Source organism: Glycine soja, chromosome 15, assembly GCF_004193775.1.
Source record: "Glycine soja cultivar W05 chromosome 15, ASM419377v2, whole genome shotgun sequence".
Classification (NCBI taxonomy): domain Eukaryota; kingdom Viridiplantae; phylum Streptophyta; class Magnoliopsida; order Fabales; family Fabaceae; genus Glycine; species Glycine soja.
Genome location: NC_041016.1, coordinates 10,420,230 through 10,531,004, shown reverse-complemented (window position 1 = coordinate 10,531,004; position 110,775 = coordinate 10,420,230). Strand labels below are relative to the sequence as shown.

The following is a 110,775-nucleotide window of genomic DNA, read 5'->3' as shown; positions in this document are numbered from 1 at the left end:
TTTTTTCATTTTTTACCCCATTTTGGGGTGTTAAGTTTTTATGAGCAAAAAAAAATTAGGGGTTTACCCGCCAAAAAGAGACAGGGAATCTCAATCTTCCCACTACTTTCCTAGTGGACGTCAAAAGATTTTATGAAATAGAGTTTAAGATTGTTGGGTTGGAAGGCGTGTCAACAACACAGTGCCATGTAGGAGTGAGTGGTGGCCCACCACTGCCCCTTTGACTAGGGTTTCTTTGTTTGGATCAGTGTTTCCAAGGCTATTCAATTGAGACAGAGAGTCACAAGAGGTGAAGTTGGTGAGAGAATAATGAATATATATGTTAAGGGAATGGGGCCATGGACCAGGGAGCCCTATGCCAATAATATGGCCCATCACCCACGACAGCATAGACAAAATTGGTTCCCACAGAAAAGCACCTTCCACTTTTCACTCATTTTGTGTGGGATTTTTAGATTATATGTTTCTTAAATGATATAAATAATTGTTTATAAAATAATATATTTCTTGCATCTGTTTTAGTTTTTGTTTCTTAAGTATGATTGACTTTTAAGTAATTTTTTAACGGTTTTGTTTTTTTAATTTATTAACACAATGTTTAAATCACCTTGTCAAATAAATGCTCCTGAAAATCAGGATATACAAGGAACACATCTACTCAATAAATTTCACAATTTTGAATAAGTACTTCATAACACAAAGTTGAAACATGACTATAAATTAATACATGAAATTTAGAAACCAAATTTGACAAGTAAAGAAAACAAATTAAAAGCCAAATTTTCCAAGTATTAAAAAACCCAAAACACAACAAATAGCAAATGGCCAAAGGTGTGCGCAACAATGCCAAGGACAAGGGAGAGCAAAGAAAAATAAAAATGAGTTACAATGTCGAATTCAACGAGAATAAAGGAAAAGAATGCTTACGATGTCAACGAGAATAAGTCATCGACGAGACAACAACGATGACAAGCCCATGATAGTAAGAGGCAAATGCATGAGTATGGTTTAATTAGGAGAAAGATTAGGTTTTCACTATATGACTGAAGAAATAAAACTTGTATAAATGTTGCGGTTTAGTTTGATTTTGGAGATACAAATTGCAAATCCAACCGATTGGTTTAATGCAAATTGATGAATTTCTAAAATAGTTTATCTATTTTTATCAATATTAGTTAATAATTTTACAATCAAACGGTCAATTATGGAATAAATTACTCAACCACTAATCTACAAACCCTTAAATATAATGCAAAAATGTAATTTAGTTGGAGAGAAACAAGGAAAACACAAATCCATACAGTACGGCAAAAGATTATTTTACATCTTCATGTCTGACATCATTTCCTTCCATTTTCATTTTCCCCCTTCTTCCCTTAATCCTTGTAACTATTCATAATTTTCTTTTTTTTCCCATGCTTTCACCGAAAATTGAAGACTATACGCACACGCATAATAGTAGCATATGCACATAGCATGATTCAAGGGGCAATATCTATGCCCCATATCATTGGACATTTAGAATGTCGGTGGGAATATTGAACTTTATTTTTTTTGGTGAAGATATTGAACTTCATTTTGTGCCCCTTAAATGTCAATAAATATTTTTTCACTTATTACTCCCATAAAAAAATACTATTCATTTATTTCACTCAAGTACGTTTTTTCAGGGACTGCCTTCAAATCTCAGTGGTATAGTATTCACTATTTTGCCATTGGACGAGGCAACAGCCACAAATCAATGTTGCACTAATTTAAGGCCTTTTTAGTACAGCAATTATTATACTACTTCAAGCACTAAACTACTTTTTTAGAACATTGTCTCTTTTGAGAACAATGGCAAAAGAGACAAGTTTTATTTTAATTTTAATTTAAAAATTTTCAAACAAAAATTATACATGTGACCATCTTTATTCACATACAAGAGAAATAGATGTATTCTTTCCTCCAAGAGTCGAAGGGAGTGTTTGGTAGAAATAATAAATGGAGACAAAATGGGGAGGAGGAAGAGGAAATAAAGGAGAGATGGAAAATAGAGTATTTGATAGAATAAAATAGAGAGAAAGATAAATTACAAGTTATGAGTTCCATACCTTTTATTTTTGTACTAAACTTGGTGAAATTGAAAAGTGACAATGTATAGCCAACATTTGTGGCGTGTTTTGCTCTGTCAATTAGAAATGTGTATATATATATAAATATATAAAGAAATGACTAAATATAGTACATTTATAGGTGGTTTTAAGTATTTTTCTACTATTTAAAACAAACTGAAATATACTCTACGAAAAAAAAAATCTTTTTTATTCTTTTTTTTTATATTTCTTTCAAATCAAATACCTCTAAAAGTTATCATTTCTTCTTACTTATCTCCATCTATCCTTATTATTATCCACTTTATTTTTTTCCTCCAACCAAATTGATCATAAGTTCAATGTATTTGAATTATTATAAATTTTTTTATATATGTATCGATTCTTAGTATAAAATAATAGACCATAAATTAAATAAGTGAAAATAAGTATAATGGGCTACAGCTTGATTTATATCAAGTCAGCTAGCATGATTAAATTGTTTAATAAATTAGGTAAAACATTTTTAAAAAATTAAAGTTAGTAAAAGTTCAGATTTTAAACTCTTTTTATAGGTTTAATCGGATAACTTGTTAAAATATATAATATTGTTTTTGTTAAGCGTATTTTTAAATTTATTTAAAAACTTAAACCCTTTCACATATATAAACTTGAAATTTATTTAATACACAAATTGACCAATTCAAAGATCTTAGGACTTAGATATCCAAAGTCAAGTAAAAAAAATATTAAAAAGATTTGACAAAGTCTAAAATAAAATGAATAAACTAAATTTAAAAGTTTATATTAAAAAAAAAAATAAGTCAAACTCATTTTAGTGGACACCTGACTTTTTTTTGACTCCTGATAAATTAGGTTTGACGTGGGTTGCATCATCTACCGACTTTCCACTTTCGCTGATTGTAATCAGTTGGTGGTGGTGGAAGAATTTCTCATGATACTATATACTACTTTTTTTCATATCTTTTCATGTTTAAAGTACACATAGATTAAAATTAGAAAAAATATTTAATCGAACTAAAAATATTGTAATTGGACTAAAATATTTTTGTTTAATACATTAATTTTTTATACTTACACTATTAATAGTAAATATTAAATAAGTGTATATTTGGAGAAAAAAATGGACTTTGAAAGTCTAAAACATCAATTATTTTTTTTAAAAAAAAGCTAAAACATCCAAATATGTGAAAAGGAGATAGTAAGGATCTTCTTATGATAGATATAAATTTGTGAGAGCATCACACTACACTAATACTTGCAATGCTTCAAAACAAGTATCGTTCTAACATATGTTAGATACATAAAAAAACTAATAAATAAATAAAAGAAACTAATAGTTTTAGAAAACTAACCTGACATTAACATTATATTAACAAAATTAAGGTAATACTTAGAAATACTAGTGAGAAAAAATAATTAATATTATATTAAAAATTAAATCTCACACTTATTTTAAGACAATGTTTTTCTTAAACATGACGATTATTTTTTAAGTTAGCATAAAGTACAATTTTATATTAAATGCAGGAGGACACCAAATGTGATTAACATACAAACTTTCAGTATGTATGATTTGACTGCAATGAGCCAATGATAGAGGTTCGGAGCTTCTAAACACAACATTTACGATTTTATTTACGTCGGGCACATTAAATTCGGGTCATTATAACATCTGGAAAAGAAAGCATAGTTATTGAGAAGGATAGACATTTAACTTTTTAAATCCATTTATTTATTATTATAAAAAAAAGTTTTGAATGAAATGAATTTGTTGCACCCATTACAATTACATTAGGAGAAAATCATTTAAAAATATTAAAAATGCAAAGTGGTGAATTTGTTGATGAACAGATCAATTTGTTTTGACTCAGCGACGAATCAGTGATTCGTTCTTCTCCCGCCCTCCCCCCGAACTTCTCTTACTACTAAGTAGGAGTTTATAACTTTTGATTGCTTGCAATATGCACTTTGAAGGGGGAAGGTAAGGGTGCGCAAAAATTGGTTTTGAAAAGAAAAAAAAACAAGCTGAATTGGTTCAAAATTGGTTTAAACGACTCAATTTTTAAATCAAAATTGATAATCGATTTTAAGACCAGTTTGGATCAAATTAGTTTTAAGAAACTGATTTAAAATCAAACTGATTTTAAAAAGTGATTAAGAGACCGAAGTGATTTCAAATCATTTTAAAATTAATTTTAAGAATCGAATCAGTTTTAAATTAATTTTCAAATTGTTTTTTCTTTAAAAAAACTATTGCAATTTAGAAAAAAAAAATGGTTATTATGTGAACTTAACTTGTTTTAAAACTAGTTCGATTCGAAAGGAATTTATTTAAAAAATTATTTCAATTTTATTTAAGCAAATCAGTTCAATTCAAAAATCAGTTCAATTTGATCTAGTTTGGAAACGATTTAATGAAAACCATTTTAAATGCACACTCCTAGGGTTGGGTTGTGGTCAGCTTTGTTGGTGTGAATTTCTTTTTATAATAGTCATGAGAAATTGGACATTAACTGATTAAGAGTGTATTTGGATAAAACTAGATAAACAAATGCTTAAGAATTTAATGTTTATGCACTCATTGACTATATAAAACAATTTTGCATTGTCATCTAATCACAATTCACTATTCAAATTACTTTAAAATAATTAATTTTGAAAACTAACAAACTTATCATACATGATACATTATGATTGAATGACTATATAAAACATATGGTTAATTAAACAGGTAGTTGATATTTATAATTACATTGAATCACCTAAAAATCACATTAGTTTGTATTTCAATATAATTTTACATGATTCAAGGTGAACCAAATGCACGGTTCTTTCTTTACCAGAAAAAACTAAACTTTACAACAACAACAACAAAAAAATCACACAGTTCTTTACATTGAATGTGTTCCAAAGAAGCGAAGGCTACGATGCGTAACTTAGACTCATTATGTCCCCGTGTAAAAAAAAAAAGTATCCATTAGATATATATGGATTTTAATCAATGGTTAATATAAGTATGGACTATAGTGGAACTTCTCCCTCTACATTAGATAAAATTAAAAAAATACATTATTTTTTCCTTCTCGCCAAAACTTCTCTCTTCAGAGTCTCCAATCACCCGTCCCTCATTGAGACCATCCCATTATCACCACCACAAAACCCTCTGTTATAGCCTGAAGGATCGTCGTCGCCATCACTCAAGAGGAAACACTCATTCTCGATATCAAAATTGGACCTTATGCATCAGATTTGTTTTCAGATCTAATAGTGGTTCTTGTTGTTCTCAATCTCATATTTGATTATTTCTCTCTTCCTTTCAATCTCAGATCTAGTTATTTCTCTCAAATGCACATTTCTTAGTAACTACAAAACACAACCTTAGATTTGAAAAAAAAAAAAAAAAAACAACTGAATCGTTACTTCAACATTTGCACATTCGTGAAGGATTTCATCATCGTCGCACTCAAATCACAATACTTGAAGCACAAAGAGTACGCATCACCAACCTCAGATCTGATACAAAAATAAGAAACTCAAATCTGAAATGCAACCTCGACAACTAGCGTGTTCGTAGAGGGTTTTTCGTCGTCAAGCTTAAAGACGCAAAGGGAACCGTGACAGTGAACTACTATGCCTGAGAGAACGACAGGTTGAAAACTCCGAGGTCGAAAACATCGCAAAAAAAAAGGGAAAGAATAATAGTTTTAATTTGATCAGGTGTGTGGCCTCCCACGGTAGTCCTCAATTTTGTTTTTTGTTTCAGACCGTTGGGTCACGCACCCTAGACCTCGTCTCCAAAGAAATGAAATTCGGCCATTCACTTGTAAGTAGTAGCTGCAAAATTCCCAGTCCATCAAATTTACGTGAATGCACCCATCTATTATTAAATTAATTGACCCGGCATAAAAAAGCCTCAACTCATCAACACTCATTCAAAACCGCTATAAGATGTAGCATAGCATAGATAAATCATAAAAATAGCTGAGAGGTCAAAATCCACTAGAGATATTAAGCCTAAATAAGTAAATAATATTGAAAATGGTCCCAAAATTACATTTTCAAACTTCTACAAATTGTGCAACATGGTAGGCGCCTATAATAAGACACAAACCCCATGCAAAACCAGCTCTGCTATTTGAGATGAATCTCTGGTTTTACTTCTTGCCCCCACCAGAAACGTTGAACTTAAAGAATATAATGTCTCCATCTTGGACCACATATGTTTTCCCTTCCTGTTTATACTTTCCAGCAGCCTAAAAGACAACACATTAAAAAAACAAAAGTAAACTAAGTGGTCAGGTCCTTAAAAAGAAGGCAGTAATATACACATATAATAAAGAGTGCGGTTCAAAAAAAAAAAAAAACATATAATAAAGAGTGCAATGGGGGATGCTAGATCTTTGGAAGCACATGGTAGCACAGTACACATAAACGAAAAGGTTTGATATGCTGAAAGCAACCAATGCACATGTATGGCATTTAAACCTCAATTCAGTGCATTAAGCATCAGAAAGCCAACAATTAAAAGAATGAGCACATATAGTCAAACCTTAATCCCAAAATACGACTTCTATGGACTCTTCTGTAAAAGATCCTAATTAAACAGCTGTATCAATTTAAGTTCCGCTACATTAAATACTTGCCTCCCTCAAAAAAGGAACCAACTACCAATATAATAACATAAAAGCAAGTGCTAAACAAGTTTAAACATACAAATAAAATCTTCTAGCAAAGTGAGCCTAGATCTAGATACAGAAAACAGAGATTGAGCATATTTCCTCAATCTCAATATTTTAGCCAAATTAACCTAAGGTATTAGACCTGAATTTCTATCTCGACTTACCCAGGTGAGTGAGGATCTTTCCTCACTTTTCCAGCAAATTCTAGAAAAATATGGGCTATTTTTCTCCGTTTTATCACCCAGTTATCAATCTGATGCTGGTCACTGTGACAACATTTTAGGAAGCAACAGCAATACGTTGCATCAAAAGAATAAATTCATACCTTCACAGCTGACTCACTACCAAGTTCCTTTAGATCCTCAAACTTCATCACCTGAAACAACATTCCGAAGCAGTCGCCCAGATCAGTTGTTGCAAGATTGAACATATTTGTTAATATAGAAGTCATTGAAACAGAAAAAATATCTATAGCAAAATGAAAAAAAATTAAACGGATCAATTATGATAATTAAACTATATAACCAGTGAAGAGAACAAAACACTTTCTCAAGAAGAATGGTTATGCCAAATAAAATAGGTCATGAAAATAGTGGCAAGCCATTTTAATCATTGATACAAACTGTTCAATTTGCAATTTCAAATAAGAGAATTATGTGGTACCTCTTCCTAATTCGAAAATTAAAACCTGATCAATGAATTTGTAACAAATCTCAATGCATAATCAAACTGTGAACAGTGTAGGTTGTACCATAGACCCAATTTCAAATAGCATGGTTTAATTTGATTCTTACCCTTTAGTAAATTCATAGGGTTAATTAGCTTCTTGATGTGAATTATGGAGAAGATATCTTATGCTAAGCTTGGTGTGAAGGAATGGAATGCTGTTTTGTATTCAATCTTGGAATCCAAGGATTCCTATGTTTATTATAAAAAATGAAGGTCATTCCTAATCTCATCCACAAATTCGAGGAATGCTATTGCTCAAAAAAAGAAGATTGGGATTCCATATTTTTTAGCCATACAATTTCATTTTTGTGCATGCTTTCTAATATATCATTAAGTAATTCATAAAACAACTCAAGTTACTTTATAATTTATAATTTATAAAATATAAAATACACGATACAAATGGAAAAGTTTTTATGGGTTTATGGGGGTGTCATTTTGTCTTTTAGATACTTGACCTTGGAGTTTTCACCATAGTATAATTTTCATTTCAGATCTATTAGTTTCATATTTTTAGGTAGTTTTTTATGCTAACATTTATCTGAATGTTGTATCAATATCACAAAGCATACGGCCATAATTAAAACATAGTAATTATAAGAAAATCATTAAGAGAAAAAAGTAATATCAAGATTTATTTTATTAAGTCGCTTAAAATTTCATCTTAAATTAACCTTTTAAAAACTTAGATGTTAGTATTATATAACAAAAAATATATATGAAAAAAAGTTATGGTATTTTACTTCTATTGTAACAAACAATGAAATAGGAAAAGGATTCTTATTCCTATTTACTAATAATTTATTCAATGCAATTGCTCTCTTTGCATCAGAAGCAGCATTAAGTGGTTACCAATAAGCCAAAGGAAACATGGTTGCATCAATTTGAGTTACTCCAGAATGTGTCATGCAGAAAATGGGCTGGGCAAACCTAGCTAAGGTCTTGCCCAAATCAAAAATGGAAAATTAAATTTCTTCAGACATGCAAAATTGTTCAGATTTGGTATTCTTTTAATCATTTTTTTCTTAAAAGGGCAACATTCTAAGACTCCATAGTCATATTGGGCGATGCAATTGAGTCTTTACAAATAACCTGATTGCATAATCAAAAGTTATAGAATTATAATGTTAAACCAATAATTGCAGTCATATATAGGACGAAGAATATGGAAGATCAAAATCAAGAAATGTCCAAATTCATGAACTCACCTCAGCACAAATAAATCCTCTTTCAAAATCAGTATGGATAGCCCCTGCAGCTTGAGGAGCCTTTGTTTGGCGTCTAATTTGCCAACACTTAACCTAAGAACACCCAAAAGAATTATTTAATCAATGAAAGGCAACAAATGTCATGAAGTTAGACATGGAGAAAGTATAGAAAAAATTGTTAAAGTGAATTATTGTAAACATTGCAATTGTAGTTATCATACACACAAAAGAAAAAGCATTTCAGACACAATGGAACTGTGGAATGGCAGAGTAACAACTGTTCTACATATTAGTTACTTTCTCAGTGCAAAATCACTACTTGACAATCAATGAAATTATCTATGGATGTCAGTCTCCTTCATGTGCATAATAAAGGCCAAGTAATTTTATGCATTCACCAAATAAAGAAGTGATAAATGCACATTGGGAGAAAATGAAAAGACTCAATTATAGTAATTTTATATTTTTATCATTTATCATAACAAAACTAATTAATTATAGTTGTAAATTTTATCTCCAATTCCAATAATAAATTCTTTTTGCATGATAAAATTTGTATGAAAAATATTACAATAATGTGTCTAAAAGATGCACTTGAGTATCACACACTGATTAAGAAGATTTATACTTGAGCACAATCTTAACAGTCAACAGCAAAGAAACTAAAAGAAATATAGTTTGGTGAGGATGTTGTACAAATATCAGAGCAAATTTATAAAAATTAAGACAACTTTTATCAGCAAGAAAGTAGGTATGCAGATACATTACCTCATCAGGTCCTGCTGTGAAAAAGTAAATGAGATTAATAGCTGAAAATCCAGTCTTTATTATTTTGGTAAGAGCACTGTTGAAAAGAAGAATGTAACAATGTTAGTAGCATGTACAATACAAAATATAATTATATATCTACTCTTCAATGTTAATGAGTATTCAATTAAAAATTTTAGTGAAAAGGGATAAAAGTACTAGCAAATAGCAAAGCAATCAGGATAAGCTCTTGATGTAGTTATATAGTGATCAAAAAGGTATGTCTGTTCAAATTGTTTAAATAAGGTCATTGCTGATTCTCAGAACACTTCAAAAGGATAGATACATGGTGTACATGCACAGAAGTTCATTTGTGAGAGGAATTCAATTTTTAAGAGGTTTTATATTTTAAAATACTATAACATCAAATGACTTGTTTGGATATCAATTCCATAGAATTTTTAATATGATGGGGATTTTATAGGGGATTTTTTCCTAGTAAAATGAAGGGATTTCAAATAACACCTAAAATGAAAATTTATTCTTTCCCGGCCTCACTGAACTCTTTTAACCCCTGAAGCCTTGGTGCACACACCCCCCCCCCCCCCCCCCGCTCTCTTTTTCTCTCTCCCACTCCTTATCTCTCTCTTCCTTACCTGTTTCTCTCCCATTCCCTCTTTCTCTCTCTTTTCCACCCCACTAGGTGATAGACTCGTGCCCTGGATCAGCTATTTGATTACTATGGGACTGAGATAGAAACTAACTGGAATTAAGGGTAGTAGCTCATTTTCTAACATGATAATACTCAAAAGTCAATAAAGTTGCAAAACTCCAAGAAAGCACATGCACACAGTCATACCAACAGCTTTTTATTTTATAAAATGAATAATATTTTTTATAGCAGAAAGAGGACAGAAAAGTACAAATAAGAAATTCTCCCAAAAAAAGGAGTAAAGAAATAAAGTATATAGCAAAGTTTTGCATTCAAATCTCTCAACAAATATTATTTGAGAGAAGAAAGAAATGCAACAAGAGGGAATCATGATAAAGATAATGAAAGAAACATTAAGCAGTGTCTTTTACTTTGTCTCTTGCAAGTTGCGACCATAACCCCCTCTCCCTTCATGAATCTTGGTACTCCATCAATTAACAGCCCAAAAGCCAGATTTAAAAAAATTAATAATAATGAGCCCCCACAGAATTTCCGAAATCAAATAACTTGGCAAATATGAGAACAGCAAAGAGGTTATTAATAGAACCTTGAACAGTTATTCTTAAATTAATAATTTTACCATGTTTTTAGCCTATTTATTGCATCATAATCCAGATGACATCTTCCATGAATTTTTTTAATAGTAAAGTCCAATGGTAAATTTAATGCTTTGATTAGAGGGTTTTGCACGGAAAAGAGTTCAAAGTGATTACTTTGAGTAGAAAATAAGGATTTAAGGGTTTTGGGTAGAGAAGAACTGGCAAAAAGACTTGATTATAGCAATTAAAAGAATTGAGTGATTAAATTTGTGGAAAAAGATATCAGGGGATCAAAATCACACATTAGCCATAGCAAAGACACAAAAGAGTTCCTAATTTTGCAATCAAACATTTAACAGCAGTACAACAAATACTTTAAACGGACCTTTGAGTTTTGTTCTCCTCACAATACTTAGCCGCTTCATCTGGTGGCATATCTGCAAGATTCCTTTCCAAGGCACAGCTGAAAGGAATAATAGTCTCACCCCCGTGCTCCTGGACCCTGAAGAACACAGGTGTCCAATGATAATTATTTTATTTTTTTCACATTACGAAACACCAAGCATTGACAGAATAATAAGGAAAAACAAAAAATAAGGCACAATAAGAAAATAAATTAGAAGTAAACACTATTACATAATAAGGAAAAACAAAATGTGCCAAATTAGTTAAGATTTTCTTCTACAAGTGGAGGAGTTACACTGCTTTCACGGAAAAGCAGTATGAAATTAGTATTCAAATTCAAACAGAAACAATACTATAACCTGCAATCTGCAATATCATTTCAATTTAACAACTACATGAATTGAAATCCATTGTCATGCAGCCAGTTGTGTGGCTGAAGGAACGGAGGTGTTCCCTGCTAGGCTGTTACAGTATTCTGATGGATAAACTCTCAATCCATAACCTAATAGTGGGGATCCCTACTTTAGAGCATGTGGGATCAACTCAAATCCTAAAAATTCTAGCTCAGCAGTAAGATCAATTTGTCAGCACAAGCTGCCGATCCACCAGTCATATGATGTGACTTCTACAGTCTACTTTCCCAATGAGACAGACTTGTACGGCAGCATCCAATACCTGTCTTCTTTGATGCCACAGAATCATATTTACAGTATTTTAAAAAAATTAAATGTTTTTGCTATTAATTTGCAAACTTTCATTTTTCTTTTCCAAAAATTGTCGTTTATAGAAAACATTATAATAGTTAAAACTTGAAAACTGATAATTTTACAAAAGTATATGTAAATTCTTTAAAGTTTTGTTGATAGTGTTAGATTTAGCATATGTAAAATATGTAAAATGCAAGTCAGCTATCTTTATAAATTATAATTGATTAGCTGCAATTTTTAGGATGTAATTAAATCAATTAAACCAGTAATTACTCTTTTTTATTTACTGCAAACACACTACAAATAACAGAGCTGATGTGTGTAGAAGAGCAAATAGTTCAGTACAATCTTTCTACTTATAATAAAAAGTTTAGACATATAATTTTAAAATAAATTACAAAGGTGCACTTGAGATGCACCACCTGTATTGTAACTATAAGAAGATGCCTTCATTAGTTTGAAGTTGCACTCTTGCACTGTGCTCTTGTTACCTAGGGTATTGCTGGTATTAGTCAAAACCAGGAATGGAATGTTAGCAATGAAAATTGGCATATCCTATGTGCATCAAGCCATTATCGTAGACCAAACATAGAAACATTCTTCCATCCCATCATTTATACCTTGCCAAGAACACAACGCAATTTTAGGAAGATCTTTGAAAGGGCATCTAAGTTAAGTAGCACAAAATTCAGTAGAAAGGCCACTGAAAGTGCACACTTGTTGAATACTTTGCACATAAATATGTAGAATACTTTGCAGTTTAAACCCAATTTTGGCATCCTTCATACTCGTACAGAGGTAGTCATGGAGAGAGACAAGGTCTAAATGATTCACGAAAGAAAAAAAATATTTAAATAATAATAAATAAAAAAACAAACATAAATACATACCATGCATGAATTTTGGGCAGAAACTTGTTTTTTTTTCTTTGGTAATCTTTTTCGGTCATATTAACCTGTGAATGAAATTTAGGTATCAGAGGTAGAAATTTTATATAAATAGATCTGAAGTACATGACACTATAGAACAATATGGACTATGGCTATGATGTAACTCCTCAGTGACTAGGGAAATACTTTAAGAAAGCACCAACATAGAAATGTTATAGTTATGACACAACAGACATGGTGATAAGGCAACTTACAAAATTTTTGGAATAGAACATGCCCAGGAAAACAAAATTAAATAATAAAAATTATTTGGACATGCAAACATGTCTGCGTGCAAGCATGAGTGCAAGGAAGTCTTCACAAGAAAAAGGTATGTGTGAATTTTGAATGACAGGTTCATAACCCACAGTGTGGGAGAAGGGAAAGAATTATTACATGAGATATACTGAACCAGATTACATGATTTGCCAACTTGTGGCTGCAAATGCCTTTGGATATAAAATAATCAACACTTACGATTTGGATTGGTGGAAGAGGATAACATATTTATGAGATGAAACTGGAATTTTGTTTCATTCCATCATAACATATCGAAACAATGGAATTGAGGTTTTATTACATTATGTTCCATTCCACTTCATTCCATTTTAATCCATTACACTTCTGTCCCATTTCTTTTCATCAACCCAAACATAGACTAAATTCAAGGAAATAATCATTTTTTTCAAAAGCTCTTCAAGGAAGTTGACAAAAATAAACAATTATTTCTTCAAAATAAGTTCAACCAATCACACATTTATAAACATAATTTGGAGTAAATCACAACAAGCAACCACATAATCAATCTTCTATCCAAGCCATCTGGTCATAGTTTGTTGAGCCATATTCAAACAGTGTCAAATTGTATTCGAACATGAAAAAAAAATGGAGACATCTCTGAACATATATCTAGACATATCCCAAAGTTATTGAGCACTAGAAAGCATTTTTTATTCCCAGAAATAATTTGTAATAAAATACAGTATCAAAAGACATACATTACAGCTTATCTCCCCATAAGATATACAGATAATCTACTAACTCAATGTTTTCTTGATTAAATACTTTTCATTTGTCATATAACACATGCACATATACAATGATAGTTTCATAAACTAGGTTGCTGGATGTACGTAAAGAAAAACAAGGCAAAGTAGAGAAAGGAAGCCAAGGTTAATAACAAAATATCAGCATCATCTACTTAGTATCATTCTTCCATTTGCATGCTCACTAATATGAACCTCAAAACCATAATAAGAACTGAAAAAACATTACTAGCGAAATTAACAAAAGATGAGGTATTTTTATCTGAAAAAGTATCCAACAGGCATTGCTAAGTGCTAACTGGTACATAATAAACAATAAGGACTTTTGCACTCCAAAGTCAAACAAATTTTCTACTCGGGGGAGAGAACATTACCAAGTATACAACAGGCTTGGCAGTTAGCAACTGAAAGGAATTCAAAATCTCAATATCAGCAGCCTTCCAATCCCCTAGACGTATATCTTTTCCTTCCTCAAGCAATGCCTTCACCTGAAGACATGCATAATTTTCATATATGAGAAGAGGAAAAATGTGACGGTGACAATTAAGTGATGACATAAATATTACGTGATTCTACATGTAAGGAAATTGTGCCAATTTATTTTGGCAAATACAGCTGGTTGCAGGTACGGAGCAAAATGCAAAATATATAAAATATACAAAACAAAAGATGGCCATTTCATCAATGTGGGGAAAAATGAATCATATAATGCTCAAAAGATAAAGTCAGACCCTTTGACAACATTCGAGCTCGATTTTTAGCTGCTTGTCATTGCTCCTCTTCATGCTTTTCTCAATATCTTCTATCTTTCTTTCCATGAATTCAATATCCTGGAATGATTTGCAAAGGGAGGAAGGCTTAGAAGTTATGTTACAGGATACAAACAGATCTATCAAAAAAGGTATAAACTTTATATTTACATAAAAGAATAAATTCATCAAGATGAAAAGAAGAAATTACAACAAAATGGAGGATGAGAGATCTCCTTAATGCTAAAAAAAAGGTCAAACAAAGAAGAAAACTGATACAATGGAGCAAAGCTACCCAATTGCTCCATATACCTGTTAGGAACCCCAGCCTCCCCCCCCCCCCCCCTTTAAAAGAGCACATGCTTTGCAAATTATCAATAAAAATCATGTTTCATCAAGCAAAAGTAAAAACAATTGTTGGTTCAAAAGCTACTTTTTTATGACAAATAAAGTTGCTAATTATGCATACCTTCAGCCGCAATTCTTCAGTAATGACCTCTAAATCCCTGACTGGATCAACAGTATCATCAACATGAATAATGTCCGGATCCTCAAATGCACCTAACAAGCAGCAAGGCTCTAGGTTAATAACTCCCAAATTGACATCACAATGTCATAAACTCAAAATACAGCACTAACAAAAGAAGTGAGCAAAGAAGATTAGGCATCAGCTTACGTAGAACATGGAAAATGCCATCCACAGCACGGATGTGAGATAAAAAACTATTCCCCAATCCTTGCCCCTGATGAGCACCTCGGACCAATCCAGCTATGTCATGGATTTCTAAGAAAGCCGAGACCTGGATTACAACTTCAATAAACACGTCACGACACAGGAAAGAAAGACCGATCCATCAAATAACAAACAACTAACAGAATGTCAGGTGCAACAAATAGAATTAAAAGCAGGGTACAGCTTGAGTGTAAGCTAACTAACAGATTAACAAAAGTGAACTTCAACTAACAAGGCCACCACAGATTCACTAATAACAAAAGTGAACTTCCATTACATACCTCACTTTTTGGCTTGAATAATTGGCAAAGCCACTCAAACCGTTCATCGGGTACATTGACCCGCGCCTCATTAGGCTCAATGGTGCAAAAGGGGAAGTTCTCAGCAGGTATTGCCAACTTGGTGAGAGTATTAAAGAGAGTAGATTTTCCAACATTTGGCAAGCCAACCTGAACAAGGGAGGAACAACTAACTAACATGAAAAACTAAAGATTTCAATTCACTAACTCAATCAAGCATTTAAAAACAAAGAGACAGCATCTAAATGGTTATAGTTCAGTTCCAATGCATAGCAACTATTGTCTGAAACTATCATATAAAAATCAGCAAGTTGGAAACAAAATCAATCAAGCATGAACATGAAGCCGAAAGAGGGAGGACCCATTTTTGTAATTGCAAAAGGGTAGGTGAGGATAGTGTCAAAATCGAAAATTTGTGGATTTGGAGAGAGAATAAGAATCATACAATGCCAATTTTGAGGTGAGAAGAGAATCGACCGAGGATGGGTCGCTCAGCTGGAGCTTCCTTGGATTTGGCAGATTTGGGAGGCATTTTTTGCGGCGAAGGGTTTCGGTTCCGATGAAGTACGAGAGAGAGGAGGGTCTTAGAATCTCAAATTCGTGACTTGTAGGGTTTTGTATGAAGGGAAAGCCAAACAAGATGCTCACCGTATTTTTTATTTATTTTTTTATGTTTGTTCAGACTTTTCCTTTTTCTTTTACGATTAAATTACTGACCATTACTTCAGTGGAGAAGTATTTCAAATGGTCTAATTTGGACGATAATTCTGAACCGTTAGATTAATTTCGGACCATAACTCTGAACCGTTAGATTAATTTCATTCCATAGGTCATACTTACATATTTTGCGCCAGATTATCGCTCCCACAAATTTCTCTCCCTAGCAACTATTGCTGCCAACCACCATAGGTCACCAAATCTTTAACCTGATTCTCCCTCCCTCTCTCTCTACCACTTTCGGCAGCCTCATCACCATCCACCATTAGCATTCCATTTGTTTCTCCGGCAGATTCGGACCTTGAAATCGGAGATCTGCGAGCGCCGCAACAAGTAAGAAACATGAGGAAGCCTTCTTCAAGATCGTTCTTGTACACAGGTCTTGGCACGGTTCATGGCGAGGAGGTCGATGAGGCTTTAGAGCATATTTGCGGAATTGGAGATGGGAGATCGGAGCGAAGCCACAACCGAAACATCAGAGTCGCGATGGGGAGTCACCATGTTGTGCCAAGACGGCGGCGAAGTCACCAAGCTGGAGTTAAGAACGGCAAAAACGCGAGATCGGAGTTGGGAAGGGGGGAGGAATGGTGGTGGCGGCGTTGGTTCTTAGGTTTGGGGATTTCTTCTATTTTCACTCTGATGTTGTGGGAATGTCTGAAACGGCGTCGTCGGAAATTGCCTCCTGCGGCGATGAACGGTTGTTGGGATCGGGGAGAAATAATCAGGTGTGTTAGATATATTGTATAAACTAATGAGATAGATTAATTTATTGGCTAAAATTTACTTGATAGGCGGTTCATCTTAGCCTTGGCCTTAAATTACTTTGGTTTTGAAATATTTCCAAATTTTGAGGTACGTCTCTCTTTTTTTTTTTACAAGATGTATGTCTCTGATTAAAAAAATAATTAATAATAATCGGGTATTCGATATATAATTTTTTAATGGGTCTTTAAGATTTTTAAAATTGTCATATATTGTCATCTTTTGAATCAACAAATCGTTTATCTGAGCTAGGAGTCTAAGTGGTTTGGTTTGGAGTGAGTTTTATTTATTTATTTAATTTAATTTAATTTAATTTAATTGGATTGGATTAGATTTAGTTTATTTTTTTTATTTAATTAATCTAATTTAACTAAATTCAATTAGTTGGATTGGATTGGATAGAGAGGTGATTATCGGACTATTGAAAAAGTCACATTTTTAAGTTTTTGGAAAAAAATTTAAAAAAATCTCAAACTTAAAAATAATAAAGATATTATTTTTAAGAGAATGATAGTAAGAACATTTTAAAAATCAATATTCATATAATATTGTACTATTCACATAATAAACAATAAATAAATAAATCATAAATATATATATATATATATATATAATTAATTCATAAAACAATGTTATTATTTTAAAATAAACAGAAAAAAATAAAGTCAATTAAATCAGATTCGCTTATAACCCTAAGTGGCATTAAGCTCTACCTCTTAAATAAGCTCTCATAGATGAAAAAAAATCATTATTGTCTCCTAAGGTTTCAAGTTGCTGCAAATACAAACTAATTTCATGATCTATTCTTTTAGTATAAAAATATAATTAATAAAATTAGATTTACAGAATAAAAAATTATCAAATAATTTGAGAATCAATAGACGAATATAATTTTTTTTTTAATTTTTTTTATCTATAGGAAATTGTAGATAAGTATCAAAATTTTATAACAACTCTCACATTCTCTTCAACTAGTTAGTATAAGCTAACATCACCAAAAATCATGTTTTAACTCTCAGTGGTTTAGCACTTTAATTTTTGAATATTATTAACGTACAATTTTTAGGTTAAATTATTATTTTAGTTCTCTCATTTATTTTAATGTTCAATTAGATCAATTATTAAGTGGTTCAATTAGATCCTCTAATTATTTAAAATGATTTAATTAAATTTTTTTATCAATTAAATATATAATTCAGATTGAACGGTTAATATTATTGAATTGAACCACTTAATAATTAGAGAATTAGACAATAATCTAACCCAGTTTTTAAGCTTGACATGTGGATGGCCTATGGGAGAGTAGAATGATACTTCTCAGAAAAGATCCTTGTTCATACGAGTTTCCCTTCAAGATGGTGCAATCTTATCAGGAGATGTGCTTCAACAATCTCGTTCTCAATTTTAATTAATGGTAGAGAATTTTGTCCAAAGTACAGTCCATTCCCACATATGTCATGAGTTGCTGTCTGGTTTGACTGGTGTTTACAGCTTGGAGATTTGGAATTTCTGTGAATTTTTGTGTCTGATGATGTACGACCCTTGAGCCTTTCTTCTTCTTAAATAATACATCACATCTACTTTTTTAAAAAAAAAACAGATCATTAACTTTAAAAACATGCTCTTCTTGAAATATTTCGATTTCCCTAACCTTGCAGTTCTTCAATGAATGACTCCATGCTCGTCGAAATATTTCAAAAAACTAACACGATGTAACAAACAATGACTCTTGCTTGAGAACAATCAGGCCAAGGTCTCCTAAAGTGCAACATTGATTTTCAAGGAGTAAAATTGTTTTTTGAGTTCAACTTTGCATTAGAGATGATGTTCAAGGAAATATTGTCAAAGCCAAATCAGTTTGTGCAGCTAGAATTCCAGAACCAAGGGAAGTAGAAAACTTGGGGTCTTATGTTTCTCTCAAAGTCAGGGACCCATTTGCAACCTTAGGCACAACTTGGGTCCACCACTAACTATGTCGAATATCCTCCCAGGAGAACTTTGTTTATCTATAATCATCTTATTTAATTTAAACATGATTGACTCCAATAAAAAATATTTATGGTCTAATTAAAAACTTAATTTTTTCATTGAAATTTTATTTTTAATAACAGATACACATCAAAAATATTAAAATTATAATTTAATTTAAATTCATTAACAATGTAAAAAATATATTGTCATTTAATTAGAAATTATTATATTATTATAAATTGGTTGACTTTTTTTAACACATATCTTCAAAGTCATATATAGCTTGACTTCTAATTTATTAATTAATAAAAATATGCAAAGAGGCTATTTCCGGATTCGAATCCATGACCAACAAGTCACCAAGGCACAACTTTACCGCTGCATCAGGGCTCGCCCTCTAATTTATTAATTAATAGTATAAAAATTATTGTCCATTGTCTCTTTTTTTTTTCTTTCTAAAGAGAGGCCAAGGCCCAACAACAAAAACAAACTAACCTCAACTATAGAAGAGAATTTGTTGTTCTCAAACCCAATTTTTTAAATTTCACCCCCAACCTTTAAAAAATTACCTTTAACAAAAATAAGTTTTCTTTATGCATCTTGACAAGATATTATTGAGATACACAACCTAATTCTATTTGAACTATACATCTAAAGCAAATCTGTTGAGATACAAAACCGAAACATATTTGAATAGCGTATCATGTCATATCTTCTATGGACCCAAAGTAAAATTACATTTTTTTGTGTATATCAAGAAATATATATTGTGGAGATACACAACAGAGGAAACTTAATAAACGTAAATCTGATAAGAATATTTTTGTCTGTATTTTTTTTTGTAAAAAATGGGTGTAAAGTTAACAAAAATAATAACGAGAACAAAAAAGCCCTTTTAATAAGGAATGTCAGCCCAATAGCATCCTTGAATAGAAGGTGAGTAGATAAGAAAATAAAATTAATACATAACCAATCAACATTACTTGTTTATTGGAAAAAAATTCTCCATTCCAATTATAAACAATCAATATATCTAAACTCTAGAATATAAATTTGAATAGTTACGCGCATATTATCTGATTATGTATCTTATCCATCCGTATATATGAAACCGATATTATATGAAATTATCAAGAAATTGTGATAATTCTTCTTATTTTATAATTTTTCTATTTAATATTAAATAGAGAAACTGCAAGATAAGAAAAAGCACACATATTATGTGTTCTTCCAAACAAATATAACTGCAAAAAAGATAGACAAATCTATAGCTAAAGTTTAATCAATGCATGTTTAAAAAATACAAAAGTCTTATTACACATTACACATTCTAATTCTAATTGTATTCTCCAAAAAATAATTAATTTTTTCTTTTTATAATCCTGAATTCATTTTTACTAGTATCCAATTGAATTGGAATATGGAATGAGTGACTCTCCTGAGAAATTTGGAGAATTTGCAATTCAAAGTTGTTCTTATAAATATCATTAACAAGTCACGACACTGTTTAATTTTAAATTATTATTTATTCCTTCGTTGTACAGTAATATTTTATTTTTAATATAGTGAGATATTTATTTTATCAAATTTTATGTAAAATATTTCATATATATATATATATATATATATATGCAATGCTTAATTTTAATATACACCAAGGTGCTACATTATTTACTTTTATTAAATATATACCTCAATATTTTATTAATAAAATCATTGCCTTCTGTTATAAAACATACACTCTTGTATTCATTTTTCATGCAGTAAAAAAAGTATTCATTTTTTATCAAACATCCTTGTATAAGTTTTGAAGTAAAATAACAAAATAAAACTATTCACATATAATCATAAGGGGGTTGATTACGAATTAACAATCAACATAAACCAAATTTTCTTCCCTTTCAATTTGCATAAAAAAATGGATTACAATGTTTATTTTTGCTGATCTTTATTATACAAATTGACTAATAGTGTAAGCAATTTAAAATTGGATATACAATATGATTTTTTTAAGCAGGATATACAATGTGATTAACTAAATACATGAATCTCAAAAAATATCTACAGGCAATAATCACATATATACACGTTTTAATGAAATATACAAATATTAAATGGTATTAAATGAAATAAATTAAATCATACAAATAAGCCATCAACATTAACTAAATGAGGAAATAAGCAAACTAGTATATAAGCAAATTTAAATTTACATTAATTAAATTTAAACACATCAATTTTAAAAAAACGAGGTGCTCCATTTTCATGATTGATTGACTCACAATTTATTAAATTTCATTCATTGTGTCATTTTCTTTTTTTTCGTCATCATTATTTGCAGGTAGTGTAAATGTTATTTAAAAGGATTCCAAAATGACATGTAACACCCATTCACTTATTCCAAAATTGTCATCAAACGTGCATCATTTCTTCGTTTGGTTTTATCTCATGTTGAAGAATACATTCGCTCTAAAATTAGTCCTCATGGATAACGTGTGTATTTTAAACTTGGTTTTATTTTAATTTTATCCCACGTTTTATAGCCAAATATTAGTCAGAAGTTTTTCGGTTATTTAGGGAGATAAAATTGATGCTACAATTCTCAAGCAATTTATTTATATCAATTCACAGTTAAAAGATAATCTTAAAAGAGCTCATCAATAAATCATAAATTTATATATAAAAATTAATAATAATTCAATATTCTTAAATAGAATAAAAAAATAAATTTATACATATATTTTGTACTAGATTGTTATGGTTAATCATAAAATTAGAAAAATATGATTATTTTTTAAAGAAAAATATATATAATATAAATTATTTACATAAATAACATATTTTAATTACATTAATATTATATATATATATATATATATATATATATATATATATATATATATATATATGGGACAACTAATTATCCTCCTCATTTATGAATACTTTTAAGAATAATCATTGGATTGAGATCTGTTTTATTATCTTTGGAAGAGATTACCGTACAACAACACATGCATATAAATTAAATTTTAATATGAAACTATTGTTGTGAAACAACCTAAAGCAATTGTACCACAAAACATAATTTAAGTCTACCCATACTGATGTGTTCTTTGATAATTTTGATTGCAATTACTTTGTTGCTTAGTATTTTTTTATCAAATATGGTTATATCCTTGAGGAATTAAAATAAGTTTATTTAAAATCAAATAAAAGAAATAAATTTTAATTTAGGTTAAATTTTTTATACTAAGTTCTCGGTACTTATTTTTGAAATAAAAAAATTCAAATAAAAATCATTTTACGTCAAACACAATTTTAACTAAAATCAATTTTACAAAATAAAGATTACCTAAAAATTAAGTTGGCAAACTTAAACCTAAAATGCCATCTAATTGTAATGCATTGAATGAAACTTTTTCCATAGTGACATGTTTATATGTTTTAAGGTATTTTTAATTTTCCAAATATACCCTGAATGTCCGACAACCTCTTAGACCAACGGATCTAACTCAATTTGTTGAATAAAATGTTATTCTTCTAACATTTTTTAAAATAAAAAATATATTCTTAATAGAAATTATTTTACAATAGAAAACAAAATCATATGGAATTATGTATAAAAAACAATCAATTAAATTGTAATTTTGTTCTTCCGATTTCTAAATCAAAATATTTAATTTTCCCATTGACATGAAACTTATGTGGAAGTAATTAAATAAAATAAAAAATAAAAACTCACAATTATTCATTTAAAGACAAAATAATAAACCACTAACATACATGTTTTATTTAATTAATTATAAAAACATTATTTTACATGTATTATTATTTAAGAGTTATTATTTTTTTTTTGAATTATAAAATTTTCTAAACTAAAATAAAATGTTTAATGTTTAATATTTAATTTTACATGTATTTATTTTTCTTATAAGATTTTATTTTAATATAAATTAATAAATGATTATATATAAAAAATTGTTCTTATTTAATTATAATTTTATAAAAAAAATTACATAAACTAATATACAGATTATTTAAAAAATTACTTTATGTAACTATTAAAACTGGGTAAATTTAAAATAATATTTAAATAATTTTAAAAAATAAAATATTATTAATTTTTATAATTAAAATAAAAATATATATTATTTATATATAAAATAAAATTTACATAATTTTTCTAAATTATATGAAATAATTTATATAAATAACTTACATATTAATTTTTGTAATTTTCTTTATTTATATAATTGGTATTAACAAACTTATTTACTAAATAATTTTTTATAGTTAAAACGAAAATATTAACAGGTAAGTTTCCTAAAAAATTAAGTATTAAAATTTTATTGATTTATATAAATAGAATAAAAATAACTTACATATTAAAATAAATTTGCATGTGTTGGGTTAATGATAGCGCCAAATCATATTCATTTGGTTAATAAAATTTAAAAAATTTATTGATCCTAAGAACTTTACATTCATAATAGACATATAACATATAAAAATTATCGTGCGTCAAATAACATTAAAACTATTGGTTTCTGAAAATGAAATATCTAGTGTGTTTTTTTCTCGTTGAACTAATTGGATTGTTGTGAGCTGAATGAGTAGTAGGACACTCCTTAGAAGATGGATTTGCTATCAAAAACTCATTAGTTTACCCCATCAATTTGAATAATCAATCTCAATTTAAAAGGAAGAATCGATTAGACAATTCTATGCATAGAACCAAAAAAATGCTTAGCCAATTCTATGTATAGAACCAAAAAATTCTTTCTTTTTCCAACTTCTCAATCTTCCCATTGGTTTTTGTATAATTTTCATAAAATTAATGCAATTATATTGATTCATATAATTAGAGTTAAAATAATATATATATTAAAATCAATTTACAAAATAATTTATGTAAATAATTTATGTACTAATTTATGAAATTTAATTATAAATTGGTAAAATAAATATAAAAATATGTAAACTATTGAAAATAAAAATACATAAAATGATATAAAATAAAATTAAAAAGATTTGTATATTAAATATTTTTTAATTTATAATTTTTTATAATTAAAAAAAAGTAATAACTCTTAACTAATGATACATACAAAATAATATTTATAAAATCAACTAAATAAAATAAGTGTGTTAGAAGTTTATTATCTTATCTGTAAATAGATGGTCATGGGTTCAACTTCTATCAAAATCTTTTTTATTTTTACTTTATTTAACTCCTTGTCACATAAGTACCACATGAGCATCAATATATCACATCAAAGTCAATATTTGACTTTGGATGATCAACTAATAGTCAATTGACATAAAGACCAAAATTACTTGTTCTAAAAAATAAGGAGACTAAATATCTTGATTTAAAAATAAAGAAACCAAAATAACATATTTAAAATTATAGGAGTATCAGTTTTCAAGCCAAAACAATCATATGCAATTGTTTAATTTGAGCACTTAGTATAAATTTTGTCCCTTTGAAAGAGTGCACTAAACTAATGCAGACAACAAAATTCGAATGCTGATTTCAAAGACAAATTGAAATACAAAATTTAATGGCAGCATTGACCAGTGATAACATTCTAACTAGCTTTCAAGAAGCAAGATCCAGGAATACAATTTTTAATTGCATACTCAATACAAAACCAGAGCATATCACAAATTTTGGTACCAGTTTTAGACAAAGTGTTGATAATAAGTTATTAATAACTTGCCTATTGCACTACCATGTATTAGCTTGAAAAATAGTAACAATAAACTTGAAGTTGGATTCAATAAAACAAATAGAAAGAATATGTAAAGCATATATGAGCTATAAGGGTCATTGATTTATAGTTCTTCAATCAATGGTGTGTCTGACTAGCATTCAGAAATCACTGAACTCAAATTGCAGCATTCTTCAATCGGATTCAGCTGTGTTTTTGTGATCAAAACCAACTTCTCCATCTTGATTTGAAGGCTCATGGACCATTTCTAGTCCTCCATCTTTTGGACATCTCAAAGCATTACTACTAGAGAAGGAAGTTTCTGTGGTGTCCATGTTGAGCCAAGCTTCATGCAGTTGCAAGACATACTCCAAGTGCCACAACACCTCTCCCATGGTGGGGCGGCTCTTTCCATCGTCAGCAAGACATTTTTCTGCGATCTCTCCATACTTAGCCAATGATTCCGGACAATAGTTTCCTCTAAGATGAGGGTCAATGATTGTCTCAAGTGATCTTTGCCTTTGCCATCTCATTGCCCATTCTGCAAGGTTGATCTGATCCTTAGGCAAGGTGGGGTTTATGACAGCTCTAGCACAAACAACTTCAAACAACACAACACCAAAGGAGTATACATCTGATTTCTCGGTCAATTGCTGCCTTCTGAAGTACTCAGGGTCTAGATAGCCAAAGCTTCCTTTCACAGCAGTGCTAACATGGGTGTGTTCAAAAGCTGGACCATCTTTGGACAACCCAAAATCAGCCATTTTGGCTACAAAGTTCTCATCTAGCAGTATATTGGTTGTCTTGACATCCCTGTGAATGATTCCTCGGTCAGCTCCTGTGTGAAGGTAGTGAAGTCCCCTTGCAGCACCGATGCACACTTCTAGGCGCTGCTTCCAAGATAGAGGAGGAAGATCACTCCCAAATAGGTGGCTTCTAAGAGTTCCATTTAACATGTACTCATAAACCAAGATCATTTCATTCTTCTCTTCACAGAAACCAATCAAGGACACGAGATGCCTGTGTCTGAATTTGGACAGCATCTCGATTTCTGTCTCAAATTCAGCCAGGCCTTGCTCAGACTGGGGGTTGGCGCGCTTAATAGCCGCAGGAACGCCATCTTCAACCTCCCCCTTATACACCTTACCAAAGCCTCCAACTCCAATTACCAAACTCTCATCAAAGTTGTTTGTTGCAGCATTGATTTCTGCCAATGTAAACTTCTTGCCAACTCTGGTTGAGCCCACAGATCCATAAGGCTTTTGAGTTCCTGCTGATCCTTTGGCACCCACAGTGCTGTTCACAGCAGCCCCTCCATAGAGGAACAATGGTCTCCAACCCTGAGGGTTGTTCTTGGTATCGCTTGATTGTTTCCTCCTGCTTTTACAGAAACAGAAAACAAGACCAACTATAAGTGCAACTATAGCTACAGAAGCTACACCTGCTCCAACTCCCACCCAAGCAGCTATTGCTTTTGATTTGCTTCCTGAATTGCCACTTATGTCAAACCTCTCCACATAGGCAAGATTTCCGTTTCGACTAAGCTTGAAAACCTCCAGACCATTTAAGAGAGCATCAGTTCCTGCAGCACCAGCAGCCGTGTCAGGACCAAGTTGAACCCAAACCGTGTCAATCCTCGACGACACAGGATCAAAATAGTCCTGGTGATATGCTTTATTCATCCCTCCCGCACGCACGAAGACATCAACATTATCTGCAGCTGTCCTATTGTTTATGTAGATCCTAAATATCCTCTCATTGGCCTTGTCATAAACCAGCTCACAGAAATGTAAACGGACCAGATAATCAAAGCCAGGATCTACTTCAAATTTCCATGACATGTTGAACCTTTTGTCCAAGACTTCAGTGTTGGACATTGCCCTTGCAGTTTCATACACAAGGAGAGGAGCCACCCAAGTATCATTCATGGAAGCATATGTAATGTTAGAACTGTTCTTAATTCCAGACCCAGCATTTTCAGTGATCATATAGCCAGAATCCACTTCCCAGGTTCTCCAAAGATCATGATCCTGATTGGACTGAATCTCAGGACCACCAACATTCAACCTATACATAGTCTCCATCCCTTGTCCCGGCAAATTCAAGTTTCCACCACTTCCACCAACTCTGCTAACTGAACCAGCAAAAAGCTCACCAACAACTGGTACAATCTCAATGGCATTGATGAAGCCAAAGGAGCTTCTGGTTGGAACAAACTCAATCAAAAGCATATCCCCATTCACAGCCAGAATATATTCTTTGACCAAGAAGAATGAACTAGCATTCCTTCCAGAATTCAGCAAGTTCATATTCTTGTGAGATATCTTACCAGGAACATCAAACTCTGACAACAGTTTCAGTCCATTGACCACAACACCAAATGAGGACTCATTCACATTGTAGTCATCAGTCTCGAAGGGGCAGAAATGGAACCTAACAAAGTAGTTCCCCTGAACATCTTTGATTGTGTAATTCAAAGGAGCATTGAAAATTCTGGCAGTTTTATAGAGAGGGTCATATATTGGACTGTCACTTGATGTAGAAGTGGAAACAAGAACACTAGGGGAACTTAGGGTGACATTGTTATCAGTGGCCATGTCCCCCACCCATCTCCTACCATCCACATTCACAGAAGAATCTGAACCACAATTCAAGAGAATAGACTTTGGTTGAGCATTTATAGTGCTCGCTGTCACAGACAACATCACCAGAATCAGCACAACAAAGAGTCCCTCCCCAAGGCCACTCCCCATTATAACAGTTCCCCCCAGCAACAAGACCTTTGAATTATCTTTTAACAAAAGAAGCAAAATTTGTCAAGAGGAAGCCAAACAAACAAAACCAGACACAGAGAAAAAGAAAACAATACAGACCCAGAAAGCCAACACTGCTCAATCACAGAAACAACCTCGTATTTTCCAAGATCTTGAACAAGGAAACCTGAAAGTTGAAGCCTTTATGGCAAACTAGGCAAAACAAGCTTCTGGGGCATGTGAATGTCCATTTTCCACACCATGGGAGACACTACAATACAAAGAGTTGAAAAGGAAAACCCACCTCCAGCTTTTGCTGAACACAATCAAATCAATCTCTCCAACAAACACAACACAGCAACTCACAGATCTGAACTTGAAGAAGGGGCAAGGGACCAAAGCAAGGAGTGGCAATGCACTATGAATGACAAAAAAGACAACAACTTAGCTAAGTTTGTGATAAGGAATCCAGAGAAAAATACTAGAAAATCAGAGATGTCACCAAAAATGGGCTCTTTCCTGAATAAACAAACAAGGAAATCAGAACATGGGTGTGGTTGGAAACAGATTGGAAAAGTTGCATTTCATCTGTGCTTGGTTTTGTATCTTTTACAATAAGCCAAGATTCTGAGAGTATTTAATTGGTACTTTATCTTTATTTTCTTCCTCTAACTGATGTGCCATAATTGGTAACAGTACCAAAATTTCCCCTGATTTGATTTGACGTCTAAAAAAGTTTTGGTTACACTTTTTGTAACAATCAAATTTACATTAGTTTATTATCAGATATTTATTTATTATGATATAAGTTACGAGTCTATATATGTATTTAAGTCAATCAGAGAATATTTTTAGTATGATTTCTAAGATATTTCTTATAAAATTTAATAAAGAAATATTGTGTACCAAAAATATCTTTTACACTGTGATTTAATTATAAGTTGTTATATTTATTGATTTTTATAATTATTACTTTAAAATTTATATATTTCATAATTATGATTAATTGATAGTATAATTTTTTTTATAATAATGCATAAATTTAAACTTAATTTAATAAACAATTAGATCATCTGTGATTGAATATTATCCAGCAAGTGAACAAGGAGGAACCTTGTATAATTATGTTAACCATTTGAGTTATAACATATAAATTTGATACTTATCAACTGGGTTAATATTTATTGACATATATTATTCATTTTTTTCTTTATTTGAAAACTTTAAAATGAAAATAATAATAAGAATAAATATTCATCTTGGTTTTTAAAAGTGTGAAAGATGAAAAATTTAAAATTACTTTTTAAATATATAAAAAATACAAAAAATTAATCTAATAGACAATTTAATAACAAATTGATCTCTAAATTCTAATGTTGAATTGATTATAAAAAAATATAACTTATTATTAAATAAATCTTTGAATATTACACCAATAAAATAATCTCAGAAGTTTAAAAATAAGATGAAACTATCACACTTTTTATTCATTCAAATTAGATATTTTTCCTAATAATAAGTGTGGAGGTTCCATAATCCATTATTGGTGATGTGAGGTGGGTCACATGGCATTGTCCGGCACACGATGATTTCTTCCTTTTATAATCTCTGTACTGCGTTGCACTGTCTTATGTTATTCCGTACTCACAGTACCCCTATAGCCTCCTTTTTTTTCTTTCTATCTTCACCGCTATACGCTACATATTTATATTTATATTACCCTATACTTTAATTATTGCATTCCACTTGTTTTCCAGTATCGAATTTATCGTTAATATCCAGATATATTGGCTCTACGACCAGTTCTGTATTTTCATTTTTTTTCTATTAAATCTATTCTTCATTTAATACTATATTTCTTCTGACAAACCGCTTTCCTAAATATGATTAAGAATAAAATTGTAATTAATGTCTTTAAGAGAATAACTATTTGTCAATTTTGTTAGTTGATTTTTTTAAAATAATGTTTGTTCTTTTATTTTAAAATAAAGACATTTTATGCTATTATTTTTTAAAATTTATAATTTTAGGCTTTTTATTTTAAAATTAAGATATTTAGTCTTCTAATTTTAAAAAATTTATAACTTTGATCAAATTCTTAATTTTATTTATGTTTTATTTTTTTTTTGGTCCAATTGAACCTTAAATCCAACATATTCATTTAAGATATCATCAATAAATGATTTAATTAAGACTTAAATACATTTTTGTCCATATAATTTATCAATTTTTTCATTTCCATCCTTACAATTTTTTCCATTTTAATTCTTGTAAAATATATGTATTTTGTTTTTCATTATTAAAGTATTTTAGATAATGTTTTTTCACTGTTCTAAGTGCTATTTAAAATGTTTTAAGGATGATAAATAAAATAGATATATTTTATAAGAACTAAAATGAAAAAATTACAAAAAAGAAAATAGAAAAACATTAAATTGCAGAGACGAAAAAAATATTTTATACTTTTAGATAATTACAAATTACAAAAATGAAAGAAATAAAACGTAGACAAAATTATGAAAATTTTAAAATACGATGACTAAAATTATGAATTTTTTAAAATAAAAGGACTAAATATTTACACTTTGAACTTTTAAAATAAAAGGACTAAATATTTACACTTTGAAATAAGTTCAAAGATCAAAATTATGATTATTTTTAAATATAAAGACCAAATATTTCAATTTAAAAATAAAAAAAAATTATAAATTAAATAAAATAAAAGAACTAAAATTATATTTAAACATTTTCTTTATTATAAGAACAAGACTTTGTGAGGAGTCGGTTTTTTTCGGTCATCTATATCTATATATATTTGTAATATAATTATTGTAATAACTGTCGCTTATCATATGATAAGGAATTTTTTTTTCCTACCACAATAGCATAATTGTAATTATTTTGTGATGAATTATCATTTTTTTTATTGAAGAACAGTTTTCTGATTTCCCATGTAACATGTGTACTGTGTGTAATTTATATAAAAATAGAATAGAATTATTTTTTTAAATTGTGCTGGCCTGACCGGCGCGGCGAGGACCAATTATTTAAATTATGAGTACAATTAATCTTGCATAAGCAAATATGCACACAATTTTTTCGTTACAAACAATAGAACCTCTTTCATTAAGAATTAGATTCCACATGAACAAATAGGAAATCGCTTGACTTGAAAATTATAAGTGTTTAAACTTAGAAAAAAAATAACTTTAAAAATAAGTATTTTTTTATAATAAAATTAGATTTATTTATTGAAAAAAACTTAAAACTGTTTATTTTAAATAAAAACAGCTCAGACAAATATGTAAAAAATAAACATAAAACTACTTATTTTATTTTTTTAAAAAAATAAGCTTAAACAAATTGGTTCTATAATGTCACATCAATGGTGCTTAGTAAATATTTAATAATATTAACTTTTAGGAGTTTAATACAAAATTTTTAAATTATAAAGACTTAATTAAAAAATTTAAGTTATAGATATATAGTTAAAATTTTGATGAAACTATATATAACTTTAAAAAATAAAACTTTTTTTAAAGGAAATATCAATGTTAATCCTCAAATTTTCTTTAAATTTAATTATTTGACTCGGTGGCATGAAAAATATAAGGGGGGATCCATATACATGCTCCCAATTACACTTCAATTTTGACATTATACAAAGTTGAATCTTAATGGTCAAAAAGCCAACAATCTGAGAATGACAAGATTTAACTGGTTTAAGGATTGATAATAAGTTAGTTAGCCCATCAATCAACAATAAAGATATTGATTGATAACGAAAGATCTCTCTCAATCAATAATAAAACTTGTTAGTAACGTTTTTTTTATACACTAAGATAAACATTAATAAGGGATAGGTCTCTTTTGATGACGAAGTAACTGATTTGACTTTTTCCAAAAAAAAAAAAAAACTGATTTGATTTATTAATAAAACATTATTGAGACCTGTACATAAGTACATACATTATCTAAGTATAGGATATATAAAGTTTTAGGTTCAATCATTGGACACAATAAAAAGATAAGGCAAGCATTTATTATGATATTTAAGTTATATTGGCAAAAAAAAAACTAAAAACAAATTAAATATTTAAAAATGTAAAAATATGAAATAAAGGCTGATGATTTCAATACAATAAAGGTAACCATTTTAAAACACAATTCACTGAATGCAGAAGAATATCATACACTTGAGCCTACAACGCAAAACTATCAATAAGCCATCTGGAAATTCATTACACAAAATAACATGTACAAATGTTATTAGCCCAAGTAGAAAAGCTATGCATTACAAAGAGGGGAAGCAAATTTGTGTCCTAGTATGATATAAAGCATTAATGTATGGCAAAAACAGTGTGTTAGCAACTGCACAAGTTGTTGATTCTTTTCTGTTGCTGTTTTCCTCAAACTATGTTTCAGGAGAACAAAAACCAAGCAGCTACACATCAGCCAGCTGCTATATTATGTGACAACTGTACAACTCGTTACCTGTATCCATCGGAAGATTTAAGCAAGTGGGTCAAGTTGCCCATAGCCCCTCGATGTAGTAATTCAACAGAGGATAGCATGGACTAGAATAATTTACGCTATAGCATTGCCACTGTTCTGCAGTTATAGACATGGTGAACACAAAAAAAAAAAAACGAATTGAAAAAGAAATCCAACTACCAGAACTCTAGCATCTCTGATCTCTGTATAGATGAAGCTAATAGAAAGAAGGAAAAAAATGAACCAATTAACACTATGATGGTGCTCCCTGAAAAGTTACTTGCAATTCTCCACATCCAATGTGGTTGATCAATGGTCATGTGGGGGTTTGCAGATAATGATTTCCTTATCACTGCTTCTGGGTTTTACTGATCCAGTGCATGGACAGATACAGTTTGTGTCAACAGTGTGTCTGTCGATTTACCTGGCCAGAACACACAACTAAACATGTTTTCTAGAATCTCCAGTCAGTTCTCTTCTTACAAGCTCCAGAATCTCAATAATCTGCAAAATTGACCGATAATTATTGAAAAAAGTTTATTGGGAGTTTGGAACTTAAGGATATCAAACAGTACACACTATATATTCTATTCATGAATATAAAATCATCTCAAAGAAACAAAAGTATATGTCCCTATGTTTCTTTGAAGCTACACAAATCTAATTGGACAGTAAAAACTTCTGGATGGAGCTTCACCAGTAACTATCTAATCACACAATTCTTAGCTGAATGGTGGGGTTGAGTTAGTACGCTACCTCAACACAGTTCTACTTGTACACCTGTGGTGGTGATAGTACAATAACAGCTTGTCCATATATTCTCTTATATTATATTTGATACATATAGTTGTGATTCAATTCCATGTTCATTTCATGGAATGAGGGATTCCCATGTATGATAGAAACAAAAAAAACTTTCATTCCAGGTCCAAGCTACATAACTATCAATGTTTTATAACAAAAAAAACTACACAAGGATTGGTTTTAAGTCTCATAAGAATTATTCTAGCCACAGTTCTAACAAAACATCTTAACAAAGGTAAATATGACCTAAAAAATCATATTTAGCGCATGAAATAATTACTAGATTTTCAAATCTCCAAAACCTAAAGACAAACATTTGGTATTTTCCTTCATCAGAGTTGGGTCAAGTATTCATTGTCTCAACACAGAAAGGAATAGTTGCTTTTAATATCCTCAAAATAAGTTTACAATCCTAAGGAGAAACGATCGGGAAGATAGATAGAATCTTTATAGTAATATCACATACATTGGCAAATCACATACATCAGCATTATACACTTCAATTATGTACAAAGTACAATATACAGAATGGGAAAGGTTCTCACCCCAGGGTAATGCTGCAGTATAGGTGAATAATGATCAAGTGCAATGTATATTTTTTCAAGGAGGCTAAGAAGAGTATCTACCTCATCCCCCAAAAGATCAACCTGAAACTCCAAGTAAATATCCAAGGTAACTACTTTAGATCAAATGTAAGTGGCCTCAATTACAAGACTTGAGCATTAAAATAGAAAGAAGTTAAAAATGAAAATAATGTTCTCATGAAGTCTAGATATCTATTCAAGTTGGGAATTAGCTGTATGTTTTGGTTCACCAAAATTTTCAACATAAACCTTATAGGCTACACTCATACACAGGCTTTGATTTGATATCTACTTTTATTCCCTCTCTCTCAGAAACACATAACTAATGCAATGTTTCCAATAGCTTGACAAAAAAAAATAATGTTTCTGATTACATACCTCTGCTTCAGCCTTCAAGAGATCAGAAGATTTTGTTTCTAGCCTTTGCTTGTGCACCAAACCCATGGTTTTAAGTACATTGGCTTTGTTCTTGATCCAATGGAACTCAGATCTCATGTTTTCAAGACTGAAAAGATTATTACTTATAAGACATGATCACCACAAGGATTTTAAACTGAATTTTAAAAAATAACAATTACAATTCAAAACTGCTTGTTACATATAAGGATATGAAATTGAAGCATTTAGTTTTTTTTCACACAATTTTCAGGGCATTAACAGTTAACAAGATCAAGTTGAAATCAAATATAAATTTTTAACAAATATGTTTACTGCTCACATGATAAGTTTTTCTTGTAACATATAGTAATATAGTATACCTCCAGCTTGCAAATGATCTGAAATTATTTACTGAAAGGATACATATAATAGATTTATATTTGACTTTAAAATTCAAAAAAGGTTTTAAAAAAAAACCAAGTTAATTGCCCAAATTATTTCTTCAATCAATTAGAAGACCTGATGTACTTGTTGCTTCACATAAGCTTAAACACTTACATAAATAGAAGACCACATAAAATAGCTTAAAACAGAGAAACAATCATAGATATTATTGGGAAAAAACCAAGTCCTACATTGGCTAGAGATAGTACCAAGATAAAGTAGGGGCAACCCTTACCCTATGAGCTAACTTTTGGGATTGAGTTAGGCTCAAACCCACATTCTAAGAGGTACCGTAGTTTATCATAAATTAATGAGCTATTAAAAAATAAAAAAGAAGGAACTTGACACAATTATTGCATACCTCAAACGATTTCTTGAAATATCTTTATTTACTCTAGCTTCAAAATCAGTAACCATTGCCAACAATTTATAGATGAGATTAATGGTTGATTCCATTTGCTTCCTGCTTTCCCTTTCTTTTTCCTCAATCAGTTTTAGTGTTTCTTGTTGCTTTTGTGTAAGCGTACAAAGCACTTTTTTTTCTTCATCAGTTTCTTTAAGCTTGTTCATTCTTTGTTCAAGATTTTGATGTAGCTCTTGCACTTGCTCCTTGTATTGTTCAATTTCCTTCAAAGCTGCCACCAGGTTACCCTTGGTGACATTCAATTCTTTACTGTTCTCTGCAATTAATTTATGTTGCTGAACTATCTCAGCTCTTAAACTGTTAAGCTGTTCAGAGGCAGACTCCGTTTTTTGTTTCTCTAGAACCAAAGCATCTGCTGCTCCTTGGATTAACTTTTCCTTTTCCTCCACTACTGAATTCAACATAAGCATTTCATATTTTAGTGTCTCTTTCTCAGCACTTTCGAATTTTAATGCTTCATCTGCATTCATCAATGTTTCTTTAAATATAATATGATTAATATCCAATTGCCCTTGCATAATAGTTGACTCCATTTCAGCTTCCTCAATTCCCAACCCACTAGAAGCTTGAGCACTGTGGGAAGCTTCTTTGAATATTACTTCATATATTTCTTGCATGAAACTATTCTTCAGATGTAATTCTTCGGTGCTGTATCTAAACTCACTCACAATATCTTCAAAGAAACATTTATATACATCTTGAATAACTGAAACTTGAGTATGTGCATCCCCTATGTCATCCTCAAGCTTCTGAATGGTTTGTAACAAATTTTTCTGTGTCAGTTGTTGCTGTGACAATTTTTCCACAGAAGCAGAAAGCTGGGAAGATAGACTCTTAAATTCCTTCTTCATATCTGATAGTGTGTCCTTCAGTTGATGATTCTCCAATTGTAAGAAGTCCAATCTATCCTTCAAACTGCTAAGAGATTCAATGTTTTCACTGAATTGATGTACTTTCTCGTTTCCATCAAGGATTTCATTCAATTTTGAGATAACATCTGGGATTTTTTTCTTCAACAGCTCAAACTCCTTGTCCTTCTTCAATGGAAAAGAAGAACCTCTTTCTTTCAAATTCAAAAGTTCCCGCCTAAGGCGAAAATTCTCTTCAGTCTTCTCTTGCACTTGAGATTCATGGTTTCTTCTCATTTTAGTAATATAAGTAACCAAATCTTCTTTAGACATGTGCTTTAATGAGGCTGAATCCAAATTCTCAGGCTTGTTAATCTTTGACTCCTCCTGTTTGCCATTTTCTTCCATAGTTGAGGGTGATAAGGGATCTGTTGAAAGCTTCACGTGAAAATGGTCAACCCTCTTATTATGACACCATTCATCGGTATTCTCCAAGGATCCATGAGAAAGAAGGTGCCCAGTTTCAGAAACAGATAGTGTTTTAAAAATTGCATCCAATTCCTGACGCAAACTTGAGATCTCTTTATATTGGTTAAAACAATTTCTACTTTCAGAGTCATAGAGGTCCAACAATTTCTGTTCAAACTGCTGTTGCAAACCCCAGATAGAATTGCTGATCACCATCCGTTCAATTTCTGAACAAAAGTCCTGCTCCTGCTGCCATTCAGAAAGTGATGCCTTTGATAAATGATCCATATCCTCCATCCTTCTGCAGAAAGTGTCTAGGGTATCTTTAAGGCTTTCAAAAGCTTTATTGACATAAATCCATTTTTCCGGCATATTCTCCTGCAGAATACCACCTAAACCCACCAAATCAGAACCTGAACTAATTCTTCTGATAGAACTAGCCCCCCTAATTTTATTTACTTCCTTCCTGAGCTGATTTAACTGTTCATGTACTGCAATTTGAAAACTATCTACAGACATTATACATCTATCATGCCCTACAACACTATCTGGAAATTGATGCATACCAACTTCATCGGGTTCACGATGATGTACCAAAGACCACAATGTCTTAGTTTCATCCGAACCCACACGAAACTCGTCTAGAATTTTCTTTAGCCCAACCACCTCCAATTCTTTCTGAGCGATTCGCTCAGCCGCCTGCTCCTCAACAGCATTAACCATGCCCTTAATGACAGAGTCACCCACCATCCTAGATATAATCAACCCCTCATCAATGTCCTCCAGAAAGGAGTCCATTTCCTTAAGTATGTCAATGTGATTGCTCACACTCGCATCCTCTTTACCATTATCGTAAATCCTGTCACCACCCTCCATAGCAGCAGAGCTCTCCATTGCCACTTTTTCTCCTCTACAAACAAGAATCAGCAATTTGGGGCCATTCAAAACAAAAGCTCAAGTCAAACCCTCAAATCTTACACACCACCTGTCAAAGTAGGAAACACATAACAATTAATAAAAACTCAAAATCAAAACTTGACTCATGCCCTTTGACTGTGACACACTTGCAAAATCATTGAGGCGGAATTCAATAACCAACACAAAGAAACAAATTCAAAATCCTTTCACAAACATAATTTCCTGAACCAAAAATGACCCAAGGGCTGAAATTTGAGGGAGAGTAAAAAAAATCAAGATTCAGTGGCATTTAGCCGAAGCTCCAAATCAGTCGGGAGCTTCTGGGAGTAATTGAAAACTGAGAGAATGAAAGGAATGAAAAACTTACAGAAAACCGTGGGAGCGTACGAGGTTGAATTAGCGGACAAAAGAAGGTGTTGGAGAATCCCGAGGCGACAGGAAAATGTTTGGAGATTCACATGAGTGTACGAGGGAGCAGGGTTGAATTGTAGTAGTAGCCTTTTCTAGGGTTTAGCAGCAGAAGAAGGTGGAAAAGTTGCAAGCTATAGAGAGAGATTTGGTGACAGGTAGGTAAAATACACCACAAAATTACAATGTCATCATCTCAATACCCTATGGACTCATTATTATTATTAATTACTATTAGCAGTAAGTTGACTTCACTTTTCTTAATCATTTATATCAATATAAATAATTTTTTTATTTATTGGAATATTATAATTTGATATTTCAGTGTTTTTTTATATATAAAAAATCAAAGACAAGTAAATTTATAACTACTCGTTACTGAACTAGACTCCTTAATAATATTTTAGTTTGTATGTTGCACGGGAAAATGTTTATTTTGTATACTTAAATTTGTAGCAAAAATATTTTTATATAAGTATTTTAGATCTATAAATTATATTTTGGATTTATAATGAATAATTTAAATTATGATACAGTATAAGATTATCCTTAATTATAGATGATTTCTTTTAGAAAAATTATTGAAATTTAATTTATAAACAAGTAGTTTGAAATAAACAAGTAATTAAGAATATCGAAAATTCAAATAAAGATAAAATAAGAGTAACTTAAAATAATTGAGAGAAATTTGTTTCCTAGTTGTAAGGATATAGTATATTAAATGTAGTCCAAATGAAAAAAGCAAACAAAAAATATAAAAATTGTCTAATTGAGAAAATGCATTTGTTTACCACTTTACCTTGATAAAATAATTTCTATTTTTTTATTTTATGTTCTACTTTTAATTATAAATTTATCACCTACGTTGTTTTTAATTTGTTTCCTGATTTCAGATATTTGTACAAAAAATAATGGTTTTTTTTCTCTATTTCGAATACAAATCTTTAAAACTAGGAAACGTATTATGAATCAAACAAAACTAGGAGCCATACTAAAAAAGCAATCTTGAAATTAAAAGTTAAATAGAAAATAAAATTAAAAAATATTTTCTCAAAGCAAACAAATCCATCTCACCTTCCAAATTAAATGTTTTAATTTATAAGACGTAAGTATATTTGAGTAATATGAGAGATTAAGTATCTTATATTTTAAACTTATTTAGTAGTCTTAAATATTTAATAATGATAAATATGATCTTATTTTTTACACAACTCAAAGAAGATTATTTCTTGTAAAATACATATGGTATTTATAAAATAATTACATTGTTAATCAATAAAAAAAATTAATTATTATGACTTTTAATATAATTATTATGAAAATAAAAATATTATATATCATACATAATAATTTATTATTGTCAGTAAGAAAACAATTTATTATTTAATGACTATAAAAGTAAAGTTATTTTTAAAAAAACATAATTATTTTCCGTCAAATCTTTCAAGGACAAATTTTAGACTTTACTTAAAACCAAGAGTTTAATGGATATATCATTAGTGTAAAAAAAAACTTTACATTATCAAGACATTGTAACTATTAAGATAAATATTATTATAAATCAATAAATTTATTATACACAACAATTATAAAAATTAATTATGACGTTTTATTATTTAGTATAACATAAACAAATTATACTTATAAATAAGAATATGCTAAGCATCATATCACGAAAAAAGTAATCCTTAATAAGATCTCTTGCCTATAAGGTGACAAGGATATATCAGTTCTGTTACAACGACTATTGGAATACTTAGCTGAAAGAAGAAAGAAACTTACATTAATAGTGAATCAAATTTTTAATTAAATTCATTAGACATCATTTCATAATAATAATAAAAGTTAAAGTGGTAGAGAATATATGTGTTGCTCACTTTGTTTGTATATGGCTAATTGGTTATTGACTAACTAAAGTTGTAAAATTTGATTATACTTTGTTCATTGATTCGTTGGTTGGATTCCATCAGAAGAAAGTTTTTTTGGGGAAGAATGAAAGTGATAGTCATTACTCATTAGTCGGTGAAGGAATTATATAGCTGTCTAGCAACCCATGCCGATCATTTTCCTTTCAAGGTATATTTAAAGCATTTGTCACACAAAAACTTGTCCTTAAAAGAAAAATAAGCCAATTTCAAAAGTGAAATATCTTATAGTTGTGAAAAATAAGTGTGTTTAGATTGATTGTGAATAATAATAGTTTATTATAAGATGTAAATTATACGAAATAAGTTTTATATTTAGATATAAAAGATAAAAATGTTTTAAAACTAATTTATTTCATTTATTTTTAAAAAAATCATATTTTTGTAATAAAAATACAAAAATATATAAAATTATTTGTACTAGTTGACTTTGTGAACAAATTAATTAATTAATTGTAGAAAATAAAATAAAAATTTTAAGTAAAAATAGTTTATTAACTTTTAACAATAATTCTTATAATTTTATTTATGGTGAAAAAATGTTTCCGTTATTGATATCATAATATTTGGTCCTAATTCAAATTACTAAACAAATTTAAATACATCAACCAGAAAAGTGGCAATCCAATCTAAAATCACAATAAAGTTGTAACAATAGTTTATGACAAACCGAAAAAATTAGTGGCTGAGTCACAGACAATGTCGCTTTCTTTAAAACGTTTCGTGGCACTGTTAAAAATTGTGTAAGCAGACCGAAAAAATTAGTGGCTGAGTCACGGATAATGTCGCTTTCTTTAAAACATTTCGTGGCACTGTCAAAAATTGTGTAAGCAGACTATCAACCACGACGTCCCCAGGATAAAACAGTTCAGATCACTGTATAAGATTCCCACTGCACTGAGGGAACCTTTTCTAGAATTATACCCTCTTGTATGACTTGAAAAGTCACTCTAAAAGGCAACCGAGAAAAATGTGACTTAAAAAGTCACTCTTAAAACCAACCGAAAAATATGACTTACAAAGTCACTCTTAAAGGCAACCGAAAAATATGACTTACAACGTCACTCTTAATGGCAATAAAAAATTTTAGAGCGACGGAAAGAAAGAGGGAGAAGTTTGCCGGAAATGCATCGACTGAAATATGGGAGGGAGAAAGAAAAGTTGAGGAAATGTTTCTCAAGACAAAAAAGAAGAAATGAGTTCTCTATATATAAGGAGTGAAACACTATTCAAATGTTTATTCTGAGCGATATAAAAAAAAGAAGCTTTTTTTTCTTTCTTTTTTTTTCAAACTTTCGTTTGTAGTAACAAGGTTTGATCTTATAAGAATGCTTGGAAGAAATGAGAAAGTGTGTTCTATTGGATAACGAGTCTTCTTTATCATTATATGAGGTTATGCTTCGTGTATATAGCTGTTTGTAGTTAGATTAAATGTGCTCCATTTTATATGGTGAGATAGCAAGTTGAGAGAATTGTTAATTAATTATTGTAAAGAAAATGATAACCAGAAAAAAGAATTATAAAAAAATTCCCAACGTACCAATCAAGTGTCCCACAAGACATGCATATAACAATTATTTGTTTAACAATCATGGCCACCATCATTATCCTCATGTTCCATTCTGTTGGCTTATGTCTCAAATTTCAATTTCCAACTTGGGATAAAAAGTTTTCGCAGCGGTAAATCAGTAAAATTTTACTTTCTGATTTTTGATAAATTTTTAAGATGTAATTCTGATCCATTAATAAGTGTCTCACGTTATCATTAACTTGTTGTTTTTTAAAGTTATTATTATTGTTATATCGTGTCACACATTATTATTAATTCAATCCAGCATCAACAAATAAAAAAAATTTTGATTGTCATTACTATTATTTGAAAAAATCATTTTCCAAAAGATTAGACTAATTTAAAGAAATATATTTTGTAATAAAAAATTTGAAAAGATCGCCACACTTAGTTTAATTGGTCTAAGTTCGTAAATAAGCTAATGAGTATATAACTTCAAAATAGTATAGTGTAAAAATTTAACTCTGCAAAATGACAATGTATTATTTTTTTCACTTAAATAAATAAGAGCTCATTTTTGGGTGATTTTTAGATGTAAGTTTTCAAAATTTTAAAAATAATAACAAGCTTTTAGTAGTTTCCAAAATTTTAAAAACCGATTTTTTAGATTTATTTTTTTCCTCCAACTTATAATTTCAAAATAAATTCATTTTCAAAATTTTGAATCCCATTGAAATTTGTTTAAGACTAATTTTGTAACAATGGCGGTGACTACACTAATAATATTGGTATATATGGTAACCATAGCAGTTTGGGTGGCGATAATAAGAAACTTTCTAATATTTACAAGTAATTTTTTTCTCCCCCTCCTCTTCTAATATTCACTTTATGCAATTAATTCTATTTGTTTATGGGACAACCCCTCAAATAAAGGGTTGAGAATATCACAATTTGTATTTATCATTATTTTTTTTCTTTTCAACATCTATTTTTACTTTTGCTGTCCTTTAATTAAAAAAATTAACTTTTACAGTTTCAAGTTAATGCTCTTACTTTCCTCTTTACCCCCTTTTTTTTGTTAAATTTTCATTCTCTTAACATTTTTTCTGGTTACGTCCTTGATGATAGTACTAGTATTAACAATGGTGATTAATGATACTTATGTTGGTAGTGATAATAATAGGGATGGTAAGAGTGACAACATTAACATAATGAGTTATTATCAATAGTAGAAAGAGTGTAATTTTTAAAATTAAAAACTAAATTTTTAATTTTTTTTTCTTGATTTTGAAAATGAATGTAAAAGTATTTTGAAATTAAACTAAAAAGCATTTTAATTCTATTTTTGTCAACCACACATTTTATTTCAAACGGACCCTAATGATTTTTTAACTGGATCTGAAACTTAGCTTTTTTTAATTATGTTTTTTTTAAATAAGAACTTGGTATATGTTATTAAAAAAATTAACTTAGTATGTCATGTGTTATGAATATTAAATTCATATTTTAGAATTTATAGGAAAAAAAATTATGTTTTGAATTTTTAATATATTATTAACTATTTATTTTAAATTTTAATAAATGTATGTTAGTAGATATGTTAATAAGTATTTAAATATATTTTTATATACACATATGTTATAGAAAATTGTTATTATTAGAGTGTTGTCCTGGATATAGGATTTTTTACATTTTAATGATATTTTGCTTGCTCCTTTTTTACTTTCTTTAAAAAAAAATAGTTTTAGGTTATTTTTTTACCGTGTTATTAATATGAATATTTAGTAATTTTATTGATTATTGATCATAAAGTGATATTTGTCTACGTGATAAAATCTTATTTTATAATAAATTTTTAAATTAAATTAATTAATTAAATATGTTAAAGTTATCAAATATAAAAAAAATGATAAGTAGTAAGATGAATTTATTAGAAATAGTGACAGAAATTAATAGAATCATTTTCATATATTATAGGAGATAGATATTTAAAGTAATAATATAAAGTAAATAATGATTGTTATTGATTTATTATCTCGCAATCAATTAGTAGTATTTAAACTAATATATATTCTTATTAATTGCAATAATATTTTTACAATAATAAAAGAATATCATAATTATAAATAATGTTGTATAATATTCAACAAAACACATAATGTAAGGTAATAGAACAAATAGAATGTGTTATATAAAACACGTAATTAATAAATAACATTTTATAAAATTTGAAAAATTGATTATCTAATTATAAACTCAAACCTTTCAAAACAAAAACAAAAATAGGTTTGAGGCTAAATATTAATCATATACATAATACATGTATAATTAGGCTAATCATTTCGTAAAATACAAATTCGTCAAACTAATTTATATCTTATTACTATAATTACTATTACAGAAAATATAACAAAATGAAATTTATTATGAAAGAAAAAACAAATCAGAATTTACAATTAGATAAAAAAAATAAAGCAGAACGTATTAATATATTATTGTTAATTTATTATACGAATTAATATATGAGCTAACCAATTAAATTGGAATTGATTGTATTTTTGAAATCGTGAGATTTTTTTGCAAGCAATTAACTTACCATAATTATATAGTTAATATTCATTTCAATCAAATGTAATTAATTGTTGTTAAGTCAAAAAAGATATTTTTTTAAGACGAATTAAAACTCTTATTATTTTGATCAAATACAAATAAATACACAAGTCAAAAGTTGTCTTTTATGTGATATTAGAACATACTTCGCAAGTTTGCATCTCATGTTTCAAGACAATAACAAATTAAAGTTATTATTTAATGCAATATTAAAGGATAACATTCAAAACTTTATTTAATACTTTGTGTCTATGATTTGTTTTGACAGAGACATTATCTTGATACAACTTTATTGTGCCGAATCCTATAAAGAATAAATGAAAATAAAATTCTAAAAGTTGCTAGTTGCAAATTGCCATGAAAAGAAACCTTCTTGTGTACAAACATGCTATGACGAAAAAGAAGTGATTTATTCCTAGGAGTGCTCAACATGATATCTAAGAGTGGTTTAGGAGTGCTCAACATGATATCTAAGAGTGGTTTTTAACATGAAGTATGTGCATTTAATGCAAGCATTAAATGCTCTAATGACCACAATCTTCCAACAAAAGTTCAAGTTAAGAAATCTATATGTTTAGATTGTTGAAGAAGACTTATAAATATCAAAAAATTTTAAAGACAAAAAATAACTTTCGTGCTCATATTCAAATTATTTATGTAATTTTTTTTTATATATATTCATGTAAATTCTAGTAAAATCCTCAAAACACCTTGAGAGAAAAGTTAAGTGTTGAGATTGTTTATCTGTCTATAAGATGATTGAGTATTAGTCAACCTGGAAGCAAACAACAATTTTTTTGATTTGTATTAGAACCAACAATAGTTTGATAAGACAAACATACTGATTTAATAAATTTGGTGTAGAGCTTGGATTATAGAGATAGAAGTAGTAGTGAAAACTACTTGTAACCTTTTAAAATTAGTAAAACTTGGTGGTTGGTGGTTTACTAAGACGTAAGCTTGATGATTGAGACAAACCAATATAACTCCATGAGACAAACCAATATAACTCCATGTGTCTTACATGTTGTTGATCCTTTTTTTTACTTTAAACTAACTTAAGGTTTGAATTTGATTTTATTTTTAAAGACATTATATGTCTTATGAAATCTATGTCTATCATCTAAATTATTTTACAAAAATTTGTTATCTGTATTTTTTGTCAAACTTCTCATTCGACCATAACATTGTTTTGATCTAAGAAGGTCTTAAAATTGCTAAAATCACAATTCAACTCTGATTCTTATAAAAATTATCTTTACAATTACATTTAATATCCATTAAAATAATTTCATTTCATTTCATTTAATATTTTTTTAAAAAGAATTAATATGAGACGTAACATCATTCTATAAAATAAGACCTTTTATATATATATATATATATATATATATATATATATATATATATATATATATATATGTTAGATCTAGGTGAAGTGAGGCTTAATATGGGTTAGACAATAAGGTCCAAATGATATTATTTGAAATATTTCCATCCTTAATTACTTTAGGAGTTCTTCTAAATTACTAATTTTTAAAAATAAATTGTGATTGAAATTTAAGTTTTAAAATAATTGTACAATAAATAGGATATTCTATGTCAATACAAATTATTGTCCTATATTGTACCTAACACATGCGATACGATATCAACTTATTATTATCAGGACAAACTGATAGTGATACCATGTGCATACAGGATACCATATTTTCATTTATATAATAATTTTTTAATAAAAAATATGTTTAACTTTTCTGAGTTTAGTGATACTATACATATTTTTTTTTTAAATTAAATAGTACATTGATCTCTCTATTTTTTTATTAAAAAAATGTGTTTGACTTGCATTTAAAAATAAGAAAAATATGTGTATTTTTTTTATAAAAAAGTGCAAAAATTTAAATAAATTGAAAAAAACAATCGTTTTTAAATCAAAGAAAAATGAAATATAATTATGATTAGAGTTGGTGCAATTTACACTTACAAAAACTTTAAGGAAAGAAGAGTTTTAGCAACATAGATTTTAACTTTTCTTTTGTTCTTTATATTATTTATTATTAATTAAAATTTATTAAAAATTATAAAATTATAAGAGATTTATTAGGTAAGAAGTGGGATCCTCATGACCTTGTCCCTCCAATCTAACCCGACTAAGGGAACTTTGATAGGTTTGTGTTTAAGAAATTAGACCTTTTATATTTTGAGGTTAATTTCAAGTTATACTTTGAGTCATATCATATATTCTTTTAAAGAAACACAATTGTTCAAACAATTATGAATTGATAATAGAATTTTTTAACTTAATAAATAATGTTTTGTTTAACTTAATAAATATAAGTTAAGATTGCATACTGAACTATGGTTTAGTTATATATAATGTTAAGATTAATATATTTTATCAACAAGTCAGGTTAACTTAATTTTGTCTTAAATGTTATTGGATTTTGATTCGATCATATTTGAGTTGATAAAATTGATCATATTAAACTTTTAAGTCAGATATTGGTATAAATCAACCCATCCACAAATAGCCTTAATAAGAAGTGAAATTCACAAAAACTATTATTTTTAATAAATTTTGATGAACAAGAAGAACATTCAAAATATTTTCTTACTAATAGTTTTTTAGAATAATATAAATCTTCCTACAAATCTTCCAAGACATTAATGGTCTCTTTGTTTAAGTGGAAAGGAGAAAAAATTATTTAGGATATGTTTGAATTTTTGACGGGAAGATCTAAAAATATATTTGAAAATAAAATCATTTTGAAGTTATGTTTAATTACTCCTTAAAAGTCCCTTTGAGAGTAAAATTTTACTTTCAAATTCAGTTTTAAAGAAACAAGACTTTGGATACTTTTATTAACTCACTTTGTAAACTTATTTGACCCAAATTTAAGTTGTAATTTTTAATTCAAACGTGCACTTATTAGAAAGTAATGAAAACTATAAAAAATGGATTTTTCCATTTTTTGAAGAAACCTTAACAAAGAAAGGAAAGAAAACATACGCGTGAGCCCTGTTCGGAGATGTCTTCCTTCAAAAATTGGAAAGAAAAGTAAGGAAAAAGGTTATCATAGATAAAAAAAAAAGTAGTTTTACCTATGCCACATCTCATTGTTTTTGCTATTTGTTAATCTAGTTTTTTTATTATGATATTTATATTATTTTATATACATATTTTTTTTACCTTATTCTTAATTTCTTAGATACCAAACCAAACCATCTAAGTATCTAACAAATTGTCACACTTTTCATTTTCTCTCTCTCTTTTTTTTCTTTTTCACTTTTTCCCTTAAACCAAACATATTATAAATATATTTACTTTTCATTCAATATTTCTATAAAAAAAAATAGGAAGATAAAACAGGAGAATTTTGAATTACATTTTAACGGAGAGGAAGGTGGAGACAGTTTTCCATCACAAATTCAGAATCAATCCTTAATCGCAAAGGAATGGAAAAAATTGAAAAGCAGAAAAAGGCTAAAAAGCACCTCGTGAGAGTTACCATCATACAACGTTTTTGCAAATGAATATATGCCAAACTTTTCGAGAGGTGCCAATGTGCCATCATCCAACGTGCAGTGGAATCCAAAAAGTTTTTGTTTTTGTCCCCCTTTTTTCGGTGATAGAATGACAGAATCCGAGGTTCATTGTGCTAGTATTATATGAGGAAAACTTTCCAAGTGACCAAGGGAGCACGATGAAGTTGAACCATGGAGTGTTTTTGTCAATAGCAACTAATAAGGTTTATACTTTAGTTTCAATACGTAAAAATTTATCAAATCTATCTTCAGACATGTTTATCTTATCAATTTAATGTGTACTGAAAATAAATTAACACAACCGGTAACATTGTATGTTCCTGGACCAAATGATTCAAGATTTAAATCTTGATTAGTTTTTTAATATAAATTAGATTGGATTGAGAGAAAAATAATTCAGTATAGATTAACACTTAAAAATAATATAAACTATCTAAGAGATTACCATTAAAGCTATAAAGAAAATAAACATAAAATTCATATTTTTCATTGATGGTAATATATAAAGTTGAATAGAGTTATATATCCCTAAATGATATCAATTAATGGATAATAATTATCCAAGTATCACCATCATATTATTCGTCTATAAAAAAATATATCATTATTCTAACAAAAATATAATAAAAACTATAATTTATTTTTAAAATATATGCTAACTCATCCTATGGAGTACTTTAATCATTTAGGTTTAAGAGTGTATTTGGGCTTCCCTCACCCTATCCTAACATCCTCCTGGGATTTTCTTCCTGCATCCAACATCATTTCTTTTACACCTAGTATTTTGAGTAAAAAACCAATTTTGTCCTTGATTCATTGACGCTTAAATGTGAAATACAGATTCCTAATCCGTCTGTTTGCATCATTCATTCATACGTTTTTCATTTCTCCTCTCAAATTCTCTCATATTTTTCTCTTCAATTTGTTGATCTTCATCAATCCGTGGTTTGTCTTCATCAATCCGTGTGTGCTCGTTGTTGGTATTCGCCATATTTTTGCTATTGCCGTCATGAGTTCTACTACCACCTCTACGTTATTTTCCTGTGTATTAAAGGTATACAGATTGACAATCCGTATGTTTGTATAACCCATACAGATTGTCAATCCGTATGGTTCATATGGATTCTCAATCCGTATTTTTATTAATTTTATATATTTTTCTATTTAATAAATTATTTATTTAATAGAAATTTAAAATTTGATGGTTGAATTTTGTTGTTATTTAATTATTTTTTTTAAACAACTATTGTTGTTAATTTTATTTAATTATTTAATTTAATAATTTTTTTATTTTAATTTAATAAATAAATAATTTATTTAATAAATTTGTTTATTTAAAAATGAATTTATAAATTGCTTTCTTATATAACTATTTTAATACTTTTATATATTTAAAATAGTTATTTTTAAAATAGTTAAATTAAAAAAATTGTAAAATTTTATAATGTATATATTTTAAAATTTTAGTTAAACAAAAATAGGTAATATTGTATATGAAATTTGTTTTTTATTAATATATTTGTATAAATATTAAATATTTAATAGTATTAAAGATTTATATAAATATTGTTTTGAAGTTAAAAAATATAAAAATTAATATCTTCATTCATTTATCAATATTTAAAAATATTAAAATATTTATTTATAAAATAATAAAGTAGTCATTTATTAGAAATAAAAAAATGTACTTTGATTTTATCATATATTTTAGTTTGCTAGAATTAGTGATTTCAACTAAAAAAATTTAAAAAATGAATTTTTACATTGATTTATGAATATATAAAAGTATTAAAATAACTATTTATAATATAATTAAATTTTAATTTATAAAATATTTAAAACAAAATTGTAGTTTGATTGTGATGATGTATTTTAGTTCGCTAGATTAATCATTTAATGTTAATTCGTATGTTTATTAGAACATATTAAAGTTGTAGGAAAAAAAGTTAACCTCCTCTGCCGTTATACTGTAACACCAACCACGACGACAACTACGAGCTGCCAACGAACCATTGCGATAATGCACCTCGACCAAACCAGCCATAACAAGAAGGAGCTTTCGGCCTAAACGAAACAAAAATGAATGGTGTATGAAGAAAATAAAGAACGAACAAAGGAAAAAGAAGTTAAAAGGGATAACTTTGAAATTTTAAAAAAATATTGTGTCAAAGAAGTATGTATGGTGTAGGAAGAAAATCCCATCCTCATTCACAACCATTTTTTTGTGTGAAGCATTAACAACCATTTACATTTGTTTAATCCTTGATTATTTTGTTTTAAAGTAAAATAGAATCACTTATTTTTTTAAACTTTTTTCTCAGAAATTGACAGAAATTAAGCATTTATTCTTTAAAATTAAATTGAATCAAACACATGTTTAGTACACGAAGAAGACAGCATGTTCAATAAATAATAAGAATAGGAGAGGGGAGAACGAATGTGTGATACAAAATTGTACTCAATTAATGTGTCACTCAATAAATTGATTAGCATTTTCACATGAAGCCGTATATATGAGGAATCATAGCAATACAGTGGTTTAAGGGGCATTGGAGCTATGATATATTCAAAGATTACTATGTAAAGATTGTAGTTGAGACATAACTTCCTTTCTGACTTGATCTCTTTTTATTTTCCCTATTGTAGTGAGTGGAAATGGCTTTCTCCATACAATAAACATTTTTGGTATCTTAAACCTGAAAGAAGAATCAAAAGAAATCATCACTAATCCACTGCTACATATAATTTGCTTCCCTCAACCCAAGTATTCTATTACAAATTTAACAAACATGGATTTTAGAGAATACCTGCTTAAATGATTTTCTATACAGTATTGCTGAATATTCTTTCTAGATAGGAGAAACTCTTCATTTGAAGCAGACAACTGCTCTGACCATTGCCAATTTTCTCTTAGTTGGATACATGCTGCTACCATCTCTGTCAGGTGAGCATCTGGGATTCCCACAACAACAACACTTGCAATCCCTGGATGTTGCTGTAGAATTGCCTCAACCTACACCAAATAAACAATATATTCACACTTCTATGGAGTTGTAAATACCATAAATTAAGTAAGATAAGCATTTAACTGAGCAAAAGAAATAAGAGATGATGCATTTCTGAACATGCAAAGTAGAAATGTTTTACATTACTTTGTATGTGTCTGAAATTTTATTTCTAGACGTTCCATTGATTTATGAAAACATTGCTTGAAATGGTATCTTTAAACATCCATCCTGTGAGCAATGAATATTGGACGTCACACAATGAGCATACTTGAAAAGTATTGCCTATTGTTGCATGGATCTGTGATGGGTGAAACCATTGCAACTCTTTATAAAAGTTTATAGTTTGAATAAGCATGATACTTCATGAATGGAAATGAACAAACAATTGTAACACTTCATGAAAAAGGCAGGTCTCATTTCGCTTTCTTTATAAAGTTTGAGAAAGAAGAGGAGGAAGATTCTATCCTATAATTAAATTTGTTTAGAAGCATTCAAATGGATTTGTATTAACTAGGAAACAATGGCATCACAAGTACCATTAACCTTATTATTTTGGTGTCTCAATTCATGCAATTATGATCCACTTTGATTATTCATGATATGAGAACTATGATTCATGATGTATGATAAACATGTGTCCCTTTTAAAGGAGTTTTTTTTTTTTATCACAAAGCAGCATATTCTTTTGGTTTAAATTTGTTCTTTATGATAAGGCAAACAGGTTAGGTGACACTTCTATTACCTCTTCAGGGTAAATGTTCTCCCCACCACTCTTGATTCGACCATTTGTTCGACCAAGGAGCCACAAATTACCATAATGATCAATTGATCCAATGTCACCTGTGTCAAGCCAGGCTCTTTTATTCGGATTTAATGGATTTGTGAGAGTTTGGTCCCAATACCTGAGCATTATATGTGGTCCTCTAGTTAAAATTCTCCCAGTGTGACCAGAAGCATCTGCACTTATCTTCAGTTCTATATGGGGTGCAGCCTTGCCAATACAAACACCTTGTTGCTGGTGAATGAGCTTAGATCCTGCCACACCAAATGCTTGAAGGGACTGGTTTGTTGTTTCATGCATGGGGTCATAGAGTGTCAGGAATGTCAATGAAGAACATGTCTCTGTCATCCCTTTGATTAATGAAACAGACAAACATCTCTAAGACCAATGAATTTCCATCTATTATTATACACAAGAGGACACAGAAATTTAAAAAAGGTCAAATTTCACTGGCCTTCATACATTGTAAATTCTTGTCATTTGGCATATTGTGTTGAGTAAAAACATACAAAAATAAAATAAAAAGACGAAAAGCAAGACGCTTGATCTTGTCACAGCAAAAAAGCAGAAACATACATTCTTCAATGTAGACTTAAACTGTTTGTTAGTTTGTTTTTTCCTTTGTTAAGCCAATGTTCTCCAGCTTTCTGTTTTACCATACATTTTTAGTACTACACATAATAAAGGAGGATCCAAATAAAAGAAGGCATTGAAGTAGTGGGAACAGGTTCAAATGATTTCAGTTTCTAGGCACATAGATTCTAATTAATAGGGCTTTCAATAACCAGTGACTTGTTTTAATATTTTTATAAGGAATTAAGGATATCGTTTGATTTTGGCTTCCAATATGGTTCGTTGGATCATTTCACAGTTGAACTGATGACTTGAAGTGTCTCAATTTTTTTTATTCATAGGTCTTATAAATTACTTCTTCTCATTATGTTATTGATTGTTGGATACAAATTTGGCAATATCCCCATATTTCTTATCTTCCTTTTCTCTCTTCTCCTATATTTCTTTATCAGTTCTCTTTAGATTGTCTACTTATATCTTTTTCTTCAGCTAGTTGCACAGGTTTTCTTATTCATATTTTCTGGATTAAAATATCTGTCAACCTAAAATTGCTTTCATGTAAAAATATGTTATTGTGAATGTGGTTTCATATGTAAGTTTTTTTTACCAAATAAAATTAGTCAATAAATTGAGAGAACAGAGACCAACCATAAGCTGAAATAAGTTTAGCTTTGTGGAAGAATATGCTGGTGTCCTTGATGAGCTCATGTGAGAGGCTTCCACCCCCATTAAGAATTTTCTTGACAGTTTCTCCCCCTTTCCAGGTCTCTTTGTGCCTAAAAATATTAAAACTTCAAAAGAAGACTAAGAATAATGTAAATCAATATATTCCTAAACTCTGATACTTGGTTTTTTACCTAAGGTTCTTAATAGCAAAACATTTACACAGAAGAACTGTTTGCATAGATGAACCAGAGCTTGCTCCACAAAACATGACAACTTTAGGACATTGTTTAGTATAAAATAGTAAGCCTGTAATAACAGTGATGAATTATGTTGAGCAGGTAAAATAGAATTTTGTTTTACTGTAGGTTAAATGATTGGAATGCTAATTTCGCAATAATTTCGAATCTTTTATAAATTAAATTGCTCTTAGATAACATATCGTGTGATAATCTTTGATACAAAAAAGGACAAAGTATTATTCCTATTTGACACTGGAATATACCTAATTATAGAAATCAGACTGGCCATTATTGCAGGAACTGTGATAAAAGATGTCACTGCATGTTGCTCTATGGCATCAACAGCTGATTCTGCATCAAATTTTGGCATCAAGACATGGCAACCTCCAACCATAAGCATGGTCATGGCTGATGACAAGCCACCAATATGGCATAATGGAGCAGTATGAAGATAGACCTGTTACAGAACGAATGACATAACATGGAGAACTTAATCATCCTTCAGCTGTTTCAGCTGGATTTACCATGTACTTGCACGCATGTAAAATCTTAGGATCCGGGATGAGCAACTCACTTTAGAGTGTAAAGTGAGAATCTCAGTCTTTGATGAGAAAATTAACAATGAATGTTGTGTGCACATACTTAACAAATCATGAATGTGATATCAATCATTGATTTTCTCATCAATGATTGAAATTGCTTACTTTATCTTTGCTCACTTAAGAGGAGCCAAATCCAAAATCTTAATATTGATAGCCTTGTGTTCTGAATCTTCTGATATAATGGTAAGTTTTCATAACCAATAACATGCACTTCATGTAACACAGAATAACATACATCATCCACATTGTAGCCAACTATGGCAATCTTGGCTAGGGATTGTATGGTCAAAGCTCCATGACTAAGGGTGACTCCCTTAGGCTTTCCCGTAGTTCCTAGAGTAAAGAACACAACAATTTCAGGAAACAAAAAGAGGACATATTTGGTTAAAAATAAACACCCCTGGATAATATTTAAACAGTAGCACATACACCACTACTAAAAAGTCATGCCAGTGGCGTTGAAAGCGACCTCCTTCAATCATATATTTCAAACTCCTAATTATCTGCAACTAGCATGTAAACAGCAATTTTGGAAACATGAATATTTCTTTTCCTAGAAGTCTAGAACCAAAATCAAATTGGCCACAATGTTTAAGTTCATTGAACAAACTGTAACTTAAAATCTTACAGCTCTTTTTTCATTTAGTACTTAAAAAGTCAATCAGCTCCAATACATTTATTCACTGATCACGCATAAATCAACCTTAAAAAGTAAATTCCACTTAGTTAAAGAAGTTTCTATATCTTAAAGAGAACAAATATTGCATCCATTAGTTAATTTCATCAATCATATAAATTCTATTTTAAGAAATCATTTGACACAGAAAATTATTCAATCTAGCTTGCAAATTAATTCCTTACACGTGCATAGTTTGAGATAGTATAGAAATGGAGTAACTGACTGAGAATCTTGAACCTGAAGTGAAGCATATTATGACAGCGCCGTCAGGCGCCCAAGAGTAGTCAAATGGTAGAAGTTTTATAGGATGCCTCTTGAGCATTTCTGGAGTTAACACTGAAAAGCAGTATAAGCAATAAGTTACAAAAATCGTTCAAGTGGAAAAAGGTTTTATGTATAATTTTTACAATGGTATAATGTTCATACCGTTCCACTTAGAAAAATCTGAGGAAGGGGAATCCAACAAAATATGCCACTTCAGAGATGGAACATCATTTTGCTGGAGTTTTGAGTACCATGTGTAACTGCTCTCATCAATCACTAACAACACAGGCTTCACTGCAGCCATTGCTAATCTTGCCTCTTCAAAACTCTGCAGGAGAAAAAAATTGTTTTAAAGCATAACTTCATGATTTGTATATGAAATAGATTATGGCAAAAGACAATGTCCAGATGAAATAGCAAAAACAAGAAGGCTGAAAACATATTAAGGTAAATAGGAAGTGGTGTGTGGTGAGCTAGAGTATTAATGTGCAAAATGAATGATGAGGAGGTCAATTGAACATAGCTCTAAAATGCCATATTAGCATGAAGATGGTTTCATGATGGTGCTTTTCAAAAGTAACACTAAGGCCAAAGCTAAGCAATCTATTCTACAGCAAAATTACTCACCCAGCGATAGTTCAGAGGAGCAGCTATTCCTCCAACAAATGCAATGGCTAATAACCACTCCAGATACCTATCACTGAAAAAAGAAGAAAAAAAACTCTATCTATCATCCATAAAATCATTGATCAACTAGCAATAGCTAGATATTTTATAGGATAGGATCATATGTTTATAGATTACATGACAACAACAAATCCTTACTTCACAGTTCACAATTTCAAGTACATCTCACTCTCTCAGTACAACAATAATTGTTGCAAGGGAGTTACTGCCTCTAAGGAATTGCGTAAGCCATAAGAAATAGAAAGAAAACATTTTAATATTTTAAATTACCCAGAGTCTTTGCACTAACAAAGCGAAAAAATGCAGGTGAAAAAGCTCATATATATATATATATATATATATATATATATATATATATATATACCTATCTCGAGCACGTTCAATTATAAACAAGGATAAGAAGCAATACACCTATCGATTTTTTTTTTAAATATTGTTTTATTTTATTAACAAGTAAAATCTCATACTGATCTCAATAAATAAGTGGGCTCCTCTTTTGTTTCCAGGATCAACATGACAATTTACAAGATAATAATAACAAAAAATGTCAATCAGAAGTTAGAAAAAATGTACTTGGAGGTGTAGACATTTCACATTATAAATTTATTGCTTTGTTTGACCTTAATAATGAAGGACTCGTGCCCACATCATCATCTCAAATTCTCAACACATGCCACCGGGAGGGGACCGGAGGAGGAAACTAAAACGAGAACAAAATAGCATAACCAGTGTTGTGCTTGGCTAGAACAACAAAGTACATAAAGTTCCATCCCTCACTTTCTATTCATATGAAATAGTTTAATTTTATAACAAGATATATTACAGTTATTTTTATTAACAAATGTTAGTCGTAGTTTATTAGTTTTTATTAACTCATGGCCTCTTCCTCCTTCTCCCTCCTACCACCAAGCCAATCTTATAACTTGTAAGATATATTACAGTTAAGTGACAGGGTTTCATGACTTAAGTATCACGTAAAATTTCTTATTTTTGTCAAGGTGGCATTCATAACATGATGTTAGAAACATAATATAGAGTCATTTATATATTTATAAGGATAATTCAAGGGGCTTCAAAGGTTGAGAAAAGTGGTTGATATTCATGGTGTTTGAATAAACTTCTTCATTAACACCTATAAAAAAATTCTAAGACAAAACAAAAGGTACCTATTGAAAGCAGAGATGGCAACCACTTGGCCAGATGTGAGTCCAAGGTGGAGCAGGCCTTGTGCCAAGGACAACACTTCCTCCACCAACTCTTGGCCGGTCTTGCGGCGGTTTCCGGCAATTATGACCGGAAAATGTTGCCGGAGGGTCAGCAAGTGACTCAGACATTGGCAGATATGAGGGTGGGAATAGTTAGCCATGAAATGAAACTAACTGAGGAGTTGTTTGAATAAATGCATGTTAGTGTTCTCCTAAGAAACCGCGGTTATCACATGTTTGCAGCTTAGCTTTCTTATCTCCTCATTCACAAATTTGTCATATGCTTATCATCAGAATCACCATGTGTTACTTTTCTATTGGTAGGCCAAAAATTTCTCTATTCTACTATTGTACTTCCTTTTCATACTTCTAATTAAGTTCTCACATTGATGAATGTGTGTATCCATTTTATTGGTCTAAAGAAGAGTTTGGTTTTTATAATTTTATTAGTTTAAGCTTTTGTTTTGGTTAAATTATATTTTTACCTCTATTTATTTATTTATGAAGTTTAATTTGATTCTTCTAATTTTAAAATATTCAATTTGATATTTTTTTAATTTCAATGTTTCCATTTTCTTTATATTTATTTATTTAATTATTTCTGTTTATTACCGAGTATAATTTTTTCTTCTTCTTTTATGAGGAATGCCTATGTTTATGAAAAAATATAAAAACAAAACTTATGCTAGACATAATTATAAGGATAAAAAAAAGTAAAAAAAAAAATTCTTAAACCTACCTTTTTCATTTTCTTTCATATATTTTTTATTTTAATATCTGCTAGAAAGAAAGAAAAAAGTGCTTTAATTTTGTGACAATGACACCGAAACAACCTATCTTTGACCAGATCGAGCATTTAATTTTGCCGACGTTGTCATCCAAAAACAGAAGTTTCCTCAAATGGCTTACTTAAGTCTTTTGTTGTATTTTTTAGAATAAATTATTTTTTCTCTAAAAAAAAGAATAAAATACTTTTAATAATTATTTGAAAGGCACCTTGTTTGTATATTAGTTCTCATGCAAAATTTGATAGACTTAATGTGTGTAACAATGAACTAATGTTTGTAAACTTGATTTCATTTATCGTAATTTTATAAATTTTAATCTGATTAAAATGAGCTTATTAAAAATTGATTCATGGTTGAATACTTCTTTTTTTTTTTTTTACGGAGAATACTTTTATTTAAAATGTGATTTTGACATGATTCATATTGTCTGGACCGTTTTGATAAAAAAAAAGGACAACAATTCATAACCTTCAAGAAAAATGATTAATTTCGTTAAAAAAAGATAAATAATACAATAAAAAAGATATTATATATAAAAACAAATCGTGAGAATTATTCTCAATTTCATTATTGTATGTTACAGTAATTCTATTCTGACCCGATAATGAGATAGAAAGATAAGACACGACATATAGACAGAGCATTCATAAAAGTTACGAAATAGAAATATTTTTAGAAATAAACAAACATAAATATATTTTAAGCTACAATGAATAAAATAAAATATATAAAGAAGAGATTTTATAGTTGTGGTGGAATAGTCCAATTCGGACATTGAAACCATCACCAGTCACCACCTTTCTCGCATCGCTTGTTGGATTTCAAACTCTGCCATTTCGATTCCTTCGTTCACTCGTAAGCTTCACTTTCTCTCATTCTGATCTCAAATTTATGCTCATTAATTTATATAATCCTTTTCTTTTTCTTCATTTTCGTTGATTTCCTCATCATAAGACTCGTTCGTTTCATTCAAATTTAGCTAACACCTCTGAATTTTCCTTTTATCACTGTCCTGAAATCCACTATTATATCCACAATTTGACCAAACTCGTTGTTATATTCATCGATTACATCATTATCCAATTTGTTGTTGGTAAAAAAAATCTGAAATTTACTATTTGGTTGCTGAGAAAAAATTGTGGTGGGTGGGGTTCGATATTCATTTTTTTCCTTTGATTATTTTGGGATTTGTATCACTTGCAAAATGAAAATGGAGGATGCTCCAAAACCTTTTTTTCTTCTTCTTATGTCTGTTTTGTGAGGAGGAGCAATTCTAGAAGTTGGTGTTTTCAGTATTCTAGTTTTATTTTCTACTTTGGGAGTTCCAATTACCTACCAGGACCAATGTTTGTGTATGTATACACATATATATGTGTGTGTGTGTGTCTGTGTCTCTTATGCTACTCTATACAAACATAGTATATAACCAGTGAGAAAAACAATGTGGATGTCTGCAAATGACTTCAAAAACTGAGTTCTGATTATCTAAATCTTTTGTTCCCGTGGTGTAAGATTGAATGTAGAGGACAAGTTTTGTAGAATAAAACTTAGATTGAGTTCTTTAGGTGCTTTTGGTGCTGTTCTCTTATTGCAATTGAAGTTTTACCTTGGTAATCCTCTTAATAAAGGTTTTCATGAAAGATCAGCATAAGTTATCAATGTGCTTTTGGTGGTGTTTTCCCATAAGGATTGAAGTTTATTACATGATTACTGAGGTGAAATTCCAATTATGATTAGAGAACGGTGCCAAAAGGAAAATGCACCTACGGAACCATATCTGAGTTTTGTACTTATAGGATTTAACTGAGTTTTCAGTTTGGTGGCACCCTTTGGCCATGCGAAATTTTGCTTGAACAGATATTTCTTTCTTCCTTTCCAGGTTATTTTGCATGACTATTGTAGAGGCTGCAGCCTGGATGATTGGTGGACTTTAAGCTTGTGAAAGAATAATTGCCGAATGGAACTTGCAAGACCTGCCTCAAGTAATCTTATGATATTTCATGTGATAATATATATTAATGAGGTGTTTACAACTGAGAATATTATTGATGACTCATACAAAGTAGTGACATTCTATTGACCTGTTCTGATAAGTGTGAATGATTGGTCCTGTATATTATACAAATGTTTTAACCATTAGTTCTTGTAATGAGTTATGCATTTGTGCAGTTTTACCTTATTGGAGTATACTTACTCAACACTGTATTTTCTTTTTTAGCTAAGTCAGTAAGTCTAACCATTGTTAGTAGGTAGACTACTGGTAGTTAGTTGGTAGTTAGGACAGCTGTGTTACAGCTGTCACTAACTAACTTAGGTTAGTTGACAGCTACATAACTGTAACTGTTATATAAACAGTGTTCTAAACTGTTTTCAGTTGGCTTGAATTCCTCAATACAAATCTCTTATTCCTTCTCTCTTCTCTCTAAATTCCTTTATGGTATACAGAGCTAGGTCGATCCTAAGCTAATTTTCATGGCTTCCGCGTTACATAACACTACTGGTGGTTCGCCACCTCCTCCTCCTCCTTTACAACCTCTGGTGGTATCGTCTTCTTTGGCTTCATTCTCGCACTCCATTTCCGAGAAGCTTACGACTTCCAACTATCTTCTATGGTGCAGTCAAGTGCAACCAGTTGTTAAAGGTCATGGTTTATCTCATTTTCTTGTTGCTCCGATCATTCCGCTGCGATTTCTGACTATTGCCGATCGTGATGCAGGCATAGTGTCGCCGGAGTATCTCAGCTGGAAGAAGCAAGATCAGCTTCTTCTTTCCTGATCTGTTCTCCCTCGTCTTGTAGGATGCACTACGTGGCATCTATGGGAGAAACTTCACTCACATTTCCATTCGATTGCTCGCGCGAGGAAGTGTCAACTTCGAACGGAGCTTTGAAACCTCTCTCTTGACAATTGCAAAATCACTGACTATCTCCTTCATATTCAGACACTGTTTGATGCACTTACTTCCATTGTGATTCTGTTTTGCAAAGCAGCAAGTGGATATCATTCTTGAAGGATTACCGATGGAATATGAGTCCATGGTATCCTATATCTACAACAAATCCAAGCCTATGTCTGTGGACGATGTTGAATTGCTTTGTCTTGCTCGTGAATCGCGACTTGGCAAACTTAGTAAGAAGTCTCTAGGTGCTGTAAATCTTATTGAGTGTAACCCTAATTCTACCCCCAATTTTCAGTCTTAGATCAGTGCTGGAGTTAATTCTGATCCTCAATCACATCCAACTCAAGTTTCTAATGATGCTGCTGACAATTACAACAATTCTGGTAACAATTCCGGCAAAGGTGGTGGCCAAAATTTATTTTGTGGCTGCTGTGGTGGAGGTTGCGGCCATGGTGGGGTCACGGAAAATTTGCAGATGTTCAGTGTCAAGTCTGCCATAAATTTGGTCATGAAGCATCCTTTTGTTATTATAGGTATGATGAAAATTATGTTGCTTCACAACCTATGAATTACACCAATAATCAGACATCAACTCAGCCTTCACATCCTTATAATCAAACACCTACCCAAGCCTCACAGTGGTCTTCTGCCACTTCATCATCCTCTAATCAAATCCTAAACAGTACCTATCCACCACGACCACGTTTTAATCCCTATAACCCTTTTCCCTTATCCACCTCAATACATGTCACCTCAGTACTTTTATCCTCCACCTCAATATCAGTCTCAGCCCATGAACCCTACCTCATCATCACCATCTCCACAGGCCCCGTGTTGCTAGTGTTCAACCTGTGCAGTTTGCAAACTGGTATCCTGATTCTGGTGACTAACGTGTCACAAAATATTCAGCAAGCTACCCCCTTTGAAGGTCCAGATCAAATCACCATAAGCAATGGTCAGGGCTTGAACATTAATGCCTCAGGTGTTTCATCTTTCCACTCTCCCTTTAACTCAAACATTCCTCTTACTCTTAAGAATCTTTTATTTGTGCATTCTGTCACTAAAAATCTTCTTAGTGTCAGTCAATTCTGCAAAGACAACAGTTTTCATTGAATTTCATTCTTCCTATTGTGTGGTTAAATCTCAGGTTTCTAAATAAGTTCTCCTTCATGGACTGGTGGGTCATGATGGGCTACACCATTCTCCTGACTTGCTTCAGTCTTCAAGACAATCTTCTTCATCAAGTGATTTTGTGCAATCTAGCTCTTCTTTTGTAAATAGGAAGAATAATGTTTCATTTGTAAATGCTGTTTCTACTTGTAAAGATTCCCGTGCCATTTGGCATTCTAGACATGGTCATTCAAGTACTGAAGTTCTGAAACTTGTACTCAAATTGTATAATATTCCACTCATCAATAAAACGAGTTTAGTTTTTTGTTTATCTTGTTGTGTTGGTAGGTCTCACAGATTGCCTTCTTCTCCTTCTCTTACTGTTTACTCTTGTTGGGAAAAGCTCAAGTCCTACATCTGCTAGAGATAAGGTCAAGATAAAATATATAAGTGGGGGGACAACCGTCACCCTATGAGCTAGCTTTTGGGGTTGAGTTTGACCCAACCGCGCATTCTAAGATCTCTAAACCATTTAAGTTAGTTTATACTTGGATGTATCTGTTGAAAATGCTAAGTCTCGGTGTGTCTTTCTCCTTTGCTTCCTACTCCTTTTAGACAAGCCCTGGGCCTGAATTGCGCTCTAAACGAGCTGTCCACATACTCATCACCAAAACGGAGTTGTGGAAAGAAAGCACAAACATATAGTTGAAATGGCTCTTACTATGCTTTCTCAAGCTATTTACCTCTAGATTATTGGGATCATGCTGTTGTTTCAAGTGTTTACTTGATCAACAGGCTTCCTTCATCTGCCATTAAGAATGAAGTTCCTTCTCAAAAGCTTTTTGACTAGCTGTCAGATTACAAGTATCTCAGAGTCTTTGGAAGTTCTTGTTTTCCTTTACTCAGACCCTATAACCAACACAAGTTTCAGCCCAGATCTCAGGAATGTGTCTTCCTAGGATATTCCTTATGTCATAAAGGCTAGAAGTGTCTCTCATCTGATGCCAGAATCTATATTTCTAAAGATGTTATATTCTTCAATGAGGCTAAGTTTCCCTACACTCAACTCTTTGCTGAGCCAGTTACTTCTTCAACACAAGCATCAAATAGCACCCTGTCTGTTCTGCCTTCTGTTTTGAATCATGTGGTTCCTGCTATGTCTCAGCCTCCAGGGACTAATTCCACACATGCAGTTTCATCTTCTTCGGGAACTAATTCCACAAATGAAGTTTCATCTTCATCAATTAGTCCTGAACCAGCAGCAACTAGTCCTGAACCAGTAGCAACTCTACCAGCTGATCACTTACCATCGCCTCAACCAGAGGTAACTTCCAATCCTGTGATTTCTGCTCCAGCACTCCCTACTTCAGTGCACTCTACTGCAGAATCACCTCCTTTGCTAGTCAGACCTGATAATATTCACTCAATGTGTACAAGGACAAAAGCTGGTATTATACATCCCAGGCTGTAACCAACTTTACTTCTCACTCCTGCTGAACCTAAGTCCACTAAGTCAGCTCTATCAAATCCTACTTGGCATGCAGCTATGAAGGCAGAATATGATGTTCTTCTTCATAAAAACACTTGGAAACTTGTTGATCTCCCTTCCTCAAGGTCTCCTATTGGTTGCAAATGGGTCTTTAGGGTCAAGGAAAACCCTGAGGGTACAGTCAGCAAGTATAAAGATAGGCTTGTTGCTAAAGGCTTTCATCAAAGACTTGGTTATGATTACAATGAGACCTTCTCACCTGTAATCAAACCAGTTACAGTCAGAATTCTTTTGAAACTTGCTGTTACTAACAAGTGGAAACTTCAGCAACTAGATGTCAACAATGCTTTTCTAAACGGCATTCTTGAAGAAGAAGTCTACATGACTCAACCTCATGGAATTTGAGGACTCCAACAAACATCTGGTTTGCAAACTAAATAAAGCTATTTATGGTCTAAAACAAGCCCCTAGAGCTCGGTTTGAGAAACTCAGAAATACCCTTTTTACCTACAATTTCAAATCCGGCAAGTGTGATCGTCCCTTGTTTGTGTATTCAGACACTAGTACTGTGGTTTATATGCTGGTCTATGTAGATGATATTATTGTCACATGCAATAATCATACCTTTATTAAATCTCTGGTTTCTGAACTCAATTCTGAGTTCTCCATCAAAGATTTGGGTGATCTTGACTACTTTCTGGGAATTGAAGTCAGCTCTCAACCTAATGGATCTCTTCTACTTATTCAGTCCAAGTACATTCAGGATTTATTGGTAAAGACTACTATGAATGAGGCTAATTCTATCTCTTCTCCTATGGTTGGTGGCTGCAAACTAACTCAAACAGGGTATGAATCTTTTTCAGACCCCTCTCTCTATAGATCAGTTGTGGTGCTCTTCAGTATGCTACAATAACAAGGCCAGAGATTAGTTTTTCTGTCGACAAAATCTGCCAGTTTATGAGTAAACCTACTGAACAGCATTGGATGGCAGTGAAGAGGATACTTAGGTATCTCAAAGGGACTATCAATTTTGGATTAGCTATGCAGCCTAATTTCTCTGTCTCTCACTATTCTGTTCATGCCTATTGTGATGCTGACTGGGCATCAGATCTTGATGATAGAAGGTCCACCTTAGGTGCAGCAATTTTCCTAGGGCCCAATTTGGTCTATTGGTGGTCCAAAAAGCAATCAGTAGTGGCTAGGTCCAGTACTGAAGCTGAATACCAAAGTTTAGCCCTGACCACAGCTGAAGTAACATGGATTCAATCTCTTTTGGCTGAGCTCAAAGTACCTCATGCTCCTCCTGTTATCTTTTGTGACAACCTGAGCACAGTTGTCTTAGTTCACAATCCTGTTCCAGAACCATACACATAAAACTGGACTTGTTTTTTGTTCATGAGAAGGTTATTGAAAAACAAGTTCAAGTGGTTCGTGTCCGTGCTGCCGATCAAAGGGCAGACATCCTCACTAAAGCTCTCATACCCTCCAACTTCACTGCTTACAGGTTCAAGCTCAGAGTGGCTGTAAAGATTTCTACCAACCCCTCATGAGCTTGCAGGGGGTATTGGAATATACTTACTCAACACTGTATTTTCTTTTTTAGCTAAGTCAGTAAGTCTAACCATTTTTAGTAATTAGACTGCTGGTAGTTAGTTATTAGTTAGTTGTTAGTTAGGACAGCTGTGTTACAGCTGTCACTAACTATCTTAGGTTAGTTGAAAGTTACATAACTGTAACTGTTATATAAACAGAGTTGTAAACTGTTTTTAGTTGGGTTGAATTCCTCAATACAAATCTCTTATTCCTTCTCTCTTCTCTCTAATTTCCTTTATACCTGGTCTATTTACAACTCATTGCTAAACTCCATGCTCCCAGATGAGCTTTTGTTTTGAGTAATGCTATGCAGCCAATAAAAAAGAGCTGTAGTTTTGAAGAATTCAGCTAGATTCAAGGGAAATTGTTAGATAAGAGCTTGAGGATTCATTCCAACTCTTTTTTTCCCATATAATATCTCATTGAAGAGCTTGAGGAAGAAGATTTTACTAACACTCCTCTTAGGTTGCATTTTCCTGTAGCTTTCTGATATTTTTTTAATGCTTTATGTTCATGTAAGCTTCAAGGGGTATCAGAAAATGACTATTGACTAGATGGTTATGAATGGCAACTTTATCTGGTTAAGGACTGCATACTTTATCAGTAAATATTCTCTCTGGCATGGACTTTTAAGGAACTTTTTTATGGAGGGGTTCAGAGTTCGGAGGGAACAGGAAGGGAGAGTTTATTTTCATTTTTGTAAATGGAGAAAGTTATTTAATATTTATAAAAGACGAATGGGGATGATTGGAAAACTACATATAATATCTCATTTTACTCCTTTTCTTTTTTAAAATAAAAAACTCAAATAGGAGAGTACTTACTTAAAACAGAACGTTTACCCTCACTTCCCTTCATCCAAACATGCCCTAAAAAGTTTGAACTTATCTGTAGAAGCTTTAATGTTCTTTAGAATGCCTATGAAGTGTAACTGGGGGATATTGAAGAATTAATTTCATTTGTTTTTCTTTAGAAGTTGAGTGATTGGAAGGTCTTTTACAGGTAGAAGAAAATTGAAAGATTTATTGCTTCAGAGTGATAATCGTCTTTGTGCTGATTGTAATGCTCCAGATCCTAAATGGGCGTAAGTGTTTAATTTTTTCACACGTGACGTTGTGGTATATATTAATTGGCATTATCATACTTTTTTCGATGAACTGTTTGTGAATATGACATAAAGCTGTAGGAAACTAGCTACTTGTAAAATATATTAAGAACGTGTGAATTCACTTTTACTAACTGCTTTTCAGGTCTGCCAACATTGGAGTTTTTATATGCTTAAAATGTTGTGGTGTGCACAGAAGCCTTGGTACTCATATATCAAAGGTAAACCATTCACATGTACCACCATTCATAGGTTGTCTATTGTTATGGAAGGCATTTCTGCCTTGGATCAAAGACTTATTTTCCCTCTAATTGTAAAATATAATTTGTTTTGATGCTTGAACATAGTATCTCCTTTTTGTCTTCAACAAATTGAAAGACTAATAATTCATGTGTTTGGGTTGTTCATTTTCCAAAATCTGTGTAATAAATTTGATGTGACATTTAGTTTAATAATTAATTTTACCAAATACTTTTAATTCAATTAGCTAGGATCTGAGGAGACCCAAAATGCCAGGTTTACACTTGATGTAGATGATTTCTCAGGTGGATTGTTGCTTTGGTCACAATTGAGCCCAGTCGATGGAGGCAGTGACACTTTGCAGAGACTCCAAGGCTTAAGTTACTGTAAAGTGTAAATTCCAGTAGAGTAGCAGTATTTAGGATGAAGAAGAAGATACCTGACTTTGAGGAGAAATATGATATTTATAGGCTGTCTATGTTATCTTAGCAAAAGGCTGAGTTGTCTTGAAGGCTTTCAATGGATAGAAGCGTCTTGGTCAAATACATTGGCTTGGCTTTATGACAGAGGGATGGCTGGGGCCGCTGTAGCATTGTTGTTTTCTTTGGGACATTCCATATTGCTTATGTCATGCATCTTTGTACACTATTTGACCATGACTGGGTGTTCCCAATAAGTAACCCCCTTAGCTAGTGCTAGATAACAAGAAATAACAGCCTCTGAAAACTAAGCTGACAAGGTAACAAAACAGAATAACAATTAACAACTAAAAGATAAACATAATGATTGTGACAACCCTATCCTAAGTAACCCCCTTAGTTGACACATACTTAACTGGTTCATTCTTCTGCTCCTTGATCCTAAATTTCCTCATGTACACTCTCCAAATGTGGGTGGGGCTTATCATTCTGAGTCGGGGTCTAACATGTTAATGGTGAATTTTCAAAACGAAATAACCTTAAAGTTTTTAGTTTTTTTCTTCAGACAGTTATATTTATCAAGTTAAGAGTGGTGTGAATGCTGAACTCATTTGTTTGATAGCATTGTTTTTTACTCTCAGGTTTTGTCTGTGACATTGGATGATTGGTCAGAGGATGAAATAGATGCAATGATGGAAGTTGGGGGAAATGCTTCTGCTAATTCAATTTATGAAGCTTATATTCCTGAAGGATATACGAAACCTGGACCAGATGCTGGTCATGAGCAGCGTTCAAAATTCATACGGTTAGACATGTTTTCACATACACAATGCACCGTATATCTGCTGTTCTTATCATCTTTTGGTTCATTTTGAAAAATTTATCTTGTCAACATGAATTAGGTAATGCTAAAGGCTGTTGATTCTCCCTCTGATATTTGATTAACTCATGCTTAGTCGTTTATTTTCTTATCTTTCTGCTGTTGTTTCAACAAGTCTGGTGAGTGAGTTTCCTAGTTAATTGACTGCCCTTTTATTTGTTACATTTTCAACTGCAGGTCAAAATATGAATTACAAGAATTTCTGAAACCGAGTTTGCGCATTGTGTCTGGAAAAAGCAGTCTACAATCAAGTTCTGCAAAAAGTAGTTTTATGGACAGTTTTAAAAGTACTGGTAGTTCACAGAGAATGGTAACTTTATGTTATGTGTTAGTTCCTCTAATTATCTGACTACTTTTATGTGTGGGGAAGAAATATAGGGACCAATTTTGGAGTAAGCATTTTTTTGTTTGTGAAATAGATTTTTATTGAATTGAAGTGTCGTTGGACCAGATGAAAGCCTTCTAATAAAAAAAATAGTTAATATAGATGAGATGAGGCATGCTGCAGTATCCAACTACAGCATTGGCTGTGCAGTTATCCTTATGAGTGATTTCCTTGGAATGTGACTGACATTGGTGGTAACAACAGGAAGGTATGGTGGAATTTATTGGAATGTTGAAGGTGAAAGTGATTAAAGGAACAAATTTAGCTATCAGAGATATAAAGTCAAGTGATCCGTATGTTGTTTTGAGCCTTGGCCAGCAGGTTGGTGTCACTATATGATCTTGGGAAACTGTTGGTCTATACCTTCTATTTATAGTTGTAAAATCAGAAAGAGTAATAATTTTCTTTCTGAAATTGATTTGGTGCTATTGCTTAATGCCTGCAGACTGTCCAGACAACTATAATAAGGAGTAACTTGAATCCAGTCTGGAATGAGGAATACATGCTGTCTGTTCCCGAGCATTATGGACAGATGAAATTGGTATGATCAAATTTTGTTGTGAAAAACAGACACTATCTTCTGTTATTCTATTATATAGAGGCACGTCATTGAAAGAAATAGAAAGAGTTCCTCCATCCTCATTCCTTAGCATCCAATACCTTTTACCTTGCAAAACAAGTTCCTTGTATTGCAAGCAAAGTCACCTTCTCTTGCATCCTTTCTCACTATTGGAAATTAAACATTTCTATTCTACAAACAGTTTATAATTTGGTTATAACTTACAATTTGTCGGAAACAAGAATTTGAATTTACGATAAGAATGAATTAAGTTATATAAACAGTATCCAAGTCTAGGCATTCCTCATTTACCTGCTTTTCTATTTTGGTATGATAATTAACAAGTGATTGGAACATCTCCTTCTATTAGGGATAGAAATAGAAATAGAAAGTTTTCACTACATTGATTCACGGCCTCTTGTTTTTCCTGTGTTCCCTTTGTCAGTTCTGTCTATAGTGAGTGACCTATGTATAATGCATCTTGCTGTATGTGTTGTTCTTCTTTCTTTCTTTCCCTATTCTCTCTGTGTGTGTCTGTACATGGGAAAGAAGATAACTGATTTTTGGTTTGAGAATATGACACTTCATCTTATCAATTGTCTGTGCTGCAGAAAGTATTTGATCATGACACATTTTCTGCTGATGATATAATGGGAGAAGCAGACATTGATCTTCAGTCTCTGATAACATCTGCTATGGCATTTGGAGATGCTGGAATGTTTGGTAATATGCAGATAGGAAAATGGTTAAAATCAGATGACAATGCCCTTATTGAGGATAGCACAGTCAATATTGTTGATGGTAAGGTCAAACAAATGATGTCACTCAAGCTCCAGGATGTTGAATCTGGAGAATTAGATCTGGAACTCGAGTGGATTCCTCTTGAGCAATAGGGACTTGACTGCCGTTAGCCTATGCATTCTCTTGAACAAATTGTCTGTAATTGTTTCTCTTCACTTTTTGATTCATGGTCCTACAGGAACAAATAAACCTGTATTTTTGCCTATTTAATTCATGGCTGTTAAATTATTTGACCAAACATTCAGTAAATTTTCTTCATATAACTAGAGTTAGCATGCATGCATGTAAAATAAATATTTGCTTAGCATTTAATCGTTGTACCAAAGATCCAAAGCTGAAGTGCGTTAATTATACTTTATTTGGAGCAGTGGTGATTATCCTCCAACCCAAAATGGGGTGAATAGAGGAAAGACACAGGGAAAAAAGAGAAAAGGTAGTGAGAGAAAGATAAAAAAGAAAGAAAAAAATATATGAATGATTATACTCCAAAAGAAGGGGGAAAAGTCAAGTAAATTATATATATATATATATACATAAAAAGTCAACTACTTGTGCTATATGGACAGCAAAAACGAATATTCGAACTTTTTACGCTTAGTTTATGTTGGATACAATATTTAAATATTAAACCATTTGTTACATTATACTCCTAAAAAAAAGTATGTAAGTGCCATTTGTTTCAAGGCAGTGGAACAAAAACAAACATGCACTAGATTGTAATTTGCATATCTCAAACCATATTGGTGAACATAAGTTTAGTTTATCTAATGAATGTATTTAGCAAAATCATAGTTAAAAACAGTCAAACTGTATCATGATTTGAGTAAAAGTCACAAAAAAAAATGTTTTTGTTTAGCGAAACCATGACTTTTTTTTTACTGCATGTTATTAGTTAATAATAAACCCTGTTTTTTTTATGTCCTAATTCTTACTTCCACTTTATATTTGTTTACTATTTTTCTTCTTTGTATGTCACATCATCTATTATATGCCTATATATGACTAATTTATAATTAATTTTTAAAGGCATGCTTTTAATATATATTTTTTAATTAAAATTAATTTGAACACAAATCAGTTATACTCAACAGTTTAAAATTAATTTTTCTCAATTTTAAAATAAATCAAAATCTATTCTCTTTCTTACTTAAAAGGTAAACACACCATAAAAAAAATCAAATAATTAGGGATGATCACAAGTTTGGATTGACTCGAACTAAATCAAAAAAGAAAATTTAGATTGATTTGAATTGGTAGTTTCATATGAATTTTAAAATTACAAACTCAATGACATTGATTCGGATATCAAAATTGAGCATGTGAATCCTGAATCAACCAAAAACTATATAATTTTAGACAGTTTTTAATATTTATGTAGTGTAACCAAGAAGATCATCTGACTAGCTTTCTCATAATTCTCTAAAGTTTATGGAGTAGTGGAAACGAGTTGATATGGGAGCAAAAAGGCAACACTAAGGAATATGTCATCCTTCGGGTCTATCAGTTCTTCGGTGAATGGAAGAAAGCACGTCCCTTGAAAGGAAAAGCAGTTCGAGGCAAACCGCAGCATGGCAACTGCCTCCCCATGGTTGCTTGAAATGTAACATGGACACAGCTCTTTTGAGAATGAGAATAAATTTGATTATTCATCACTTTTTTTTTTGTTTTAGTGCAATTTCATTTTCTCTATTTTTTATATTTTTTTATTATTTCATTAGATTAGCCTATAACTTGTCACAAACAATTGAATATGATTGGGTTGTTTCTATTCACATTGTCCAAAAAAATTTGAAGAACCTTATTTAAGTCAAACTGAACACTACAAGAGAAAAATCGCCGTTACTGATAAACAAAATTCGTAGGAAATTATCAAAATCCATAGATAATGTGACATTTTCTTGTAGTGAAATAATATTAATCAGTTTAAATTTAAACATTTCTTGAACCCAATCCGTGCAGGTTCCTACAAATAATAATTCTTTATTGGTTGCAAGCAATAACATTCTTTTACTGTCAACTAATATGCAAAAATTATTTAATGAAATAAAAAAGGGTACCAAAGCAAATCATCTCATTCACTTAATTATTAATTTGATTCTCAAATTATTTTAAATGGTTCAATTTGATTTTCAAATTTTTAAAAAATTTAAGTTGGACATCAATTACTTAAAATTAGTCAATTTAGTCCCCAAATTTTTAAAAGGATTAATTTCATCCTCAAATTTTTTAAAAAATCAATTTGGTCCCCTAAGAACTTAAATATCAAATTGAATCATTTAAAATAATTTAGGAATTAAATTAATTTATTTTAAAAAACTTAATAAATAAATTAAACCTTTTAAAATTTGGAGAACAAAATGACTTGTTTTTAAGAATTGAAAGACTAAATGTTAATTTTTTAAAAAAAATTAAGAATTAAATTGAGACATTTAAAATAATTTATGGGATAATTGAGCCTAAATTTTTCCCCCTGCCTGAAAGTTCAGTATGGTTTGGACTTTGGACCACTCATAAGTCATAAAGTAGGCCGAACACCGAAAGAAACTTATTTTTACTAAAAATCATCATATATTCGTTGACAAGTCACTGCACTTAATATATAATATAATAATAATAATAATAATGCGTAATAACTAAGAAACGGATTTAAAAATATATAATAAACGAACAATTAACGTGGAACTAAATAAATTTATTAGTACAACTTTTGTAAAACGTAAGTAATCTCAACGAGCAAAAAATCAAAGGCACACAAAAATAAACAAAAAAAATAAATTAAATATACAGCAACATGATTTACAGTGTGGATTGAACTCAACGATTAGGCACAACTGGCACTAATTGAAGCTTGTTCGCACTATTATTGACAGTGCCATCATTACGTGCACGAAACGGTTCGTTTTGGTGAGGATTTCTTCGGTGCTTAAACAGATAAAGCAACGCCGAAGCCACTAACAAGACGCCACCTGTGATTCCGCAAACCAGGCTCGCCGTCATCAGCGCTCGTCCAACGTGGCTTCTTCCGCCGCCGCCGCCGCCGCCGGTGACTCCCCACCACGGCGGCGGCAGGGACTCCGTCGCGTTCCGGAGTGGGGCGTCGGCGTTGGAGGAAGAAGAAGAAGAAGAGCCCTTGCTGGTGCTGAAGAAGGACTTCATCTCCGGCGAGGAATTGGCCGGCGGCGAGGTCTGGAAGACGAGGCCGTGCTCCGACGGACGGAGATCACGGCCGGCGGAGGAGATTCCGACGAGGAGTAGCGCGATCGCGGTGGCGAGTCCCGAGAGCGACGACATGAGGAGAAATGGTAGTGACCAGTTTGAATGGGATTTTAGATTAATATTATATATACACGCAACCAATACTTTTAGCTAAGATGTTTCTTTTTTCTTTTTAGGAAAACATGTTCTTATTATTTATTTTAGATTTAATTGTACTTTTAATCTTTCAAGTAATTGTGCGGTTTCATTTTTCGTAAATCGGATTTTCCAAGTATGTAATTATGCGGTTTTGGTTTCTCTTTTGATATTTTATAGAATATTTAATAAATTTTGCTAATGTGACATTGTGTTGACTTCTATTCTGTTTTTTTTAATGTAATTCTAATGTGTTACTTGAAATATATGCTATTGTGACTTAACCACTTATTTGATATTTTTTTCGCTGTGTAAAAAAATATTAGATATTTCATTTTCTGAATTTAATATTTTTGATATTATTTGACTCAAAATAATTTTTATTTTTTAATTATGAATGTGAGTTACTTGGGATCAATAAGGTTTTTTAATTTTTATTAACCAAAGAAATACCATTTTGTATTATTCATAGCTTAGCATCAATCAAGAATTGCTAATAATTTTTGTTATATATCCATTACAATCACAAGAGATTAAAACTACAATTAAGTTATGTCAATCAAATATGTCAAATCATACATTAACTATCATGATACTGAATATTTAATAAAAAAAGAACTAAAATTATACAATTATAATATTTAATACATTCAATTTGCTCAAGATTAAAGTCGCACAATTATAGTATATAACAACTCAAAATGTAATTAACCCTTCATTTTATTAGAAAACTTAGGTCCAATTGCGATTTAACTTGGGGAGAGTATTTCTATAGATTTCAATAGCTTTTTGGGAATTTCTTTTTGTATGAATCAAACTTAGCTATCGGGAGTTTATGTTCAATCAATTGAACTTAGTGTCAAAGACTTCTTCTTTTTTACTTTCATAAAGAGAAATAAAACTTTTATAGTAACAGAATATAAAATTATTAAATTTTCTTATGGTAAATATATTATTATAAAAAAAGTAAATAATAACGAAGCATATTTTATAATTTTTTCTAGGAATCTTATATCTGAAAATTATAATTTGAAAAGAATAAAAAATTACCTGTAGTATTGTTAGTGTTGGGAACTGAAAAGTGTGTTGAGTGTTGTATTTTTAGTTATGTTTTCAGTTTCTTAGGTTTTAAGCGTTCGATGTTCACTCGTAGGTTTTCATGGTGACTTGGTCAGGAACATCCGAAACAGGGTTAGTAGTAGGTTACGTTTTGTGGCTATCTGTCACTGTCGGAGATCCATCAAGTCCCAGTAGCACCGCTTTCTCTGTTGTCTTTTCCGTATTATTGCTTTCTTTCTTTTCATCTTCTTTTTGTTATGTTAAAATTATAATTTTTTTCTTGTTCCTTTTTACTTTTATAATACCAGGCGTTTTATGAAAAAAAATATTAAATTAGAGTTAAATGTTCTTCTATTTACTACATTCTGTTTAGAGTATTTATCAACTGTAATAGTCAAAGAATGTTCATACTTCATAGCTTATAAAGTAGTATTGAAGTTGAGCCTCAAATAACTTTTTTCTAACACTTATTGCTATTTGAATATTATATAGTAAGACATTATACTATTTTGTACTGAGTTTGAATATTATACAAGACATTAATACTATTTTGTATTGGGTTGAATAAGAACGTTATGAACAGTAAACCTCTTATTTTTTTAAATATTACTGCAAAAATGATCTTTTCCAAAATGATAATTATATCGTTTAGTTGAGTAAAATGTTTTTGAACGCAATGATTTTTGAACTGTGGACCACTGTTTATTGCCAATCGTTGTGAAATACAACTTCCCTTGAAGGGATAAGACTTTGATGTTATTGTGAAATATGACAGAATTCTCACAATATTAAATAAAAAAATAACTTGTACTTCTTGAAATTACTCTAGGCCTTGCTGATATTTCAGAGGATGATTATCCTTATTGACAGAATAATTCAAAATTTGGCAAAAGAAAATATGTTGCTGCCCTTAACAAAATGTACTCTACCAGATTGCCACCACCAATGGCTTGGTTTTTCGATTCAGTATCCATCAAGTGCACAATATATGATTGCAATTTACTAATACAGAACAGCTACAATACTCAAGCTGCTTAATGAATTTTATTGATTAAATGCACCAAACGAAAAATGTTCTTTTTTTGTTTTGTTTCCTTTCAGAGACAAAGGGGGACTACTCTGCAAATCTGAACTAGAGAATCTCAATAGACTTCAACATGCCATTGTTTGTTCTTCTTAAGTTGAGAAAGCTTCTCTTCCCAACTTTCTCCTCTTTGCTCAGCAACCTTCTTCAGCGTATCTTGGATCCCTGGCATCATCCCTTTCAGACCACAGAAATATATGTGGGCCCCATTATCCAGGAGTTTGAAGATTTCATCACTGTACTCCTCAATCTTATCCTGAACATACATTTTGCCCCCACTCTTGTTCTTTTGTTCTCTGCTGAGGGCTCGATTGTAGCGGAAATTGTCCGGATAATCCTTGAGGTATTTGCTGAATTCATCATCATAGAGAAGACTGTCAGTGTTGGCAACTCCAAGGAAAAGCCATGCTAATCCACCAAACTTGTATGCAGGGACTGATTCCATGAACATTCGGCGTAGATAGCCTCTGAATGGAGCAACACCAGTGCCTGTGGCAATCATTATATGGGTAGCATTTGGGTCATCCTCGGGCAAAAGCATTATCTTCCCCGACGGGCCTGCAAAACAATAGATGATGACTCAATTCCTAGCCAAGATGCAAGTTCACCTTCACCAACATTTGCAATGTGAAATACTTGACAACCCAAGACTAGTTAAATCATTGTAAGTTTGCCACACCATTTTGTTATAAATCCCTTCAATTTTTGGTGTGTAGGGAAGTAAGACAAGATGAACAATAAAAAAAAGAGCCAACAAAAGAAAGACAAAATGGAGGCGGGATGCTCCAAACCATTTCAGCATCAGGACTACTTACTCCTAACTTGTTAAACATCCTTCTCTACCACTATCACAAATTTGTAGAATGAGTAGATTGACTGCTTTTCAATTGTAAGAAATTTGACACTGGACACATTAGTTCATAAGAATGCATATAACCCCACCTTGGTTCCTAAAAACAAATGTCATCCATATTAATCCTTTTTATGGCCTAATAAAATGTCTTGTGTTGAGGACTTAATATGATTGACAATTGTGATTTTTACAGACTAGGGAGTTTTTGTTGTTTTTTTATACATTCTTAGGGACGAATGTGGACACCGCCAAATTTTCAAGGACATTTGGGGGGTCTATTCTAAATATTATGATATCAAATGTTGTTTAGAAAATAGTATAGCTGTACTATATAGTCTATACACACACGTACATAAACATCGGTGTCTCTGTGAGAGTACGTTGTGAGAAAACAAACACAAATACAGCATTCAAAAACAAACGCTTAATGGTATAAACAAAATTGCAACTTTTATTAGTAGAGCTGGACAAACCAAAATGAAAGAGGAAATTCAGTGAGGAAAGGAAAAATGACCATTGCATATTATGGAAAGTCGAAAGCACACAAGGCAAAATCTAATAGGGGTATAACAATAAAAATGAACCAAAACTTTCAAACTCAAACTTATGAACATGGATATGCAGTTTAGTACTTACTTGTAATTAAACTACCATATAATATAGTTTTTATTTATTTAGATTATCACTTTTCTTCACCATGCTCCATATGATAAGAGTTTGAGATTAACTAACTGACCAATGTTGAAATTTAAGAGCTAATTAAATTGTGAAGAATTGGTTCACTACAATACAGCATGAAAACCTTACAAAGTTTAGAGAATTTAAGCACATCAAATACCCTCAATTGCCTCATCTATCATTTAAGTAAGTTGCTACTTTCACATGCAGAGCACACCATTCACAGTATAAATTCCAATTGATTAACCAGCAAATAAATAGCAGTGAACAAGCTACATTTACTATAGTAAAGAAGTTCATAGAGCAAGGCACATTCAGGTATTACTTTGCAAACACACCCTCTAGTGAAGTACATAGAACACACCTATGGCAACAGGAATAACAAGAAACAACTGAGCAAGACATTCTCCCAACTGAGCAAGGTTCACCAAGGCATCACTTTGTTGGAATACAAATTTTGAGAAGTTATAAAAGATATCAGAAATCATGTCAATCTTCAGTGGAGTAAAAAGAGCTAGCTCTTACCTGTGATCTGAATTTTGTCTCCTGGCTTTGAGTTACACAAAAAATTGCTACAAATGCCATTCTTGGAAGGATCTTCCTTTCCTGTCTCAGGATCATAATAAACAGCACGACGCACACACAAGCTGGCAGTTTTTCCATCAAAAAAGTCCCCATACCTTGTGGAAGCAATTGAATATAGTCGAACATTATGAGGAGCCCCAGGTTTCTTAGGATTTTCACCCTGCCACCCATGTAACATAGTATTTACAAGTTGTGAAATCATTTTAGAATTTTAACTGTATTATCTCCTACATCTGATCCCACTAAAAAAAAAAAAGAAGGAAATGTTTTCTACATGAATTAATAAGCTCAAAAGGCACTATTAGTTTTGAGATGGAAGGTATTTTCGTGAACGGGTGTGGGTAAAGAAGCTAGTTCATGACAGGAGGATTCGCTTTGGTACATGGAATATAGGCACACTTACTGGAAAATCTATGGAAATAGTGGATGTTATGGTGAGGAGGAAGATCAATTTTATGTGCCTACAAGAAACTAAGTGGTCAGGTGAAAAAGCGAAAGAATTAGACAACTCGGGATTTAAGCTGTGGTATACGGGAAAAATCAGATCAAGAAATGGGGTAGGGATTATTGTGGACAAGGAGTGGAAGAAGGATGTTGTAGATGTAAGAAGAGTAGGAGATCGTATCATAGCCTTAAAATTGGTAGTGGGACAGGACACCTTTAATGTTATTAGTGGGTACGCACCTCAGGTTGGGTTAGCAGAACACTTTAAGGTAAAATTTTGGGAGGATCTAGAAGGGGTACTTCAGGATATACCCCAAGGAGAGAAAGTTTTCCTAGGAGGGGATCTCAATGGACATGTAGGTAGCGCGGATAGAGGTTTTGAGGGGGTGCATGGGGGTTTTGGCCTAGGGGAGATGAATGGGGAGGGTAAATCCATCTTGGAGTTTTCGGAGGCTTTGGATCTTTCTATAGCCAATACATGGTTTAAGAAAAGAGAGGAACATCTTATCACTTACAAAAGTGGAGGGACATGTTCTCAGATAGATTTCTTCCTTATCAGGAAGTCTGATAGGAAGTATTGCTTGAACTGTAAAGTTATCCCGGGAGAGAGCTTGACTACCCAACATAGAGTTTTGATTATGGATGTAACAATTAGAGATAGGGCAAAGAGAAGAAGTCCTATGATAGCACCAAGGATCAAATGGTGACACTTGAAGGGTGAGAAACAAGGAATCTTCCAACAAAAGATATGGGAGGGATGGTGTGGACAATCACAAGGAAGTGCAAATGATATGTGGAACAAGACGTCCCAAGAGATTATTAAAGTGGCTAAAGAGACGTTGGGTGAATCTAGAAGTTTTGGACCTAGGGGTAAAGAATCGTGGTGGTGGAATGAAAGTGTTCAGAGCAAAGTTAGAGTAAAAAAGGAGTGTTTCAAGGAGTGGTCTAGGTGTAGAAATTCTGAAACTTGGGATAAGTATAAGATAGCTAGAAATGAAACCAAAAAAGCGGTGAGTGAGGCAAGAGCCCAAGCTTTTGACGGACTATACCAAGCTCTAGGAACCAGGGACGAAGAAAGATCTATATATAGGCTTGCTAAGGGTAGAGAGAGGAAGACTAGAGATTTGGATCACGTAAAGTGTGTTAAGGATGAAGAAGGCAAAGTCTTAGTGCATGAAAAAGATATCAAGGAAAGGTGGAAGGTGTATTTCCACAACTTATTTAATGATTGATATGGATATGACTCTAGCAGTCTAGACACAAGAGAAGAAGACCGGAACTATAAGTATTATCGTCGGATTCAGAAACAGGAAGTAAAGGAAGCGTTGAAAAGAATGAGTAACGGTAAGGCGGTGGGGCCAGACAACATACCTATTGAAGTGTGGAAAACTCTTGGAGATAGAGGTCTTGAGTGGCTCACCAAACTCTTTAATAAAATTATGAGGTCAAAACGCATGCCGGAGGAATGGAGGAGAAGCACGTTAGTGCCAATCTATAAGAACAAGGGGGATATACAAAATTGTGCAAATTATAGGGGAATCAAGCTCATGAGTCATACCATGAAATTATGGGAAAGAGTGATCGAACGGAGATTAAGAAAGGAGACTCAAGTTACTGAGAATCAATTTGGTTTCATGCCGGGAAGGTCGACCATGGAAGCAATTTATTTATTAAGGCGGGTGATGGAGCAATATCACATGGACCAACAAGACTTGCACTTGATTTTTATTGACTTGGAGAAAGCGTATGATAAAGTGCCTAGAGAGATTTTGTGGAAAGCTCTAGAGAAGAAAGGGGTTAGGATTGCATATATTCGAGCTATCCAAGATATGTATGATAGGGTATCGACTAGTGTTAGGACACAGGGTGGAGAGTCAGACGATTTTCCCATCACAATTGGTTTGCATCAAGGGTCAACCCTTAGCCCCTACCTTTTTACCTTAATTCTGGATGTCCTCACGGAACAAATCCAAGAGATAGCGCCGAGATGCATGCTTTTTGCAGATGACATAGTCCTCCTTGGAGAGTCGAGGGAGGAGTTGAATGAGAGGTTGGAAACTTGGAGACGAACTCTAGAAACACATGGCTTTCGCCTAAGCAGAAGCAAATCGGAGTATATGGAATGTAAGTTCAACAAAAGAAGGAGGGTATCTAACTCAGAGGTGAAAATAGGAGACCATATTATCCCTCAAGTCACACGGTTTAAATATCTTGGGTCTGTAATACAGGATGATGGAGAAATTGAAGGGGATGTGAATCATCGCATTCAAGCAGGATGGATGAAATGGAGAAAAGCATCGGGGATGTTATGTGATGCAAAGGTACCGATCAAGCTAAAGGGAAAGTTTTATCGGACTGCGGTAAGACCGGCGATTTTGTACGGAACAGAATGTTGGGCGGTCAAGAGCCAACATGAGAATAAAGTAGGTGTAGCGGAGATGAGGATGTTGCGGTGGATGTGTGGTAAGACTCGACAGGATAAAATTAGAAACGGAGCTATTAGAGAGAGGGTTGGAGTAGCGCCTATTGTACAGAAGATGGTGGAAAATAGACTTAGGTGGTTTGGGCATGTAGAGAGAAGACCGATAGACTCTGTAGTGAGGAGAGTAGACCAGATGGAGAGAAGACAAACAATTCGAGACAGAGGAAGACCCAAAAAGACTATAAGAGAAGTTATCAAGAAGGATCTCGAACTTAATGATTTGGATAGAAGTATGGTACTGGATAGAACATTATGGCGGAAGTTGATCCATGTAGCCGACCCCACCTAGTGGGATAAGGCGTTGTTGTTGTTGTTGTATGGAAGGTGGGGAGGGAAGCCAGAATCAGCTTAAATTCCGATGATGACTATTCATATAAAGGACACATATCTAAAATGCATTCCTTCCATCAAAATTAATTTATCCAAAAAATATGAAGGCAAAGATCAATCATTATAGATTCACTGGCAGTACTCGAAAATAATGAAAGGAAGCATAGAATAACTATCACTAATAAGTAACTTACTGGTGGAATAACACCATAACTCTGTCCTTCCCAGTAGGGAACATTTCCACCGTGATCAATCACAATATGACAAGTTTCCCCAGGAGCCTTTGGCCCCACTAGCCTATCAACAGAAACAATTGTTGCTGTATAGGGTTCTTTAGGCTTGTATAAGTTCAATGGAGGTTCTTTAGCATCTTCCAATTCTAAAGGTGAGACATTAACTTTGGATACACTTGCTTGTTGCACGGACATGCATACCACATGACGACTTCTTAAACTTGGGTTGTTTGGCTTCAAGTCCAAAGTAAATACTGGTGCCCATGATTTATCCCAAAAGTTCAAGTTAGGGGCCTGAAACATCAAGTTTGTAGATTTCTTTAAAAATACAAGTTATTAAACATAAACAGGAAGCCAAATTTCATTATCATAACATAATTATGTAAACAGAATCTCGAACTCTAACAACTACAGTATTATTCTTAGTGCTTCGACAATCCATGTTTGAAAATCAATTAATACATAATAACACAAGTATCTACACAAACAAGATGTAAAACTCAGAAACATACATGTGTTTAGTAGATACTGTAACTAAAACACCACAATGCTTGAAAAACCAAAATACATCAAACTAAAGCTCTTCATTTCTAATATAAAATTAAAAATACCAGTAGCGCCAATTAAAAAGTAGAAGATCATCTATACCAAGTTACCAACAACAACCAATAGCTTTTTTTGGCCATAAGATAAAACTTTTACATTTGTAAGATAATTCATCAACTCCATTACAGTCTTGCAGGTACCGAAACGAACCAAATCAAATGTACAGTAAAACATAGCCCTTTTACACTGAACATGCACTAATCTCTATAGTTGATCCCTCAAGGTATTTTAACAGCCATATCAAATTAACGTAGTACTAAACATCTAGCATAACTATAGATTCTTCAGACAATTGGATCTGTAATTTAACATGACACAACCAGCAGAAGCACTCACATAAACATGTTTCCAAAGTCAAAAGCATACAAAACAAAATAAAAAAAGTACTATCAAACCTTAACTGCAGATCTTCTGAGAGACAAATCGTTGCCAACAGGAACAGTTACAGCCATCTGCTAAACCACACAAAAGTCTTAGTACTCGTTAATTAAATTTCATTCAGCAACAGAAAAACTTCAAAAAAATATATATATCATTCTAAACTCAACTTAGGTTAAATTTCTCAGCTTTTGACTTTCTACAAACACATCTCCACTCACCAATTAAGAACCCAAATAGAAAGTAAAGCCAAAAACTAAACATAAGAAAAGAAAAGGTGAAATTTTGATTCTATTTGGGGTGACCCTTTTATTTGGAGAAGCCAAAAACAGTGACAGCGCGGAGAAAAGGAAGTGCGTGAAAGGGATGTACCTGAGACAGGGCCAAATGAGCCATCGTGAGATCGAGAAGAAAGAAGTTGTTGAAGTTATGACAACACAAGAAGAAGTGATTGGAGATTGAAAAGCCTTAAAAGGAGTTTATAAAAGGGTCTTATATAACTAACGGAGGTAGCACACCAATAACTGTGACAAAGTTTGATTTTGATTTGGTTTAGTTCGATGATCCTTTGGAGAAAGGGAAAGGTCAGGTTTTTTGTTTTTCCCTTGGCTCCTTGGAGTGTCACTCCCTCTCTCACTCACCCTCCCCTTCAGAATATAGATTATAGGACGATTAATTTATTGAATTTCAAATAAAATATGAAGTAATTTTTTAATATATTATTTATTTTTTTAATTAATGACTCATTTATTTTTCTTACATGCTATCTCACTATTTCTTTATTAAGAGTAATCTTATAAAAAAATATTTAATGTAGTGTTATTTTATAAAATGACATATATATATATATATATATATATATTAAAATATCATATATTCTAGGAGGGAGTATCAATTTACTGAATTTGGGAATACTTAATTCCTTTTCTTAAAAAAATATTATTAATGCAATTCTTAATGCATACTTTAATATATTTTTAATAGTAATTGAACTTGTTAGAATTTTTTAAGTTTGTGGTTTTTATTTCTTCTCTAATGAACTTTATTTGTAAATTTATAATTTTTAATAAATTTTAATTGATAATAATATGTGTATAAATTAATGCTACTATACCATTATTTTATAGGAAGCCACAATTATATTCTTAAAAATAATGCTCAAATCGAATAAGGGGACCATGAACATAAAATTGTCTCCTTGAATATTTAACTATCATTTATTCTCTTCCTTCCTTAAGCACATTAGAATGGTATATGCCTTTAATTATTGCACATTGAAGATATGATATATTATGGTATGAAGAACTAGAGATATCTAAATTTGGCGTAATCTTAATCTATTGGTTTTGTAAAATTTATGATCTTTATTTTTTTTCCAACTAACAAGCTAGACAGAGTTATTTTCGTGCAAGAAAATAATGTAACCTACATCTAAATTTATATATTATTTTCATAGGTTAATTTAAAAATCCCCTTATTTATCAAAAATAAACGATTCTATAATTTATATTATTTATAAATATGAATATACACATTTCTTATTGGACAACTAAAGTCATAATATTATAATATAAAAATAACAATAGTTTAATTATCTTGTCATAAAATTATAATTTTCCCCTGACATCTCACCTCATCAGTATTAACTTACCCATTCATCTAACTATTCCTATATATACTGAAAATAGGGAAGCTAAATATGATTTGTTGTTTCACATCTTATTTTCGTATAAGAGAAACAACTAGATATTCCTGCTAGGATTAAATTAATTTAGTTCAGCAAGAAGATGAAACTACATTCTTGATGTAACATACATTCATTTGTAGTTTTTAAGATGCATGTTATTTTCATAACTTACATTAAAAAATTTAATTTAGATGTTATGAATAAGTCATAAACTTTAAACAATTTTTAATTAAGTCATTTTATTAATGATTTGTTTGAAAATGTTAACACTCAAGATTAACTAACATGTTATTAGTAGACAAATATCTATCTTCAATGTAATCCATGATTAATGGTTAGTATAAAAATTATGTAGAAACATATTTTTAGATCGTCAAAGATACAAATCTTTTCTTTTCACATTTCATCGTCGCCACCACTGTACGCATCATGGACCAGCATGTCATGTCATGGTGACACACATCAATGACCACTCACTTTACTCATTCCACACTCTCTCCATCTAGATGCTTGAAACATGATGTTAGGGTGTGTTTAGTAAGAAGTTGATGGTCTTGGATCCGTTTTTTAGGGACAAAGTCCAACTCATCTCTCACCAATAGTGTCTTTTCTCCTTTGTTATTCATGATTTTTTTTAGAATTTTTTTTTTTTGTCTTTAGTCATCTTCGGTACTCTAACCATCCATCTATATATGAGAATATACATGAGAAATCACTTTAGAAAAAAAATTATATTGTAGACTTGTGCAAAATAATTTAAATTATGATATAAGATTATTTTAAAATTAATATTGATAAGTGGTTGAAAATAAAGTACACTATAAAAAATAAAAAAATATAGTTTAGATTATGGAGGGAATTATTATTTTTATTTAAAATATTTATTTGTTCAAGCGAGATACAAGAGATAAAATAAATATCAACAATATCGTTAAAATATAAATATACATCAAAAATAACATTTAATTATTTTTATGTTAAGTTTGTATATTTTATTCTGTGCCTGATAAATGTCAACTTACTTCTTGTATGGAATTATGTATTCCTACATGTACTCTTACACTATATATATATATATATATATATATAACCTATTTAAATTTATATATTGTTTTGATAAATTAATTTATAAATCTCCTTATTTATAAAAAATAAATAATTTTATAGTTTCTATTATTTACAAATATGAATATAAATATTAATGAAAAAAATATGGATGCATATATTTCTTATTAGACAAAAGTTATAATATTATAATATAAAAATAACAATAGTTTAACCATTTTTGTCCTCAAATGATAATTTGCGGGAACAATGTTAATATACCAATTTATTTACGCATTCCTATGTATAATAAAAACTCAGTCGAATGGCATTTCAAGTTAGTTACTTTCGTGAACATGTAACAATGATGACATGACAAGCAAGAAAAGCATATTTTTTTTTTGACAAATTAACAAACTAAGATTCACATGTTATTTACATGCAAGAAAAGAAGAGGAAACTAATTCCTAATGAAATTATCTAGTTTACTAAGAAGAGAAAACTAGATTCATGCTATAATGTACATTAATGTGCATTTTTTTTTGTAAGAATGCATGTTATTTTTATACTTTTCATTAAAAAAATATTAATGTAAATTTCATGAATAAGTCATCATATGTTCAAACAATTTCTTAAGTAAGTCATTTTATTAATGATTTATTTGAAGATGTTAACACTCAAAATTAGATAAAAAATTGAATTATTATCTGTAAAATAAATATCTCCAACATAATTTATTATTTATGGTAAAAAAAAAAAAAATCCTGTAAACCCTAAACATATCTCAGTTGAATCTAAAATAAGATGGCAACATAATTTACAGGATATCTGGAGTAACGGTTACTACTTTTATACATTGATAGGTTAAAAGGAATATTTGTTTCCATTAAATCTGGAAGTACTATTTATCATTAATTTATGATAAATAATATTTTGATTAAAATAAAATAAATCCTAATTTTATTATTAATCTCAAAAGTCAAAACATTACACTCAAACTATAATTTTAATAAAAATACAAAAAAAAAATAATTTTAAAATAGCAATTATTATGAAAAAGAAAAAGTAATTGATATGTACTAATTTTAACCAAATTTAAATTTTAATTAGCATAAACAATACAAATTTGACAGCTTTTTTTTCTCATTTTATATGTGATTTTTCTCCTTTTGTATTTTTCATTATCCATAAAAAATTTGAGAGAATTATACAATCAAATTTTGTCCTTATTAATATGTATAAATCTGAAATTGTTATAAAATTTATGATTGTTAAATTAAATAATCAATACACTTAACTAAAATGACATAAAATTTATGTTAATTTCATACTTTTGTATCTAGGTACAATCATTTAATTAACCAAATATTAGAAGATATTAAAAATATATTGAAAAAATATAATAGTGTTTTTATATTTAATTAAAATAACGTATATTTGACGTACAATGCATAAATTTTGCCATTTATAATTTAAAATGAAAATAATCATAATGAAATAAAATATAAATTTAAATATTCAATGTTAAATTATTGATTCATATCAGTCCAATTTATTTCAAATATTATTAATTATTAATGAAAAAAATTCATTCACAGATATAAAAATGTCTTAAACCTAAATCAACTTAATAATATCACTGTTGATCAATCAATACTTAACGTGAACTTAATATAATTCTGGAGCAAATGTGTACATATATTTAAATATTTTATTGACATAATTACTAATAAATATTTATTAAAATTTAAACTAAAAAAATTAATAATATATAAAAAATACTATTATAAATTATAAAATACGAATTTAATAACTAAACTAATAGTTAATATTAAAAAATTATACTGTAGATATATTTCAGTTAAATCAGAAAGTACTATTTATAAATAAATTATCTTCAAAATAATTTACAATAATAAAAATAATCCACGATTAATTGTTAAATTTAGAAAATTGTATTATAAACATATTTTAGTTAATCCTGAGAATAAGATGACAACCGATGAATTAGAAGGGATATTTGATTCCAGTAAGAATGGAATAACTTTTGATCATGTTGGTCTATAAAGGGAACAAATTCAAAATGCTTGATTACCAGAAACAAACAAAAAGCTGAAACATATTTTTGAAAAAATGACTATGCCTAGAGCAGGTAAACAAGGTTAACCGTAAACATCTTTTCTTCTTTTTCCCAAGGGGATGGAAAATTTCTGCATGACACGAAAATTATACAAAACACACACTATAAATAAAACATCTGTCAAGATTATCAGATATCAAATTTATGATCCAATAACAAATACGATCTCCTTAAGCAAGATTGAAATGTAGTTCAATTTGGTAATAAGTAGGCATCAAAAATTTAAAAACACAGATTACTCAGTACTTAACAGCAGCAAGAACATCAAGTTGGGAACCGAGCTTCTCTTCAGCAACCTTTTCAGCTTTCACCCTTAATTTGTTGAGTTGTTTCTTTCTCGCATAAACCAACTCTGCCTTCTCCTTTCTCTTCTTCTCCAGCTCCTGTGAGCAATAAAAACATCCGTGTCAACAAACACAAAAATTCCAACAATATAATTTTCATTCCCCTTTAAGGTTGAACAAGGAAAAACAACTTTCCAAGGGGGGTCAACCATATTCCCAAAATCCATATATTTTGCACAATCATAGTAGTAATAATAGATAAATAGCAAACAAATATATGGTCTTTCAAAATGAGCAATGAGATCATATTAGAATATGTTGTAGAAAATACACATTTGAAATATTAGGGAAACAAAAGCTCAGAAAGCAAGAACTTACCCTAATGGTATCATAGTAGCTCCATCCAACTTCAGGTGACAACCTGCCCAATACACAGTACTTGTGTCCTTTCTGAAGCCTCAACACCCTGATTCCATTTTTCATCAATTAGTTCAACATCCATAAGATAAACAAAAATCATGCCCTAAAAATACTAAGCTTTTCTACACCTTCATCCAATCACAAGCCACCATATATGAAAAGTTAATTTACTTCAACAATATCAACCTTACAAACCATACATGTACAATGAATGATTTCAAATAGGTTGCTAGTGTAGGCCTATCAAACTATATTAAAATTAAATATATTAGCATAAAAAAACAGTAGAAAAAGTCTTACTTGAGAGCATCAGGAACAACCATTCTCTTGGTCTTGTCATATGGAGGAGGGATTCCTTCATAAACCTTCAAACGAGCAAGAGCAGCTTCCCCACGCTTTGTCTTGTGTGGTATCATTCTACAAAAACCCAACAACAGATTAAAACACAAAAAGTTCCCAACTTTTTAAGAAATTGAACTAGGTTTTATACATGAGATGAAATAATAATAACAAAAAGTGACAGACAGACCCACGAACGGTGCGCCAGAAGATCTTGGCTGGGGCGCGGAAGTGGATAGGGCCATGGGAGGGTTTGGTGTTCATGCGTTTGCGGAGGAATCTCAAGTATTTCATCTTCTGCCTCACCAGACCGCCGGAGATGCAAATCTCTTCGCAGCGCACCACCGCAACCTTCTGCCCATTCAGAAGCTCTTTCGCCACGATGGACGCTAGCCGACCCAACATGTGGTGGCGAGCGTCCACCACCACTCGCTTTGCGCAGATTCCAGAACCTGACACCATCTTCTTCCCTTACACAAACTCCTTTTTGCTAGTTGATGGGCTGATGCTATAGGGTTTTAATTTGAGGTAGGTTGAAAATAAAATACTATACAAGCAAGATAAAAAAAATATAGTTTAGATAATTGAGAAAATTACCATATGTACTTCACTACTGAATAAATATGAAATATTTATTAATTTTATTAAATAAGTTAATAATTACCTTTAATAAAGTATCATTTTTTAGTTACATTTTTTTTATCTAACTGACCTCAATCCTTTGGGTTTGAGTACCCTCATACCAATTATATATTAGTATTTAAAATTATAAGATAAATATGCATAACTAACTCAAATAACAAGTAAAAACATTATATGTTAACTTTTTAATTAAATTCAATATGTTGATATAATATTTTAACGTGCACTACCATCATTTAAAAAAATGTTTTTAAAAATACCTCAAATATATGTTCAATTTTGTCTAGGGAGTAACTAAATTCATTAATAGAATTAACATACTGATAAATAATATTTTAGAGTGACTGCAATGGGATGAAAAAGTATGGAAGAACCAATTCCAAATTTCACATATTTTACCAAATATACTTACTTTACCCTTTTAGAAATTACAAAATGATAGGTGGCAGCTACGACACAACACAGCACAGTCCTAAGTTGTAAGAACACTTTCTCTTCTCTTTTCCCACTATTGTTCTGTTACTGTTTTTGCAGCAGCACTTCAATTCAATTCAATTAACGAACTGCAGCACTTACTTCTTCGCTTTTGCCTTTTTTTCTTCAACTGCTCTGTAACCGAAAACCACCCTTTGCCAGTTTTGAATCTTTTGTTTCTGGTTTTGGTTACAGTTTTTCCGAGCCTTGCTATTCATTATTGTCCTTCGAATCGGATTGGTAATCAGAAATTTATATATATATATATATATATATATATATATATATATATATATAAACTTGCACTTGCTAGCTTGATTTGAACTTCTTTCTTTGTATTATTGGTTGGTTATGCTTATGAGTCTTTGATTTTGAACCCTAATGTATTGGGTTAAGAATTGGAAATGGATACCGAGTGTGGATTTTGTCTTTGGTTTTGCTTGCAAGTTTTTAGTTACCTTCTTGGTAACTCGGTTAATTGTGAACATTGTCTGCATAATTAACATGGTATTCAGATGTGATTTTAGGAGATGTCTTCATAAAGCTCAATATGAGGAATAATGCCAAAAAAAATAATTTGAACATTGGATAGGTTAAACAACCCTTTTCCTTTATTTGTTGTTTTAATTAAATTTGATCATATCTGAAATGGATTAGTAGTTTATTTTGGTGCTTCCATTATATTCCAATCCAAAATCCTTGTGTTTGACCCCAAAATCCTATTCTTCGAGCTATAATTGATAGATGTTGCTAAAACAATTTGATATACAAATGAATTGTCTCATGCAGACCCTTTTAGTGGACTCTTCTCATAATCCATAGAATATGAAAATTGAATTACTTGTTATGCTCTCTACTCCCTTGGCTGCAGTAATAGGTGGTACAGTAAATGATTGATTATAAGTTTAGTGGGAGGTGCTGCAATCATACCTTAAAGGTGAAATTTGGAGACCATACCTTACCACAAGTCACATGGTTAAGTTATCTTGAGTTCTTCGTACAAAATGATGGAGAATTAAAGGGGAATGTAAACCCTAGGATTCAAACAAGGTGGATAGAATGGAAGTGCGCCTTAAGTGTTGTTTGTGATAGAAAGGCACCACTGAATCTTAAGGCAAAATTTTACCTCACAACCATAAGACCTGTGATGTTGTATGTAAAAGGGATTGAGTATTGGTGGTGAAAAAAACTAACAAGAGAATAAGCTCAATGTTGCAGAATGAGAATATTGCATTGGATGAGTGGGCATACAAGACAATATAGGATTAGGAATGAGTGCCCTTAAAGAAGTTAGGATAGCACCTACTGTCTAGTAAAATCTCACCTTAAGGTTGGGGCATGCATGGAGAAGATTGGTAGAAGCCTTAATTTTGAAAGTAGATTAGGTAGAAGGTAGCACTATCACGGGAGCTAGAGGGAGACTGAGAAAAATTATAGGTGAAAGAAGAGTTTATAGGTCAATAGTTTGTCTATGAACATGATTCACAATAAAACACTATTGTGTCATTTGATCCCTTTAGGATGTAGTCAATCCCACCTTGTAGGAAAAGGCTTGATTGTTGTTACACCTGGGCATACTAAATTAGCATGCATAAACATGTTTACTACATGGTCCCTATGGCTTTTGTTTATTTCTTTAATGTGGTTGTTCTGAAATTTTTTTTTAATCTGTATTTCTTATACTTATATGAGTAGAGCTAATGACCAATTATAATAATTATAGCAACTTGATGAATTGGTTGATCAGCATCAATTTTTTGTACATCTTTAAATTTTTGCCTGGCTCTATCCCTCTTCTGTGAACTCCATTCATCTTAGATATTAGTTGTCTCATTTTTGTTTGTTGGCTGCATCTATGTTTTTTAACATAGTATATCCAAAAGATAACACTTTTTTTTCATTTGAAGAAAAAGAAACTATAAATTGCATAGAGTACCAACTTCTGGTGATTTGCTTCATTTCTTTTCCCCTGATTCTGTTTTCTGTTCAAAGTATGTATGTGCAATACTCTTGGATTTTATTAACTATGTGTTCTGCTTCCAGATTTGGACACTGCATTGCATGTAAATCAGGAAATCATGACTACATCTACTCGTGACATCTCAGGTATTTACATAGAAATATCCTTTCCAATTTATCTTTAAGCTACCTTTTCAATTCATTATAAGTGGGTAACATTTATTTCTCAATAGTAAACAATTTATGTGAAAATTTCTTGTGTTTTGTTGTCTGATTTGGTCACCCATGTAAGAACATTTGTTCAACGGAAATGGGCACTTTGAAATGCATTCTAAATGCCATAGTTGTGATGATACTAGGGTGTTCCCTAGAAGTTATGTGCTACGGTGAAAGTTTTATTGAATTGCAGCTAGACTTGCAATGTTGAGTGGACTGAAATCTGGGTATTGAGCTGCAATCAAAATGGCACAAAAATCAGGAATGTTGTGATTGATGAATGGACAAAGGTGAGATGGAAAACCATTCAAGATGGCTTGGGAATGTAAGATGAATGGATGATGACCTACGTAGGTCCTGGTAAATGAGGAATTGCTGAATATGCCCCTTTAAAAAGAGATGATGAGACAAAAAAGAGACATGGTGGAAGACTATTTAGAAGGATGAGGGGTACTAGGGAGACCCACATATTGTTTTATTTCAAGCCTTAAACCTATTATTTTATATTTCATAAACTGAACTTTGGAACTTACATGTTCCAATTTTAGCTAGTCCCTTGTTAGCTTATTTGACATCCATTTTAATTTTGGCCAATTCATGCAATACTTACCATTCTGACCTGCAAAATCTACTACCATATTGTTTTTAATTTTCTGTTTGTTTATGAGTAAGAATGTCATCCTTGACAAATCTAATGTGAATCTGGAATCTATATTCTAAAAGATTATGGTTTGAAGGGCTAAGCTGTAATAATGTGCATAAAATAATGCTTATAAATATTTTCCTGAAACAATTGAAGCATAAATGTCTATTTGATGCTTTCTGTCTCTCACTGGAAGGTGCACCTGTGCAGGATGGAAAAGGGGTTTAAATTTGAATATCTTATTAGCATTCATCTAGAAATTGAAACATATTTGCTTTATCTAATTCCCTGGTAATAATTTGTTATTTTCTTGCTGTTCATCTGTTTTTTGTTTGGAAAAATGCCAGAGAAAATCATGTTAGTAAACAGTAAACTCCTAACATATATAAAAAGCTAATTGCAGGATGTACAGAAATTAACCCTAAATTCTATAATAACTTTGACTTTACAATGGGAAAGCCCATAAGTTACCTGTTTACTTTTACACTCCTTTGTATTACAACTTAGTAAAAAACTAAGAATAACTTTTTTTTTGCGGTTTAGAAAAACTAATGACACATATTATACTGTCTCTATTTATTAATATTAAGCAAATTGCAAATTCAGTTTTATCGGCTCTATTTTTACTTATGGTGTAGAATTCTTACTGGATTACTTTCTGGATTCCTTATGAAATAAAACTTGTGTTGTGTAGTATATGTTCTCAATTTTACAGTGTCTTTCTTGTTGTGCAATTTATCATTAATTAAATTCTGTTTATTTTCTCTCCTTTTTCTTCTCTTCTTTTTATTTAGCTATCTCAGTTTTTGTAATTGCTTTATTGAATAGCTGTCCTTCAGTGATTTTGAAAGACTGAAACTCATTAGTTTAAGATTGAAGGAATTTGAAACAACACACTCCTGTTCTGTATGTTCTGTACTCTGTAGAAGAGGAAGTTATCTTTTAACCAAAGTAGTGCATTAATAATAAATCTTCAAGATCCTAAATAAACCACTAACTCATACCCTCTCCCCCCAATAAAGCCTCACTTCATGCCCTAAAAAAATAAAAATAAGTAAATTACAAAGAAGAATTTATAAAAGCTCACTTTATTTGACAGATAAGGCATAAAAGTTCCATTCAAAGAATATCCCTTTTTCTTTCTGTTTCTTTCAAACTAAATATACTCAGCAGCCTCTGTTTCTCTTAAAACTTACAAACTGAACATACATCCCTTTCTAACTGACAGATTAAGCATAAAGTTCCATTCAAAGAATATACCTTTTTTTTCTCTCCGTTTCTGTCAAACTAAATATATTCAGCATCTTCTGTTTCTTTTAGAACTTACAAACTAAACATAGATCTGGAGTTTGTGTTCCAAGTGGAGTATATGCTTCTGCATTCTGGTTATGGTACAAGTGGAGTAGAAAATTATCTTTTGCTTATCGTGGCCCTTTATTTATTGGGTTGACATTCAATTATTTATCTTATGAATATATTTTTTTTGAGCTTGCCTGCCATGCTATCTAAAGTTGTGTTTTTCTTAAAGTGATGCATTTGACTAGTCCAACCACCCCCCAAAAACATGTACAGAAGTAATCTCTGAATCCTGAAGTTATTTACTATTTGGTGTCTAGATAATGAAGCTGATGAGCAGCAGCAGTCGGAACCACAAATGCAGCATTTATCTGCAAATGGAATTTCTCATGCAGGTATTGGTACTCAGAATGTTCAGTATGCAACACCTCCGCAGCTTGGAACTGGGCATGCTGTGGTATGAACTTCACATTATAATGGGCTGTCTTGTCATTGTCTTAGTAAACAAAATATGTTTCTTCAGTGGTTTGCATCCTTAGTGCTCTCATTGGAGCTGGTAATTAATTCAAAAAATGCTAAGGAACTTCATCAAACACTTCAATTTAAATTTTAAAAACTGCTTGCGCACTTAGTTTAGCCTGGGATGGGTTAAATAAAGACTTGTAATCTGACAAATAATGAAATTCTGTCTGAAGTTTTGATGTGTAAATAAGTTTCCTTAGAGGTTATGTTTGATGATGAACTTATTTTCTTGAAATAACCAGAGTTTCTTTGACCTGACAATTGAAGGTTATGAATGATTGCCTGAGCAAGTACTGGTGCCAGTTGTTATGTTGATGTAATATCAAAGAAGTAAGAAGTGGCTGCTCAGACTTGGTCAGGCAATTGAATACTTTCGTGCTCCCCTTCCCCTCCTGGATATTTTTATCTTGTTGCTACACTGATGTTGGTTTTTCTGTCCTGGCATATTTTAGAAGCTAAACTGTTTGAACTTCACAGATTTCTGTTGCTTTTGTATCTAATTGAAGGTACCACCCACTTACCCATATCCAGATCCATACTACAGAAGTATCTTTGCTCCCTATGATGCACAAACTTATCCCCCACAACCTTATGGTGGAAACCCAATGGTTCATTCTAATCTTTTGATGTTGATGTTTGCAATATTGTGGCCTCTTGTTATGATCCTCATTGTTGAATCATATCCTGTGCCAGGTCCACCTTCAGTTAATGGGAATTCAACAAGCAGGTGTTCCTTTGCCAACTGATACAGTTGAGGAGCCTGTGTTTGTCAATGCAAAACAGTATCATGGTATATTAAGACGCAGGCAGTCCCGTGCTAAAGCTGAATCAGAAAAAAAAGCTGCAAGGAATCGAAAGGTATATTTTGTTCTCACATTCCTCTTTAATGGTGTGAAAAGTTGATTAAGAAAAGTAATTACTGGAAATGGAAAATGAAGGGAAGAAGGTTCCTGGAAATTGTGTTGTTAGCTGCTAACTTTTTGTCTTTATGTTGATATTTTTTTGTGTGCCTCCATGAATTTATTTGACTCTCAAGTTACCATGCATCCTCTATGGGTTTATTTGATTTTTAAACAAATGTTTCAGCCATACTTGCATGAATCTCGACATTTGCATGCACTAAGAAGAGCAAGAGGATGTGGAGGTCGGTTTTTGAATTCAAAGAAAGATGAGAATCAACAGGATGAGGTAGCATCAACTGACGAATCACAGTCCAATATCAATCTCAATTCTGATAAAAATGAGCTTGCACCATCAGATAGAACATCCTAAAACTATAGAAATGGTGATGCTGTAGATTGCAGGGATCTGTTGTGTATATCTATATTGGGAGTCGAATCTCCAACCAACAGCATCCTCGTTCGGTCAGTACGTCATAGGTAAAAATAGATTTTGTGTAATAGGTATGTTAGGATGTTGCAAAATAAAACAAGTTAAATGTAGATTGAAGTGATATAACTAAATCTATCCCCGTTAGGGTCCTTTCTAGCCTTTGTATATGAGATTTTTATTGTGTGGGCTTTTCTTAGTTTATTTGGTGCCTCGGAGTCGGAGGGAAAGAAAATTTGGTTGGATTATATTTATTTAGCTTGTGAGAATTAACTGTTGTAGCTCTCTTTTGATTTGTTGTTATAAACGAGGATGATAAGTTTAAAGAAGGATTGGTTAAATTTCGCACAGTTGCAGATAGAAGGAAGAGGTTCACGGAAGAGGTTCACATTTCTTTAATAGATTATATTATGAATGGATCTTATTATTTTGGCTGTGAACTAAATCTGTGTCCATTATTTGTGCCATATGGGATTGTGAATCAACAGCCACCGGCTAAACTTTTAGATGTATTTTATTTCTGCGACACAACATTTCTCTTTTTCAAATACTTACCTCACAAGAATACTCAAAATGCTTTCGCCATTTTGACAAAAAAAAATGGGTTTACTAAAAATAGTTGCATTTGGCAACAAGTGCAATTCCGATGCAGATGTTTAAATTAGATTTTTTTAGGCAATTTAAAATATTATTTAGAATAAATGAGATTTGATATAGTTCTTATAAAAGTTGCTTTATTGTTCTATAAACAACTACCATTATAAAAAAAATCTAATTTTCAAGTCAAAATGTGAGTGTAGGGGGAAAACAATTAAGAACTCAGTCGACAATGAAAAAGAGAGCATTATAACAGTCTAAAATTTCCTTTAAGGTAAATTTAAAATAGGAGCTAGCCTCTCAATATCACTATGACTAAATCCATTTCATAATTCACACTAGTGCTACCCTAGAACGTTGTTATACTACAAAATCGTACACAAAAATCCACAAAGCACATACGTTGATCACAAACAAACAAACACAACAGATCAGCACATACAAAACAAAACCCATGGGTGAAAAGTATCAGAATAAATTATCTTTTGCCTTCGTTGATGACTTTAGTAAAGATACTGAATTTAAAAATATGAATACTGGTATTATAGTTATTGAATTGATTTTACCTACAAACTTCCATTAAACTTAGTAAAATCAACCAACTACATATCAATTCATTTCAAAATTAAAACCAATTTTAAAAAACAAAAGATGCAACACAATTCATAAAACATTGAAACTAAATTATGAAAAGGCAGAACATTCAGGCAGTCATAATAATATGCGACCAAAATACAGACAAAAAAACAGAGTATTATACTAATAATAAAATTCCAAAATCCAGAAACTAGAAAAAACGAAATGTAACCCTAAGCCTCAGCCTTCTGGTAAACATAGGTCAAACCACACTTGCCGCAATAGTGGCGATCGAAGTGGTTGGCCATGAAAGTCCCGGCGCCGCACTCGGCGTTGGGGCATTCCTTGCGGAGCCTCTGGACCTTGCCGGAGTCGTCGACCTTGTAGAACTGGAGGAGGGCGAGCTTGACTTTCTTGTGCTTGTGCTTGATCTTCTTGGGCTTGGTGTAGGTCTTCTTCTTGCGCTTCTTGGCGCCGCCGCGGAGGCGGAGGACGAGGTGAAGCGTGGACTCCTTCTGGATGTTGTAGTCGGCGAGGGTGCGGCCGTCCTCCAGCTGCTTACCGGCGAAGATCAGGCGCTGCTGGTCCGGCGGGATGCCCTCCTTGTCCTGGATCTTCGCCTTCACATTGTCGATTGTGTCCGATGACTCTACCTCTAGGGTTATCGTCTTCCCCGTTAGGGTTTTCACGAATATCTGCATTGTGGCTAGCTAGGGTTTCTCTCAGACCAAGGCCAAGAATTGTTGCTTCCGACATTTTAAAGGTGGCTTCGTTAGGTTTCTATGGGTTTTTGGGCCTATGTTTTGCTGGACTCAGCCCACTTTTCCCAGCTTAATATTATTATTATTAAGAAAAAAAATAATTACTAGTTTAGTTTTATACTACTACACTTGAACTAACTAACTCATAGGTTATTGATCAAAATTATAACTCATAGTGTTGGTGTAGTGATGTAAAATATGGTTACACTTATGTGTGAGGAAATAATTTATCTAGTGAAAAAAAAATTGTGTTTGATTTTTTTTCATGTGTAAAATTTTTTTGTACTGACATCGCATTACAAGCAAAAGATTATTATTTGATCAAATGAATTGGAAGACACTCGTGACCTCTTTGAGAAACAAAAATTTACTAAAGCCTGAGATTAGCAGAAAAGCCAAGAAAGGTATACTAGTTTAGTTTTCATATATACAATTTTTACAATTTAGTTTTTAGAAATGACTTGTTTTAGACTTTTATTTCTTATGCTACATTTTTTTAACTTGTTTTGATCTCTATATGTATGGATAGTTGGAACTGAAATAAATTAAAAAGTTTATATGCAGCCTGCAGGAATTAAAATGAGAAGTTTTTAAATAGAGATTGGAATGTCAAAAATAAATATGTAGAGATCAAATGAATAATTAAAATCTAATTATATAATATAATGTTTTATTTAAAAATATTAATTAAATTGTTTTATTAAGAAATTAGTTAGTTGGATTTTGTGAACTTTGGGCAACTAAGTAGGTGAGTTGGATTTTGTGAACTTTCATATTCTATTGCAAACTTCCACAGGCCAATCTGAAAATAATAAATATTAACTTTTATTTATATTAATAAAACTCAATATCATGCCAAAAATATTATAATTTAATGATTAAAGATATTTTCTTGTTGTAAGGATTTTCGTATTATTCAATATTGTAGTCATTACAAACATGGATATTTATTTAGATGTTAGTAATTATTTGTTTTAAATAATATACAGTACTTTCAACGTTAATTAATGAAATCCTCAAAATAGAGAACACAACTAAGTTCCCCGCACAACAACACTTCGGCTATTGCTTCTTACACTTCTCATGTTGTTTCCTGCACTTTATTTTTTTCTTCTAGAAAGTCCATTATGGAATGTAAAATTACATTCCAGAATGTACTTCCTTTTTTACTTCCGAAATAACCATCGTGAAAGGTTAAAAAATATTCCGAAAAGAGTGTAGAAAGCAACATGGGAGTGCACGAAGTAGTAGCCCAACATTTTTAAGTTTCGCGGGGCATTTTACTCTGTGATCCATTTTCATTCAGTTGGAGTTGGGCTCTGGCTCAGCCTTTAGTTTATTTAAGCCTGCCCAAGTTGGCCTTAAGTTTCCCACCATCCAATTTCTTTTGCCATTAAATAAAACGAAACTAAAAAAAATGCATTCGTGCTATTTGAAAAAAAAGGAGTAAACTTTGCGGGAGTAAATTCCTATTTTTTTTTTTATAATAATATAGAAAAAGTAAATAAAAATTTAAGAATAATCACTATGAGAGTACTTCTTGTTTAGTCATCGGGAAACTTTGACACATCTTAATTGTGATAGCTTAGTGATATAAAATTTAATATTATAAAAAATTTACTATCAACTTACAAAATGTTTTTTTTTTTACCAAAAGAACTACGTAATTTGATTCTCCATCACACCTAAAAATACTGAGAAGCAAGGGCAATATCTTGTTGAGCTAAAAGAAATATTTTCAAAATATTCTCCTTCTCCACATTCAACAAATGATTAAAATAATAAAGAATAAAGCTTTTTAGTAAAAATTTAAATAAAAATAATACACTTATAATGATAACAATAATAATAATAATAATAATAATAATAATAATAATAATTTGTTAATTCAGTAACTTGATAAGCAAAAAAGGGAAAGACAATTTTATTTTACCCATTAGGTTAAAAGGGTAACCATCTTTATCATAAACGTTGGCAGTGTCAACACTTTCTGCACGCATAATCGAATTCTGAATTCGTATTTAGGTTCAATACCGTGTTTAGGAATTTTTTTTATAGAAAAATAGACAAAAACGTAAATAAAAATATGAAATCACATTGCTTCAACCGTTTTTTGCTTATATAGTTATTGTTGAAGCTATTCATGGATTTGGTTTTACTCGTAAACAAGAAATTGAATGAAGTCAGAGAAGTGATTCGTTCCTATTATTGCTGAACATTTTCAATGATTTGACTCTTCAGCTATATATGTGTCATTCGATCAAATATGATTATATATCTTCAATGGCAAATGAGGGTTGTCAAAATTTAGAAGACCACTGTTTTGGCTTCTTTTCTTTTACCCAAGCAATGTCTCACAAGCAATCATAAAAATTTTGGCTAAAACTCTCAACGTTGTTGGGATTTGTCTTATTGCTGCAAAACTACTTGTTTTTTTTTTTTTTCTCTCACTCTTTTCACTTTTTATTTACTAGAAGTTTTTGGATAATGGGTTGAGAAGTGTTAACTTGTTATTTGTCCTTTTCTATGTGTGATTTTATTCGTTATCTCAATAATAATGATAATGATGCATAAAGTTAACATGACTATATATTAAAGAATTTTTTTAATGTGTTTAGTTTGATTATTATACTATACATTAAAACAGTCAAATAAATATAGAATGAATCACATTTTTTTATAAATACTTACAATAATATTTTACCATAGCTCATTTTTTTAATTAATTTTTCAATATTATATCAGTCATTGTTTTATCTTATAATTTCTCCTTCTTTTTATATTTCTCTTAATTATAAAAATAGTTGTAAGAAAAAAAATTATAATAGAATTAAAGTAAGATGTATTCTCCTTCCTCTTAAATTTTATATCACAAAGAGGAAAGCAATATATGATAATTTTTCTTTAGGTTGTGAAATCAATATTTAAGATTTTAAGTTTTAATATAACCCCAAAACTAGGAATTCACAGCTAAATAACAGGGGAAGTGTCTGTGTTTGGAGTCATGTTTCACCTATTATTTTACAAAGGCCATTTTTTTTTCAACAAAACTTACGTACAATTTCTTAAGTGTTTGGAGTCATCTTCAACTAGAATTAAAATTTTACCTCGACCATTTACGTAAGTCGTTAATGTAAATTTTTAGTACAAACATTATTGAAATAAAACTCGAACTCTAATTAAAAAAACAACCCAAATACTGTAATATCTAAAGAAAAGAACTGTAATTATGTTTTCTCCTTTACCTTCTACGAAATGTATTTTCCCAATAACAAATGCACCATTTTTGGGGCTAGCAAGTCTATCCCACCCTTGAAAGCATTTTGCCTCAGTTAAATGCAAGTCTTGTCGTACCAATTAAACTAACAACATTTCTGCAGCAATTTCAGCCTGTTATATTTGCAAGTTGACAAGAAACAAAGTTAGGAGCAAATTACCAAAAGTGAGTACACATAAAAACATCTTAGGGAATCTTATTCAGAAATGTAATTATGCTTTTGACCTCAACAACTTATCAATCATTTTCAGGCCAGAATTTGAACAACAAAGAACCAGCTGAAAAGTTTACATTCATAACTTTTTTTTTTTTGACATATGAATTGATAAGGGTTGGAATTTTCTGACTCTTTGAATTCCTCAAATAGCGTAGTGGTCTCTCGTGCGGTTCACTGTATTGAGAAAACTCCATAATTTGCCGCTAATAAATTTACAATTTCTGAAGATTATGAGCAAGAAAAAAAAAGTAGGTTCTTTTCTGGACACTATGACTAGACTCAACTTATTAATTGATATTGATCAACTATGAAGTTGCATGACATGTAAAACAACCCCCTTCCCCAAAACAAAAAGAAGAAAAAGATTTGGCTATGGTAAATAAAATAGTAGTAACATTTTACTAGAACGCAATATTATAAATAATTTAACGTACTGTGGAATGTTTTTAAGAATTTGATTAAAAAATTAAAAAGAAAATATTTTTTTGTATAAATAATAGGAGAGATTATGGACAATATAATTTTTTTGTCTTCTAATAAAAATATTTCTATCTTAAATTTCTTAATCAATATTTTTAGCACACTGATTAATATTCGCCATTAATTTATAATTTGATGTGTAGATATTAAGCCAAAATTTCAATGTTAAGTTAGTATTTATTTTAAAATATTTTTATTTTGATCATTTATTTTAATTTTATGATTAAAATTAGTTATTTTCATTTTCACATAAATATATATATATATATATATATATATAGAAAGTACCAAAAAAATATTCAAAATCTACATAGTATAATCTAATATAGAATATAGATTATCGCTTACGAATTTTATACGTGTTCTGTACTTCCGGTAACTTACCAATATTCACGAAAAATTTAATAATAAATGAGATTTAATTTCATTGACAATTTCAAATGTTCAAATGAAAGAAACCATGTTGAGCATTTGAAGTAGAATAAAGCATTATTTTATTGTTTATTTTTCATTTTATGCAGCATTGTTAATCTATATTGACACACAAAAAGAAAGTGATTATCTAGAAAACAAGAAGTTGGGTTTATTGGTTGTTTAATTATATTTTTAGTTTCTTTTATTTTAAATTGTATTAATTTTTAAAAACAATTCAAACAAAATAAGTTTTTATTTTTAAAAATTAATACATTTAGTACTTTCATCAAATGTTTTATTTTAAATCCTTCGAAATCTATTCAAATACATGACGATTTATGATGAATTTGAAATATGAAGCAATTTTTAAAGTTTTCAAGATACAAATTTAGTGAAAATTTAATAAATTGTGAAGGATTTAATAAGGTGTGATATTAAAGTTTGCATGGGAAGAAATTTAGATGTTTTCTCTTACGAAATTTGAATATTTAGTTTGCCATTTTTTAGTGAAAAAGATTTTAAACAATATAATAACTTCTTATTGTGAAAATTATCAATAGAAAATAAGAAATTTAAAATTTTAAGTTAAAGAAAAAATCTTAATTATAACAACCAAAAATTAAGAGATAAAATTTGCTCAAAATGATTATTAAGCGACTAATTAATTATATTATAATAGAGGGATTAAACGTATTTGTAATTAAACCTTATTGAAAAATTTGAGGGAATAAACTTTAAGTCTCACCCATTTGTTTGTATGGTGTTCACCCTTTTTGTTATTATGTGAAACTTCATCTCACACTTTATTCTAATAATCTCTAATTTAAGTGTGGGTTTCTTTCACATGATAGTCTCACCCATGAGCGAATGCTATTTTCGATGCGAGTATTTGATGGTGGTCCTTAGAGCTTTATGACTATCCTCACGCTATCTAGCCATTATCGTCAACATGCTCTAATATCTTACTACTGTAACACCCGCGAGAAAGAGAAAGACTTTTCAACATAAGAGATTCATATGTTCATGGATCCACAATTGTCATTTACTCATCTAAGTCGATCATCGGGTTTGATATCAATTATTGTGCAATCGAAGGGGTAAACATTTGAGAGATTTACACCAATGGATTATGGACCAAACATATAAGTAAATTAATATCACACATTAACTTCAATCTTTAATGCTCAGGTTTATGAGTTTTATCTTTACTTTATTCAAATTTCGCATTCCTACACAATGTGAGATTTCACCTCACACTTATATTCAAATAATTTTTTCCTCAAGTATGAGTCTTTCCCGGAGTAAAAGTCATTTTCATCCATGATTATTGAATGGTGACCATTAGAGTTTTAATCATAATTAAAAGTATCACAATAAATATATTAGAAAAGACTCCTCTAAAGTGCAACCATATTGACCCTTTACTATATTAATGATTTAGATTTAAGTTTAATAAGTGTATGTTTGGAATCGCGTTAGTTTTAATTGGACGCGCGTTAATATTGGTCAAACATGAATATTGATGTTGACCAAGATGTTTGAATTCCGCATGATAATTGATTATGTTCGGGAGACATGCGTTCATGTTGAAGCTGTTCAAAGTAGCTTATAGATCCAACAAAATCAATTTTTGTGAATATTTTTTATTATTTTCGATTTTATCCTTCTTTCTTTTGTTTTTGAATAGTCAACAATGGTAATATATTTTTATTTTAACATTTATACCTTTTATCACCAACCTATTCATGTACTAAATATTCTTTCACTAATAAATATAAAAATAAGTTATTATTAGGAAACGTGCTACACTTTATTCCAAAAAAAGAATAGTAACTTAAATTTTATTGTGCAAAAAATATGATATAAATTTAATTATTTATTTTTAAATTATTAATATATATATATATATATATATGTATATATATATATATATATATATATTTCAATTTTTATGTATCTAATACAAAATATCTCCAATTATGTTTTATTTTTAACTATTTAAAATATGTTTAATACAAAATACTTTTCCAAACAATTAATATCCATTTTAGTAATTTATATATTTAAAAATTGATTTTGAGAATAAGTTTCCAAATAATATTAAATGTGAAAATCAATTTTCAGATACAAGTATCCAAACAAAAATCACTTTTCTTTAAAATCAATTTTATAGAATCAAGTTAATTTAGAATTAATTCTACAAACGCATATCTAAACACTCACTAAAATTAAAATAAAAAACACTTTATGTATCTTGCACTCCAATTTTCACATTCATCATCTGTGTTCTTTGAGGAAAATTGATTTGCATAGCAGGCACGCAAGGCTTAATCTAACAACAATGGAAAAATAATTATCAGTACTAGTACTCTTAATATTGTCTTTTTTGAACTCTTGCCCTTGTTAGTCTATTTTTGTTTTTGGAAAGAGAAAATAGGAGTGACAATTATTGAAAATGCTCCAGTTGAAAGTATTTTCATATTTAAGAGCAATAAAATTAATTAATTGGATAATTACTTCTCCTTTTCAAGAACAAATCAGAGTAGAAAATCCTGCGTGTCTGTATTGAGAGAAACAATAAATATCAGAAAGCCAAAATATTCATGGCTTAAGGTTAACACGTAATTCTGACAGAACTCGTGAAAAAAAGTGTAACTCATTACTTTTAATTTGCATGTACTTCCCTTGATGTTTGAAATCATAGTTCAATTATACCGAATATTTTTTTTTATTTTTTATTTCCTAAACTAATAACAATCCGGATGAGATATTAGAAAGCTCTTCTCATTGTTGTATGATTTAGTACCAAACATAAAGAAGAAGATCGGAGAGCGCAGGGCATGAAACCATAAATTGTTTTTTTGTTTTCATTTTAAATGATATATTTCAATTAAAATTAAATTAAAAATATCTGAACCATTAATATAATTAAGGGTTAAGATCATTGTACTTCACCCTCTAAAGTGCAAGGGGAGCCTTTTCCAAAAATATTATATATTAATATAGAAGAATATTAAACGTAAGATTGTTTTTCGTAAAAAAAAAGTGCATTTGGTTTCGACCAAAAAGAAAAAAGAAAAGAAAATTAGTGGTTAGGCATTCTCTGGTGAGTATAGGCCTAACAGTGGCGTATCATTTTCATGTTCAATTTCTTTTGGAATTTTTTCTTCTTCATGCCAAGTCAACACCCGAAAAATCGAAGTATCCATCTATTGGCGTGTAGCTTTGTGGTTCGTTGAAAATTGAAACCTTCCCAAACCGCAGAAGTATGGATTTATTGGATGTTTAAGTCAAAAAAGAAAAGAAAAAAAAAATCTATTGAAACTTATGTTTAGGGTTAGGATATGCCCGCTAGACTTGCCAAATTAATCAGAAATATTCAAGAAGGAAAGGATTTTTGTTACATATGGATCAAACACTTATCATTTCATCGAAAGGTCTTTTGTTGTGTCGAAGGATCTTTTCGAGTGATTTCTTGCCTAGGTCTCTAATGCATTTGAATTTAAAAGAGCGAAAGATGTCTATAAAAGATACTTCAACACTCAAGTAAGGATTCAATTCAAAACTGTTGATGATATATAGTGAATACTCGACAATGAATTAGTTCTCTTACCTAAGGGTTCACCCCTTTTTATATTCATCTTGCTGGGCCCTCTTAATCTTGCTTAGGTATTTCAAATTAAGTAATTACCCTTAAGTGAGTTTATTGGCAATAATCATGGTCGAACTATACACGTCATTTGTATATGTTGAAAGTCAAGATGTGTTATACGAAATATGTGGATATGTGGGCGAGAAGACACTCAGTTTGGATACATTAGGTGTCTTGGAAATAATATAAGTCTCACATTGGTTGTCTCATTTCTTGGAGTGTAACTTATATATCTAATTTACTTTATCTGGTATAGAAAATATTTATTTATTTTCCATTTAAATAGACTTCTTCAATTGAAATGCAGGTGTTTTAGAAAACATCTTCCAATCAAGTTCAAGTTGATGTTCAAGCAAAAATTAATTTTATATTGACTAGTTATGTAGACATGTGGATTTGAAAAAAAAATGAAAATATTGTCTATAATTTTCTATTGAGCATTAACTAAAAATAAAAACTGCACCCAAATTAAATTTTTGTGTAAGAAAATATTTAAAATACACAATTTTATTATCTAACTTCTTTTTTATTGTTTTTATTTCTTTCTTTTCTATCATGTTCATATATTATATTTGTCTTTTTCTTTCTCACTTTATTTCTCTCTTCTTTTTACTTTAATCCACTTTGAAATATAATAGATAATTATGATTGCCTTATTGCACAATGTATTGGTAGCTCCTTGAAAAATTATTAGATGATTCTAAACTATATAATCCCTAATTAATCATTATATGGCATATAATCAAGTGTCATTAATGTTTTTTTGTTAATTAAGAACTAAAATACTTGTCATGTAAAAATCGGTTAAAACCATGAACATTTGGAGACTCCATTGAACTTGATGTCATTATTGATATATTCTAATAAGGTCTTAAATAAGTTAAATGAAACAATAAAAACAACAAGCTCATATTTCACGAACCTCTTCATAACAAACTCATCAAGACATTTTTTCTCAAAATAACCTATGTATGTCTCAAACACCATTCTTAATTGAGTCACATTACTAACAAAATACTATTTTTTTTATTATGATATTTTGAGCGTATTAATCAATCTTACACATTTTTGGTAGTAGTAATAAAAACAATAACAAAAATTAATGAGCCCTTGGTAGACATTTTGTGCTTGCAGTTAATCACCATTTTTCTTGGAATGTGTTAACTACCTTATCACTAAGATCTTTAAGATCCTTTTTTATATCATAAATGTTAATTGTTAGTTTTTGTTAGTGTGATGGTTAAACCCACAACCTTTCTCTCATCCTTTCTCCTTTCAACACCAAGTCAATTTTATAACTCCAAAACTTTTAAGATCCTATATCTTTGTTGTGAACAAAGCTAAAATGTATACATCAACAAAATTTCTTTTGTGAGATGAAAACTTCGATCATGTGCTCATACTTCATAAAAACCCTTCATAACTTCTTTGATTCGATGTTCTCACTTAGCGCACAAGACAAACCCAATGTGTCTTCTCGCTTAGCGGCCAGCTCATGCTTAACACAAAGAAGGCCCACAAGAAAGTCCAAAAGGCACGCTTAGCGTGAATCCCGCTTGATCACCATCATACTCGTTAAGCTCAAAAGGTTCGCTTAGCGAAAGGTCGCGTGAATTTTAAGCTACCTTAGGCCTATAAAAGGAGTATGAAGCAAAGAAAAAAAAACACATAGACTAAGAGCTATCTAATGAATACATCCTAAATCTGAGTATCTCAAATAGGAGAAACCATTTTTTTTATGTCCATTATCCTCTTCTCTTCCTTTATTCATCTTTTTCCTTCTTTTATCTATGTCAACCCTTAAAGTGTAAAATCTCTCATGGCAATGAGAGGCTAAATCCCATTATTGGGAGCTTGACAAACCAATTCTTGTAATGTAATCTAGTTTTTATTGCTCTTCTTTGGGCTTCATTGTTTATTGATTATGGCCTAATCACCCATACTCATGTACTGCTTAGGGGGTAATGCATTGAATAATTATTTTATAAGAACTGGGAAATGACATCTAAATGAAATCATTGCTAGACATAGAGTGATATTTGTTTAGCCTATTTTTTCCATCTTTAATCTTAATATAATTTATTATTTTTATCTTTGTAAATAAATTTGGGATAGAAAAATAGATAAATTAGGCTCTTCATGCGGAAAACCAAAGATAGAGTGTCATAGTAAATATGGATGGAAATTGAAATAACATTAGATAGAAAAAATTATTAGCATTGCATCACAAGTAGTTTTGGTATGCTAGGTTCTAACACATTTGCATTATGAATTCACATTTAAGCATTCAAACACATTATCATCATCTTTATCTTCTATCTTTATCATATTTTATTTTAAATTTTTATATCATCTTCTACCTCTCTTTATCTTCTATTTTAAATTTCTTAACTTTTACTTTCTTTAAATTTTACATCTATAATTTCTCATCTCTTTTACTCTTCTCTTGCCTAAAAATTAAGATATACACCAACTCAAGTACGAACAAAGTTGTTATGGATTTAACACTCAGACTTCCAAATAACTTTACTACTTGTGACAATTTAGTATATTTGTCAATGAATTAACAATCAATATTTAATATAACTTATATCACAATAGAATTATTTAAAATATATCATAATATAACTTATATCTCTAAACATAGTTATTTGTTACAATTTTAAATTATAAGAATTTATTTATTTAGTATAAATTAATATTAGTTACATATTTATAATTTCATCCATTCCGTATACACATAGATTATTATATCTTATGTTGAACGGTCAAAAGTTAAAAGATAAGTGCAATAAAAAATTATTGATTTTTCAATTCGAAAACAAATAATGCAAATAATTTATTAACGAGACTAATAATCATTAATTAACTAACTTTTAATGTTAATTATCTGTATACATATACAACTAAAGTTTGTAGCACACTGTACAAAAGATTTAGTTCAGGATGGGTGAGTTTTTATAAATTATTTTATATTTATCTTTGATTTCTATGAATTAAAAAAAAGTTCAGCATTTAAATTAGCCAGCAAAGCCCATGAATGGTTAAGTCTATTAAAAATGTAGACTAAGGCATGATTCCTAATTTGCGTATATAAAAATGGCTTTATTGATTGTAAAACATATCTTGATGATTTTTACATTTTTAAAGAAATTAATTTTTTTTGGTGCAAAAGAAATTAATCTCTAACAATTAACTAAGTATCCTTACCAATGTGATTTAGCTTAATTAGGTTGTTGAGAGTTATTGTAAGTTCTTTATGACCTGAGTTCATTTTTTATGGATGAAAAAAACTAAAAAGTACCCATGAAGTAAACTACAATTAAATAACTACTATAGTACATTAAAATATATAGATAATAATGTAAAGTGCAGAATCAATGCATGCATGGCGAATTGGTGTGGTGATACATGATAGCCAAGTTGGAAGACTTGAAAATAATGTATGCTCACATAAATGTATCCATGAGACTCTTATGATCGAGAGGAATATTTGATCCCTTTTGTAAAGTATAATTAATTAGCAATTAAAATTCATATAGTATATACTTAAATACCACTACTAATGATAACGATTACAAATGATATCTTGCCATAATTAGTTGCAAAAGACATTAGATTTTCACTCACATGAGCATCCTATCATGTTCCTTTTCTTTATCCAAGCAGCTACACACCTTTACACCTCCTATCATGCATGGACCCTCTCAAGAAAACAAGAAGAGAGAGAGAGATGTAAAATGGAAGCAAAGGCATGCACACAATTCTAGAGTGAGAGTGGTGGTGGTGGGGTCTTGTTGCAAGTGAGTCCATGACACTCTTTTGGTGCATGTAAGGAAAGGAAAAAAGGTTCATCACCCTCAACACCAAGGATTAACCCTTTTGGGTCCCCGCATGGGACTGGAAGGAATTGAAAGGGACCTCCACCTTTCTTTGTTTTAATTTTCTTTTATTAATAACAAAATCACGCAATGTAATATGGAAAACAAAGGCCAGTGGACCTGTCCCAATGGCGGGGTCTCATTGTCCCAAATCTCTTCCTCTTCCAAAAGGAAAAGCTATAGGCATAGAGGGGGACTCCATGATCATCACACATAGCAAAGGGAGACAAAAAAACACAAGTAAGTTTGTGTATAGCCAGCCAACCATTGACTCCTCTTTGAGTCCCCATTTCAAGTCCATTAATTATATTAAATATTTACAATAGATTATGATATAACAATAATATTATAAATAATAAAGAAATATAATAATATATTTCGTTGATTCGAGTGAAACTGAATTTAATACAATGAGATTTCGAATTTAAACTTAATAGATGGAAAAAAAATATATGATTGCAAAAAAAAGATTCCATTAAAGATGACAAATTAGATTTTTTTGATAAAAATCTGCCATTAGTAAAAGTGATAAATATCTTAAAATAATAGTTGGATAACAAATATGATAAATAATGTGGTAAGAGGGAAAGAGAGGGAGGGAACAAGCTAGGGCTACCAGATACCACTTCAAACCAAATGGGAAAGTTTTTGCTAAGCTTTAATTTGGATCATTGGATGCTTTATTTGAAGACTTAAAGCCTTATGTAAAGGTCAACCTTGTAAGTATCCAAAAGTCAATTGCTTCTCTCTTGCTCTTGGATCCTTGTGAGTAAAGGGAAAGAGGTGGGAAACACTATCAATTTGTCAACAAAAGGGAGTAGAGGTAGAGGTTGGTGCTTGGTGGATCTCAACCACAAAGTTGGGTTTCGGGGTTTCAGATGTGCTAACTAGCTTGCAGGCCTAAAACTTATTCAACACTTAATCGTAATTAAAGCATTTAGATTCTACACTGGGATACACTAGTGTTCTTTAAGCCAGTACTCATCATTAACTTCTCCTTAATCACTAAATATACACTCATGAGAATTTTATATAAATATTTGTCGTGCATGCCTAGCTAGCTCGCGACGATAAGCATGGTTATATATATATATATATATATATATATATATATAGGTGACTTCTCGATGACGAAAATTTGGAATTGAGATTAATTATAACATTGGATATTGTCCAAATGAATGTAGACATGTGCGTAGTATTATGTATACTAGGAAGCGCTATTTAGTGAAATATGTTTTTTTCTTCGTTATAATTAGGTACGTATACTGTAGTTATCAATTCTATAAATTTTCTCTAGTCAAAAAGTTTCATCAATGTTATATTGTTCAGGAGAAGTTTGGTATATTCTCTTTAAAATTATGGGTAAATAATTTAGGTATAGTTATAAATATGATTTTCATGCAAAACTATAATCGGTGAATTATTTATTTCCATTTTGAATGGGAACAATATTAACCAGATTGCCTCTAAAAAAAACAAAACAATATTAACCTTGAGGAAGTAACTATTGCCTTCCCACTTGAACTTGAACCTGACGTAGCAAGTGTGTTTGTGTGTGGAATCCTAATTGTTATTATAAGGCTAGCTAGAAATCATGATAATTAGCTGAGTATTCAACTCTCAAATTTCTTAATTATCTCACAATGTCCTTCATAGATCATAGATCCCTTTTTGTTGGAAAGGAAAAGACACACTATAAGATCGTCATGTTATACAAATTTTAAAAGAGGGTTCAAATTTTATCCTAATTAATAATATATTTGATTGCAGTATAATCATCATTATTCTGTAGAATTCGAATCGGATATAGCCCCAAACAACATAATATGATTTATTTCTTTAAAAAAACAAAATTTGATTTCTTATACAATATGTGTGTGGGGTATGTTAAATACACCCACTCAAAAAGTAAACGAGGTATATTAGCCATCAACACTTTTTTACTGGAAATAAAATCATTTTTCTTTTATTTAGGGCAAAATAAAATAACTTTGCACAAGCCACTTTGGTCGTCCAAAACGAAGTTGTCCGCATAGTCGTTCATGAAGACTCACCACTCGGAGGTCTCAACGATGACGGACACCGTAGAAGGTAGCAATTTTTTTTTCTTCAATTTCAGATTGCAGACACCACCACAAAAAAATTTCGGCCATTCATATTTCATGACACCAGTTAAAGTCTAATTCAACAAAATTGGAGCATGAACCAAAGGATCAATTTCAAGCAAAAAAACAAAATTAAGTAAACTAAATAAATTCACAAACTGACATTAAAGGAAAAAGAAAGGGGAAACTTTATGTTGGATTGGTTGATAGGAGGAAAAGGGTGTGCGTGTACAGGGGAAGTAAGAACCAACGTGGCTTCAAAATGTAGAACCCGGTGGAAAGAGAAAAGAGGAATTTGGGAATATGCATTTTCAGAAAATAAATAATAAATAAACTAAAATTACATTGTTATCCTTTAATTTATGTTGGTTTAAATAAATGATATATATATATATATATATATATAATTAAATTATATTGATTTAATTTTTATATAATTTTATAACTTCTAATTGCATAATTTTAAAAAAAATTATTGTTGGATCGATTTTTTTTTTCACATATATTATATATATAAAATTTTATATTAATCCAAACTCATTTATCATTTCGTTTATATAGATTAAAATTGATGTAATATAAATATTTCAAAATATACAAAAATATGAATCATTCGATTATCATTTTTTTGTTTAATTTTAACAAAATTTGATTCAGATGATTTTGATAGATGATTTTGATAATATGTAGATATAATTTAATGATTAAATCAATAAAAATCATATTATATATTAAATCATAAAAATAATATAATAATTGGTAAAATTACACTTATATAATATAATTTCTTCTTTTATATATATATGAAAAATTGAGAGACTTGCATACTATTAATAGCTTTCTAATTTATAAAAATCTCATGACCATAAAACCACTTACGAATCAAAGTTGACTTAGAAATCGCCAATGGGTGCATGCATGCAATTCCGAAACCATCACATAGTCTTAAATCATGTGAATAACATTTCTTGGTGCTCTTCGCTGACTCTGATAGAAATTTATTAAACATGTTCGATTGATCCCACCGGACACCGGTTAAGTAAATTCTTAGAATTGACAAAGTATTCAAATTAAAAATATAGAAAATGCAAACAAGATCATGTTAGTTATTCCACATACGAGGAAGATTTTTGGACTAAGCTATGCGACGGATTTCTTTTACATTTTTTTTTCTTTTAAAAAAAACATATAATTGGACCATTATTTTAATTCATTACAAGAAAAATACTAGGAAAACACTTTTTAAACGTTTTTTAATTAATTGAAATTTAGTAGAGTTACATAATTTTGTAAGTTTCATTTCTTAATCAATAAACTCCACTCATCATTTATTAATTAAACCTGTGACACAATTTCAACTGGTACTTAATATTTATTGAAAACTATAACATCACATATGAAATTCATTAGATAAAGAACGTGAGTCTCAAACAATATTTTATTCTTAATAAATTTTAACTAATAATTAATTTGTATTTAAAAGAATATGTTAGAAATTATATTGTTAGTATTTGTTTTGGTAATTTCTCATACGTTTAAACTAGTAATAAAATGTACATTAGAAGAAATGTAGTAGAAAATATGTTGCTAATACTATTTTTTATAATATTATCTCCCCAATTATTAATGCGTAGTAGTTTTTTTTTCCTTAAATAATGCTATTTGCATTCATGATACATGTCAATAATACACCTTTCAAATACTCTTTATTTTTTATTGAAATTTATTCAAAATCATATAATAATGGATCATAAAATTACATATATGTAATCAACACTACTAGAAAATAAGGTTTTTATATCGGTTATTTAAAACTTTCAACATCGATTATTAATCGATGTTGAAAGTAATATCATTAACATCGATTTTTCAAAATCGATGTTAACTGATAAATATAACATCAG

The 110,775-nt window shown here is 30.8% G+C and overlaps 11 protein-coding genes and 1 long non-coding RNA gene across 20 annotated transcripts; 4 read left to right on the top strand and 8 right to left on the bottom strand.

Moving 5' to 3' along the window:
• Positions 1 to 6,001: 6,001 nt before the first annotated feature.
• Positions 6,002 to 16,253, bottom strand: LOC114387879 (obg-like ATPase 1). The gene is made up of 12 exons (XM_028348109.1): positions 16,024 to 16,253; positions 15,561 to 15,728; positions 15,223 to 15,346; positions 15,016 to 15,107; positions 14,529 to 14,627; positions 14,172 to 14,285; positions 12,713 to 12,777; positions 11,096 to 11,212; positions 9,481 to 9,556; positions 8,713 to 8,805; positions 7,101 to 7,151; positions 6,002 to 6,349 (listed from the first exon to the last, which is right to left on the bottom strand). Exons 1-12 carry the CDS (start codon positions 16,108 to 16,110, stop codon positions 6,251 to 6,253), a joined length of 1,185 nt encoding a protein of 394 aa, XP_028203910.1. The 5' UTR covers positions 16,111 to 16,253; the 3' UTR covers positions 6,002 to 6,250.
• Positions 16,254 to 16,356: 103 nt separating this feature from the next.
• Positions 16,357 to 18,635, top strand: LOC114387880. Of its 2 annotated transcripts, none has more exons than XM_028348110.1 (2): positions 16,357 to 17,020; positions 18,364 to 18,635. In XM_028348110.1, exons 1-2 carry the CDS (start codon positions 16,638 to 16,640, stop codon positions 18,467 to 18,469), a joined length of 489 nt encoding a protein of 162 aa, XP_028203911.1. In that variant the 5' UTR covers positions 16,357 to 16,637; the 3' UTR covers positions 18,470 to 18,635. The 2 variants fall into 2 exon arrangements, with proteins under 2 accessions (XP_028203911.1, XP_028203912.1); XM_028348111.1 differs by having other exon boundaries at positions 18,333 to 18,635.
• Positions 18,636 to 24,643: 6,008 nt separating this feature from the next.
• On the bottom strand, positions 24,644 to 28,110 carry LOC114387185 (probable receptor-like protein kinase At1g30570). The gene has a single exon (XM_028347328.1). It carries the CDS (start codon positions 27,493 to 27,495, stop codon positions 24,937 to 24,939), a length of 2,559 nt encoding a protein of 852 aa, XP_028203129.1. The 5' UTR covers positions 27,496 to 28,110; the 3' UTR covers positions 24,644 to 24,936.
• A 3,581-nt stretch (positions 28,111 to 31,691) lies between these two features.
• On the bottom strand, positions 31,692 to 37,450 carry LOC114387184 (WPP domain-associated protein-like). Its single transcript, XM_028347327.1, has 5 exons — positions 37,225 to 37,450; positions 34,561 to 36,924; positions 33,756 to 33,882; positions 33,339 to 33,440; positions 31,692 to 32,493 (listed from the first exon to the last, which is right to left on the bottom strand). The coding sequence occupies exons 2-5, from the start codon at positions 36,831 to 36,833 to the stop codon at positions 32,431 to 32,433; spliced, it is 2,565 nt and encodes an 854-aa protein (XP_028203128.1). The 5' UTR covers positions 36,834 to 36,924; positions 37,225 to 37,450; the 3' UTR covers positions 31,692 to 32,430.
• Positions 37,451 to 49,235: 11,785 nt separating this feature from the next.
• On the bottom strand, positions 49,236 to 55,844 carry LOC114388463 (2-succinylbenzoate--CoA ligase, chloroplastic/peroxisomal). 3 transcript variants are annotated; one of them, XM_028348961.1, is made up of 10 exons: positions 55,525 to 55,844; positions 54,299 to 54,371; positions 53,834 to 53,999; positions 53,645 to 53,743; positions 52,964 to 53,061; positions 52,390 to 52,583; positions 51,870 to 52,012; positions 50,610 to 50,998; positions 49,667 to 49,872; positions 49,236 to 49,555 (listed from the first exon to the last, which is right to left on the bottom strand). In XM_028348961.1, the coding sequence occupies exons 1-10, from the start codon at positions 55,722 to 55,724 to the stop codon at positions 49,426 to 49,428; spliced, it is 1,698 nt and encodes a 565-aa protein (XP_028204762.1). In that variant the 5' UTR covers positions 55,725 to 55,844; the 3' UTR covers positions 49,236 to 49,425. The 3 variants fall into 3 exon arrangements, with proteins under 3 accessions (XP_028204762.1, XP_028204763.1, XP_028204765.1); XM_028348962.1 differs by having other exon boundaries at positions 51,870 to 51,997; XM_028348964.1 differs by lacking the exon at positions 49,236 to 49,555 and adding an exon at positions 50,012 to 50,095 and having other exon boundaries at positions 49,747 to 49,872.
• Positions 55,845 to 57,105: 1,261 nt separating this feature from the next.
• On the top strand, positions 57,106 to 68,163 carry LOC114388000 (ADP-ribosylation factor GTPase-activating protein AGD12-like). The gene is made up of 9 exons (XM_028348321.1): positions 57,106 to 57,206; positions 58,231 to 58,333; positions 64,444 to 64,525; positions 64,692 to 64,767; positions 65,847 to 66,010; positions 66,263 to 66,395; positions 66,675 to 66,791; positions 66,916 to 67,011; positions 67,641 to 68,163. The coding sequence occupies exons 2-9, from the start codon at positions 58,309 to 58,311 to the stop codon at positions 67,920 to 67,922; spliced, it is 975 nt and encodes a 324-aa protein (XP_028204122.1). The 5' UTR covers positions 57,106 to 57,206; positions 58,231 to 58,308; the 3' UTR covers positions 67,923 to 68,163.
• Positions 68,164 to 70,487: 2,324 nt separating this feature from the next.
• LOC114387198 lies at positions 70,488 to 71,379 on the bottom strand. Its single transcript, XM_028347341.1, has one exon. It carries the CDS (start codon positions 71,119 to 71,121, stop codon positions 70,645 to 70,647), a length of 477 nt encoding a protein of 158 aa, XP_028203142.1. The 5' UTR covers positions 71,122 to 71,379; the 3' UTR covers positions 70,488 to 70,644.
• A 1,649-nt stretch (positions 71,380 to 73,028) lies between these two features.
• On the bottom strand, positions 73,029 to 80,557 carry LOC114387788 (ferredoxin--NADP reductase, root isozyme, chloroplastic). 2 transcript variants are annotated; one of them, XM_028347990.1, is made up of 5 exons: positions 80,286 to 80,557; positions 79,931 to 79,990; positions 78,891 to 79,223; positions 75,381 to 75,600; positions 73,029 to 73,882 (listed from the first exon to the last, which is right to left on the bottom strand). In XM_028347990.1, exons 1-5 carry the CDS (start codon positions 80,307 to 80,309, stop codon positions 73,383 to 73,385), a joined length of 1,137 nt encoding a protein of 378 aa, XP_028203791.1. In that variant the 5' UTR covers positions 80,310 to 80,557; the 3' UTR covers positions 73,029 to 73,382. The 2 variants fall into 2 exon arrangements, with proteins under 2 accessions (XP_028203791.1, XP_028203792.1); XM_028347991.1 differs by having other exon boundaries at positions 79,931 to 79,987.
• On the top strand, positions 73,843 to 74,343 carry LOC114387789. Its single transcript, XR_003661410.1, has 2 exons — positions 73,843 to 73,951; positions 74,041 to 74,343. It is a non-coding gene; the product is annotated as an uncharacterized LOC114387789 (long non-coding RNA).
• A 4,249-nt stretch (positions 80,558 to 84,806) lies between the features above and the next one.
• Positions 84,807 to 86,347, bottom strand: LOC114386625 (60S ribosomal protein L13a-4-like). Its single transcript, XM_028346656.1, has 4 exons — positions 86,018 to 86,347; positions 85,789 to 85,905; positions 85,447 to 85,534; positions 84,807 to 85,167 (listed from the first exon to the last, which is right to left on the bottom strand). The coding sequence occupies exons 1-4, from the start codon at positions 86,287 to 86,289 to the stop codon at positions 85,024 to 85,026; spliced, it is 621 nt and encodes a 206-aa protein (XP_028202457.1). The 5' UTR covers positions 86,290 to 86,347; the 3' UTR covers positions 84,807 to 85,023.
• Positions 86,348 to 86,825: 478 nt separating this feature from the next.
• LOC114387892 (nuclear transcription factor Y subunit A-7-like) lies at positions 86,826 to 93,290 on the top strand. 5 transcript variants are annotated; one of them, XM_028348131.1, is made up of 6 exons: positions 86,826 to 86,948; positions 88,987 to 89,049; positions 91,378 to 91,514; positions 92,086 to 92,187; positions 92,273 to 92,437; positions 92,666 to 93,290. In XM_028348131.1, exons 2-6 carry the CDS (start codon positions 89,022 to 89,024, stop codon positions 92,849 to 92,851), a joined length of 618 nt encoding a protein of 205 aa, XP_028203932.1. In that variant the 5' UTR covers positions 86,826 to 86,948; positions 88,987 to 89,021; the 3' UTR covers positions 92,852 to 93,290. The 5 variants fall into 5 exon arrangements, with proteins under 5 accessions (XP_028203932.1, XP_028203934.1, XP_028203931.1 ...); XM_028348133.1 differs by having other exon boundaries at positions 86,897 to 86,948; positions 91,378 to 91,452; XM_028348130.1 differs by lacking the exon at positions 86,826 to 86,948 and adding an exon at positions 86,955 to 87,183.
• An 867-nt stretch (positions 93,291 to 94,157) lies between these two features.
• Positions 94,158 to 94,832, bottom strand: LOC114387893 (ubiquitin-40S ribosomal protein S27a). Its single transcript, XM_028348136.1, has one exon. The coding sequence runs from the start codon at positions 94,780 to 94,782 to the stop codon at positions 94,315 to 94,317; it is 468 nt and encodes a 155-aa protein (XP_028203937.1). The 5' UTR covers positions 94,783 to 94,832; the 3' UTR covers positions 94,158 to 94,314.
• Positions 94,833 to 110,775: the final 15,943 nt, after the last annotated feature.

Excerpts from the sequence above, each read along its gene's own strand:
- LOC114388000 (XM_028348321.1), top strand. The coding sequence starts at position 58,309 with ATGGAACTTGCAAGACCTGCCTCAA. Across the intron at positions 64,526-64,691 it reads GCTCCAGATCCTAAATGGGC|GTCTGCCAACATTGGAGTTT; the intron begins GTAAGTGTTTAA and ends ACTGCTTTTCAG. Across the intron at positions 67,012-67,640 it reads ATTATGGACAGATGAAATTG|AAAGTATTTGATCATGACAC; the intron begins GTATGATCAAAT and ends TCTGTGCTGCAG.
- LOC114388463 (XM_028348961.1), bottom strand. The coding sequence starts at position 55,724 with ATGGCTAACTATTCCCACCCTCATATCTGCCAATGTCTGAGTCACTTG. Across the intron at positions 52,584-52,963 it reads TTGGCTACAATGTGGATGAT|GTCTATCTTCATACTGCTCC; the intron begins GTATGTTATTCT and ends GTTCTGTAACAG. Across the intron at positions 49,873-50,609 it reads AGAACATTTACCCTGAAGAG|GTTGAGGCAATTCTACAGCA; the intron begins GTAATAGAAGTG and ends TATTTGGTGTAG.
- LOC114387892 (XM_028348131.1), top strand. The coding sequence starts at position 89,022 with ATGACTACATCTACTCGTGACATCTCAG. Across the intron at positions 92,188-92,272 it reads CTTATGGTGGAAACCCAATG|GTCCACCTTCAGTTAATGGG; the intron begins GTTCATTCTAAT and ends ATCCTGTGCCAG. Across the intron at positions 92,438-92,665 it reads AAGCTGCAAGGAATCGAAAG|CCATACTTGCATGAATCTCG; the intron begins GTATATTTTGTT and ends CAAATGTTTCAG.
- LOC114387185 (XM_028347328.1), bottom strand. The coding sequence starts at position 27,495 with ATGGGGAGTGGCCTTGGGGAGGGACTCTTTGTTGTGCTGATTCTGGTG.
- LOC114387880 (XM_028348110.1), top strand. The coding sequence starts at position 16,638 with ATGAGGAAGCCTTCTTCAAGATCGTTCTTGTACACAGGTCTTGGCACG. Across the intron at positions 17,021-18,363 it reads GATCGGGGAGAAATAATCAG|AATGATACTTCTCAGAAAAG; the intron begins GTGTGTTAGATA and ends ATGGGAGAGTAG.
- LOC114387198 (XM_028347341.1), bottom strand. The coding sequence starts at position 71,121 with ATGTCGTCGCTCTCGGGACTCGCCACCGCGATCGCGCTACTCCTCGTC.
- LOC114387184 (XM_028347327.1), bottom strand. The coding sequence starts at position 36,833 with ATGGAGAGCTCTGCTGCTATGGAGGGTGGTGACAGGATTTACGATAAT. Across the intron at positions 33,883-34,560 it reads ATTTCAAGAAATCGTTTGAG|TCTTGAAAACATGAGATCTG; the intron begins GTATGCAATAAT and ends TAATCTTTTCAG. Across the intron at positions 33,441-33,755 it reads TCTTGAAGGCTGAAGCAGAG|GTTGATCTTTTGGGGGATGA; the intron begins GTATGTAATCAG and ends TTGGAGTTTCAG.
- LOC114387788 (XM_028347990.1), bottom strand. The coding sequence starts at position 80,309 with ATGGCTCATTTGGCCCTGTCTCAG. Across the intron at positions 79,224-79,930 it reads TCAGAAGATCTGCAGTTAAG|GCCCCTAACTTGAACTTTTG; the intron begins GTTTGATAGTAC and ends TTGATGTTTCAG. Across the intron at positions 75,601-78,890 it reads GTTATGGTGTTATTCCACCA|GGTGAAAATCCTAAGAAACC; the intron begins GTAAGTTACTTA and ends CATGGGTGGCAG.
- LOC114387893 (XM_028348136.1), bottom strand. The coding sequence starts at position 94,782 with ATGCAGATATTCGTGAAAACCCTAACGGGGAAGACGATAACCCTAGAG.
- LOC114386625 (XM_028346656.1), bottom strand. The coding sequence starts at position 86,289 with ATGGTGTCAGGTTCTGGAATCTGCGCAAAGCGAGTGGTGGTGGACGCT. Across the intron at positions 85,906-86,017 it reads TTCTGGCGCACCGTTCGTGG|AATGATACCACACAAGACAA; the intron begins GTCTGTCTGTCA and ends GGGTTTTTGTAG. Across the intron at positions 85,168-85,446 it reads GCTACTATGATACCATTAGG|GAGCTGGAGAAGAAGAGAAA; the intron begins GTAAGTTCTTGC and ends TATTGCTCACAG.
- LOC114387879 (XM_028348109.1), bottom strand. The coding sequence starts at position 16,110 with ATGCCTCCCAAATCTGCCAAATCCAAGGAAGCTCCAGCTGAGCGACCC. Across the intron at positions 15,108-15,222 it reads TGGCATTTTCCATGTTCTAC|GTGCATTTGAGGATCCGGAC; the intron begins GTAAGCTGATGC and ends GCTGCTTGTTAG. Across the intron at positions 14,628-15,015 it reads CTGAAGAATTGCGGCTGAAG|GATATTGAATTCATGGAAAG; the intron begins GTATGCATAATT and ends AAATCATTCCAG.